Below are 116,751 nucleotides of genomic sequence, written 5' to 3' on the forward strand. Positions count from 1 at the left end.
TGTCCTTCTATTCTGAATGACAATTTCGCTGGATAGAGTATTCGTGGTTGTAGGTTTTGGATTTTCATTACTTTGAATATTTCTTGCCAGTCTCTTCTTGCCTGTAGGGTTTCCCTTGAGAAGTCAGCTGATAGTCTAATTGGGACCCCTTTGTACATAATTCTTTTCTTCTCTCTTGCTGCTTTTAAGATTGTCTCTTTATCTTTAATTTTTGACATTTTGATTATAATGTGTCTTGGAGTGGTTCTCCCTGGGTCCAGTCTCTTGGGAACTCTCCTTGCTTCCTGGACCTGCAAGTCTATTCCCTTCCCCAAGTCTGGGAAGTTCTCCTTTATTATATTTTCACTCAATTTTTCAAGTTCTAGTTCATCTTCCTCATTCTCTGGCAAACCAATGATTCTTATGTTGGGCCTTTTATAACTGTCCCAGAGGTTTCTGATCCTCTCATTGTTGCTTCCCATTTCCTTTCGCTGCATTGGTTGACTGCTTGTTCCTTCTCCATATTCCAGTTTGTTGAAATGAACTCTGGATTTTTTTTCTCACCATCTATCTCGTATGCAGTTTTGTTCCTTTCGTTATGAAAGTTTTTCGCTTCTTTCTTATCTTTTTCCTGCTCTTTTGTGAATTCTGTAAGCCACCTGATAACAATGGCCCAGAACTGAGCCTCTGACAGGTTTCTTATCTGTTCATCTGTCAGGTTCTCTATCTGCTGCCTGGTGAGTTGTGTCACCGGGATTTCTATAGTTGTCTGCCTCATTTTGACAGATGCGTTTTGTTTTCTTGGGCCGGCTGTAGGGGGCAGTGCCTGTGTACGCGTCACAAATCAGCGACCGGCGCCTGCCTGTCCACGACCTATTTCGCAACCCTGTGGTGCTTTCTTTGGGGGCGGGGGTCCAAGATGGATTCACACAGTTATTCAGCTAGGAGACCGGGATCCGTCCTCCCGTCCCCCTGGGCCTCAATGTTCAAGGCGATGCGGCGGCCGCTCTCCCCAGCGCCAGAGTCGCGCACCGCCAGGGGCTTGACCGCAGCCGGGATTCCTCGCCGCCCCGCCGCTGTCCAGGTGCGACCGCAAACAGCACTGCCCTCTTTAACTCTTACCTGCCCAAATGGCACCGCTGGTTTATAACTTCATATGTTGGGCTTCCGTGTAGTTTTATTTTCTGGAATTTCTAGTTATCCTTTGTTTTGAAGTAGTTGTATTCCTCTCTAGTTGTAGAGGGAGACCTAGCATGTCCGTCTAAGCCTCCATCTTGGCCGGAAGTCTATTGTTTTTTTCTACGTGAAATAGTTTCCTTATCTTTACTGTTCCTTTCTGATGGACTACACCAAAAGATGTTTAAATATTCAGCTCAGGTAACACCTACTAGAAGCTTCTCCAGACTCCCCTAGGGTAGCATTGACCACTCTGTCCCTTGTTCTTTGATGTTTTCTGTGGATAAGTCAATTTTTTGGTCTCACTTTCTTATTTCGTGTATGTTTCTTTTAGCTAATCTGTGATATTCTTGAAGGTAGGCACTGTATCTCATTCATTTTGCTTCCCTGGGACTCAGTTTCAATGCTTAACACAAAGTGAGTGCTTAAAATTTTTTTTGTTGAATTACACATCTTCCCAAGTTCTTTTCTAGCTGAAATAGTTTATGTATGGTCTCTTGAGTGTACTTTTTTTGTTAAGATGTTTTTCTGTGTTTGGAATACTCAAGAAGCTATGTAATGTAATAGTTGAGGGCATGGATTTTGGAGCCAGACTGCTTGAATTTAAATACTGCCTCAGCAACTCTTTAATTGTGTGAACCTAAATTTTTTGTTCCACAGTTTCTTCATATATAAAATATAAATAATAGTTTCTGTCTTGTGTTTTTGTGATGGTGAATTCTGATTTTACCTTTATAATGTGCTTAGAATGGAAATCAGCAAATGCTAAGCACTCAAGAATATTAGCTAATATTATTATTATATTAGTCAATGTGTTTAAACTTGACTTTCCTGTAAGATGTTCAGAGCTTATTTTTAGAGGAAATTCAAGCCAAATAACATCTCTAAAATTATATCAAATAATAATCATTTCCCCTGAATACTCTAGGAACAATTAAAATTCAGTTACTATTAGTTCAGCATTCTTGCTTAAAACTTTTTATTTTGTTTTCTATGTTGACAAGCAGTGTTAGCCCCAGGTATTTTTTAATTTTGCAGTCAAACAAGCATATTGGTAAAGAGTCTTCCATCCCTCAGGAGGTTGGCAATAATTTCCTCTGACATGGTGAATTTTATGACATTAAATTTGTTGTATTTGATTGAGTTAGACGAGGAGAGGAAAAATTCACTAACCATCAATAGCCTCAAAGGAATGACTAGGCATTTAGTTTCCTTTTCCTTCCCACTTTGTAAGAAAGATCCTAGGGTTAATGTTTCAACTATATCTATGTGATTAGTCAAATATATGGCTAATATATGTATATGTGGCTAAATCAAAGCCTCATATTTTCTTTACAATTGCCTGATTATCACCACAAAGCAGCATCACAATTGGGAAGCAGTGCCTTTATAAAAGCCACCATGCACACACATTTGCACACACAATTATAACACATCAGATTAGAAAAATCTTATTAATATAAAATCAGTGGTTTAAACATTCAGAAGTGCTGATGTTTCTTAAATTATTTTTTTCTCTTGGAAAGAAAGCACAAAACCTTTGAATTCATAGTCACCTAAAGGCTGAGGTTAACTTGCCAGTAGCAGGTTTGAGAGAGGAGAGCTAACATCAGGGAACAGATATTTTCTTTTACAAATAACACCCCATTATGCATTGTTCTCCATCACCCACGCCCAGCTGGCTACTCGACCTCTGAAACAAATCGCACCATGAGCACAGATAACCCCAGGCTTCAGGTCTGTAATCTGACTGTGGCCATCAGCAGCCAGAAATGAGTTTCTTTTTAATCAGCCTTCCATCAGTCCCCAGTCACTCATATAAAGGAGCCTAGGGAGGGGAGGATTCGCATTGCTCTTTCTTCAGCACCAGGATTCTGGACAGCGCCCCGAGCGGGCTGCTGTTCTCACGCTTCTTCCTCTCTTAATCTCCGCCAGGGCTGCTACTGCCCCTCTAGTCCCCCCTGCTGCAGAGAAAGGAAATTACATCGGGACCCATGCAGCCAGCAATGATGATGTTTTCCAGTAAATACTGGGCAAGGAGAGGGTTTTCCCTCGATTCAGCGGTGCCCGAAGAGCATCAGCTACTTGGCAACTTAACAGTGAGTACTGAGTAGCTGGCACTCTCTAGAGGGTTTTTTCAGGGTAGCCGTCTCGTCCTGCCATATTGCCACATGGTCACCTGGTGTAGAGTAAGCACACACACCTCAACTCCTTCCTCTGTCATCTGTGTACCCTTTCTCCCTCCTGTCTGCCTCCAGTCTTCCTTCTCTCTCCATAAAGTAAAGCAGGTGTACTGATTGCTACACGCTGAACTTCTTTTCCTCAAAATTATAAGTGAAAAGCAAAGAAGGTCTTGAGCATCAATGGAAGGTTGTGTTAAACTGATGTCTTGTATCCATAACCCAAAAAAGTGTGTAGAATTTTATAAGGCCATTCTGAGAAGGAACAGGGAGAAGAAATGAGGTAGATTTCTAGAGTTCCTGCAAGATTACTGCGTCTCTTGTACCCCATTCTACCTACAAAACCTGATCTTTAAACACAGAAGTAATCTTTTCTAATTTTCTCTATAGGTGCTGTTTATTGGGATAAAAGGAAGATTGAGTTTTCGAAAGTCTACACTCCTCATTACTTTATTTTTTTTCAGTTTAATTGATGAAGTAATAAAAATAATACACTACTTGTTTCATTATTTAAGGTAGTTTTTATGTTAAATAGTAACAACAAAAAAGTAAAATTTTGCAAGATTTTAGATTCTGATTTGAGGTAATAGTCATGGGATTTAATAAAAAAAGACATTGAAAGAAAAATGTATTCATATTTCTAGTCATTAAAAATATTAAGTGATATTTCATTACTGTGCTATCACACTTTATCAGCTGATTATAATTCAGTCTGTATCATAGGAAAAGGTTTTACTATTATAACTTCAACTCTGTGCCAGAGGGTTGTATTATACTGGTTTACTGTTGCTGCTAAAAATGTTGAAAAGTAATCAGGGCAAGTTTTGTAGAACTATTTAATCAAGTTGCAAAAATGAGACCAAAAACTTAAACATAGATTTTTCTAACATTTAAATATCATGAATATTTGGATGAGATATTACATGGAGAAATTTTGAAGTCATAATGTACTAGAAGGAAAACAAAGGAAACTCAGAGTTATGCTACTTAAACGTATTAGATTTGTGTGTTATGTGGTGAGGAGGAGGCAGACAGTGAAAGGACTAAGGCATTTGAGCTTTGGATGACTGAACACACTATCATATGCAAATATCTGCATAGACTTCTTTTTTCCCTCAAGTGATAAATAATAAAATATTTTTAATAATATATAAATCTAGTGAGTGAGGCAATACTAAGAGGGGAAAACAAAGCCGGGAGACAAATCAAGAGGAAGAAAACAGCAAATCACTGTTCATTGGGTTCCATATCTAATGTACATTTCTCAGTTTAATGAGGAGGTAACAGGTTGGTGTGATTGTATTATATTACTGTTTTCCAGGGAGAAAATTCTCTGTATGTACAAAAAAAGTAAACCTTAATTTTGCTTTGTCTGTCAAATGAAAGTTTTCAGCTTTTTTATTCTGCATTTTTGACAATGTGATTCAAGTTTCTGGTATCTACTGTTTTAAGATATATTTATTTTATTTATTTTTAGAGAGAAGGGAAGGGAGGGAGGAAGGGAGGGAGAGAAACATTGATGTGAGAGAAACATTGATCCATTGCCCCTCACATATGCCCCAACCTGGGACTGACCTGGGACTGAACCTGTAACTCAGACATGTGCCCTGACCAAGAATTGAACTGGTGGCCTTATGCTTTATGGTATGATGCCCAACCAGCTGAGCCACACTGGTCAGGGCTGGAATGAGCCATTTTCATTTTTAGCAAAAAGGACTAATAGTCATTACTTAGTCATGTATATAGTATTTTAAATGGCTAATAAAATGTTAATCTTTTTCAGTTTCCCAGATTCTACTCTTTGCACCTAATGATTAGGTAGTTCTCTCTTTCTCTCTCTCTCTTCTTCACCCCACCCACTCCAATTCTTTTCTTTCTTTTTCTTTGTGGCAGAATTTTAACAGTCACCTTTCAGATATCATCTGCTGACACAGATGGCCTTATATGAATATATCCTTTGTGCTAAACTTCTACAGATAGATTCACACTGGCAATGTGGATCTAATTGCAGAAAGTAAGGTTGTCAATTTCATTGTAGTTCTGGATATATTTTAGAATGAAATTAATATATTTTTTAAAAGACTTATTTGAAACTAAAATTACTGTTGTGAAAAATATACATTTGATCTTTTTGTTATATCTAATAATATAGTTTCTATATAAGTCAATGAGGCTAACAGATCAAATTTTATTCTGTCAGATAAACTTAGGCATGAATTATTCGTGTATGTGATTTTTACTTTATGATAGATGTTTGTTGCTCCTAAAGTGAATCAAATCTGATCCCCCATTAATTTTAGTCACTGGATGACATCTCAAGAGCTTTGGAAAATAGTTTGCCAGAGTAAATTAGACCAATATTTATTACCAAAAGTTATGAATTGACATAGCAACTTCTTGAGTTTATATGACTGCTGGAGCTTCCAGCATATGAATGAAATATCTAAAAAAAAAAACGTAGTGGAAGAGAATTCTGGAATTCTAACTAATAATTGTTTGTGTGTGTCTACCTTCTTGAAGCTAAATAAAGCTAATTCTGGCAGAAATGATGATAAAAAAGGCAACAAGGGAAGCAGCAAAAGTGAAACTGCTACTGAAGGTGGCAAGATGGCGGTTGTCTTCTCTTTGAAAAACGAAGTTGGTGGATTGGTCAAAGTGCTGAAACTCTTTCAGGTGAGTGCAAACTATCATTACATAACTTTAAAAGTGACTGTGTCTGGTTACAAATCTGTCATCTGTTAGGAAAAATTACTGAATCATTTCTGGATAATATGTTGAAAGGTTCAAAGAAACCAAACTACATGAGGCTTTACCAGGGGAGTTTGTCTACCGAACAATGAAATAAGCAGATTCATGTTACTATGGTCCATGAATTCAGAGTTAGCCCATTAGTAGTTCTGCAGACTGTTGCCAGGTGAGGCAGTTAGTTATTTAAAAATGTGAGCCTCACACCTGGAAATGCAAACACAAAAGGAGCCAGTATTAGTATATTTAAATCTCAAGAGCCTGCAGCCTGATTTGATTGAACATTTGAACCATGCCCAGGTCATGGGAGCCCATTTATTGCGTAAAATGAGATACCCGAGTGTTGGCATTTGGTAGTCCGCTAAGCCTCATTGTTCATGAACTTAACTTGCCATTTGTAAAGGTGAGTCACTCTCCTTATATATAAGTTCTGTCTTAAAGAAAGGCAGTAGCCTCTTCCAAGACCCAAATGGGTCATTTGAACACTGAAGAAAGAGTCTGGGTGAGAATATGAGGCTAGAAAAATCCAGATAAACCATTGCCATTTTACCAGGCTATACCTGATCGTTTCCCTACTCTCCAGGAAGCACCCTCCCTTATAAGTGTGTTTGTTTGGGGCAGTGGCTTCTGATTAGACGAGACAGGAAGCCTGGCTCTTTGAGGTGACTTGGATTACCAGTGCAGTGAAAAAATGTTTTGAATTACAGTCAAAGGATTCAGACCTGTGTTCTCCTGGCTTGGCTAAATCATAGCTGCTTCCTAGGTTCAATTTCTACACTTGTGAATAGTAATAATTCTTCCTACCTAACAAGGTTGTTGTAATGAAACAATATAAATGAAAATCCTTGGTTAAGTGTACAGATATGAGGCATTATTGTAATGTCTCTTTGATGACTGTAGAAGGGAAATTAGCAGCCTGATTTGGCAAATATTTCCTTGTTCTCTTTTGACCTTGAAAAAAGGATCAGATGCCATAAACAGAGGTAATGGAAATCTGGGGCAATATTTTGCACATAATTATATCATGTAGTGCTGTCTCCATACAGTGCCTAAAGGCAGGCCAATTCAATTAGACAGCTGGGTGCAGTGGAAAACCCCCTGGAGAAGGAGTTAGCAGCCTGCACTTTCACTTGGTGATCAGCTGGTCATGGGGACTTAGCTAAACCACTTAACCCATCTAGACCTATTCTGCTTCTACCAGAGGACATTAAAAGTCCAAAGTGACACAATCTGTAAGAAGACTCTTGAACTTTGAACTTAATATTAGTCTTACCTTTATTATCTGCCAGTTTAGAAAATGTGGCATTTGGAAAGGTTAATCAAAACAGAAACAGAGTATTTAGCTTCCTTGTCATAGGACTACTTTCTTCACACAGAGGAGGATGCTGTTTGATTTGATCTTACTCTGGTGCTGGAAACTACCTATCCTGCTCCTGTGCTGAAAATTCTGAGACTGCCCAGGACTGTATTAGGACTTGTGCTGCTAATCAGAGTGTCCCATCCAGAGTGATGGGGAGGTGTCTGCTTATTTGGGCCATAAGTTAGGGTGGAGAGGAGAACTTAGTCTTCAGTTAACTCAGGGGAAAAAGGAAGACCACATCTGTGGGGAAATATAAACCTGAGGTTTAGGGATTAAATTGTTGCCGTCCCTTGAACTCCTGAAATCATCATGGGGTGGTAACTACAACAAAACATTCTTGTTTGAAGCTGGCCTGGACGTTGCTGAAAGAGAACAGGTACTAAGTGGTCCCATTTAGAGTTTTTGCTTGCTTGCTTTCTGATTTCTTTTGGCCTTCAGAGATCCACACATGGCTCCTTTTCTTCCTTTTCTTTTCTTACAATGTGGACTACACTTTGGCCCATGTTTCCCAAACATCAGTCATTTTCATAACACTGTTCTGATTTCTGCCTCTTCTATTATTTACTTTTCAAAGATTATTTTATTTTTAAATGTTAAAGTTTATTTTTAATCTTGAATTTATAGTGGAAACTTTATACCACTATAAAATCAGAGGTCTGAATTTTCATTATTATGTTTTTGGAAACACATGAAAATAAAGATATAAATCTGGGTATTATATGATAATAACCTAATCTCACCCCCCCCCCCCAAATAATCATGCACATCATCAATGGGATGTGCTGTGGGAAATGATAATGTTTGTAATTATGATATATTTTAAAGGGTCCTTTATATACCTTAATGCCGCTTCACCCCCCCTTTTAAGATGAGACAGGAAAACTGATTACAGAGTCTATTCCTATTAATAAAAATACTGGTTGAAAACGTTTCCATGTTTTCATCAACCAAAGAGGGAGGAGATTGTCTTTTTTTCCTTTGTGGACACTTGGCAACTTGTTTAAAAGTTGAATAACAGCTTGTGGCGTCTCTTTCATTGTGCCCTGGAGGTGATATAGAGATGTTTTTTATATTTCCACAGGAAAAACATGTCAACATGGTTCACATCGAGTCTAGGAGATCCCGGCGAAGAAGTTCAGAGGTGGAGATCTTTGTGGACTGTGAGTGTGGCAAGACAGAATTCAATGAGCTCATTCAGTTACTGAAATTTCAAACTACAATCGTGACACTGAATCCTCCAGAGAACATTTGGACAGAGGAAGAAGGCAAGGCCAAGTTTTGCTTATTGGGTGGTTTTGCAATCTGACAAGTGTTGCAAAGGGGAAAACACAATCTGTGAGCTAATGTATTTGATCCTGCACTGTGTTTTCAACAGAGCTAGAGGATGTGCCTTGGTTCCCCCGGAAGATCTCTGAATTAGACAAATGCTCTCACAGAGTTCTCATGTATGGTTCTGAGCTTGACGCTGATCACCCAGTAAGTGCCCAGTATAATCCATTCCACATGTGCTTTTCCACCTCTACCCATGTGCCAGGCACTGTGCCATGTCTTTCTGTAATGCTTTATTGTAGAGCAATTTATTATTTATTCCCCGTAGCTGAGAGCAGACATTTAAATGGTAGAGCTTCCCTATAAATATGCGTTGGCTAAAGGCAGGTTAGAAAGATGGCATTTCCACAAAGCATTCATTTTTAAAAGGGTTGGATAGAAGTGGAGATTTTTCAACCTTGGAGGATATTTCTGTAGACGTAGACAACCTGAAATATACTTGCAGATGGTGACCTCTGGAAAACCAATCAACTGAAATTGATCACTCTTTTGGGAAACTAAGGAGGACTTGGCATTATGGGGCTTAGTGAGAGAATAAAATTCTTCTTGCTATTTTCCTTGACTGCTGGTAGTTGGGAGTAGAGTGATGTAATGGACTTCAATCTCAACGGAAAGGCAGAGTGTTTTAGAATAAGGCTGTGATGGAAGATGTATCTCTTCCCCATCTATCTGGAATCTATTTACCACCATCTCTCCCCTGCTTCAATAAAAATGACCATCTTGAAAGAAATAATGATACGTAGGTAAGCATTTCCCACTATTCTCGCCCCCCACCCCAGTGCCCCTTGTCTATAAACAGGCAGATAAAAAGGCGAAACCCAAGCAGATCAGTCATGCTTACAGGGGTGTTTGTGGTCTGAGGGTAAGGGATTATAGATATTCATTTTATTTAAATAGAGGCAATGCGGAAATATGATAGGGGGACCCCCTGCAGTGATCCTCTAAGTGTGGCCTGGGGACCAGCTGTATCAGTGACACCCAGGAGCTTGTGTTAACAAGCCCACACTTAAGTCTGAGAACTCTGCTTTAAAGAAAACTGTGACAACTTCAACAGGAGGAAATTTTCAATCAAACCAGTCATTTGGTGTAATATACCCATTTAAACCAATTCATAGCATATAATTCATACAAATGGTCAAACACATCTAACTCAATTGCATTATTTTTGAAAAGCTGAATTTACTCCAAGGCACAGTGTGTTATATTTGCCATCATAGCCTAAAATTTCAGAAAAATTCGCAGTAATTTCCATGTGAGGCTCCTGAACATTAGAAAAACACTAAAAAATGCCTTCAGTAATCATCTATTTGTCATCCTCCCCTCCCTCATCTTCAAAGGAGTCAAATTGACACAGAAGTCTGATTAAAGAGGTTAGCAGTAAGAAGACGGCCCAAACACTTGCTCTTAACTTGTAGGATGACCTTGGGCAAGTCTCTTTACCTCTGCACTTCAAATTCCTTGTGTAAAAAGTAGAAATAAAATTCTTATTGACCTCAAAGGGGTATTTGAAAAGCCTAGTTAATAAAACAAGTGGAAAGCATTTTGGCAAGAGTAAATACATAATTCCAGGAATGGAAATGCTGTATTAAATCATCCAGATCAACGCTTAGACACTAAAGGATTTTTTGCTAACCTATTTCCAAATGCTCTCCTTAGTCTAGTTTGAAAATTAGTTACCTGGAGAAAGGGGGTCAGCCCTTTTGATGGAACAACCCCAGGAACCACTGACCTTGCTGTGAAAACATGGATTCAATACCCAGTGCACATTGTCCTGTGCTTAATTTTGTTCCATTATTCCTAATTACCCTCACCTTATGATACCTTTTCTTATTTTCTTTGCAGTCACTTTAAATAATTGCAAGTATTTTGCAATCTCCTACCGCACTCATTTATTTTTACCACACGTATTTCTTGTATAAGCACACCAAATGTTCACTATGCAAAATTTGATATTGGTGAGTTAGTGTTTTTTAATGTTCTTATTTGATGAAGATGGAAATACAGTAGTCCCTCGCTATATCGTGGTTCACTTATCGTGGCCTCACTATATTGCGGGATTTAAAAAAATATTATATTTAATTATTTATCACGGATTTTTCGCTATATCGCAAGATTTTGTGCTACTATATATGTATGTTGTTAAAGTTATGTAGGTTTAAGAGTGTAGAATAAATGTAAGGTCCCTACTTCATGGGGGGGGTGGTCTGGAACATAATAACCGCGATAAGTGAGGGAATACTGTATTGTCTAAGGTCTTTCTGTGCTTCAGAATAACCCCAGTCCTGAGAGGGTTTATTGGGAGAGGTTGGGTCCCTCGTGCTGGGACGGCTCAGAAGGGGCTTGGAATATGAGCCAGGCTGCTGAGGCTCCTTAGAAAGGGGTAAATACCTATCTAGGTCAGTGCCTCTCAAACTTCAGTGGTAGAAGACATCACCTGGAATATCTTCTCAAACTGCAGATGGTGGTCCTGAGATTCTAGATAGCTTCCTGCCATTTGTGGCAAGCTCCCATTTGAGGCTTCCTGCAGAGGTCTGGAGACCACATATTGAGCAGCAAGGACCTAGAATGGGAGACAAGGTCTTCCAAAGTGTGGCTCAAGGGCCACCCATAAAGTGTTTGTCAATGAGCTGTAATGTTTGAGAACTAATGTCCTAGCTCAGTGATTCTCAGCCTAGCTTTCCATTCAAATAATCTGTGGGGAATTAAATAATATACTGATGCTAAGTCTCCTTTCAGAGTGCTTGAGTCAGAATGTCTGGGAATGTAGTATTTAAAGCTCCCAGGTGATTCTAAAATTCCACCAGGGTTGACTTATTTGGAATAGTTGCTTGAGTTCCAATGGACATTTAGCTGAGTGCTTCGGGGTGCTTGGCCTGGTCTCCGGTTTCCCTTGATTTAAATTGAGAGAGGAAGGGTGGGTGTCCAGCAGATAGTTTCTGGGTGCTAGGATTGCCATATTTAGCAAATAAATATATAGGATGCTCCAGTTAAATGTTAATTTTAGGTAAACAACAGATAGTAGTTTTTCTTAGAAGTATGCCTCAAATATTGCACAAGTGTTCAGTATTTTATCTGGTAACCTTATCCCTGACATCAATCCAGAGTGGATGGAATGCTTTATCTGTGATCCCTTGCGCAGCCCGAACCCCTGTTTTATTTTGCTGGCCATGGTTCAGTCCTGGAAGCTCTGGATTGCTCACAACGTTTGTGCAATCACCGCCACACTAGGCTAATGAGGCATGATGAGTAAATCACTCTTTTGCATGCCTGGAAAAGGTGCAGGTGTTTGCTGAGGAGAGAGACCATTGAGATTCTTCAGGAAGCCCAGCAGATTATGATGCTGTTACCATGGTGTCCAGTTTGGCAGGGACTGGGGAACAGATGCTATGCTTTCACATGACTCTTCCTTTTGTCACGGCCTGCTTTCTTCTTGAGTAATGAAAGGTGCTTGGATCTTTTCAGTTTAACCATCCCAGGTGCTTCATACCAGTGAGTGTTGAAACTCGTCCTCTCTAGCATGATCATATATACCCTCTGCATCAGGAGTTCTCTTTTTAGGTCACAGACCCACTTGTGAATGTGGTAGCTATAGTCACAAAATTTTGTACCTACACATTGTAATGCTTCACAAGCCTGCCTTGGAGCCTCAGTTTAAAAACTCCCAACTCATAGCAAATGGATGCAAGTATGAGCTTCTTGGGCAGGAAACTTCATTTCTGCAGGGTGTTTGGGTGATCTCAGAGCACTCCGTCTCTCTCCGTGTTAGTAAATCTCTTGTCACTCCTGAGAGAAAGGCTGCTGGCAGTGGGAGCTCTTCATTTCTGCCTGGCAGACAGTCCTGTGAAGACTTCTGGCCCGAAGGCCAGTTATTCCTGAGCAGGGAGAGAGAATGGAATGATTTTCTATGGGTGTGAGTTCCTCTTGGAACTTGTAGAAGCATCTGAGGTGCAGCAGAGGTGGGCTGGCCTGTTTGGTCCATGGCGGCTCTCCTCTCAGAGCCCCTGACCCCAGCGGCGGTCTTCTTGCCTGGGTGCCCTTCTCAGAGAGGCCACTGCTTCCTGGTTATCTTTTGGGGTTGCAGCAGTAGAAAGTTAAGTTGAAACAACTCCTTCTGGGCTTCCGGGAGCTTGAAGAAACAACCCGGGAGAGAATTGATTATCTGAAAATACCCGAAGAGAAAGAAAATGGAAAGCCTGTTGAGCAAGAGGAGAGATTTTTTTTTTTAATTTATTTTTTAACAAGGTTATTTTATTTTATTTTATGTATCTGTTTTTTGAGAGAGAGGAAAGGAGAAAGAGAAGGAGAGAAACATCACTGTGTGGTTGCCTCTCACTTGCGCCCCCAACTGGGGACCTGACGTGCAACCTAGTCATGTGCCCTGACTGGGAATTGAACCAGTGACACTTGGTTCACAGGCTGACGCTCAGTCCACTGAGCCACAGCAGCCAGGGCCAAGGAGAAATTCTTGAGTAAACCAAGAAGTCCTCTCCAAAGGATTTCACTTGACTGAAGAATGACAGACAGGATGTTTAATTTCCCAAGTGTTATGATGATAGATAAAAATCTTGAAATTGCTAAAGACTCATCAGAGCCATAGGAACCCAGAGTGGAATGGAGCTAACTTGCTATCATTTGCATGAGTCCCTTAAAATTGATTTTGCATTGCGCGGTTATATTCATAAAATACAGCAAAACCTCTTTAATTTATACTAATTTGGGGATTTGATAATTACTGTGCATCATGGAGTTTTTAATAAATCCCCATTTATTGATCATTTACACAAAGCAATTATATTTAGGTTCACTTACCCAGGTTGAAGGGACCTGTTTTAATGAAAAGGATAAGATTAATTTGTGTTGAAGATCAATTACATGTAAATGAAAACCAAAGGATATTGTTCACAATATCTATTTGCTTAACTAAGCCATTCTGCCTCCTTAGTGGGAAGTAAGCTTTAGCCTGAATTCTGACATATCCCAGATTAGTACAATCCCAATTTATGGAGGTTTTACTGAAAGCGCAATTTGCTTCTGCCTGTGTCATGGCGTGGTCATACAAGGATAAAAATTTACATTTTAATTGAATGCTCAAGCAACATCACAGTGATTTTCTTTTAGGCTTTCTGCAGCTAATTTTTTAGCACTCTGTTAAAGCACTTAATCTCTTTTCTGTTTAAGGGATTTAAGGACAATGTCTATCGACAGAGAAGAAAGTATTTTGTGGACGTGGCCATGAGTTATAAATAGTAAGTACCTGTACAACTGTTTTCTGCAAATTGTCACTGGCTAGTTAGAAAAAACATGGGCTGTGTTAAACACACCTGTCTTCTCTTCACTTTCACTTTTCTGAAGGCAGACACGAACTGTTTTAAACACTCACCAACTCTGTAGGCCTTAGAAGCCACCAGTGATGTTTGACATCCAGGAAGAACTGTAAAAGAATGAGAGACCCGTGGGCCGCATGCCTGGTGCCACACTTTCACCATTGTGTTTGCAGCTCCACGAAGGCAAGGGGCCATTTGTGTGCACTCTGTAGGGCCCAGAAAATGTATTTTAATTTTACTTTTGATTTGACTTTTCAGTAACCTCCTTCAATGTCTAGCTTTTCTAATGAAAGTAGAGAATTCAGCAGGCACGGCCAAAGGGCTCAAGTAAATAGCCACAATGAAAAGAAATGTGTTTGCTTTATGTGGGAAGCAAAACTTCTTAAAAATTGGAGGATTTATGGAAGAGTTTCATACCAACTCTTGATTAGCGTGGGTATGAAATTGAAGAACCCGAGGGCTGGGGTGGGACTGTGCATTGTGCATGGTGTAAAATGGCAGTGACAGGATGTTTGCGACAGGCAATAATGTAGTGTGTTGACTGCAGGCCATGTTTAAAAAATATGGAGTAAGCGTTAGGCCTCTATTTATTCTGCTCACACTAATAAAACTTATAGACTGTCATGGCGCTGTCTTTACCTTGTCTGGTATGTGATCAGCCACATAAACCTTGGCATCAGCACAAAATATAAATCCATACCTGGTAGGAAAGATTCTTTCTTATTCTAGTTGAGACTAGGTGAGAAACTTGACTGTCTTGCAGAGCAAGTTTGTCTTTGGTGAGAATTTAGGACATCATATGTGTTATACAAGATATCAGTGCTTCCTTCTTTCCTTCCTTCCTTCCGTCCGCCCTTCCTTCCTTCCTTCCTTCCTTCCTTCCTTCCTTCCTTCCTTCCTTCCTTCCTTCCTTCCTTCCTTCCTTCCTTCCTTCCTTCCTTCTTAAGGAATATGACACACAGGTGCTTAAAGCAAAAGGAGAGGATTTCATATCACACCTCTGACTGAGCCAGTCATTTGCTCATTTCTAATTTCCCTTGATGCTTTGGTTCTCTTCCTTTCTGCCCCCCTAAGCCCCATGCAGCCTTCATCCTTTCTTTACTATGTTTTTAATCCTGAAAACCAGGACTACTTGGCACATACTTTTGTGCAAGTGTCTACTCCATTCTCATCTTCTCTGTTCCATGCAGCTTCTTGACCCTTTTTAGACTACTGTGCCTTTCTACCCCTTCACCATGTCAGTGTGCTGAAGACTTGTCTTGCCCTAAGCCCAATCTCATGCCCCCTTTGACCCTTAGTGCCATCGCTTCTAACCCTGTCTTTTAGTGCTTCCCAGTCAAATCACCAAGATAGCACTCTGATGGCCTGAGCTTACTTTTTCACATAAGGTCCTGATAAGTGGTTGTCGGTGTTCAGATTAGCTCCCCTTGGTCCACAGACCCTCCCTGTGGAATCAGGTCATGATTGTATCAATGGGTCCTTAGATGAGGTGTGGACAGGATATGCCTTTGGGACCTGTGGGGACCTGTGCTTGGCAGAGCCTTTTCTTTAGGTAAAAGGTAAATAAAAGTGTATTTTATATGTAGATGCTATATGTAATGTATTATATATAGGGGCAACATATAAATGTATGTATGTGGTTTGTAAAGGATTTTGTTAGCATAGTGATCAAGGAACTAGCCCAGATGTTTCTCTTTCTGACAGAGCCCAGAAACTGGACAAAGGCAAGCTGGTGTTGTGATGCCACTAACAGAATTGGTATATATGAGCCAACCAGTTTGAAGAAGAATTGATATGGGGAGTCTTTTAGTTTTAAGAAAAAATGTTTATATGGGGGATGAGGATGGGAAGAGCACATAGTTGAAATGGAGGGTGAGGATCTCAAAGTATTAACAAGTTTGCATTTGCCATTTTCCCTTAGCTAAAAAGGGCCACTGAGGTGTGGTGTCTATGGGAAACAAAAGTAAAAGGATGTTGGAAATGGTGGAGATTTTATACAAAGGGGGATTGGATGCAGCTGCGGTGTTCCAGGATCTGGCCCCAGCTTACAGAGAGGGGGTGGCGGGTGCTCAGGCTTGATGGCCCGACTGACTCTGTAACTGAGTGAGCAGGAGGCCAGGGTAAGCAAGATGCCAGCAATTCTTCATTTTACAGGGAGAAACTAGTCTCATACAACTTACAGACTCTTTCTGTTGTCATGATGCCAGAGAGGGTGAATTATAACCTGAAGGTTATTTAATGGGTGTACAGTCAAAGCAAAGGGTATTTGGGACACAGAGCCATTATAATCCTCTCCCCTGGACAGTGCTGGGTCAGTTTGACTATTAACAAAGTGATTAAAAACCAGGGCATTGGAGCCAGACAATCTAGGGTTTGAGTCCTGACTCCACTGCTTCCTAGCTGGGTGATCAACATCACGGAGCCCCTGTTTCTTCATCTGGGAAGTATGTCTGACAAGAGGAGCCATCTGATGAGGCTGTAGTAAGGATGATGAAAAAGCATGCATGGCTATGTTCCACACAGTTCTTGGCACGTGACTGGCAATCATAACTGTCAGTTATTACATCCTCTCCCTTTTCCTTTTGCATAGACTGTATTCAGTTTCCAGCTGACCTACTGTTTAATTCTTTAACTGTGTTTTTTAAAATAAATTTTATTTTATATAAAATAAATTTTATTTTATTTAAAATAAAATTCCATTACCATTTAGTCCCCTTATACCCCACCACCTCCAGCAATCACCACAATGTTGTTTATGTCCATGAGTCATTTTTCATTTTTGCTCAATCCCTCCACCTCCTAACCTCCCCCACTCCACTAGCTGTATCCTGCTCTCCATCTACGAGTCTGTCCCCATTTTCTTTGTTAGTTTAGTTTGTTCAGTAGCTTCCACATTTGAGTGAAATCATATGGTATTTGTCTTTCTATGACTGGCTGATTCCACTTAGCATAATATTCTCCAGGTCCATCCATGCTGTTGCAAAAGGTAAACTTTTCTTTTTTAAGGCTGAGTAGTATTCCATTGTGTAAATGTCCTATAGTTGTTTTATCCACTCATCTACTGATGGACACTTGGGCTGCTTCCATATCTTGGTGATTGTAAATAATGCTGCAGTGAACATAAGGGTGCATATGTTCTTTCAAATTAGTGTTTTGGGTCCCTTCAGATACATTCCCAGAAGTGGGATCACTGGGTCACGAGGCAGATCCATTTTTAATTTTTTGAGGTATCTCCATATTGCTTTCCACAGTTGCTGCACCGACCTGCATTCTCACTGACAGTGCAGAAGGGTTCTCCTTTCTCTACATCCTCACCAGCACTTGTTTGTTGATTTATTGATGATGGCCATTCTGACAGGTGTGATATGGTATCTCATTGTGGTTTTAATTTGCAGTTCTCTGATGATTAGTGACATTGAACATCTTTTCATATGTCTATTGGTCATCTGTATGTTCTTTTTGGAGAAGTGTCTATTCAGGTCCTTTGCCCATTTTTTAATTGAAATTTTTGTTTTTTTTGGTGAGTTTTATAAGTTCTTTATAAAGTTTGGATATTAACACTGTATCAGATGTATCAGCGAACATGTTCTCCCATTCTGTGGGTTGTCTTTTTATTTTGTTGATGGTTTCCTTTGCTGTGAAGAAACCTTTTAGTTTCATGTAGTCCCATTTGTTTATTTTCCTCTTTTGTTTCCCTTGCCTGAGGTGATATAGGAGATAAAACATTGCTAGGAGCAATAGCCAAGATTTTACTGTGTATGTTTTCTTCTAGGATTTTTGTGGTTTCAGGTCTAACATTTAAGTCTTTAATCCATTTGAATGTATTTCTGTATGTGGTGTAAGAATGTGGTCTAGTTTAATTTTTCTGCATGTATCTGATCAATTTTCCCAACACCATTTATTGAATAAGCTATCTTTAGCCCATTGTATGTGCTTGCTTCCTTTGCCAAATATTAATTGACTATATAGGTGTGGGTTTATTTCTGGGCTCTCTATTGTGTTCCATTATCTATGTGTCTTTTTATACCAGTGCCAGGCTGTTTTGATTACTATGGTCTTACAGTATAGGTTGATATTAAGTAGCACAATTCCTCCAGCTTCTTCTTTCTCAGGATCACTGTTGCTATGCAGGGCCTTTTGTGGTTCTATATAAATTTTTGAAATATTTGTTTTAGTTCTGTGAAATATGTCATTAGAATCTTTATAGGAATTGTGTTTAATCTATATATTGCTTTGGGTAGCATGGGCAAATCAATGATGTTAATTCTTCCTATTCATGAACATGGTATATGCTTCCTCTTATTTATATTTTCTTCGTTTTCTTTCTTCAATGTCTTACAATTTTCAAAGTATGGGTATTTGACATCCTTGGTTAACTATATTCCTAAGTATTTTATTTTATTTTTTGATTCAGTTGTAAATGGAATGGTTTTCTCAGTTTCACTTTCTGAGAGTTCATTATTGGTGAGAAAAATGCAACTGATTTCTGGATATTAATTTTGTATCCTGCTACTTTGCTGAATTCTTTTATTAGTTTTACTAGTTTCTAGGTGGAATCTTTAGGGTTCTCTATGTACAGAATTGCATTATCCACAATTAACAACAGTTTTACTTCTTTTTTTCCAATTTGGATGTCTTTTTTTCCCTCTTCTTGTATGATTGCTGTGGCTAGGACTTCCAGTACTGTCTTAAGTATGTGTAGTGAAAGAAAACATCTCTGTCTTGTTCCTGATCTTAAGGAAAATGCTTTTAGTTTTTCCCTGTTAAGTATGACATTGCCTGTGGGTTTGTCATATAGGGCCTATATTTTGTTAAGGTATGTACCCTCTATTCTCACTTGGTGAGAGTTTTTATCATAAGTACATGCTAGATTTCGTCAAATTCTATTTCTGCATTGTTTGATATGATATGATCATATAATTTTTATCTTTTATTTTGTTTTTGTGGTGTTGCAGATATTGTACCAACCCTGCATCCTAGGATTAAATCCCACTTGATCAAGCAGTATGACCTTTTTAATGTGTTGCTGGTTTCGTTTGCTAATATTTTATTGAGGATTTTTGCATGTGTTCATCAGGGATATTGGACTATAATTTTTTTTTTTTCTTTTCAGTAGTGTCTTTCTCTGGTTTTAGACTTAGGATAATGCTGGCCTGATAAAATGAGCTTGGGAGTCTTCTTTCCTCTTGAATTTTTTGGAATAGTTCTGACTGGCTTCTGGCCCTGGGGTCACACTTAGCACAGTAGTCTCTACCCCAAGATTATCGACACACTTTGCAAAAGGGCTTTTATTTTTCTTAACCTATAATCACAAATCCATCTGGATTTTTCCTTTGAAATAATCAAAATGCCATTTCAGGTAAAAACAAAGAAAATATGTGAGCAGACAAGAAAGGTACCTACTGTAAGATTCCATTGATAGGAAACTTTCAGAATAGGTGAAGGAACAGAGACAGAAAGCAGATCAGGGACTGCCAGGGGCAGGAGGAGTGGGGAGTGGGTATCTAATCCAGGGTTACCCTGTGCGGAGACAGAGCGTCCTGCAACTAGACAGCGGCAGTGATGCTTGCACAGCATCGTGAATGTACATCATGCTCAAGAACAACATCAATTTAAAATACAAACAATAACTTTTATTTATTACTTAAAATGAATCATGCCATGGAAAAACAAAGGATAAAAAAAGAAAGAAAATGAATACAAGAAAAAAACACCTGAAGAACCCCAAACAATAAAATTAAAAAAATAAAAAACTGAATTACGCCATGGAGAAATAAAAAACCTAACAATAAAAGCAAATAAAAGAAAAAGGTCAAAGAATGAGGATAAAACAAATTCTACAGGTTCAGTTTTCCCAACACCATTTTATTGAATAAACTATCTTTAGCTCATTTTATGTGCTTGTTTCCTCTGTTGAATATAATTGATTGTAAAGGTGTCTGTTTATTTCTGGGCTCTATTCTGTTCCATTGATCTATGTGTCTCTTTTTATGCCAGTACCACAGTTTTGATTACAATGGACTTATAGTACAGTTTGATATTAGGTAGTGTGATTCCTCCAACTTTTTTCTTTCTCAGGATCACTGATGCTATGTGGGGCCTTTTGTGGTTTTGTATAAATTTTTGAAATATTTATTATGGTTCTGTGAAATACGTGATTACAATCTTGATTTCTTAGGGTAATATGGACATTTTAATGATGTTAATTCTTCCTATCCATGAGTACGGTATGTGCTTCCACTTTTTAGTATCTTCTTCAATTTCTTTCTTCAGTGTCTCATAATTTAGTGAGTATAGATCTTTTACATTTTTGGTTAGGTTTATTCCTAGGTATTTTATTCTTTTTGTAGCAGTTGTGAACGGGATTGTTTTCTTTATTTCCCTTTCTGTTATTTTGTTATTGGCATATAAAAATGCAACTAATTTCTGGATATTAGTTTTGTAGTCTGCTACTTTCCTGGATTCATTTATCAGTTCTACTAGTTTCTTGGTGGAATCTTTGGAGTTCTCTGTGTAAGATATCATGTGATCTGCTAATAAAGACAGTTTTATAACTTTGTTTTTGCTGTCACCTTAACAAATACTGCAGTTTCAATGTCCCTGGAAGTCATCCTTGGAATAAAACTCCTTCAGTTTTCCATTTAAAGGCCATTATATATACTGATGCTTTTTGTCTGATCAACATCCTTCTTTATGGAGAGATTTTGAAGAAAGTAATCATATTCCCAAGTGTGTGTGTGTGGGCAGCTGCCAGAATACTGGTAACAGATTGACAGTTATCTTGGGTGTGTCTTGTCAGTGGACAGAGTGATGAAGATGCTTACCAGGAGTGCCTAAATCTGGAAAATATGAAGCCAGGACTTGTGGAACATAGAGAGAAAAGGGTCATTTCTTAATGCCCTTCATGCCATCACTGCTATAGTTCTATGGGTATGAGTTTGAGGATGGATAAGGGCCAGCTGTTTTTTGTGTGTAAATACATGTGTGTTGCAAGCTGAGGGGGGAGTCATTGTGCTGGTGGGGGTGGGGTACAGGTACTAACAGGTCCCAATGGGGCTTGGGTCATCTTCTCCAGTTCGCCATGCAGTAAAGTTTGCTTTTATTTTTACAAAAAAGCGCTACAGTTTCTAATTGAAATAGACCTTTTTCTAGTGCCAATGACTTTCTGAGTGAGCAAAGGAAAACGATGTCAATACAAAAATTATTTAAAATAGGTCCATTTGATTGCTTTCTGGCAGTGTGCTAGGATCCTATTTCCAGACCAGGTGGAACCACTAGTCTGAGAAGCAGATTATTTGAAATTGGGGTGGTCCTGAAAAATCCAACATGTGAGGTCCCTGCACACAGAGTTTGGTGATAAAATTGGAGACCATTCTGATATGGGGAGAGCAATTCAGTTTTCTGCTGATAATTTGTTGGTTTTCAGGACACTGAAAGTATGTCAAATATATGGTCAGAAATATTGACAAAGATGGAATAGAGATGTTTGGGGATTGCTGTTGGGATTGGCAGGATGTAGTCTGAGGTGTCTAAAGGGAAGGGGAAGAAAAAGATCTGACATACAGAATAATATCTATGGGAACCACGGCCAGGAAGCCCTCTGGGGAATTTGTGTTGAATACTATATTTTCTGTGATAGTCTTAAAAGGATAAAGCAGGGGGAAAGAATCAACACATGCAGAGAAAAATGAAACAATTCCACTCTATGATGAGAAAACAGCAGGATCGAAGTCCATCTAACCATGAACCTGAAAGAGAAGAGAGAACAAGGACTGTGTCAGCAACTGAGAATCATCAATAGGTGCCACTCAGGTGAGTTTCTGATGGACCGTACTGCTGAGAAATATGATTGATTACCCAGAGGCTCACCACTGCTGGCAGACATGCCTGAGTCTGTGGCCACAAGTGTCAGGAAGACCTAACTGCCTCATCAATGACAGCAGAGGAAACGTTCACTACTGCAAATATCATTCTCCCTAGAGGGCTTGAGAATGAAGGCCCTGGGTAGGCAGAGCACTGTTTTAAAATCATGTGTGAGGGATGCAGATCACAGCCTGTCCTCCCCAACCTGAAGAAAAGAAATCTAATATAAGCAAACAAAGAAGTAGCCTATGATTTGACAATGTGAAGGGCATATAGACTTGCAGTTTATTATTAGTGGCAGTGTGATGCTGTAGCTGTAAGGGTTGTGTGGTACTCTCCAGGTTTCTTTCATTGGCGCCTTCATATTTTAACCTTGCCATTAGCTTTCCTGCATTTCTGTGGGTTTCACAATTGCTATATTGTTGGGGGAAAAATTAGCAATACATGTTTTCAATTGCCTAGAAATAAACATATTTTTCATTGGGGGCTACTATAATGATTATTGCTCAACAATATGCATGCATATTTAATTTAATTATATTTGTAGTGGGGGTAATGGTAGTTATTTTGGTCCATCTTACTCTTTTGGAAAGAGGCCCCAAGCCCTGACTTTAATATGCCGCTCTTGTTTGCTTAAATTGATTTTAAATATTACTGTGATTGTGTTTTGCTATGAATGTACGTTCTCCTGGTTGAAATTAAGGGAGTACATGAACCTCCTCTTTTTCTCATGGGGCTGCTTCCTTGTTGCTCTACTTGTTTATTTATTTTTAGTCCATGGAATCTGAAATGCAAATTAGAAAAAGCAAATGTCAGTGGGTAAGGTAAATAAGGGAGTTTCAATATGTCATAATTTGCTTCAATTAAAGTTGGAAAATTTTCTAATTGGCCAAGGAAACTCATTGGATTTCAAATTGAGGGATGCAAGTGGTTTCTTGACATCTCTCAGCCTCAGCTTTCTCCTCTGTAAAATAAAGATAATAGTATCTCATTGTCTCTGCCATGGGAGTCTTTTAAAGTGAAATCAATGGAGCATTGCCATAAAAAGTACTTTACTATTATCTTTATCAAAACAACAACCAATGGCTCTAGACCAAAAACCTGGGGTTTGCTCAGATTCCAGCCTGCTTGCAGGGCCTAAGTTACTTTCTCCAGTTTCTCTTTCAATCTGGGAGGCAGTGTGTGGAACAGTGTAGAGATAAAGAAGTTAGGCGTGGACTGCCGGGCGGTGAGTTCCAGTTTAACCTCTTAGCAGCCAAGAGACACCTGCAAGTTGTCTTCTATGCCTCAATTTCCTTATCTGTGAAACAGGGATAACGCTACTTCTGCTTTATAGGGTTATTATATGCTAACAACACTTAGAACACTTTAAAGGAGGCGCTATTTAAGTATTTGCTAATATTTTTATAGCATGAGTTTTCTTACTTCAACCGACCTCTCCTTTTTCTCTATCATGCTCTAAATCTTATTCCCTTATGCTTAACACCCTTCTCCACCCGCCTTGACCAAGACTTTATTTGAGCCCCATATTCATCTTATTTTTACACTGTATTCGTTATTTATTGCTGTGTAACAAATTACTCCCAGATTGAGCAGCTTAAAATAGCAAACATTAATTATCTCACAAAGTTTCTCAGGGTCAGGAATTAGGAAGCAGCTTAGCTGGCCGTTCTGGATCAGGATTTCTCATAAAGCTGGAGTCATTGTTGACCAGGGAAGCAGTCACATGACTGGGGCTGAAAGACATGTTTCCAGTATCACTCACATGGCTGTTGGCAGGAGGCCACAGCTTCTCACTACATGGACCTCTCCACTGGGCTTCCTGAGTGCCTTCAAGATACAACATGGCTTCCCCAAATCAAGTGATCCAAAGAGAACAAGGCAGAATCCACCTAACCTCAGAAGCAACATACTACCTATCCTGATGAATTCTATTGGTTTCATAGCCCAACCCTAATATGCTGTGTGAGGGGGCTATACCTGGGCATGAATACCAGAAGGCGAGGAGATTGTCTAGGAAATCAGCTAACACATACATTAAACTTGTGTCTAATATTATTTATTTAAGACCCTCTCTAACTGCTCTACCACAATGGGCACCCATGCATCATCTACAGAACTAATCTACCAAAAGCAGAGGTGGCATGGTATAGCAGAATGTGTGCAGCATAGATAGGCGTTGGAGCTAGACAGAATTGAGTTTGAATGCCTGCTCTGTGGCCACGAGCATTGACCTTATGTCTCTGAGTCTCAGTGCTCTCAACTTGAAATCAGCACAGTATCTACTTGTACCATTGGAAGGATTAGTAATAATTACAGAGCCTAGACACTGACCTCTATAAGCTGGTGTTGGATCCATGAATATTATTATCATGTGTTAAGTTGCTAATGGTTCCTTGACTCCATATAATCATTTGTTAAGTTCACTTGAAATGAATAAAGGACTTCAAGGAGTGAAGGGTTAAGGGAGCTTTTCAAAAATGTCTCTCTGTGTGTTTGTGTGTACACACCTTTTAGTTTCATGTAACTCATGCACACATCTTTCTTCTTTAGTCTGAAAAAGTGACTCTCTGCCAGGTCTTCCCAGATCAATGAGTCTCAGCTACAGTTAGAGGGTACAGGTTGGAGTTGGGCTCTGTTAGAAGCATCCCTGAATGGGTGATGGTGGTAGAAATGTTCATCATAAGTGGACTTCTTAGTTGGCTTATTTGGGTAGTTTTACCTTCCTTTTGTTAAATTCTGGCCATGTGCTCATTTAACCTTACAATAAGCCTTGGAGATAGGGGGCATTATTGTACTCGTTTGGTTTTTTTTTTTTTTTTTAATTAATTTATTTATGTATGTGTTTGTTTTATTTTATTTTATTTTTTTAGAGAGAGGGGAAAGGAGAAAGAGAGGGAGAAAAACATCACTGTGTGGTTGCCTCTCACTCGCGCCCCCATCTGGGGACCTGATGTGCAACCTAGTAAAGTGCCCTGACTGGGAATCAAACCAGTGACACTTGGCTCACAGGCCGACGCTCAATCCACTGAGCCACAGCAGCCAGGGCTATTGTACTCGTTTTGAAGATGAGGACACTGAGGTTCGGAGGCATTAAAAAACTTACTCAAGGTGATACAGCTAATTGTGTCACCTCCATAAACACCAGTTGTTAATGCTTTAATTTCTCTGACATTGAGCAGTAAATTGAACAGAACACAAGCAAATATTTGTAGTCCTAGGTTTATTTCCCAGATGACCAGAACAGTTTCTGAATAAGGCCACTTCCAGGGGTTCCCAGTGTGCCTCTGTGATAGAATCTAAACGTCTCCTCAGCTCAAGAAGCCACATCTTTTCTTTTGTTCTGTTTCTTTCTTTGGGTGGCTGTAACACTTCCCCTCACTGTGGGTGTTCTCATACACAAGTTGAAAATAACAATGACACAACTAAGTGGCTTGGAATTTTTTTTAAAGCCATTCTCTTTACAGAATTTTCAGCACATTTGAAATGCATTTAATACACTTAAGATTTTATGGAGCCAGGACTCAAACCAGCTCTGTGGGCTCCAAGGCTGGGTGCTGCTCTTGCAGATGCTTGGGACACCTGCCTGGCCTGGCAGCCCCGAGTCCTCACCCCGCGCACTAATTGCGCTCTCCTCTCTCAGGCCCTGTGCTCTCCTGCTGGAAACCTGACCCCCGGGGGATAGATTATGGATGCAAATAAACACAGCTGGGCTGAGGCTTGAAAAACAATTGTGAGAGATTTATATTTCTCTGGCTTTTTCTAGTTGCTAGCCTATTTATTTCTTGATTTTTTGATTTACAAAATTGCACCCTTTGTGAGTCATTTGCTCTGAGGGTAGGTACACAGCTAAACAGACTCTAAAACAAAATAGCCCAAAACGAAGACTAGCATATTTGAAAAGTGCAGTCACCAGCCTAGCAGGCACATTCAAGTGGGGTGGGCTTGTGAATATTCGACTCCGATACATTAGAGAGAAGATTCTCTCATCCAACATGAAATGGTGATGAGATTCTAACCTCCTCTCCACATCAAAACAGAGAAGGGCACTGCCCCCCCACCTTCCTCCTCCCCCCCTCCATCCCACACCTCTCCACAGCTGCAAATACCACATATTGTCAAAACAAAGCCGTTTGGGACTGAGATTCAGTAACACGCCATGCATTTGAAGGTGTCGAATAGACACAAGTTATGGAATGGATGTGCCTTGGAATAAACGTACTGGACTTTGAAGCCAGCATCTCACTTCTCAGGCGGTCTTCTCAGTTTCCTCTTTCAGGCTGGATGACTCAGCAGGAGTCAGCCATAGTTTTACAAAGAAAATGAAGGAGATGGATGATCTGAGACAAAGGTAGGCTCCCCTGAGTAGAAGTATTTCGCAGATATTGGGTAGAGCTGTTTGCTGTTCTACCTCTTACCTCGCTGTGCCCAGTGTTAGAAAAATTTCAGTCAGAAGCTTTTCTGAAAGCAAGGGTTTATTGAGCCATTTGCTAGCCAGAAAAGGACCAGGTACTAGGGCATAAAGTCTAAACCACCAGCAGCAGGGCACGGTGGAGCAGGCAACATGTCCTCTTTCTTGGAGTGGATGGGTGCTTTCATGCATTATGTTATGGGGAAGAAAGATGGAAGTTGTTCTGAAAGAATTTACATTGGCTACACATAAGGGGGATGGGAAAAGGTGAAGCATTGAGTTTTAGGGTAGGTGCATAGTTTGTAAAAAGAAAACATTTATTACTTTTTATTTTGTATTATTAGGGTGACATTGGTTAACAAAATTATATAGGTTTCAGGTGCTCAATTCTACAACACACCATCTGTGCACTGTACTGTGTGTCTACCACCCAAGTCAAGTCTCCTTCCATTGCTATGTATCCCCCCTCTACCCTCCTGCACACCCCTCCTGGCAATCACTAAACTGTCGTTCATGTCCATGACTTTTTTTTCTATTTTTCTCAATCCCTCTAACCCCTCCCACCCAATCCCTCCTTCCCTGACAGCTGTCAGCCTGCTCTCTGAGTCTGTGTCTATTTTGCTTGTTCATTAGATTCCACATATAAGTGAGAGCATATGGCATTTGTCTTTTTCTGAATGGCTTATTTCACTTAGCGCAATGCTCTCCAAATCCATCCATGCTGTCGCAAAGGGTAAGATTTTCTCCTTTTTTATGGCTGAGTGGTAATCCATTGTGCAGAAACATTTACTACTTTTGATTGGATACAGGCTGCAGTCTTGAACACTCGTGCATAATCTGGAGGCATAGCATCTAGTGGTCGACTAACTGATGTCTGAAAGTTGGTACAAAACTCTCACAAACATTCAGGAATTTGAGTAGTCTTTCATTAGCTGTCCCACAGCTATGAACTGGTTAACAATTCTTGTCTTCTCTCTCACACTCTCTGGCCTGCTGTAATTAATGTAGGACATCTCAGAATTTTTCTCTTGTCCTCAGTTCTGTGCATATTGGGATTTCCCTTCTTTCAGGTAGCTGTGACAATGTAGCTTTTGTTTGAGCTGGAGGATTACTTGCCATTGCTGAGTTTTTCCTAGGAGGCATTTGCAATTATGGCAACTTGCAGAAAAAGAACTGGGGTGGCTCCACCTCTCCACCTTTCCAGAAATTTCTGTTGAACTTAGTATTTCTCATTTCATGCAAGAAGACATATGATTTATGGGTCCTGCTTGGTTTCAGAATGTAGCTTAAAGGAAAACATTACTAACAGGAGTCTTGAATGCTACATTACCTATTTTAGATAGGCGAATCTTAATTGGAAACAAAACAAATAGAAGATGAAGGAAGGATGAAAGGGAAAAGTTATGCTCCCTTAACGGGGAAAAAAACTCTTAACTGCGCGGCTTTTACCCTTAATGGCATTTTCCTCATCAGTTTCATTGGCAGATGGTCACCTTGATGAATTGTGAGCTCCGTTGTGTTGTGGGACCAAGCTTTAATTTTTTATCTTCTCTGACTTTTTGAGAAGAGTCACCTTAGAAGGCAAATGTGTTTTCTTCCCAACTGAGCTAATTTTATCCCATTTCATTATCCTCCATTGATTTGCTTTCCCAGGTTTTGAATGAAACTGAGATATAAATGTGGCTGTTGAGTATGCAGTGACTCCTGCATAAACGCCAGTTGTTGATGCTTTAATTTCTTTGAAATGGAGCAGTAAATTGAAAAGTAGAACAAAACTAAATATTTGTGGTACTAGGGTCATTTCCCAAATGACTAGAATAGTTTCCGAGGAAAGTCACATTAGGGGTTTTAAGAGTGCCTTTCTTGTAAGATCTAAATATCTTTCTCTTCCCAAGAGGTCACACCCTTTCTTTCTTTAAAAAAAATTCTGCAGAGGAGTTTCTGTTTGACATAAAGGGAATCAATCAAGTTGCAAATGAGAGCAACAGAATTCAATGACTTGGGGTTGTAAAAAGTTATTCGTCTCTATACAGAATTCTCAGTATACATGAAATGCACAGTTCTTGTGTTTAAAAAACATCAGGCTTCATGGGAGAATCATTTTCAAGCCAAATGTTTCTCATGACTGAAGCACAGCTCAGTGGTGGAAAGGAGGGGAGCCTGAGAGTCAGTTGCAAAGAAAAACAAAAGGGAAAATTGATTTGGGAAAGGTTTCTCCTTTTCACTTATTGGGCTTGTTGGGTTTTTTTAGATGTGCATGAATGCCTCAGTAGGTTGTTGTCTGATTATAGCATGGCTCCCACAGCTGTGAGAAATATTGACACATTAAGGCTAGGTATTACCGACAAGGCCAGGTAGAGCTGCACCAAATTCTTACATGTTTCTCAGGGAATTAAGCATGAGAATTTTTACTATAAAATGATTTTCACCATAAAATGATTTTCACCAACATGAAAAATTAAAATTACTTTCACATGTCCTGTCCACAAGGTGAATGGATTTATACGGAAGCGCTTCTTTGTTATCTCCAGACCTGTTCCTGTCCCTGCAAGGAAGTGATGAAATTTTATTTATTTCTGTACACCCAGAGGAAGAGAACCAACTACATCGAGTACCTGTTAGGTCCTAGACATTGACCCAGGTGCTTTACCGATGATATGTCCTTTGATCCTCTCAGTGTTGTGCAGTTGTCTTATTCCCCTCAGTTACAAATGAGGGAAAAGAGACTGAACTCAATGCAGGATACATATTAGGTACTCAGTACCTTGTGGTGAGGTGTGTTGGTTAAAAGTGGGATCTTTGGAGCTAGCCTTCCTGAACCAGAGTCCCCGCTATGCCACTTACTAGTTAATGGTCTTGGGAGGAGTACTATGTCTGTAAGCCTCAGTTTCCTCAACCATAAAATGGGGATACAAATACTCATTTAATCACCATAGACAATGAGCAGCGTATGGCACAATCCATGTCATGTGCTGTTATATTACTGTTACTGTTAGAGTTAAATGAATGAATGAATGAGTGGATGCTATTATTAGGCCATGAACTGTAGGGTAACTGCATTCCCTCATCTGCCACTGAAAGAAGTGGGAGCCCCACAGTTACTAACATTCCATCCCTGTTGGTCGAGATGCAAGATGCAAGATGTATGGGTTTGGGAGTGGACTCTAGGAGACTCTAGAGCCTGGGTCTCTTCATCCAAGTGGTCTGAGATTATTGACTGCTATTGAATTTAAACTCTTTTCTGGATTGCTTTCTTTGAGTTCCACTTCCTTGTGCATATTGAGCATGCATATTTCAGTGGACGTGAGACCCACTGTTGTTGCTGTTGCTATTTAATTTCATGGTAGTTTTGGCAGAAGAAAATCACTCCTCTTGAATGTGAAGAGGGCTTTCTGCAAGGTGAGAAAATGGTGGGACGCCCTCTCCTGAGGCACAGGATGAATAAAAACAAATAATTTCCAGGAGTTAAATCATCTCTCTTCCTGAGGCTCCCTGGGTGCAGTAGTTTATTTTCATTATGCCGGTTATGAAGGCAGCACCAATATTAACAATGGGAACATTTTTGCTTTCTACCATTTGAAAGTTCCTTAGGGCCCATAGACTCATTTAGGAAAATTCATGTGCGCAAAACTCATTTGCAAAAGCAAATAAAATATGTGATCACAAATGCTCTTTACCTGACTGGCCCGGGGGACCAGCTGAGAATGAGTATGTGTGTGCCTTGACCGCTCCCTCACATAGCTTAGCAGATGCAGGCTGCCCAGTCTCCTCACAAAATGAACCCTTATTGAGCCACTTGATGTCAGACAACTTGAATGATTTGAAATCTTGGTATAACTCACTTGTTAAGTCACTGTAGTGATTTGTGAGTTTCCTTTTTGAAAACTAACATTCAATCATCATGCCCTATGGCTTTGAAAACAGCTTTGAAAATTCATTCATTAAGATGTCCAGCCAAGGACACAGGTCTGTGTTTAGTTAAGTTTGGCTTTTATGTCTCTTTGGATTCTATATGCCTCTTTCTTTCTTGGTAAAATTTTGGCTGCAAGTGTGATGGGTGACAATACCTAGGAAACCTGAGTTGACATGATTGGAAAGAAGAAACCCTTACTTGTAAACTATGTAGTACATAAGGATAAGTGCAGCCACCAGAAAATGTATTAAAATCTCAGTTTTTGAACTGCTTTTGCCATAGCAATCAAAATATATGAAGCAAAGATGAGGCAAGATGAGTATGTATCAGAGTGTCTGATACACAACTACAGTTTTTCTGAACCTTCACATTTGTGGCTTGTTTTAGCCTGATTGGTTGATTTACTTATTCAACAAATATTATTTACTGAACAGCTATGTATTCCAGGCTCTACCCTGGGTGGCAGAGGTATAGAAATGAACAAAGCAAACAAAAACCCCTGCCTTCAAGGAACACATATAGTAATGGGGGAATAGATTTAGCAGAATAATATTTTTAGAAATTTTACTTTTTTCCCCCCTACGTATTACAGATAGTATTTTATTATAAACATATCGAATGGCCTTTATGGTCTGAATTCTGAAAAGTAATTTTATCAAATATGGAAACCTTAGAGTTTTCTCATGGACTCTTAGAAATCAGTAGAAAAGAATGGCATTTGCTTTCTGGTGTAACTATAATGGAATCCATCCACTCCATTTAGAATACATATATATTTTTTCCTGGCTTGTGGCCACATTTTTTTCTAGTCTCAGGGACATAAGCCATCTTCCCATTGAACATTCACTTACTATATGGCTCTGCTCTGGAGGCGCTTGGCTGCAGGTATGACTATTTCACAAAAGTGGTACCAACCAGCAGAGTACTAGATGATATTATGGTTACTGGCATAGTAAGAGTCATATGGACTGACTGACATTTCTGCACATTCTTGTGTCACCTCAGTTGTGAGAAGTCTAACAAATGCTTGGTAACAATTAATAGTGAATTTTGTGAATGATAAATGTTTCTTTTTTAAAAATTAAAGTAGGTTAAAATCAAGATTATTCTATAATGTTAGAATAATGTCAGTCTCACTGTTCTACACTCTTCCGTGCTTTCTCGGAGGGGAAGGAAGGAGGACGAATTACAGACAGCTCCTTGGGAATGGTGTCGAATTAGGGTATGCACACTGAGGACTGCAGCTGCAGCACATGCTCCTCTAAGTTCAAGAAGGAATGAAGATAGAGACCTCCTGCCTTCATTTCCCCATCATTTTTCTCCAAAGGCCCCAGCCAGACCCTTAGAGGAGCTACTAATTGCTAATGAGTTGCAAAGTTGATGGATTTTCCATTCACCTCTTCTCATTTCCCTGCAGCTACCCCCAGGTGGAAATGTCAATCAAGAGAGAAATGTCTAAGGTGGGGAAGGAAAGAAAAGATGAAGCAGAGATGAGAGGGGCAAGTCTATTCCAGGCAGATGAGCAGCCCTTGAACACTGAGATGTCTCCTGCCCCTAGGAACACGAAATGAAATAAAATAGAAAGTGAACTCATTCCTAACTATTTTTATCAGATTCACCCATCCTGTTAACACATTCTCTATTTACCTTCTGTTCTGTTTAGTCCTTGCCACCGAGGAAATACAGTTGTTCTCAAAGAACAGTCTACTTGTGTTTCAGCCAGTCTTATCATCTTGGTGTAAATATTATCAATTGCACCTTGTCACATCTTCCTACATTGAATAAGGGAATTGTTTCCTGACACTAGAGTTTCTCTAAAGATAACACAGGCTGAGGAGTTGCATCTTATATTAGGAATTCAGGAAGCAAGGACTCCAGGAGGCAGCGAGGACATGCCATAATAATCAAGTATTTTCCAATACTCCCCAATTTATAAAAGTATGTATAAGAGAAGTAGCTTGCTGTTGGACCTGCTGGAGGAGAAGATCAAACATATAGTTAAATAAAAGGAAAGCATTGTTGCTTATTCATCTGGCTATACAAAGAACCCAGCATTTCAGCCTCAGTGGGGTACATGTCGCTGGATTTCAGTGTCGAAATGTTTTTGTCGAACACCTTTGCTCTAACAAGCTCAGGACTTACAAAGAACTTTATATACCTGCCCCCAATTAGGTTTTTCTATGTACTTCCCACTCTCTCCTTTCTGCAGGGACAAGACAGACTTTTCAGAACCATCCCCCTGTCTCTAGAAAGAGTGGGATTTAACCTCATAGGCAGAAAGAGGCCTCCCACAGCCTTCAGTCTTTTCAAAGAAAGTTCTTAGTCATCTCTGAGTAACATAGCACACTGGAGAGTTCTCCCCATTGTCAAGCCCAAACCCCCACCGTGACCATTTTCATCTTCTACCCAGTCCATCTTCCCTGCGCCATGGGTCCCTGTTGTGTGTATAAGCCTTAGCACTTGGCAGAATCTGCAGCAAACGGAAGCTACCGAAAGTGACATCTGTTTTTCTCCATGAATTAGGAATCTGTGAATAATAAGTTTGGTAGTTATTGAGAATTCTGGATCCCAACTAGTTCCGTTTAAATGGAGAAACTCCCTAGAGATCTAATGATAATGTTTACATATAATGAGTTTTGTTGAGGAGTCTCATCTTGATGGGGTTTATGCCTACATAAAATGGTTTTATTTTCCCTACTCACTGCGTTCAACTGTATTGTGTTGAATCCTACGTTCCTGCTGGGAAGCTAGTTCCTTAGCAACATCTAATTTCCTGTCATTTTCAATTATTAGTATGGTCTCATTTGGGTATTTAAGACCTAGTCCTGTTCATTAAAAAAAAAAAGATTAATATCAAACTTGATTCAACGTGTATCCTCTCTCCCCCTCAGTTACTTGTACTCGAGTGCGGGTGCGCACTCTGCTTCTGAGACACATTTCTTCTTCTAGGACCTAGTTCCTCTGGAGTGAGGGGGTAAATTGAGGGGTTTTTACAGCATTGTTAAAATGTCATGGATGGGCAGGCCTCAGGCCACACTCACTCTGGTTTAGATGGACTTTTTTGATGGGGTGGCCTCTATTGAAATGGTCTCTGCATAGTATTATGTGTAGTTTTCTTGGGGCAAGACAATTCCCTCCACCTGCACCCCTGCAGGTATGTGCCCTGCCTCCCCTCAGCCTTGTCAGTGGTCACATTGCCAAGCTCTTCTCCCAAGTGGGCAGGCCGTAGCGTGGGCACTCCCCATGCACCTGCCCTTCAGTGCTTCTTCCCCAGGGGTGATGAAAACCCGTGAGCATTCTGCCTCCTGGGAACTGAGCATACTGGAGGGGCTGGGCTTCCCCAGTTTCCTCCCAGGCATGCCACATCGGATCGCATGGGAAGTCTCTAAATTTCCCTGGGCTCCTGGCTCCACGCTCCCATGAACCTCAGATTTCAGATGACACATGGCAAGGATCCCTTCTCCTCCCCACAGCGTGTCATACTCTTTGGCTTCCAGATACGCTCCCAGAACTGTCTCTCTACTGCTCCCCTCTGCTTGCAGCACCGGGGACCCCTTGTTCTCCTAGGAGCCGCTCAGCAGGGGTCCAGACCCCGCTTTTCTCAGGCGCCCGCAGTCTTTCTAAATGATTCTCGTAGCTCAGCCTGCCTTCCTCACGTAGGGAAGGGAAAGCACCTGCCCTTTTCCTCAACCCTTGGCCTTCCCACAGTCCTATGCATCTCTGTTCCTGGTTAGACTGGTGGACGGGGCCTGGGGTGGACATGGTGGTCCCAGAGGACTTGGTTGGTGGTAGGGTCATTTCTGCAGTCTCTTACCAAGCCCCGCAGGGAGATGGTTGGCTCCAGCTGCTGAGGGCTTTCTCTAGAATGTGGAGTAATTAAATGACTCTAGTTTTGAGCCAGAAAAGTGTTTTAGGATGCTGAAATATATGTATTATAACATTTATCCAGAAATAGATGCATAATGATATGCATAAATATATGCTAGCATTATGGTTACATATAATTGTATATGATATTTTTACATATGAATACACATGCCTATAAACTTTTTAATTTGGTATGTGAAAATAAATTGATGTTTGAAATAGTTTAAAAAAATTTTCATTAGTATATATTGTACTAATCAATTAAGACTACAGCCAGTCTTGAACCGGACTAACTGGATATTAAAACTGGCACTATGATCTTAGGCAAATAGCTTAATCTCTCTGAGTCTCAGTTTCCTCATCTGTAAATGGAGATAATAACAGTGTCTGCCTCATGGAGTTGTTGTGAGAATCAAATGGGTTAGTTCACATAAAAACATTTAGTCTGGAGTCAGATTTACCTGCAATTGATCAGAGTAGCAGTACTATTCTGCATCAGCCATTCAACTCAAAAGAGCAGGCTAGCTAGTTATGCAGACAGGACAGAAAAGCAGAAACAAATGAGAATGTAGAAGACCATGCGTGTTACCAAGATTGTGACCTGGGCATTCATGACTAAGTAATAGGTTTGTATACCTCTTTCTTTCAACCCTAGCTCATACTTCTTTTCCTTCTGCTGCTTCCTGTCAACTATATCCAGCTCCTCTTTGAAAGGCTGCATGCTTGCAGACTGGTATCAAAGGGAAAAGTTTGACTTGACCGTTCTTTCCAAATGGCTTCTCAATATTTCATTTATTGTTTCAGCTTCATTGCTTTCCTAACCTTCCAGCTGTGCATAACCCTTATTAGCTTTATTGGCTTACCCGACTCAGACTGATTTTGTTGACTTTTCTGGACCATTTATATATTTATTTCCTTATGTCCTTTCTATTTTTATCTGTCCATTTCAAGCTTTCATTCTAAATTTATTGTAGATGCTAAGTCTTAGCAGTCTTGATCTTCCCAGCAAATATTTGTCAGGATGTAGTATTTTTTTTGTTACTGACAGCCAAATTTAAACAATGCTAATCTTGTTCTAATTTTGGTTTGTAAAAGCCCTACCGTTGTTACTTAGGAAAAGAAAATGTTTATTTCTGGTTCTTCCTTCCCTGTGTGGTATTCCCTCATCCTTAATGTATGGCAGTTAATTAAAAAAAAATAAAAAAGGGGGCAGTGGGAACCACATTTGGGCCTGAATTTCAAATAGAAAGCATTTGGGCAAGAAACTGAAGTAGAGGGTTGGGGGCAGGGGGCAGTTTGCTAGCCTCCTACCCTATTTTTCCTGGGGGTGGGGTGAGGTAGGGGGATGGGTGGAAGTGCGGCCGGTCCCAGCTTGTGGCAGGTGTACCACAGCATCCCTGAGGGGCAGTTGCTGTCTGTGCACAGGTTTTTGTGGTGGCTGCTGCTGTAGGCTGGATTATGTAGACTGCTGGGGCAGAATTCCTAGTTTTATGTGTATATATTTGGACTTTCATATCTTGTGTGTATGTATTTGCTGGCAGCAGAGGCAGAACTGTGGACAAGTGGCAAGGGTAGGCAGAGCAGAGTGCTGCAGAGGGCTGTTGAGCTTGTCGTGAGAGGTTTTCTCAAATGCGCATTTCACTTTCCAAATAGGTATTTTAACCAGAGGCTAAATTCAGATTCTGGTCCCTCAAGTAAGAATTTGCAAAAGCTCGAGTTTGTGCTCCCCTCCATTGACTGGCCCCAGGTCGCCTGAGAGCCGTGTTCCCTGCTCATGGTTGCTGGCTGCTCTTAGGTCAGCATTTCGTTCTCTTTTCTTTCTGTCTGAGAACTTGCAGATCATACCTGGCCAACAAGGCTCAGCTTAAGCTGTGCTTCTTCCAGAAAGCTCTCCCTGACCACTCCAGTCCAGGGCCACCTCTCAATAGTCGAAACCAGGCATCAGCACACTACTGCTTATGGGCTAGATCTAGCCCACTGCCTATTTTTGTAAAGAAACTTTTATTAGTTCATATAGCTATGTATCTGAAACTAATACAAAATAATATTGAATGTAAATTGTAATTGAAAAACGAAATTCAAAAAACATGGATAATATCTAAAGAAAATGTATAGCTACATTCACTTGTTTACATATAGTCTATGGTTGCCCTCAAGATCCAATGGTAGAATTGAACACTTGTGACAGAGACTACAGAAAAAGTTTGGGACCCCTCTCCTCAACTGAGAGGGCTTAGTGAGTGCACCTCTTAGCATGATGTGTAATAAATATCCCTGTTTTGCAGTTTGCAAAACTCTCAGTTTTAAATTTAGCATAGTCTTTTAGTGTTTCCCAGATATTTTGCTCACTGAACAAATAATCTTAAAATTACACTGGAGATTGGGGTGAGTTCCCCACAAGGGACAGAGAGAACCCACAGGCAATTTTATTTTCAAAAGACAACATTCATTTGTTATTGTTGTCAGGTGATTGCAGATAAGGCTCTCAGAGCATAGCTTTGTGCCTAAACTTACTTCCAACTCGGAGCTCATACTTGTTACTGATATCAGTGTAAGAACATAAATTCGATCAAATTTCCATAAGGATGTGTGAAGGTGTAACTTAATAGAATCATTTCTATGGAAGTCTGAATACACACGGAATTTTAGAAGGTTAATACTTACTTTAAAAAATAATACTAATGGGATACTCTTAGACACTTGGGCATCCCACTTTGCAAGAATCTGACTTGTGATGGGTATGAAGGTGTAAATACACTTACCTCCATGACCCAAGCTAGATTCATTCATTCATCTTCTCTCCTGCCCAGCGGCCAGCCCATCCCCAGGGTGGAGTACACAGAGGAAGAAACTAAAACTTGGGGTGTTGTGTTCCGGGAGCTCTCCAAGCTCTATCCCACGCACGCTTGCCGGGAGTATTTGAAAAACTTCCCTCTGCTGACTAAATACTGTGGCTACAGGGAGGACAATGTACCTCAACTTGAAGATGTCTCCATGTTTCTGAAAGGTAAGGCTTCACACAGGCTTACATCCTGGCCAACATCCACATTTTCCTTTCAAGGACATACATCTCCTTCTCTTCTCTGATTCTGACTCTCCTGCCTCCCTCCTGTAAAGACCCTTGTAATTATAGCAGCCTGACCTGAATAATCTAGGATCCTCTCTCCATCTCTAGATTCTTAACCTAATCACTCATGTAAAGTCCATTTTGCTACATAAGGAAACGTGTTCACAGGTTCAGGGGACTTGGACATGGACAGCCTTTGAGAGCCATTATTCAGATTACCATGGTCTCCAGCTATTGCCACTTCTAGCTCTGTGACACATTATGAACCTTTCCTTTTCCTTCATTTCCAATGCCACCACCCACATTTGAGGTCTCCATCATTTTGTAACCTTGATGCCCTCTATTCTCCTGTCTACTACTTCTAGAATAAAACTCCCAAAGCATTACTTTCTTCCTGGTATCTCTACTCAGAAGGTATCAGTGCCTCTCCTTAGTTTTTATTGGGGCTGGCAAATGTTTTTATTTTTCCCCTTTAAGGCCAGATGGTAAATATTTCAGGCTTTGTGGGCTAAGTGGCAAAATGGAGGCTATTATGTAGGTGCTTATATACCATTGAAATGTGACTATTAAAGAATGTAAAAACTGTTCCTAGCTTGTGGGGTGTACAAAAACAGGCAGCTAGATGGATTTAGATGACAGGTCATAGTGTGCTGATTTCTGGTTCATATTGTCAAATTCTGAACTGCTCAGCCTTAGTTCAAGGCCCTGACCCAGCTTTCCAAGTTTGTCTCCTGCTAGGACGGCTGCACAAGCCCTCTGTTCTAGCTGCTCTCTGCAACTTTGCTTCAGCTCTGCCCCTCACTAGAAAAGTCAACCCATTTTCACCCATTCAAGTTCAGCCTACTTTTCAAGACTCAGAGTAGATCCTGCCTCCTTTCTGAATCCTGATCATAACAGCATCATGATCTTCGCTGCTCTGATTTAGTTCATGCTAGACCACGTGTGTATCAGGAGAGGATAGGCATGGTCTGATAGCTGGTACACTGAGAACCACACCTAGCATGACGGGAGGGTGGACATCATCAGTGACATTTGTTATGGAGGGAACAAGGTTGAGAATCAGCACCTATTTACATAATGCCTTATGTTATTATTTTATTATTATTCTTTTTAAATTGAATTTATTGAGCTGACATTGGTCCACAAAATTATAGTTTCCAGTGTACAGCTCAACAAAAGTTCACCTGCACATGGCATCACGTGTCTACTGCCCCAAGCAAAGTCTCTTTCCATCCCCATTTTCCCCTCTTTGCCCACCTCTACCTATCTCCCACTCACCTTATGTTATTATTTAACTAGATTATCTTTTCCCTAATAGACCTGTCTCTGACATGTCCCTGTTTGTTTGCCACAGAGTCATGTGCATGTTACGTATTTACCATGGACTTGATTGCTCATATACGAGGAGCGCTTTTTACTGCATTGTTTCTCAAACCCCAGTCATTAGAAAACCATCTCATGAGTTTTGCCGTGTCTGCCTCACAACTTAGCATTTTCATTATGAGGGCGGTATAGGATAGCATAGGTTCTGGGCGAGTCTCCGTTCAGCCAGTTCCTGGCTATGTGGCCGCAGATGCATTTCCTTAACCTTTTCGTGCTTCTGTGTTTCTTCTCTGCAAATGAAGATAATACTTTTATCTTCCTCATGAGGGGTTGGGAGGGGAAACCAATTGATTTCACTTAAAGGCTTAACATTATTGCTTGGTACAGATTCAGTGTAGCAGAATCTTAGTTACTATTACTATTACCGCTGTGATTGTTACTGCTGTTTTCCTGGTGAGCTGGATCCTGGGCGTACTGTACAGTCTGCGTCACCCATTGGCACATAGCAAGCGCAATGTCAGTATGTGTGTTGTTATTGCTTTTAACTGACTGACTTTTAAAATACCTAATTCATTAAAAAAGGAAACTTTTGAAGCCATGTTGCCCACAAAATCAAAGTTCTTGATGTGATAGAAATATATTTTAAAGATTTATATAAAAATAAAGTACATAACTATTAAAATAAAGAATATTCCTCTGTGTACCACCACTCATGTCCCACATGTGGGATACATGGGGCTTAACTGACAGAGAATTGAAGAAGACAATACACTAATATTTTTGATACAATTCAAAAGGGAAGCTTTGGAATGAGCATAATATTGTTAGAATTATGGGTCGGCAGAGGCCTGAGGACACGGTTATTTCCATGTAGACATCAGAAACTCCAGGAGGACTTGTTTTATAAGCCTAATTGTTTTTTTTTTTTTTTTTTTTGTCTTTGTAACCATTTCTGACCATTTTAAGGTGCTCCCCTAATGAGGGGAGGTTTTCAGAAGGGAAGCTTTTACTATGATGAGATCTGAGATAAGAGTAAGGGTAGCCTCCTGTTGTAAATGTTCTGGGCCTTCATAAGAAGGAAGCAGTGGGTAGCCCTTAAACTGAGAATGCTGATCATCCATCCACAGCCTAACTGAGTTAGCAGAATAGAGCAATTTCATAGATTTTATTATATTCTGCTTATGTTATTCCCTCTTACAATAAACCAATAAAGCATGCAGAGCTTTAGTGTACCTCGTCAGATTGCAGTAATTGATGTGACTGTTTTCATAACATCACAGAAAACAGCAATGCAGTATGAAGGAGGTAGGTGGTATTGACAAAAGAAGGCTGGAATGTGAAGTGATCCCATGATGCTAGTGAAGGGAGGGAATTAGCTGTATTATCTGACCACAGTTTTGAAAGATACCAGCTAATATGTGGTAAGCATAGCTTTAGATTGTAATCTTCTCCTGTGTATTTGAGCTTTCTTGTTTTAACTTGGCTTCTGAATTTAAATCCTTAAATATTTTTTCACCTTTCCTTTCATTTTCATAGATGTCACGTTGCCCTGGAAACCATCATTTGCCAATGTAGTTTAGTAATCAGGTGGCACAGATGTGACAGTTGTTAACAGTAGAGTTGACCCTTGAACAATGTAGGGGCCCCAAGCACAGTTGAAAATCCACATATAACTTGACTCTACAGTTGGCCCTTCCCATCCTGGATTCAACCATCTGCAGATCAAAAACAGTATTTTTGATCTGAGGTTTGGGAAAACATATCTAGGAATGTGAAAACAGTTTTCCTGATCCATAGTTTGTTGAATCTGCAAGTGTGAAACCTGTGGAGAGGACAGGCCAACTGTATTTATTGAAATAAACCCACAATAAATGGACCTGGGAGCTTCACACCCAAGTGGTTCAAGGGTCAACTGTATATGTCATACAATTGTCAAGAGTTTTAGGACTTTGATTACTTTGTTTCTAGAACATCCTTGTAAATAATATGAAGCCCTGCTTGCGCTCTCAAGTCCTGTTGGCTTATTATTTAGTCGGCTCTTCTGTTGCCTCTTTAGAAAGATCTGGCTTCACCGTGAGGCCAGTGGCTGGATACCTGAGTCCGCGAGACTTTCTGGCAGGACTGGCCTACAGGGTGTTCCACTGCACCCAGTACATCCGGCATGGCTCGGACCCGCTCTACACCCCGGAACCGTGAGTACTCACGCTGGGAGCCTAGGCTGGAGGGAGAGCCCACACTGTGAGGTAGTTAGTGCCCACTTTACTTGAAAGTGACTTAGGCCCTCTTTTCCTCCTAAGTTCACCCTCCTAGCTGTTGAGAAGCATAGCACCCACTTAGGGAAGGAAGGGCTTACTGAAAGGCCAGACTCCTCAGCTGTGTCTTTGGGGCCTCTGATAGTCTTTCTCCAGCTTGTCTCTCTAACTCTATCCCAACACCGAGCCTTTTGCTTTGGCCAGGCTGTTGACTATATTGCTACTTAAGACATGTGCAGTTATTATAAAGCCATGATCCCTATAGACAGTTAGGATAACATTGCATTGAAAGAAGCAGGGCTCACACTAGAAGTCCAATAATAAGGATAATTCCTATGTTGCAGACTCTACCCTCATCAACTCATTTAACCCACATAGCAATGCTATGATGTAGGTACTGCTCTTATTTCCATTTTTACCAATGAGGAGATGCAGGCACAGAGGGGGGAAGTCAATGTGGACATGTGTGCCTCTCCCAGGAGGAGGCTCCTCTCATGCTATACATGCACAGCAAATCTTATCACTAATCCCCTCTCCTCTCATCCTTACATCACGCTCAAACTCAGAACTCTGAGCTATGACCTCCCTACTGTTCTGGTTTCTTGGATGCTCCCCCAGGCCTACCCACTACCTCTAGATTCATGTGGGGTTTGTGATTCTTTGTTTTCCTTTTTTAATCCTCACCTGAGGATGTGCTTATTGATTTTAGAGAGGAAGGGAGAGAGAGAAACATCGATGTGAGGGAAAAACATCAATATGTTGCCTCCTGAACATGCCTCAACCCTGAACATGCCTAGGTTGTGGGATAGAACCCACAACCTAGGTTATGTGCCCTGACTGGGGATCAAACCTGCAATCTTTTGGTGTATGGGATGATGCTCCAGCCAACATAGCAACACAGTCAGGGCAGGGTCTATGATTCTTCTTGGGCTCTGTCAGATTTCTGCAAGAGAATTCTTCTTTGGGACTTTTAAACTTTCTCCCCTGGACAATGGATGGGCTAAAAATGCAGAGAGAAGCAAGTGATGATGTTGTACTGCTCTGTCATGGGTGGGGACAGAGGGTAAGCTGTGAACCCCTTCTCGTTAATGATTGTCGTCATGGCACATGGCATTGTGCAGTCTCTTGATATGAAACATCCTGGGCCCTTTTTCTGAACTTACTGAGTTTTCCACTGCCTTCTAGGTGTACACAAGTTTCATCTTCTTTGCCATCCTGTGCACATTACTCATTCCTCAGAAAACCTGCCATTTACCCTCCTTACTTTTCATCTGTTACAAATCTTTAACTATGTTATCTTTTAACATGTTAAACTGTGTCTTACATATTCCTTGAACTCATAAACTACTTGAGTACTCTGAATTTTATTTATATATATATATATATATATACACATATATATATACACACACACATATACATATATATACACTCACACTTTGTGTGTGTGTGTGTGTGTGTGTGTGTGCTTTAAAAAAATTGAACATTTATTGGAAGGCTACAATGTGCTTAGATCATCTGGGAACAAGACAAGGCCCTGCCTTCCTGGAAGAATAGGAGAGACAATGGTCAGCATATAAACAGATAGATCAGTGATTTCAACCTTTTTCATCTAATGGCACATGTAAACTAACTACTAAATGCTGCAGCACACCCAAAAAAAATATTTTTGCTGATCTGACAAAAAAATAGGTATAGGTATAATTTTGATTTGTTCACACTGAATAGCTATTGTTGTGTTGGCTGTTGTCACTTTTTAAATTTAACAGTCTGAGGGGAAAGAGGTCAGTGCTCCTGATTAAATAGTCAGGTATTGCATGTTTTAAAAATTCTTGCAGCACACCAGTTGCAAATCCCTGAGATAGGTAGATAGATAGATAGATAATATGGTATCAGGTACTAGTGCTGTGATACGCTAAAAATGCTGTGAAGACAAATACAACAGGATGAGAAAATGAAGAGTAATGTGAAATGCTTTTTTGGATTAAATCTTAGGGTAGCCTCTTGGGAGGTGACCAGGCTATATCTGGGGAGGGTTGGGCACATTCCAGGCGGAGAGAGAAGAGCAAAAGCCAAGACCCCTTGAGCTCCATTCAAATGATGTCTAACCCTAGTCTTACTCAAATTTGTCACCCATTTGTAATAATGTGATTTATACTAAGAAATACATATTTGATCTTTGTCCCCATTTCCAGTACAAAGTTTTTAAAACCTTTGAAATTCCCTTGGTGAGAGAGATAATGTTGCCTCTTGTTATATTATTGAGGTGGCTTTTGGAAAGCCCTTCGGTCATCTAAGGAAATCAGTTGGTTGTCAGGGCATCCAGCCCCATGACTAGAGGGTTGGGACTTTCAGCCCCACCCTCCTGGCCCCTAGAGAATGAAGGGAGGCTGGAGGTTGACTCCGTTGCCAAAGGCCAATGATTTAATCATTCATGCCTGTGTAATGAAGCTTCCATGAAATCTCAGAAGGATGGTGTCCGTAGAGCTTCTGGGAAGCTCCTCAGCCCTTCACCCACACATTGCCTCACACATCTCTTCAACGGGATGTTCATCTATGTCCCATATCATATCCTTTTATAATAAATCAATAATCTAGTAAGTAAAATGTTTCTCTGTGAGCTACTCTAGCAGATTAATCAAACCTGAGGAGGGGACCGTGGAAACTTCTGATTTATAGCCAGTCAGTCAGAAGCATAGGTAGCAATCGGACTTCCAACTGGTGTCTGAGACCCAAGGCAGTGGTTGTTGGAAACTTCAGTCTAAAGCCAGTAGGTCCAAAGCACAGGTGACAACCTGGACTTGTAACTGGGTTCTGAAGTGGGCTGGGGAGGGCAGTCTTGTAGGACTAAACCCTTAACCTCGAGAATCTGTTGCTCTCTCTTGGTAGATAGTGTCAGAATTGAGTTAAATTGTAGGATACCCAGCCAGTGTCTGAGACTTGCTCCTTGTTTGTGGATTTGTTGGAATTGGGTCCAGGAAACCAAGACTGCTGTTCTTCAGGCCTCTGGGGTTCTCACTTTGCTTATGATGCTGTTTTACTTAAATACTCTTGTGATGAATGGGCTGCCATGGTCTTCACTGGGAACAGTGAGCCCTTGGGTATTTAAGCAGTTAAGTGGCTGATGGACAGAGACTGCAGCTGAGCCTCTGAAGTCCCCCTCCTCCTCCTTTTCAGTGGGCCTGAGGCTCACTGGTCAGGTGGGTCCCTGCAGAGTCACTACATTGGTTTTTTTTTTTTTTTTCTTTTTTTCTTGTTTGTTTTTAAGCTCTTTTAGCTTCCCTGAAAGTGTTTTCAGGGTAAACAAAGGTTACTTATAGGACTCAAGACATTTGGAAAAGAAATGCTCCTTAGACTGGAGTGAGGGCTCAAAGGAGTGTTGTCAGAGTTAGAAAGGCAATCTCTAAATCTAGTCTGGAGGGTTTACAAATGGCCCTGTTTACAAAGTAGGCACTTGGTTAGTTCCCTTTGAATACCTGGCCCTCCTGAGACCTGTGATAGTGCGCCAACAGATGTGCAGAGGGAGAGGGCAAGGAAATGAGGTTTTAGCCACAGTGGTCTATACAATTTTGGGAGAATGTGTTACATTTTTACCAAAGTACTTTCAGCCAATTCATTCAGCAAACATTTATGTGCAATGCTAGCAGGGAGGTGCAGTGGATTCCAATATGAATAAAATATAACAGGTGGTTTTTAAAACAGCTCACATCCTGGAAGGGGAGATAGAAACATAAATAATTATAAAAGACTGGTTAGGACTATAATGGGGCTGTGTACAAAGTCTTAGAGGAGCACAGAGGAAAGAGCAGTCCCGAAAGGCTTTTCACAGGACGTATAACTGAGTGAGGGTCTAGAAAGGGGTAAGGAAATTCTGTTTTGGATAAGGCAAGGTGTGGAAGGAAGGGAAAACTTTCAAGTCACTGAAACAGTAAGTGCACAGTTGTGGAGCCACACAAGAGGCAAACGTGACTGAGGCTCGTTACAGCGGAGCAGCCAGAGCATAGGTTAAGTATTAGCGATGAAATGTTTCTTCAGTCCTTAGTGTAAATGGTCCCTTGTCAGACTAGGACTTCTGTGCTTAATTATGTAGGCAGCAGGGAGTTCTCCAAGGTTCTCAGGCATGCTCAGGTCATCTTGTTTGAGAAGGATCATGGGGGTAGGGGCTAGGGAACTGTGGAGAAGGAAGTGGATGGAAAAGCAGACAGGGAGGGAACTCACCTTCCAGGGAAGGAATGTAGTTTATAAGGTATTGAACTAGGAAAGGTCAGTGGGAGGTCAGAGGGCGCCTGTGTGAAAAACGGGGGTGAAGAGAGGAGAAAGCCTGTAATGTAGTGCTGAGGTTTTTAGATGGGAAGCTGAATGGGTAGTTATTTCTAACAGTGATTGAGAGCACTGGAGGAGGATTCTACTTGGAGGGAAGAGGGAAGGACTAAGGAGAGGAGGATTTGGGACTGGGGCACGTTGTCTTTGCGGTGCCCGTGGTTGGGACCTTCAGATGGAGAAGCCTTTGGCTGTTGGAAATAAGGGTTGAAACTCAGAAGTAATGAGATAAATTTAAAGCTCTCACTATGAACTTCAGCGTTTTCCTCTTCCTTGACTCCTACTACAACACAGACAAGAGGAGGAGATTAAATCAGAGGATGGAAACTTGGGATTTGCTAAATTAAGGCTGTTTTTACAGGCTCTTTTATTATTGGTGGGTTTGATACCATTCTTTAAAAAATATTATTTTAGGAATAAGTAACACATGTGCATGATTCAGAAGTCAAAGCTACGAAAGGATATATACCATGAGCACTGACTTCTTTTCTCTCCTCTGCTCCCTCAACACCCACTTCCTCCTCCCTAGAGACAATTGCTGCTACCTGTTTCCAGTGCTTCCTGCCAGAAACACGCTACGCAGACAAAAGTCTCATAATGATCACTTTAATCCTTATGTGTTGCGAAGTCCTAAGTTCCACCCTAGTCATGCAGTTTGAATCTATGGGACCCTATACTGGGAGTGCCATCTCCTGCCCAAGCACTTCCACAGGCATCGTTTTCGTAATGAAATCCCATTTCCTCAGTTGAAAACTTAACAAGAGGGCAGATTGTTCAGTTTGTGAAGTTCAGCTTGGCTGCTGTGTTTGGTGCTGTACATACTCTGCTCCCGAGTAACTGCCTTCAATTGCTGAGCTGCTGCAGTGGAGGCAGCGCTAATGAGAGTTGATCCCTGAAGATGAGGCAGAAAGGAGAGTGAAAGCAACAGGAAGACATTATCTGAAAAAAGAACTTTGTGTTTCCTTTCATTCTGGGTAGAATGGATTTTGATGTCACAGCTTTCAACACACACTGGATTTTAAACATGTCTTTGGCTTGCTTTTGCATTTTACTTATTTATCTATTTGTTTATTTATTTTTAATATTTTATTTATTTTTAAAGAGAGGGGAAGGGAGGGAGAAAGAGAGGGATAGGAACATCAATGTTTCACAGATCCCACCCCCCCCAACTGGGGACCCAGCCTGCAACCCAGGCCTGTGCCCTGACTGGAAACTGAATTTGCGACCCTCTTGTTCGCAGGCTGGCACTCAGTCCACTGGGCCACACCAGCCAGGGCATGATACGGTTTGCATTTTGCATTTTGTATTTTAAGGGCTCTGGATTCTCTCAACATGGCCAGATAATAGGACTTGAGTTTTAAAACGGATGGCAAATTGGATTGGTTTCTTGGTGAAAGCTGTCTGGCCTGAAGGACTACAGAGAAAGTCCTGGAGAATAAGTGGCTCCTGGTTTTCTTGGTGGGAGGAGGTGCTTTTCTGCGTGCTTCTACCTGGACTGAAAGGTGCCAGCGCTGCTGGAAGTGGGGAGGTATTCTCACTCTTTCTCCCTTTGAGCAGCGCCCGAAGCAGTGATTCGGCACTTTGTCGTTGTGTAGCTGCATGCTTTGATCGGCGGTTCGCAAGCAACTGTCACTAATTGAGTATTGAAATTTGACATGATCTCCTTTAAAAAATCAATTGGGTCAAAATCAAGGTTATTCCAATAATGGCATCCCTCTAACTCCCTGGAACGAGAGGGAAAGATGCAGAGTACCAAGTTGCCTGGGTGTGTGGACATCACCCATCACATGCGTAGTGGCAGAGCAAAAGTTTGAGAAGCTCCATAATCTCCTTGTGTCCTCCTCTCTGGGGAGTCGCCTGTGGGCTATGTCATATTGCATCCTCTGGCCTGCTCATCTTCTCTCAGGACAGGGTTTCTCGGCTTTGACACTTTTGATATTTGGGGCCAGATAATTCTTTGTTGTGGGGAGCTTTCCTGTAGGATGTTTGGCAGCATCCCTGGCCTCTACCCATTAGATGCCAAGAGCATCCTTCCACTCCTGTTAGATATGGCAACCAAAAATGCCTCCAGATATTGCCTGATGTCCTCTGTGGGGGGAGGGGGGCAACATTGCCCCCAGTGAAAACCACTGTACTAGAAGAAGAAATTTGATAGGTCACATTAACATTGCATTTCTATTTGCTAATTATTAGGCTCCTTCCTCTTAGGAGCAATCTGTAGAATTTGTTTTCTTTCTAAAACACAAATCCAAGTGTGCATTCCCTTGTTTAACTTCTGTTGGTTCCCGGTTAATGTAGAGAAAAAAAATCTAATCTCATCAAATGACGTCATCTGCTTCTCTTTCTTTTCCTTCCAAAACCTCCCAATCCAGCCACACTGGACTGCTCAACGTCCCCATGAGCCTGACGATTCACGGCCCCATCTCTTGCACAGGTGGTTCATTCTGCCTGGAATGGCTCTGGTAAAATCCTTTAATTTGCTAGGATTAAAGTTCAGTCTCAGCCTCTCCGTGAAGACTTTTCTAGGCAGAGTTTGATGTTGTTTAGTACTTTGCCTTACATCTATTAATATTTTAGCACTTACAGCACTGCATTGTAATTATTTGTTCACGTGTCAGTCTCTTTCATTAACTCAAGGCCAGTTGGCAAAGGCGATACATGAACAAGTAAAAAGAGTCCAAAGTGGGCTGAAACCATGAATAGCTCCACCATCAGGAGGTGCCAGGTATGAGATATATTCAAAATTCCAGACCCAGCCTGAGACCTGTGGAGTGAGGGAGCACGGGAAGTCCTGGGTACACATTGTGCTGCTGCAGGGCCTCTTTCTGAAGAGATGCAGCCCTACACTGTGAGTGTCCTCCACTCACCCCAGCAGCTTCACTCCAATTTTAGGGACTGATGCTGGACACCCCTCCACGAAGAAGGTATTCACAACCTAGGCACGTGCCCTGACCGAGGATCGAACCTGCAACCTTTTGGTGTATGGGGAGATGCTCCAACCAACTGAGCCACCTGGCCAGGGCAAAATTATGAACTTTTAATGATGGAAATTTAAGTAACATTTGAAGCTATGTGCATAGGTCACTTGTACCACCATTTGAAGAATAGCTTTCTCTTTAAGTCATACCCAGCAAGGGGCAAGCTGCTTTCCTCATCTATTTTGTTTTGGGGATAAAGATAATATCATAATAAAAAAATGATTATTCATTTTGAAGCTGAAGAAGAGTGGCAAAAGGTAATGTGAAGGTCATCCCTACCTCCCCTTATTAAAATGAGAGAAAGAAAAGAAGAGAGGAAGGGAAGAAAAAAAAAAGGAGAGACCCAACTGCATCCCACATGGTGCTAAAACATGTACATTTTTTTCCCTCTGGGTAACTAATCCTGAATATTATCCCACCAAAAAGGCAGGAAAACTCATTGCCTTATCTATAAAACTAATGCCACTTTGTGACATATTCTTAGTTGTATTTAAACTATTTAAAATATTACATTAATAATAATTCACATGGACAGCAGTGTGGTGATGGCTGGAAGGAAGGGGGTATAAGCAGACTAAATGGTAATGGGGAAAATACAATCAAGATTAAATTAAAAAAACATAGAAACAAATAATTCTATGAGATTGGCCACTCCTTTCGAGTATTAGCATAGGGACTGTCATGTGGATGGTGTGTTTTCCATGTCTGAAGTGGGTGGTGTTCCTTCCCCAGGGAGGAGAGTGGATCAGGGAGGTCAGAACTTCTCCTCATTTGTCTGTGGAAGCTTCTTGCTGGAGGATGGTAATGATTCAGTTTAGGAGAGTCTTGGGCACACTGGGAAGAGAAGCAAGCTTGAGGCAGGTATTTTCCCCTCACTCCCTGGTCTCCTTTGGCCTGGTCTGGTCTCTAATGTCAGGTTTCTGGTTTTCAGAGGGTGCTTTGAATTTCAGATGTTGCATTTATCCTACTCCTCCTAGCCCCGCTTCCGCTTATTTGGCTTTTCTTTCCTGGTACTTCCTCCTAAGGAATCTGTGGTCTCTAGTTTTTTGTGTGCAAGATGGATGTTGAATACTTGCTAATTGAATGTTCATGTGTACAAGTACTTGGGTATATTAGTTACAATTTTATCTGTAGTCCTGATGGTCAGCGGTATCTTAGCAATGCAGAGCTCTTTAATTAGAAATACAGTTTAACAAAACCATATTCTTCTAGAGCCAAATTTCATGCTTTTCTTCAAAGCTGTATAGACTGACTGAGGTCTCAAATGAAGGAGGGTAGGATAAGAAGACCCGATCTTCTAAGGTATTGCTAGGAAACTCCAGTCTTATTCCCCTCAACAGAGGTAAACCCACCCTGATCTAGATTTCTGGCTGGAGATCAGAGGTGGCCAGGTGCCTCATGATTCTGTACCAATGCCCAGTGGAACATAAATCATTGCCCAGGGCAGTGTCGAAATACACATCCATAGCTCAACACCATACCCCTTGTCCATTGTTCAGGGAGAAGCAACTGGAATTTTAAATATAAACATATATTCTTTGACAACAATTCTTTGATGCTGAACCAGTATAATATCTATCTTTCCAGAAGGGTTATTGTCAAAGTAACAGAGCAATTTTGCATCAGAAATCCCTTGTAAAAATGCTTTAATGAAAACATTTAAGAATATTCATTCCATTTTATTTTTTAGATGTTGTGCTTAACATACTAGTAACAGAAATATATTTGGCTCAACGGAGTAAAACCTATTCCATTGAGGAGTTCCCAATTCAGGGCTGCAGTGGGAAGACGGGTTGTTCAGCCCATCTGATGTGGGTGTATCTTCTGCTTATTCCTGGTGTGTCACTTTCAAATCAAAGAGCAAACTTTCATTATTAGGAAATAATTCATGATGCCAGGGACTAATATTGCAACATTTATTGCCATAATACCACTAAATTCCTGCATATTAAGGAAAATATTTTTGCCACAGTTAACATTTTAGAAGCTATTAACATTGTTTTAAAATATAACTGTTTTAAAGTGTTAAAAAGGTTTTGCAATCAGGTGATTTTTCTTATAATTGCTACCGTGTTTCAATTTTACAAGAAAAATAAAAGTGAATTATTTCTGGCAATATTTTTTTGTCTGTTTTAAATAAAACGAATGAATTTTATGCTGCGCCTTTGCTGTGAGAACAGAACCCTCTCTAGAACTGGCAGAAGATGTCATTTACTTCCTTTTCTTGTGGCTAAGACATTAGTCCTCATTTGTTAAGTAATAATATCAGCAGGTCAAGATGCAGGCTTTCAGATTTATAAGAAGGGTTAGCTGCTCTCCTCTTGATTGAACAGATCTGTAATGAAAGGAAAAACAGAATCTTTCCTTTCCCAATGTTCCCTGATTGTGTACATCTGAGAGAGTCTGGGTCTGTGAACATGTCTGACTTAAGCCCTGACTGTCGTGGGTGTTTTTGTATTGGGCCTGGCTGAAGTCAAGCCTTCGCAAGGTCTTTTTGCAGAACTGGGAAGATAAGCCAGAGTTTTGTAGACTTTAACCTTCCTTCCTATGAGCTCTGCTCAGCTTAAACTTGCCCCTTCCCGAAGGACACGTGTGCTGTGTCAAGCTTCCTGCCCAGCCAACTGGCTTCCTCCATGGTGCTATTTTCATCGTTGTTGTTCAGGATTGCAAAGCAGCATTACTACCAGTAATTCTCAGGAAATGGCATGTTCTCTGAAAGCCCATCCCATCTGGCTTCTCTTTCCTGCACTTTAACCCAGACCTCACAACCCCAGCATAGCAGCCATCTTCACCTTCAGTTTGGTTGGGGTTTCAGCCAGGGCCAGTTAAGATGTTAAAGGCTCTAAGACCTAAACATATTGTCATCCCTTCCATCTTCCAACATAGATAATTTTAAAAACAGCAACAGCTATATATATATATATATATATATATCATATATATGTATATATATACATATATATGATATATATTTACTATTAATAACAAACATGTATATACCAACTATTTATTATGTGCCAGGCACTACTTGAACTCAGTACTGATAACAACCATTTGAATTGTTACTGTTAGTATTGTGGGCAATATTATTGTTTATGGATGAGGAAAAAAAGGTACAGGATATAAGCGACTTGCCCAAGGTCACACGACTGGTAAGTGAGAGTCAGAATTTGAATTCAGGAAGTAGTGCCAGCATCTGTGGGAATAACCACTATTTTATGTGAAACAGTAGTACTAAACAGAAAAACTCAAAACTTATATGTGTGCTGAAGCTGAATAGCTTCTTTCTTGGTTTTCTAATTATAAATTTTGTATAAGGTAGTAAAGTGATACTGTCTCACTTAAATTTGGTGGTCCTGCCTTGCCGGAACCCTAAGTACTGTGTGTGCCTGTTGAATGGTCTAGTCCAACCACCAGCTTGTTAGAAGCCCATCCTCTCGTTTGATCTTCACAGGGTCCCAAGCCTCAGTAGCATGTACTAGTGCAGAGAGGGGGCTGCTGTGTCCACCTCCTCAGGCAGTACTGGACCTATGGATGCCACACCCCCAAATTCAGGCCCCTCTACAGCTCTCAGTGTGACTGGTGGCAATCCACTTAGCCTCCCTGTGTGAGGGATGATGAAATAATGCTTTGATCTTGGAAGAGAAAAATGCTTTATATAAATACCAAGGAGGGCCACTCTTACTTTGCACCGTTTAAATTCATGTGGAGGCTGATGTGCCTCATGAAATTCCATCTCGTCCTTAGTTACAAGGTCACATACCTAGACCTGGACTCCCAAGTGTCCAATCATAATATTGCGTTGAGTTTTGTGAAGCGCCTAAAGACAAAAACAACTACTGAGACTTTTTACAGACTTCTGTCTCAAGATCTCCAAGCACTTTAACGATAGACATTCTTTCTATAAAAACAAAACAACCCTATACATTTTTTAAAACCTGTGCATTTTCAAACCAAATCTGTGCCCCATGGGCCTGCTGTAGTCCTATTTTTTGTTCTTTTAGGCAGTTATTGGTAGTGGCTTGGGAAAAACATATAATATATTTAATTTTTAAAATTTTTATTTTTTGGCAGATGCAAAGCAGGACTGCTTTTTTCTACTGTTTCAGACTCCCAAGGTTTGCCTTCCTTGTGTGGTGCCTGTAATCCAAAATTAGCACCTGCACCTACATCATAGTTCATGTTCTGTCAGTGTCATGGAGTTAGTGTTTTACATCTTCAGGTGTGGAAACTGAGCAGACCTGGGAGAAGGGTTTTTCAGGAATATTTGCAATTTTAAATTGTAAGTTCAGAAGAAGAAATTCAAAAGGATAACATTTTTTTTAGACAAGGAAGAAGTGCCCACTGTTCATACCCTTCACTACGTGTGGAGAATGACATCTCTGGACAGGCACAGAAGCCACAATAGAGAAGGAAAGAGGGATCTGACATTTCCCACACAAGTGTGTCCATCTGACATCATACTACTCACCTCTGTGAGGTAGGCAGGATTGTCACCATTTTATAGATGGCAATTCCAAGGTTCAAAGATGCCAGGTATTTTCCCTATGGTCACACAACTAGGAAATAGCAAAACCCAGGTCTAGTCCAAAGCCTTTGCTGTACTGGGAATGAGGAAACCTATGCTTAGGATTCACTTGACCTCTACATGGAGCAACAGAGCCCTAACATCACTGCCCTATTCACTTGAATTCAAAAAGGAGTCGTTGAGCATCTATTTGGTGCCAGGCTTTTCGAAGCACTGGGAGCCAAAGATGAACATGGCATGACCTCTGCCCTGAGACGCTTACTGTTTCTTGTTTAGGTGATAACATTTCTTCCAAAAGGGCAAAACTTATGGAAGTACAATGGACTTAGGTATAAGTGTAATTTAATGTAATATGATGAATAATACATAACTTGTTGGGAGCTTATGTTTAATGCATTACCTTACTACGTTAAGAACTCCATGAGATAGGGACCCTTATAATCTCCATTTTACAGCTGAGAAAACAATACTCTGTGCTGTACAGTCTGGTAGAGATGTAACTATTTGAACTTATTATTTAAGTTAAATAAAATTACAAATTCCGTTCCCCAGTAGTGCTAGCCACATTTCAAGCGCTCAGTAGCCACCCTTGCCTCATGGCGTCCATAGTGGACAGTGCAGATACCTGTATAGTACATTTCCGTCTTGGCAGAGAATCCTATCGCACAACGCTCCTCTGAGTAATTTGCCTGCGGAGGAATGTGAGAAAGGACTTAGATCTGACTCCAGAGTGTAAGCTTTTAACCATTATTGCTGTATCGCCTACTTGATAGTTAATGAAATTTAGGAGGGGCAGGGGAAGAGTTAAAAATTTCTTATTTGTTTAATAAATAAGAACTATCTGAGCTGGTAGGGAATTAGAGATATATTGACAGTTTCCCTTGCAGGTTTTTTTTTTTTTTTTTTTTTGTGGTTCCTGCTAGAACTGGAAGCTTTTATTCACTGATCAGGAAAGTTAGAACTTGCTGTTTGCACTTTTATGGAACCATAAGTGACTTGTGCTAAAAGTTATACTAAGATTATGCCTTATTTACTTTTAAGCGTCGCTTCCTAACAGAGTACCTAGTCCACAATAGGCATACAGTGAATGCTTCTTGAACTAAATTTCAAAAAAGATAACTATAGTGTTTTCTGCAGTCTCAGAAGAATAGTAGTGTGGAAGAGTGACATTGGTGACCTTCCTTATGATTTCTAAGGGGGAAAAAGTAAATAAGACTTTCTCCAGGGCTGTATGCAGGTGCTCAGCTTCATAAAAATAGGGCCACATATGTGTTTATCTACACTGACAGGGAAATGAGAGGGAATGATCATAAGAGCTGCCTGTAATCTGGGCTGGGTTATACAGTATGCTATTTTAACTCTAAACTACAGAACTCTGGATACAGCTCCAAAGTGAGCACTGAAAAAAATTGCCTCACTACCAAATTAATTCCTTTTTATCATCTCCTTAGTTCCATGAAGGCAAACCAAGTCACCCCCTTTTCCATGCATCCTGGTGTGTTATCCAAATGTGACCGTGGGAAAAAAATACCCTGTTTGGCTCCCAGCTCATCCTCCTGCTTCTTTTCATCAATACTAACGTTCCACGCGCCCACTCATCTTCCTTTCCTTCTCTTTGTGATTTAGTTAAAGTGGTGGCTTCTGTGTCATCTAGAACAAACAAAACCTATGGAAATATGGCTTAAAAGACAGATGTGCTGACTTGGGTTGGGAAGCAAATGTTGGATGCTCACTTCCAGCAGGAATAAAAATGAGTTGTCTAACACATAACATGAGCAGTCAGCTTTGAAAACTGATAAGAGGAAAAAAAATGCCAGACTTGTTTTGAATTTGAATTTAACAACCAGGACACTTGTTTCTTCATGCTGCAAAATGATGGCAACTCTCTTAGAATGATTTAGGAAGTCCCTGGAGGCATTTTGCCCAGGCCCCTTTGCAGGCCATTTCAGCAGGCTTTTTAGAGTCCGTCTAACAGGGCAGATCAGAGAAGATTCCAATTTAAATCGGCCAAAGTTTAGTGTCTGATATCAGCTCGAGCTTTTCATTCGTTCTTTCTTTTCCTTTTCCCCAAAAAGGAGACATGATGTTTTACAGTGCTAACAGTTTTGAAAGGTCTTACATTTCTAGTGAACAGAGTGCTTTTGTGAAAAGGCTCTGAAAAGCATTATTCAGGCGAAAATGTGTCAAAGGAATGTGAGTTAAAAAGAGAAAAGTTTGCTGATGCAGAGGTTGGAGGCAGCATGTGCTGGCAGGTGCAATTACAGCCAAACAATTGAATCTTTTAAGAGAGGTCTGGTGAGATAAGGCAATAGCTGTGGACTCACATCGAAACCTGCTCATAATTAGGTGCTCGGGTCTAGCTGTGGATGCCATAACGACACAGGGGAACTACTTTACCTGCTGCTCATAATAGCTGTGCACTTTGTAAAGTAGGGTGAAATGGCATGATTTCAGTGCAACAGAACTTAATTGATACAAAGGTTAGTGAGAAAGCTTAGTCTTCTCACTCAGGCTCCCAAAGGTCTGGAACCTCTGTTAGTCCAGGAGAGTTGTAGTCAACCTAGCTCCTAAGCCCTTCAGTCTGAAAGGCACTCAAGAAAATGCCAACTTCTCAATGTTAATTAATTGCTTTTATTAATAATGGTAAAGATCTTTCTACTTCAGTTTCTTTTGTCTACACCCAGTGTGTTAGCGGAAGACACTGGGATAGAGAACAACCTGGTGTTTCTGAGAATGTCCCATTAATGTCATCAAAGGTTGTAACCTCCGTCCTGGTCTTGAAATATGAGGTGCTTAAAGCCTTGGCTCAAGGAGAAGTGGGTTGCATCTCCTCTTGCTCAGGAATCTCCAACTCACTTCTTCCTTGGGTTCTCTGCCTGGAGGCAGAGCTGAGAAGTGGGAACAGACAGTGAAACACAGAGTGACCATTTCTACTTATAATCTGGCAAAGGGCACCCCTTCTGCGCCGGTAATGCTTCTGTGAGACCTCTTGCTGCTGGCTTTCATTCTTCCTTTTTTAAATTCTCACCAGAGGATATGTTTTTAATTTTGAGAGAGAGAGAGGGAGGAGGAAAGAGAGAAAGAGAGAGAAACATTGGTTCGTTACCTCCAATACATGCTCCAACCAGGGAGTGAACCCGCAACCTAAGGTATGTGCCGTGATCTGGGATTGAACCGGTAACCTTTTGGTGCACAGGACAACACTCCAACCAGCTGAGCCACCTGGCCAGTGTTGTATGATTTTTTTTCTTTCAAATTTATAATTCTTCATTTCCTTTTCTATGTATAGTTGGATTACCTTGTCATTGTAATGCTATTAAAGGTTTTTAATTGGAATAGGTTTCTGATAATGGTACTTTAACTTAAAATCCAGGCGATAGCTCTTTTTCTACCACAGAGAATTAACTCGTTAATGTCTTTGGATTTCATATTTCCCTTCCTCTTTCCTTTTCAATTGCTAGCTTTTCACTTTCCTTTCTACCCTTTAGGCTCCATCAGGACCTAGGCAGACAGAAGACTTTTTCTGTAGCAGTCTTCTTCAAGTGTTTAACAAGCTCAACAATAAATCCAGTATTGTGCCAAGAATTCACCAGCCCAGTAGCCATGATCTTCCCCATTCTCATATTATGAAGCACTTAGCACTGTGCCTGACTCACAGCGAGCATTTATATGTGTTGGCCACAAAAATTGTTTTTGTTTCTGTTCACTGTGCTTATTGATACTATGAGCTTAGAGCATCTTCAGTATTTCCCTAGATTTGACATCTTTGTCTAACTTTGGAATTATTGTTGTTACATTTTCTGCCTGACTCAGTGGGGTGCTTTAGCATTTACATCATAGGCTACAGTGCGGGTATTCAGATTTATCCACAGTGGGCCACTTGATCCTAATTCTAGCAGAGGTGCAGACTGCGTGACCTTTTAAAAAAACTGACCACACAAGTGAGTCTGTAGGGTTTACTCCTAGCATGGACGCATTAGACTTTTTAACTGAATCATATGCACAGGGGGAAACATTAGCTACCTAGTGACATCTCTATCACCTCCTTTCATTAGTCTCCAGTATTAATGACATGGTTCTAGTGCAGGTAAACTTGGGCCACTCAAAATTGCATAATTACGTTCAGCTTCAGTTTCAAGTACTAGCTGCTTAAAGATGGCTAGCAGAGCTCCTAGCATCATCAGTTATGAATTGAGTCTCCATTCCAGCTGTGTCTTATTATCACCACAGAGCTTTTAAAAAAAATACAGATGCTCCTCTTTATCCCAAAGAGTCAAACTGGATTGGTGTTAGGTAGGACCCACTCACTGATATACTTGGAAAGGCTCCTCAAGTAATGTGGAGGGTTGACGACAACTAAATGGCCGGAAAAGAGACTTCGCACATACTGACTACATTTTCACTTGTGCTAACTTGATTGAACTCTCCTCCTCACCACCTAAGGCCCACCCCTCCTTCTCATTTACTCCACAAATACGTGTTAAAGCAGTAGAGCAATACAAGTTAAAACAATAGAGAAGTCTGATTTCAAGTCTTGTCTCTACCTCTTATTAACAGAGGGACTTTGGAAAAGATGCTTCCATTTACTGACTTTTAGCTCCCCATTTGTCAGATGGGAATAGTAAGACTTCTTTGTAAGTGAAGATTAAGTTAATTGTGTGATATGAAGACATTTAGTACAGTACCCAGCAAATAATAAGAGCTCAGCACATGTTAGCTTTTTTCCCTTTCTGTTTTTAATTTCTTTTTTTAAAAAGTATATTTTATTGATTATGTTGTTACAGTAGTCTCAATTTTTTCCCCCGTTGCCTCCCTTGTCTTTAATTTCTTCATGGGTAAAATGAAGAGCTTGGATAACATTTAAGTTCCCTAATCACCGTGTCTGATTCCCTTAAGCGTGATGATTGGAGAAAACAACAGCAACATATATTATCCTTCACAAATTCAGTTTATGTGCAAGAAGAAAGCTATTAGCACACAGTTGACAGGGAATGAATTTGGAGTTTCTTTTAGTATCATGTTCACGTATCTCATTTGGCTGCTCTTTCAACTTGATGTGTCTGTGAAGTGGCTGGCCAAGGTTGGGGATGTGGTTTCGGTTGTGGGACAAGGTTTTTTGATTGAGTAGTGCCATCTGTTTTATGTGGGCATCTATCTTGTGCCTTTGACCACCATTCACTTGCTTCAACCACATGACCATCCAACCTACTTTATCTTTGTAATAATGGTGGTAGCACCTGGCATTTATATTATAGCACCTGTTTGATGTGATACACTTTAGAGAAGCCAGGTGAAATCAGAAAACATCTTTCAATTACTGCCTGGCTAATTGGTTTTTGTAAAGAAAAAATATTGCTGCCTCTTGATCCATTCCCAGAGAGTCACAGGGGACATCCCAATGTAGCTTGGTGTCAGGAAACAGTTTGTGATTCATGGAAATGACTCAGTAAGTCATCTGCCTTGCTAAATTGTGACACATACTGCTTTTGCCTGGTCATCTGGCTCCAAATGGAAACTCAGGGGAACGAGCAAGGTTTGAAGCTTCTGTTATTGCCTCGTTCTAGCTAACCAAAGCTGAGGACTCGGAGGGTCAATGGAGTTGCTTATGTCATAGGCAGATAGTCTGTGGGAAAGGTCGCTTTGATGATGACAATATGATCCTCTGCTGTTTCCCAGTGCCTAGCAACATGTAACATGAGTTGCTGTGCAACTGAAGGATTAAGAGAAAAAGTTTAGAAATTATGACAAGCTAGAATCTTATTTTGGTTTATCACTATCTATAACAAGAGTCATTAAATTTTTCTATATGGGGTCAGCTAGGAAATATCTTAGGCTTAGTGGACCATATGATCTCAGTCACAACGACTCAACTTTGCTGTTACAATAAAAGGGCCCCAGACAATAAAGAAATGAATAAGCATGACTGGGTTCTAGTAAAACTTTATTTACAAAAGCAGGTAGTGGGTCAGATTTGGTCTACGGCTGTAGTTTGCTCACCCATGACCTATAGGATCTTGCACTAATAAATTACTTTAATCTTATAAGTTTCTCTTGAGGATTAAAAAGAGATAATGTATATGATAAAACACTTATCACATGCTTGGTATAAAGTAAGCACTTGAAAAAAGTAGTCACCATTATTTTATTAAAAAATTACATATCAGAGGACTTCTGGCCAAGATGGAGGCCTAGACAGACACGCTGCATCTCCCTCCACAACTAAGAAGGAATACAACTACCTCAAAACTATAGAAAACCAGAAGTTCCAGAAAATCGAGTTGCATGGAAGTCCAGCAAACAAAGATATAAGGAAGAAACACTCATCCAGACAGGTAGGAAGGGCGGACCCAGGGCAGAGAGGATACGGTGTGGTGGTGGAAGCAGTGGTGGTGGCAGCAGCGGTGGCAGCAGCAGGTCAGTGGAAAGCATAATCACACATTTTAAAAGGCCAGGAGGGACACCTGGGGAGCGCTCCCAGCACCAGACCAGGCTGCGTAGCTCACAATCCCAGCATCAGGGAAAATGAAGCCTGATTGCTTCTAACTGTGCAAACCAGTGGGGATTGGGATGGAGGAAGAAACTGCTGGTCTCCTAGCAGAGTCTACTTGTTTAAAGGGCCCCCATGGTCCTAGAATGTCCACAGTCCTACCCACTCTGGGAATGACAGCCAGGGCAACAGCTAGAGAGATGCCAGTCCCATACAGAAGTGGGAGAAGTGCCTGGAAAAAGGCCAAGTGCTGAGCAAGGGCAATTGTTTCCTTTCAGACCCCTCCTTTTTGTGGATAAAGGGCCACAACATGGTGAAACGGGTCGCCCTGTACTTACAAATACCTAATATTCCGCCCATTACAACATAACAGAAGCAACAGCTCTACCTAAGACACAGAAGCAAACAATGCAGGAGCCTGGCAAGATGAGAAGACAGAGAAGTATGGCCTAAAAGGGGGAACAGATAAAGGCTCCAGTGGGAGAACTAAATGATGAAGAGTTCAAAACACTGGTGATAAAGATACTCACAAGCTTGACAGATATGCTTAAGTATGGCAAATGCATAAGGGAAGAAGTGAAGGCTATGCTAAATGAAACGAAGGAAAATCCACAGGAAACCAATGGTGAAGAGAAGAAAACCTGGGTTCAAATCAATGATTTGGAACAGAAGGAAGAAAAAAAGTCAACCAGTACAGAATGAGGAAACAAGAACTGGAAAAAATGAGGAGAGGCTTAGGAACATCTGGGACAACTTTAAACGTGCCAACATCCAAACCATAGGGGTACTGGAAGGAGAAGAGAAAGAGCAAGAAATTGAAAGCTTATGTGAGAAAATAATGAAGGAAAACTTGCCAAATTTGGCAAAGGAAATAGACATACAAGTCCAGGAAGCACAGAGAGTCCCAAACAAGCTAGACCCAAAGAGGACACATCATAATTAAAATACCAAAGGTTCAAGATAAAGAGAGAATCTTAAAAGCAGCAAGAGAAAAGCAGAGAGTTACCTACTAAGGGGTTCCTATAAGACTATCAGTGGATTTCTCAAAAGAAACTGCAGGCAAGAAGGGACTGGCAAAAAGTATTCAATGTGATGAAAAGCAAGAACCTACAACCAAGATTACTCTATCCAGCAAAGCTATCATTTAGATTGGAAGGGCAGATAAAGTACTTCCCAGACAAGGTAAAGCTAAAGGAGTTCATCATCACCAAGCCATTATTATATGAAATGTCAAAGGGACTTACTTAAGAAAAAGAAGATCAAAATTATGAACATTAAAATGACAACAAAGTCACAACTACCAACAACTGAATCTAAAAAATAAAAACAAAATCCAACTAAGCAAACCAGAATAGGAACAGAATCATAGGTATAGGGAATATTTGGAGGGTTATCAGCCTGGAGGGGGAAGGTGGAGAAATGGGGAAATGGTGCAGGAATTAAGGAGCATAATTGGTTGGTACAAAATAGACAGGAGGAAGTTAAGAATAATACAGGGAAGGGTGAAGCCAAAGAACTTATATGCACAAACCATGGACATGAACTAAGGGGGCATGGGATTGCTGGAGGGAAGGAGGGTACTGGGCAAAGGGGAGCAAAAGAAAAAAAACTGGGACTATTATAAAAACAATTAAAAGTATACTCAACTTTTTTTTAAAAATTAAGAAAATAAAATTACATATCGTAATTTAAGATGCCACTGATTGTAAAATACATCTGGATTTCAAAGTTGTTAAAATGTGATAAAAACCCTTAGAATTGATTTAATTAACACTAATTAATTAGAGTTACAGGTTATGTTAAGGATTTTAAGTCCCGTTCTACCAGTGGTAATTTAAGGCTTCTAGTATAACACTTCTTTGTGATGTTTTTCTTGTCAGAGACACGTGTCATGAACTCCTGGGACATGTTCCACTACTCGCGGATCCTAAGTTTGCTCAATTTTCACAAGAAATAGGCCTGGCATCTTTGGGAGCATCAGACGAAGATGTTCAGAAACTAGCCACGGTCAGTTTATTTTCAACTTAAAAAACTGTTTTACTTATGTCCATTTGTAAGGTAAAGAAAGCTGTAGCTTTATCAATTATGAATTTTAAGGCAAACATTCTGGATAGGGCATGGTGACTTTATTTTTTCCCATGTGTTTTTTTGAAGAGTGTGTTTTTTGGCTTATTAACCATCCAAATACTTGTATTTTATTCTTCTCATTCAGGGGTTGGCTGAATAGTAAATATTGTAGTCTTGCAAATCATAAGGTCTGTATCACAACTACTCAGCTCAGTGACAATGATGCAGAGGCAGCCACAGACAATATGTAAATAGATGAATATGGCTGTGTTCCAATTAAACTTTATTTACAAAAGCTGGTGGTGGGCGAGATTTGGCCTGTGTGCTGTAGTTTGCTGACTCTCATTTTAGTTCAATGTTAGTTTCCTAGAATACCAGTAAGAGTAAGAGATATGCATTTATGACTGTTCTTGGGATTATGTCTTTGTTTAGTTGCTATGGTTGTGGTCAGACCCAATTTGACTTAGCAATTAAAAGCTCAGGCTAAATAATTATGACATTTATAAAACCAGAAAAATATTTAATAGATGCTATGGTTTCAGAAAAGTTCTTCTGAAAACATGCAATGTGAGAGGAAAGGTGTAATATTGGCAGCTACCTTTAAGTTGCTGAAGAGCCAGATATACCAAATTCATATGACTTATCTTAGCCTCTTTTCACAGAGCCCTTACCTACAGGGGCTAGTCAGGTAGCCTAAATGAGGAAACCCACCAAAGGAAGAAAAAAATGGGATCTCAAGTTGTGTGTATTCAACACAGATACACATTGATGCCGTAGTAGACATGCAAGAATACTCTTTGCTCCCACTAAGTAATAAGGCTTTTCTTAGAAATCTTAAGACACACAGCCCTTAGTATATCTCTTATCTCCTATTTTTGATAGGGATATGGGAACTGGCAAACATTTCCCCACAGAAAGAGAAAGAGCAGTGCAAAGCCATGCTGTCAGTGGGGCTGCTGGGGACTGCAGTGGCCTTTGGGAGAGCGTGAGTCTTCTACATCAGAGGGCTGGTCCTTGCTTCCCACTCATGCTGCCAGACAAAAGTGCTGGCCTCTGTGTGCTAGACCTCCAGCTTTTGGAGAGAGATTGGCAATCCAGATTTCTAAACAGAACTGAATGATTTTAAAAATTTTGGCTAATAAACAATCTACCATTTTGAGCTGAGGAAAATACATTTGTAGACTGAATCAGATTGTTGACTTATCAATTTGTCACCTTTGTCCCAGGGAATATATCTCATCTCTGCTGACTATTTTGCTGCATAACAAATAATCTCACAACTTAGTGACTTCAAACAATGAACATTTACTACCTCATTTCTTGACTTCATCATATTCTATTCATTAGAAGGAGCTCACTCCAGCCCACACTCAAGGGCAGGGGAATTAGGTTTCACCTTTTTGGAAAAAGGAGTGTCAAAGTGTTTGTGGATGTATTGTAAAACTATCTGTCACACATTTAATTCTCAAACCTTGGATCTGGGTTTAAACTCTACATTTTGGAACATTTTCCATGCCTTTTCATTTTCCCTTGAAATTTTCTGGTTTCAGCCTTTGACCCCCAACAGCTCATGCTTTTGATCAGGGATGACTGCATTACTTACTTGTCAGACTCTAAACAGCTACAAACTGAGATTAAACTCTCCCAGGTTGTGTGTGTGTGTGTGTGCGTGTGTGTGTCCAAAGAGAGGAGGAGGAGGAGTAAGATAGGACTTGATGAATGTGAATGAAGGTGGATCCCAGTGAGTGCCGAGCTTATTCTTTCCTTAAAAGCAGTGAAAAGAAAGCAGTTTTATTGTCCCTTATTTTTACACTCCATCAAATGATGATTAATTAATTCCATCATTCAAACTAACATGTACAAAGAACACAAAGTGTTCCCCACTTTTCAGACATTGATAGCCTATATAGATAAAACCAAGATTTTTCGGAGGAAAGTTTGTACTGAGTCTTGAAAGATGAGAAAAAGTCAGCCAAGTGGTAGAGAGGGAAAAGGGGATAGAGGGAAAATTTCATTTGAAATAAGAAATCTCTCTGGCTTGGGGGTTCAGCAGGGAATGCCTACTCATCAGTTGTGAGGGCCATGCTGAAGCCCAGGGTTGCCTTTTGTATTCATTTTCTGTTGCTGCTGTAACCAATTGTGCATGGCTTAGAAATACACAAATTTGTCATCTTACAATTTCATAAGGTTAGAAGTTCAATCCAGTTCTCACTGGGCTGAAATTAAGGTGCTGACAGGGCTGTGTTCCTTTTGGAGGCTCTAAGGGAGAATCTGTTTCCTTGCCCACATTCCTCGGCTCTTGGCCCTCTTCTTCCCTCATCCAAGCCAGCAATGTTGCACCTTTCTGATTTGTCTTCCATTGTCATATCTCTCTTTCACTGACTATAGCTGGGAAAGGCCTTTTATGTTCAAAGACTGATGTGATACATTGGGCCCACCTGGATAATTCACGATCACCTTCATCTCAAGGTCTGTTCTCTTCATCACCTCTATGATGGTAACATATTCACAGGTTCTGGGGATTAGGGCATGAACATCTTTGGGGGATCATTATTCTTCATTTCTATTTTTATATTAACAAGAAAGAACTAACACATGTACCTTGAAAACTATTTAGGGCAGTAAACTGTAGGATAATCAAGTTTTCTTTTGGAACGTACATTTCTTAGCATGATTCCAGTACGCTTGGCTGTGGATCGCCCTAGCTCCAACTGCTGAAACCACTCCCATCTGTTAGAGAGTGTTGTTAGGTCATTAACCGTGTTTCTCTCTCTCTCTCTCTCTCTCTCTCTCTCTCTCTCTCTCTCTCTCTCTCTCTCTCTCTCCTCTCCCCCTCCCCCTCCCCCTCCCCCTCCCTCTCCCTCTCCCTCTCCCTCTCCCTCTCTCCCTCTCTCCCTCTTTTTTCATTGTCCTTTTCCTGGAATGTACCTGCTTTTCTGAAAAAAGCCAGTTCAAGACAACAGAAACTCTTTAAGTCGATAAAGGATCTTAGGTACCAGGAAGTAGGGATACGAAAAGACTGAAAGTTAGTGCTTCAAGAGACTCATGCCCTTGCCCACAAAAATACAGAATACCTAAAGACACTGTCCACATTTATTCAGATACATGAGCAGCTTTGTAGGAGAAGTGGATTGAAGGTAAATCCTCTAAATGGTTGGAGACTGGGGCCAGCCTAGAGGTTCTTCTTTATATGGGAAATGACTGGTGAGAGATTAGGGAGGGCCAAGTGTCTCCCAGGGGAGCTGACCTGCCTGGGTTCTTGCAGTTTAAAACAAAAACAAAAACAAAAACAAAGCATAAACGTGCAGAAGACTTTTACCTGGAAGATTTGAGTGTCTTCTAAACGCAGGGGCGATTTGGGGAGGAAGAGTGGAGTATCACCATGGTTTTGCCTGATCTCATTTCTCTTTTTCTGCTATAGCATGAGCCCCACCCCAACTCTCTTTGATTTTCTCTTCCACAAGCATTGTAGTTCCAATACTTTCCAATTTTATAGGTTGCTTATTTACTTTGAACAGTGTTTTTCAGGCCAAAGAGAAATTTGAAAAGCTTTTTCAACATGATGTAGAAGATATCGAGAAGGCTAGGATGATTTTTCCTTAAATGATACTGAAACTTTCTTTGACTTTTAGAACACGTCTCATTCCTCAGTTAAAACCAAAGTAAATGGAATACTGCTGAAAAATGGTCTTGAAAGAAAATGGACTTTAGCCAGGCAATTTCAGAGTAAATCCTGGAATAAATAACCTATTAGGTGTCATGCATATTAATGACCCTCAAGCCATAAGGCTGAAGTTAGAAGCCCAGTTTAATGACCCAGTTACGAAGACTAAGAGAGTAGAGCTAAGGTTTCACTAGGAGGAATAAAAAGTCCGATGATGGGGGATAGTGATGGTTAGCAAGTCCTCTTAGCTGTCCAGATGAGAAATGGAGGTATTATTAGCTGATTTCCTCAAAGTTGTTCCCATTAAGTCCCCTGAAGAAGTTTTAGAATAAAATGAGATGAGATGTACCAAAGGAAAAAAAAAATCCATAGAGAGGACAAATGGAAAACCACAAAAATCACTTTATATAGACCAGTGTGACAGGCCATATTATTCTTTTACTCTAGGTGAGATTTATATTATTAATGACTCTGTTTATACAGTGCCTGCTTTTCCTTGTTTAGTGAATTTCAGCACTGATAAAAAGCAGAGTCGTGCCTCGTGAAAGCAGATGCTTAATAACTTTCTGTGATGTGCTGTCAACAAATCTATCTAAGGAAGTAAACAACCTCCACGAGGACTAATTGGCACCGCCAAACTCTGTCTTGTCCCAGTTGCTTTTGAACTTCTGGGTCTGATTTCAGAGGGACCAGGCTATTGCTGGTAGCTACTGCCTCCCCTTGCTATATTTCTGCCTGATATTTATTTTGACATTTTAATAATGCTCAGTTTTGAGAATGAAGCTATCTCTGCTGTTTTTTATGGGCAATGGTTTCTACGCCCTGAGAACCATTTAAATGACTCTATTGTATCTGAAGAAATTGATGATGCTGCTTGGTAAATGTATTTCAAATGAACTGCTATCCATGTAAATAATTTGGCCTCTGGTGGATAATGAATAAGGCCACTGGTTCTGGCAGCTGCACTCTTTTCATTGTCATCATAGCAGTCCAGGGTCTGTGTGTGACAGATATGCAAAAATATTCCCAATAAGGGCTGCTTAGAGACTGCTATAATTTTGAGACCAGCCATTTCCCACTGTAGTGCTGGCTTAAGTGGATTTAATAGATTAGTGTCTTCTTTAAAGGTTGTAAACATAAATACCTTCAGGGGCTGGATGCATAGCAAACATGTGTGAAACAGCCTGATATAAGATAATAAGGAGTATTGGAGTCTGTGGAGAACTGGAGAATACACATAATACCTAAAGGCCTTCCAATTCAAAAACTAAAACAAAACAAAAAGCTCTTTGGCTACAGGTGATGTCTGCAAGCTGAAACAGAACTGTACGCGCTCAGTTGCCAGTCCTCGTGTCTATAGTAAGGTTATACACTGGACTGTACACCAACCCATCCTAGATTCGTCTTCATACCATATTGAACCTTCTCAATGACTGTTTGCTGGACAACTGGCTATTTTTTCACCTAAGAAGAGCGCTATTACAGTGTTCACTAGAAATAAATATCTCATTGTTGTTGAGAGGTGATTGATTTTGAATTACAATTTTAAACAGTTACAAGCATGACTATAATACGTATGTGCTGGGCCCATGTCAAAGATTTATTTAGCTTGTTAATGAGAGAAAAGCAGGATGGTAAATCCAGTTCAAAGAAGAATTTGGGGGACTGAGACTATCTAGTTACTGTCAGAAAGAATCCTGGAATAAGGCGCAGAATGGTTTCTGTTTTACAGGGCAAGAATCTGTAATCTTGAAGTAATCTTTTCTACCAGGCGGAAAGCATTTACATATCTAGTAAACAAAATTAATGTGCAACTTAATCTTCACAAGGTAGTATCTAACTCACAACACGTGGGCCCTAATCATTAGTAAATAAGTCAGATGAAGGTTATATAGCTCCTAGATTGATGCTTTTCAAACTGTAATATAAAATAACCTAGGGATCTTGTGAAAATGCAGATTCTCATCACGTAGGTCTGGAATGGGGCCTGAGGTGTTTTGGCATTTTTGGCAAGATCCCAGGTAATGCTGATGCTGCTGGTTCAAGAGAAGTAGGGGACCAGTTAGACAGGTGGGCCTGTTAGACAATGCTGGAGTATGCTTTGAAGAGGCACATGGTAATCTTTTCGACATTTTCATATTTGATACTTTTTCTAAAAACTGGATTGATAGGGTGTCAGCAGATCGATGTTGTGTGGTGTGAGATGAGTTTATTTAGGTGAGTGCCATGTCACCGGTTTTATTTTGTGTGTCTGTTCTCATGCTCTCCTGCCACTTGCTATTTTGCTGTATGTTTTATATTATTGAATTTTACAGGAATGCATGAACAGAAACTTGCTGATAAGGTACAATTAGGAACTAGTCCTAGAAAAATATTGATTTCTCTTCTTCCAAGTGTTCGGAAGTGTAAAGGGGATCCTTTTACCAGGCAATAAATCCCATCCTATTGATGCAGATGGCTTCAATTCAGTCTATTCATTTCTCACATCGTAAAGGCACTTGAACAGCCCAAACTGTGCATCACTTCTAGGAGAAAGCAATCAGTATGAATACGCTGCAGATGTTTCCCAAGCAGAATAGATTGGCCTCTGGCCAAGAGTACTGAGAGTTTTAGGTCATCCATTCAGTTCTGTCAACCCTGGCACGTGTCTCCCTTCATTTTCTGATGTAAGAGCTTCTGTCACTGGGTCTTCCTGAGGTTGGTGAGAGAAGTATCTTGGCCAAGGGTAATGAAGGAATAGGCAAACTTTCTCAGAATGTGTCCCCAGAACCTTAGTCTCGTGACATGATATGATGAGTTCTGCAAAAGGAGGTATCCATGGGCAAATATATCTGGGAAACACTGGGTTAAATAAAGTGAACAGCTTTGTTTTCAAAGTACAGGACTTTTCAGAGCCTTTGTTAAAATAAGGTGCAGAGTAAATTTCCACAAGTGTTAAAAAATTACTTTTCTAACTTACCATGCTTTCTCCATTTTAAGATGCCATTGGTTATAAAACACATTCTTAATTTAAATTTTTTAAGGGGGGAAAAGATTCAGCTAGCAAAGTTTTCTCACATGCTTTGTTTGTAAGATGAAGATCCATTTTGTTAATGTTAAAAAGTGAAAAATGCCCTGGCTGATGTGGCTCAGTGGATTGAGCACCAGCCTGTGAACCAGGTCAGTATGCACGTCTGGGTTGTGGGCCAGGCCCCCAGTTGGGAGCGTGTTAGAGGCAACCACACATTCATGTTTCTTTTCCTCTCTTTCTCCCTCCCTTCTCCTCTCTCTAAAAATAAATAAATAAAATTTTTAAAAAGATGTGAAAAAAGTGAACTTGACAATTGAGAAACTATATTATATGGTCACAGAATGTGTATTAGCATCTTAGGCTGTGACTAGTCCAAGGAATACAGTTTAGGAGATACAAGCCTAGAATATTTTTTTGAAAGGGTTGAATTTGCTGTAAGTAGAGACCTAATCACCAGCTAATTTTTTTTTACAGGAAAGAAATGTCATAAAATTAATAACATAGGATTCTGTTTATACTTTATCAAAACAAATAATTTATTCCAGGTAAAAGAGTTTGCATTGATTGGGGCTTTTGATAGCCATGAATCAAGTGTGTTTGAATTTTCAGATATAACTAATACTTTCTCATGTTGAGAGTGGTAATAAAATATACATGCCATCTTAAACTAATAATCTACTAGAATTCATATTAAAAGTATAATTGTAAAGGTAACCTTAGTTTATGAATTGCCAATATATGTCTTTCTATCTGCCGAGGACATTAGCTTGTTTCTAGGTCTCTCATGTCTTTGCCTACCTGGCTGGGGCTTGGGAACTTTTGGATATTTTCAAAAGAAAGTTCTAGTTCTTTCTGAAGATGGATGACATTAAAAGTAACTATTTTAGTATCTACAGAAAGCCTGAATTAATAAAACTCAGCCTAATTTAGTCCTCTTAGCACCTTTGGAGTACAACTGTTTGGATCGTTTATTACAAAATGACAAAAGGCTGAAATGAAAGGAATGCACTTTTATATATTTTTAATTGAAGTGTTTGGGTAGATGATCAGTTTGTGTTATTTCTGAGAGTGACTTAACTAAAAGTTAATAATATCTGTTCCAACTCATTATTTTCACTCATGTCTTCTATGAATATAGAAAAATAGTAACAACTGGCAAAGAAGACTGCATTTCTTTAGCCCCATAGAGCTTATCCTGTCCTTTTTCATTGTTTTCACCATTACCTTCCCTTGGTCTTTTTCTACTGGGGTGCTGCAAGGCCACACCTACACCTGACTATAGCTGTGTTCTGAGAATTTTGATATAGAAGCTAAGACTATTTTGCTCTGTGTCTGTTTCATGTGTGATATTCATAACTGCTATTATGGGGTGTTTGCCACCTATACACATCATGATGAGAACACTACCATTATTTGGAAATAAAAAGTGACCCTAGCCCTGGCCAGGTAGATCAGTTGGTTAGAGCTTTAGCCCTATACACCAAGATTGTGGGCTCAATCCCCAGTCAGGGCACATATAAGAATCAACCAATGAATGCATAAATAACTGGAACAACAAATTGATCTCTCTTTTTCTCTTTCTTTCATTTCTTCTCTCTGTCTAAAATCAATCAATAATTTTTTAAAGTGAGTTCTAGATTTCCCACTATGTTTAGAAACAAAACCATTAGCAATGCAGAATAGTTGTGTATTTTTGCAACTCAGATCTTTCTTCATCATTTATTACTATGTCCTAGGAGCTTCATAGAGCCATTATATAACTGCAGATTTAAAAAAAAAAAACAAACAAACTAACAACCTACTTTAGGTATTTGGAAACTCATAAAAATAGATCCGCTTCAGTAACTCTTTGTGTGCTGAGTGAGCTCTGTACCCACCTAATTTTATCCATGTAAATGCCACAAGTAGTTGGGGGTCTCTCAGCACTTAATGAGGCTGCTATTTAGGATGTTTGAAGGGCAGTGTCTGGTGTGGTATGATGTGGACAGGGTCTGAACCTGAAGTTAGACCAATAGGGTTTGAGTGCCAGCTTTTTCACCCCCAGCTTCTTTGAGATATAATTGACACATAACAATGTATATGTTTAAGGTACACAACTTGATATAATACACTTATATATTATAAAATAATTAGTTAGCTAACACCTGCATCACACCATGTAATTACCATTTCTTTTTTTGTGTTTGTGTGCTGAGACATTTAAGATATACTCTCCTAGCAGCTTTTAAGTATATAATAAAATATTATTAACTATAATTGCCATGTTGTGGATTAGATCCCCAGAATTTATTCCTCTTGTAATTGGAAATTTGTACACTTTGGCCAATTCTTTGTCCCCACCCACCACCCTCCAATTCCTGGTAACCACCGTTCTAGTCTTCATTTTTGAGTTTGGCATTTTAGATTTTACATATTAGTAATATCATCCAGTATTTTTCTCTCTATGACTTATTTCACTTAGCATAGTGCCCTCCAGGTCTATTCATATTATCATAATTGGCAGAATTTCCTTCTTTCTCATGACTGAATAATGTTCCAATGAAAAAATATATACCTATATCTATATCTATGTCTCTATCTATCTTTCTATCTACCTATCTATCTATACATATCTTTATCCAGTGATGGACACTTAGCTTGTTTCCATATCTTAGCTATTTGAATAATGCTGCAATAAACATGGGAGTGCAGGTATCTCATGAGAGCCTATTTTCATTTTCTTTGGACATATACTCAGAAGTGGAATTACTGGATGGTATGGTAGTTCAATTTTTTTAAAAAGAAATCTCCATATTGTTTTCCATCATGGCTGTACCAATTTCTATTCTTAACAACAGTGCAAAAGTGTTCTCTTTTCTCCATATCCATGTCAATATTTGTTATCTCTTGTCTTTTTGATGATATAAGTGCCAGCTTTGTTACTTCCTAACCTTGTATTCATGGACAAATTAAATGATCTCTTTGTGCCTCAAACGTCTTCCTAAAATAGTGATGTTTTTCTACCCAGTGCTGATGGAGGCTCAAATGGGATGGAATACTTTAGTGGCATTTGCCATGCCATTGTCTGTGTCACCCCCAGGTACAATAGTGCTTGATCTTACCATTACCCAAGAAATCCTAACTGCCCCAAAAGAGCTGTATTATAATTTAAAGAATTTAAAAGTCATTTCAAGACCTGAAATTCTCTAGTTCTGCATCCAGAGCTAACGTCTTCCTGTGATTCGAAAGCTCTGACATTGAGCCCTTCTTACTTTTTCTTCTCAAAGTAAAAGCCACAATGTACTCAATGACTACAGAAGACTTTCGTAGTCATTTTAATTTCCATAAAGATGTACAAAAGGAGTTTGCTGGTTTCACTACAATGGAATAGGCTCTCAAAATCTCAGACTTTTATTAACAGAAATATCTGTGGTGTAATTCCATTTCTGGCAAAAGCAGACAGAAGATGGTTGGGAGTTTTTTCTTTTTTTTCTTTCTTTCTTTTTTTAATGAACTAGAATAGCAGAGGTAATATTATATCAAACTATAGGAATTTAATGATCCTATTCCACAAGTGTAGTTTTCATATAAAGGAGTCAAAAGCTATTCTTCTGAACTGTGATATAAAAATCCAGAATGCATTTAGTTATACAATGTATTACTGTACATTAGGAGCCACCACAATGAATGGCAGCACAAAAGGAAACATGGCATGAGACTGAACACACAGTGATTGAAAATCTCTTGGTCCCCTTCTTAGAAATATTGTAAGTTGCTTAGAGTTTTATATGCTTGTCACAGTAAGGATGGACATTTTTAGGATATTTCTAATTGGTGATTTCATACTGGGGAAAGGTTTCCCAGAAAATGAAATGCTGTCATTTGAGGACTTAAATCCAAATCAGGTGTGGGTAAGAATGCAGGGAGTGTTGGGAAGAATAAATCACTCAGGGGGGCATCATCATTCTTTCCAGGGTCTGCAAGTCTGTCCTTATAGTGTCCATAAAATATTACTTCCTGAGCACTGAAGGGAGAGCTGATGCAGGGGAACTCGGGGGCTCCTTTACTGAAAAGTCTTTACAACAAACCCTTGTTTCTCTTCCTTATGACAAAAGTGACACATATTCATTGTAGAAAAAAACTTAAAAATGGAATAAGTAAGGAAAAGAATAAAAAGATCATTTGTAACACCCTGGCAGTGATAATACTGTTAACATTTTGGTATATAGCCTAGTTTTTCTGAAAAGTCATTTTGCCGAGTCAAGTAGGAACTAAGTAAAAGGGAGTCTTGGCTTTGGGAAAAGGAGCAACGAGGTGTTCATCCATTTATCAAAGACTTGTGCTGTCAGGAGAGGCTTTATCTTTTACATCAACAGTAGAGGGAATAAACTGGAAATATTCTAGAAATATGGGGTTTAGGATTTTTTGCTCCTATAAGTTGCAAAGTGTTTTAGTGAACATCATATGAAGCTAATGAGTTTTGTTTGCTTTTTCTCTTAGAGAAGTTAATGACACAACTTCTTATTTAATTAAAAATTGGTTTCTATCCATATTTTAACCTTCAGTCTTCAAATTTTACATTAGTCTTGTCCCCATTAGTGACAAGACTAATGGGGACAATATTCGCCTTCCTGCTGTACTCTTTTTGAGTACGATCATAAACATTTCTCCTCATAGCACTTGATCTCGGATAATCACACCTGCAGGGAGTAAAAGGGGAAGCTGGAAAGAAATAAAGTGAACCCTACTGTATAGGAGGCTATTGGTTTCCCTTGATCCTGTGCATTTTAGGGACCTGCTTGTGAGGCAGAGTGCAGGTTTTATGGTCAGATGACGGGTTCACATCTAGGCTCTCTCATTTACTGGCTGGGGAACCTTGGATAAGGTAATTAATCTTTCCGTGCCCTAGTTTCTTCATCTTCAAAACCAGAGCAATAATACTACGCAGATACTTATCCGGCAGGGGAGATACCATGACCTTGAAGGTGGTTTTCCCAGGGCTGGGCTTATCCATTGCTGTCTGGATGTGCTGACCCCTGCGATTTCCCCAAATGTGGGAAACTCAGCTGCATAATTTGTGATAGTGGGAGACTATGTTCATGCTCTCCCCTAGGAAAAAAAAACAAACAAAACTCTCCAGTCTCGTAGAACTGGTGAGGATCAATGAGATAATGCATTGTAAAGCTGCTTAGCACAGTGCTAAGTGTCCAATAAATGCTAGCTAGAGTATTTGACATGATTGTCCCCTTTGATAGCTAGGTGGCCACAGCGTAAGACTCAAGTTTAGGAAAGGCCCCCTGTAGAGAATTTCTATCTTCTGTATGACTTTCAACAACTCAGGTTTTCTCTTCTGAAATGCAGGCTGTGCAGTTTACATTATAAAGGGGTTTTAGATAGAGACAGCATACTACATTGCAATATCGTGTCTTAACCATAAATAATAAAGGTAAGGCCACCTCCAAAAGATGTCAAGCTTTTCCCTGGAGATGGAGGAGGCCTCCCCTGGGTTAATTAGCACACATCCCTTGAGTGAACATAGAGAAAGGCAAGTCGCAGGGAACAGCTTGGGAAAACAAATGAATGAAATATCGTTTGTGCCAGTGAGAGCACATGAAATATGAAACCCTGGCTAAACTTTTCAAGCTGATTAGGAGTGATGCTGTTCATTGATACATGCAATCCTCCCTTAATAACTAAAGAAAGCAATAAATTTGGGGTTTCAAATCTTGGCTGCTCCTCCTTCTGAGTTCAAGTTTCTGAGAATTCAAGCCAGGTGTTTTCAGTTTGGCTGTAAGATGGCTGCATTAACACAACGGTATGCAGATAAGTTGTTGGAAGACTTCCAAAAGATGTTGTTGGCTTTAGTTTTGATGCATTTTTGGATGAGTCCCCATGGTCGGTAACAGGAGTCCTACGTTGGCATCTAATTAGCAAGGTTTGAAGATTCTCTGTAATAAAACAAGGGGAAATATCTTAAAATGGCATCCTTTAGAAACATTTAAATGTTTAGCGTTCACAAAACCTTTTTGGGGGATGTTCACCTATTCCTCCCTCAAATATAATTGAGAAGCCTTAGTTCTCCCAAGATGAAAGTCAAGGCTGTAATTGGCATGAAAAGGAGCATTGGATTCTGCTTCTTTGCCAAGGTGATCCAGCAAAGGCATGACCTTGCTGGATTCCTACTAAATATTATTTCCACAACTCTGATAGAACCAATTACGGCCCATTCATTTACTGATTCAGTAATATTTACTGAGCCTCTACTATGTGTCAGGCATTGGTATTTCAGCTGTGAAAACAGGTAGACATGGTCCTGCTTCTTGGGGACCTACAGTCTAGTGAAGGATACTGATAAGGAAATGGGGATTTAAATATAACTTGATAAGTGCAAAGATAGGGGAAGGAGGGCACCTAAGTCAGGTTCAGGGAGTAGAATGAATGATCAAAGGCAGTTTCCTTGGGGGAAGACTTTCTCAGCAGTCAAGTTGGTAACTTTTAATTTGCTATTATTTATTCTTGCTGATAGAGCAGATGTTAATACTTTAGGAAAATTTTGCATCTCGGTGAATTGTCTGCATGTTGGAAAGCTCCTCAGACTGGGTTTCAGGAGCTGTAGAGCTGTAATTAGCCCCTAATCTCCCACCCGGAAGGAATTTCTCTGTAGAATCTGAGCCCTGAGCTGGGTTGAGTCAGCCATGAAGGTAACTGTGGTCTTAATCACTTCAGAGCAGGGAATTTTCTCCTAAGTTATAGCTCTTATACTGATTTAGCATTTGAGTCTCACAATGGCACTTCAAGATTGGCAGGGCTCAGGTGGTTGTCCCCTAACACAGTCCCTGGTATCCATAGGGTGCTGTACACACAGTTGGTGCTCAATAAAAATTAGGCAAGGAAGGGAATCCTCATTATATAAATGGATCAAGGGAGGCTTGGGTAAGTGAGAAGACTTGCCCAAAACCCTACAATAAAATAATGGCAGGGACTGAGCTATTAGATTTTCTGAGTCCTGATCTGTTACACCAAACCACTCCTTAGGAGTTTAGGGTGTCAGGGCAAGGTATGACCAAGTGAGGTAGCAAAGGCATGCTTTTGAGGCCCAGGAGGCAAGTTATTGTCACAGAAGTGGGATTCAGACTCTTTGATTCACGCTGTCCCCTAAAGGGATTACAAATCAGCACCTTCTGTTCTGGCTAATAACTGTGTGGGGCAAAACATTATATATTTAGTCTATACCTTGCTTAAATTAAAAAAAAAATGGCCTGCATTTACACATGAGGCTATCACATAAGCATTCCAAATTCCTAGGTTCTCTTAAAAAGATCAGCCTCTCTGGTGGTCAGACTGCCTTTATCCATGAAGACAATTGGCCAGAGCTGAGTTGCTGTCTCCATCCGATGGGGTTCATGATCCTGATTTGGGAAGTGAAATTTCATCTTCTGTCACCCACCTGTCTCCTCTCTTACTAAGGAGGGGGTTCTACTGACTAGGGGAAGGGAGGGAGAACAGAAGGATTGGTGTTTTAAGCAGCAACAAACGTACTAGTTCTCTTGGTAGCCAGAGCCAGAGCCAGAGAGTAAGTTTGGCAAAATAGTTTGTCATGAGACAACAGAAATATTTCAGATCATGCCATTCCTTGCTGTCTCATGAATTCTTACTAATCTTTACCAAATATTTTGTGCCCATCAAATAATGCATTTATATCCAATGCTAAGTAGATTGCTATAGTTGAAAGCAATACCATGTAGTATTTAGTTTTGTGCTTTGTAGTATGACTTTTTAACATAAATACAATGTGTTTTATTTCCAACCCAGTCTCATTTATCATCGTCTCAGCTCTCCTGAGCTGGGCTAATTGCAGTGCTATTTCCTACCAGTAAGACTCAGAAGACTTGGCTTCCTTTGATGACTGGCTTCAGTGTGTGATCTCCACTGGCCCCTGACGGGACTGTGCTGTGTTACTTGGCTGGTTCAGAGGCTCCAAAGGAGATGAGGGTACCCACCCTAGTGCAAGCTATAGAAGGATGGCTGTAGGCAAGCCAGAGAGACCCCAATCTTTTCTGGCACACACCAAGCTCAACTGTCAAAAACATGGCATAAATTCTAGGGGCCTGCTGGGTTTAGTCACTGAGAACAGAGGGCGAACAGTGTGGTATAGCATAAACAACATAGATGTTGGGGGTCAGGCACAACAAATTCCAATCCAGCTCTATCAGCCCTAAACTTGCCCAAGTCATTCACTTTAGTCTCAGTTCCCCCATCTATAAAAGGGGGGATTTAGCATCGGCACATAGTAAGAATTCCATAAATGTTATTCATTTTATTTTCTCTATTTTATATACAAGGGACCTAAATAACTTTCCTAAGGTGAAGTAAATGGCAGAGCCTGCCCTGGAACCGTGGTTCTTTCATTCCGAAGTCAATGCACTCAAACCACCATGTCTATTCCCTTCCTAGTGCCTGCCTCTCAAAGTATGAGCATGATGTAAAATGCTTAGCACTGTGCTAGAGCGTAGGTTTCAGTAACTGGCAGTGATTATTGTTAGAGACAGGGGAGTTCAACAGAGCTGAAGTGCTATCTAGAGGTTCAATTACTTACAGAACCTCATTGTGACAGGGACCCCAATTCACAGGTAAATCTTTTCAGGCCCATTTACACGTATAGACGGTCGTGGTGACTCGAGTGTAAGAGATGATGATGGTAGTGGTGATGGTTAGTGACTAGAAAAGAAACATGACTTCATTAATGAAAACTTAAAATAGAAGATGCCTCAGTGCAATGGAGTAGTGAATGGCTCTCCCTGCTGAACATACCTCTCTTGTCAGTTATCAGACATATGAGCATCCTCCAGGATTCCTGGTCATTCTTGGTAAGAAATCGGTGAGAAAGTGCAAGCTTTGTAATCCAAATGTCTAGGAGGGTGTTGCTTTTCGTAATGCAGAGATAAAATGAAATGATCCTTCAAAGGCAGTGGTGACTACCCACAGCATACTTGGGAGTCAGTAAAAACCTCATTTTTCATACCAGCATTCGAGAGCTGACCTTTAAAACCACCACATCTGGGGAGAATGTGTGATTTGATGCAGAACATCTTAGGGCCTGCTGAAAAATGAATGGCCAAGAATGTGCTCATCAGTTTCCTTCTCCTTCAAGGAGCTCAGAATTGCTTAGGTTATAAAAATCAGTTCTTGGGCACTTCTGAAATAGCATTTGCTTAAGTAGGTCTTCTGTGCAGAGTAGATTAAGCACATATATAAATGGGATGCTAATTCATGCACCTGGTGTGAAAATGAAGGGCGTGTGTATATGTGCGTCTTCAGAGTGAAGTTTCGCCATTCAAGGTAGATAGTTATATAATAAGTTTAGCAAAGTGTCATTTGGAAAAAGGTGGAACTGCTTTAAAAGAAGAGACCCACTAAAGAAATCACTTTGTTATAGAGATGGTGCATTGAGGTTCATGCACTAACTACATTTAGGGTCCAAGAAATAATACTAATGAATATAAAATCAGCTTTTGACTTGTAAAATCTCAAAATACCTTCAGGTTCAGAAGGCATTAAAAAGAAGCCTATTTGTATTCATAATACCACTTTTAAAGGGCCACGGAATTATGTGGAAAACAGAATTGGACAAATGGTCATCTCACAAATTCATGTTCAGGTGAAATAGCGTCTGTCTGATCTCATGTGTCATCATCTGCTAAATGAAGGTCTGGGCAGTGATGCTGAGAAAAACTCTTTGTAGCTGCTAATTCTGAGCAGCCTGGGCCGTGAGACACCTCAGGGCCTGGATCTATCACAGTCAGACTCCTCTGTACCCCGACCATGCACAGTTAGCATTTTCCCTGGCTAGTCTCCAGCTGGCTTCAACTTTCAGAACAGCAAATGAAAAACTTTCCTCCTGATATTTTCTGATGAGGATCCAGATGTTGGAATCAGTGGGTTTTCAGAGTTTCTGCTTGTAGTAATGAGGGAGGCCAGAAGCCACTTAACCACAAAGCGGCTGAGCTTCCGCAGGAGATACCTGCCAATCAGCCTTCATCTTGGCTCCTGCAAGGAGAGAGAGACAGAGAGAGAGAGAGAGAGAGAGAGAGAGAGAGAGAGAGAGAGAGAGAGAGAGAGAGAGAGATCAAGGAACAGATCTATTTCTGAAGCTCTAAGTGAAAACTGATTCGATGGGTACAGTAGAAAGGTTTTCATCTTTTCAAAGCCTGTAATATTAGAAAATTTGCTGATGGTAGTAGTTACTGGTCTGGAAGATTGACACTGACCCTGCTAGTCTGGCCCACTGGGACACTTCTTGCTTAACCACTCCCTCTTTTCCTTCAATATTTGCAGAGTACTTGCTACATGTCAGGCAGGTTGCTATAGACCAGACATTAAACAGCAACAGCAGCAACAAGTTACACCCTGTCCCTGACCTCAGGGAGTACAGTCTGGTGGAGGGAGAGGCAAGAAGATGGGCAATTTCAGTATGGCTTCGTATGTGCTAGGCTGAGGGTGAAAAGAAGATCACCAAACCTAGTACACAGGCAGCAATTAGGCAAAGATGATAGGCGGTGGCAGGAACATTCCAGACAGAGGGACGGTGTATGCAGAGGCCTAGTTGGGAAGCTAAAGAGAGTGCCCTGAGTTTGCACAATTGCAAGTAGTTCCCTCATGGGGCAGGGATGGGGGTGGGCAATAGGGAGGGAAAGGGCTGAGAGATGAGTCTGGAGGAGGCAGGGGCTGGCTGGGTCATGGAGGGTCTTTTCTGCCATATGAAGAGGTTTGGACCTTTACTCTAGCGCAGTGGGGACAAGGAAGTTTTGTGATTGGATTACCATATGGCCATTGTGACACAGTATTGAGCCCTGGGGGTGGAGTGTCTTACAGTGGGTCTTGTCAGGTTTTAGGGGTGGACCCACCACTTAGGTGGCACTGACAGCAAGTGAGTGCTGGTCACTCCTGTCAGTCAGTCCATGGGTGGGAGGGAGAGCATGAGGGGTGTTTTTTCTTTTTTGAATTAAAAAAGAAAATACCATAAAGCCTGATGTAAACAGTAGTAAATGTTAAATGATAATAAGTCAGGTGGTCTCCTTTGAAATTGAAAATGCTCTGAGATAAGCTGAAGAAGGGGCAATAAAGCTGAAATGGCCAGAGGGCATTTAACCAAAATCCATTTGTTCTTGAAAGCAACCTAAAAGATATAGGAAACAGTATTAAGAGTCACACAGAGAAGCTCTGACTAAAACAGTGCAGCTGGAAATTGCCTCTGTCGGTGTGTTCTTCAATAAAGGTTGTTTTCTGCTGACACTTGTTTCCTCCTGTGATGGTTCTCTTATATTTGATGGTCAATTTTCCACAAGGTTTGCCATAATGTTTCCTCAGAGCTTAGGTTTTTACATTTTAATTCATTTGATGGCTCTTAACCTAAGACAATATATGCTGTTTGCACAATGCAGGTCAGTTTTCTGGCTGATAAATTACTCAAATCCCAACCCTCCTCTTTTCTCTGCTTGTTCTCATCTGTCTTGCTTTGAGGAGACTCACTGGCCGAAAAGGCAGTCTCTCCCTGTTCAAGTGCAGCCTGTGATCTGGCACATCCCATAATTTGGCTTCAGTATCTCCCCATGATGTACATTTGGGCTCTCTTAAGTCACCCCTCCCCCAACCCCTTGACGTCATTATTTCCCTCCTGCTGAAGCCCTCCCAAGATGCCATTTATCTTTCAAAGTCCAACACAAACTTGATATTCTTCGTGCTCCAAGGTTGATAAGCACACTGTACTTTCAAGACAGAGAAGTCTGTGGTGGGGTAAAAGCAGCAGAATTTAATTACTGTTTTATATTAGTCTGGTATTCCCATCCATATGACACACCTTTCTTGAGCACAGAACCATATCTTTTGGTACTTCTGTAATGTCAACTAGAGCTTAGCACAGAATTTAATAAATATAAATTAAAAGACATATTTTGATTATGTTGTGACTTGGCAAGAGCTGCGATGATTTTCATTTAGAGGCTCATGGTAAAATGAGTCTAGATCTCTAGGTGTAGCTACAATAGCTCAGAGCATTCTGTCACGATTGTAGGTTTGCGATATAGTTCTTCCTATACGTTAGCTGGGCAACTGCTTGGCTAGCTTCCTGCTGAGTGGCCTAGCACCAAGGAATGGACAAGAGCAACACAGTAACTATGCTATTCACTCAACTTTTATCCAATGCAGGTTTACTCAAAGTAGAACATCAACATGCATTAATATCCTACTCACACTTTAATACACAGCAATCAATGGCAGATAATGAACCCGAGTTCCAGTCTCAGTCTGCAGGTCCGGGAGAGAGCATGGGGGCAAGGGAGTTGTCAGCATCCTACAAGGAAGGATCTCCAGAGCCAGGTGGGCAGCAGGTCAGACGCAGTCCTCAGTCCAGCAGGGCAGAACCTCCAGTGGCTGATATCAAGGGAAACCAGCATGGCGTGGAGCAGCACTCTGGTGTGCGGAGCTCAGTTGTCTCAGCAGTGGTCTTGGAGCCTGCCTCAGTTATAGCCTTGAGAGTGGTGTACTCCACCCTTCCGGGTCTTTTCAGTTAAAGTCTTGACACCCCTGATGCCAAATGGGGAATTTTCCCCAGAGCCTATGGGTGGTACATGGCTGTTTTGCTTGGCACCCATGACGGCAAGTGTGGAATTTCCCCAGGAGCCTATCTGTGCTGGTCTTGCCCTGCAGACATGGCTATTCTGATCACACGTGCAGATATCTTAGTTGTGTCTCCTTGCCAGATGTATCTGCTCTGACCACGTGTGCAGATATCATAAATGTGTCTCCTTGTCAGATGTGTCTGCTCTGACTTAGGTAGTTCCTTTCTTGAACCAAAGGGCCATGGCTGACTGACAGTCTCTTTGGTTGACATGAGTGACTCCAATTTGTCTTATATACTTTACGCTATCTTGATCAGACCAATGCCATTTTATTGGTCCTGCTCTCCACACATTCAGACAGTGGTACTTGGAATCTGTGCAGCCACTGGCCCGCATATCTATTAGCACATGAGGAGTGACTTCCTTTTGCCAAGGGGAAACTTCAAGAGTGGTGTGGGTGGTCTGTGGCGATAGAGCAGCTGTAGCCCTAGGACTGCGGATGGTCAGTGTCTTTCTGTTGCAAGTTTCTAGCATTTCTATGCTCTTATTTCACACAGGACTAGCTCAGGGCAGAATAATGAAGCATGCAAAATCTCCCTTTCTGCTATCTCTGGAAGCGGAGAGAGCTTTCCCAGTCAGTACCCTTGCTCTGCAAACAAAGCATCGGGGTTGTCATTGTCATTGCACCTAATGTGATCTGGCTTTACGTGAGACTCTTGGGAGTATTTGCAGTTTAAATAGTTAAAGAAACAACAAAAATTGATGTCTGGTGGAAAGTTTCCTGTCTTATGCCATTTGAGTGATGGCTTAAGCAAGGCAGCTTCCATTTTACTTTTGTTTCCCAATTTTTGTTGATTTGTATTGCCTCAATATTTCTATCCTACAGCTTCCTGCTTAACTCTCAAGCCTCACCCTTCCAATCCAGGGTTCCACTTATAATCTAGTCAAGATTAAGGGAATTTTGGTCAAAGGTGAGAAGATACTTGCTGCTTGTAAACTGAATTTTGATGTAGCTAAAATTCAAACTCTAGTGTCTGGGGATGAATGATAGAAGGGTGAGCAGGAAGGGGAATTTGAATGGTCTCCATCTTTTAAACAATGGTTTGAGTGTATTCGTGGACATTACTGGTTATTCAACCAAGGAACCCCTTTTGTGTGTTTTTATCTGTACTTATCAGGGGTACAGACATCTGATGTTAGAATATCTTTGAGTGTCATTCTTTCCTTATGGGATTGATCCTTTGTTATGACATGGCGGGCAAACAGATCAGATACTTGTTAGACTTATATGGGGCAGGGTTCTGGAGGTCCTAGCTTTACAGGCATTGAGACTTTATTTGCTGGATCATGACATGGTGGTGGTGAGAGTGGGCAAGGGGCACAGAGCCCAGAAGGGGCTGGGGCAGTATGAGTGGCTGGGGGCACATGGGGAGTTGGGGTAATAGCTGTTTATATCAAATTATGAATGTATTACAGTATTTCAGTGACAGGAACTGCTGGGCCTGTGTGACTGGCTGATAGTGGCCCTGTATCCATACATGCACTTGTTGATGAGGAAAGAAAGCAGGATTTGAAGTTAGGAAACTGAAACTTGACTCCTAGCTCTGCCAACCATGAGTTGTGGGTTTGGGGCAAGTTGCTTGAACATTGAGCCTCAGTTTTCCCATCTGTAAAATAGAAATAATAATTAGTTCTCCATCTCAAGTTAGTAGTAAGATGACATAGATGAGAACACTTTATTAAATTAGAAAGTCTTCTGGCTAAGTTTATTATCTGATGTTTTGCGTCATTGTTTAGTTCTGTTGTTTGGTGTTAACTTCAAGTATGTAAGTGTTTAGAGTTGTTTACCTGATTATTATATTTCTGTGCTTTTTGAGTCCACTTTTTGTACATTTTTCTTGTTAGGGTGTGGGCTTGGAAGTTATATAAGTAGATTTTGTTTGAACTATGTGCAAGATAAGGATAAACAGGGTCCGAGTGAGGGCCTGAGGGATTCTTTTATATGGAAAGTTAAAAAAAAAATTAGCACATCTCAGTTAGGGCTTTGTAAAACTCTCTTTGCTAGTTTCTTGCTTTCAAGATATATGGAAAAATGGAATTCTAAATGTGGTATGATGTGTCGATTATTTTAAAATATATACTACCAATATGTAAAGATCAAATTTTTAGTGAAGGTGATAGAGAAAATTTATCACTCATGCACTCAGGCATTTATTAAATGACATATGTAGCTACTCTCTTGCAGAAAGTGAAAGAAGTAGGATACCTGGGATTCTTCTTAGAAGTGTGTGTGTACCATTTTAATCCAGTTGAAGAATATAGCATGACTCTAAGGAAGAAGTTATATAGTTTTTCATGGACCCAGGGAGTGGGGGAAGTGAGGGGAGTGGGGGAAGTGAGGGGAGTGGGAGGCAAAATGACCCTTTTAAGAGGAAAATTTCTTTTCCATCAAGAGTTCTTTGAAAAAAAAAAAGTTCATCTCTTGAATTGGAATATGTGCCTTAGCAAGAGCTTCAGGTACCTAACACCAAACATGAGAAGGATGTTGCATCGTGTGCTTCTGTAAATCACCACGTGGGACCGGTGTGTACTTTGTTGGTGTGTTCGGTGTCTGTGGACTGTGTTCTCTTTCTGTGGACTGTGTTCACCCAGGCTGTCACTACCGCCCGTTCGGCTAGGCATGAGCGGTGTACTACCAGCAGCGATCTGACGATGGCAGCATTGGGCGACCTATCTCCCTTCCTCAGCACCCACGCTGCGTGAGCGCGCCCCGTAGCCTGTTCCACAGCAGTGTTTGGATTTCAGACCGTCACTCAGACTTTCTACTGCTTAATGATTGTATGTATGTAAATGTCTCTGCTTTTTTCTGTGGAAGAGGTCCAATCTTTCATTCTTGTTTTGGTTTTCAGTTAATGATTATATGTAATTATATTCAAATAAAATATTTATAAATAATTACATATAATTATTGGTATGTAAAACTTGGAATTCATGAACATCAGCTTTGATGAAAGGTACCCTTCCACTGGGGAGGTGTCAGTCTTAGGATTATTATTTGTTTCGGTTTAAAAGACATTAGTGGCAGGAATCTGCAATTCTTTCATTGGTGTTTTTATAAGATTCAGGGGTTTTTGTTTGTTCGCTTTTTAAATAATAGGGTATATATCTGGTAAATCTCTAAGGAATATATTATAGATTCACAACATCTGGAGAATTCTCTACAAAAAAACAAATTACATCTTTCTTAAAAATTTCAGAAATAGTCATCCTTGAATTCTGAAAGGTCATCAAGGGGTCACCCAGGTCAGCTCTCAGCGTGCTTTGTATTTACCACCAGACGGAAGCGTGCAGTTGCCCTCTCCTCCCCGTTAGTCCCAGTGACCAGGGCCACATGCATTTTGAGGTCTGTACTGCTATTGAGAACAGAAAAGTGAAAATTATTCGAAGCCAGTCCAGAATTCAAATTTTGCCAACACCCGAGGTTCAGGCATGTTTTGCTGTTTGTTCCTCTTTAGCTGTTAGCCACAGGTGGAGCTGCAAATGGAAAAAAGGCTCAGAGCAAAAGGTCTTAATTTTCCAGGGAGAGTGAGCTATAAAAGCAGCCTCTAGGTACCGTCTGTGGTTGAGGGCAACAGGAAACCAAAGGGAAAGGGTAGATAAAGGGGATGAGCAGCTGGAGCTCTGTAAGGTTAGACTTTCAGAAAGGACTCCCGGACGTGGTATGGGGCCGAGAATGTTCCTAGTGATGGGGAGCAGAACGCACAGTCACTCTTTCCTCTGAGGTTGCCCTGATTCTAGAAGCACGTTGACTAAAGACACACTGAGAGATTTAGCTTTAAATCTTGAGTTGGCTTGATGCAGACCTTTTAATTCCCCTGAGACTGAATGGGATGCCAAATCTATGTGAAGACTGTGTATACAGCACACCAAATTTTCGCAAGAGTCCCGCATCCTGTTTTGATTTAGGTCATAATCATGACCACACGTTATGTATGCAATGGTGTAGCAGATAAGGAAAATGCTCTTAGTAGGTTAACCTAAATGTTCCTGTAAATGGCTCCATATGTGTATTTTGGAGACTTTAGAACATGACAGCACCCCCCCCCCCCCCGCCCCAAACGCTTTCGTGTGCAATGTTCAGGCTCTAGGGATTTCATGTCATGTGCTATAAATGCGATGTATATTAGGGAAATCAGCCTAAGACACACAAAGAAAATTCTATGAGGTTCTTATTTTCCTGTTTTGACTTTTATTTCTCCATTTTTTGGTTGTAAGGGGAAATCATGCATCTATTAATCTTTTACCTAGAAACTTCAAAATACTGAGCTTGAGATCTTTTAAATGTCACAATCTAGACTGGTCTCAGGTAAATCACTTTACCTCCTTAAACTTGAGTTTTCCTTTTGATAAAATAGGAGGTTGGACTTTGTGTTCTTCTTTTGTGAGTGTATGATCTCCTCCCTTCATTGTGTCTAGCATTGTGCAAGGTTTTTTGGAGGACAGACTTGAGGGCTATATTTTAACTTTTCAAAACATATTCTCAACTCTTATTTTAGTTCTTCTCACAAGAGGCCTCTATGATATTGCCTTTTTCCAATCTCCTGCTACCCCTGCCCCAAGTCTGTTTAAGTCTCTCGACTCCCTTGTCCCTTGACTGCCACTTCCTCCCACTGGTTTCTTTGCTTTTAGCCCTGCACCTCTACAATCTATTCTTTACTCATCCTCAACATGATCTTTTGAAAACTAAATTAGAACATGTCTCTCTCTACTTCTAAAACCTTTCAGAGACTTCTCTTTGTCCTTGGAAATACAAATCTATTCCCGCCTCAGGGTCTTTGCACTTCCTCTGCTTGGAACACTCTTTCCTGCAGATCAGCAATTTTCAACCAGGGTGCTGCAATAATTTTTAAAACACGCAATAAGTGAGTATTAGTCAGGGGCACTGGTCTCTTTTCCCTGAGATTGTCAAATAAAACAATGACAATAGCCAACATAATAGCAGTCTGATGGAAATGAATCAAAATTATACCTATTTTTTTGGTCAGATTTACAAAAATATATATTTTTTGGTATGCTATAGAATTTTAGTAATTAGTTTATGAGTGCCACAAGATGAAGAAGGTTGAAAATTGCTGCCTTAGATCTTTGCACAAACGACTGCTTTTCAAGCAGGCTGCAGTTTAAATATTACTCCTTCAGAGAGGCCTTCCCTGGCCTCTCCATCTAAAACAGCCATGTCTTTTGCTTAATGTCTGACACATTACATAGTTTTATTTATGTAGCATATTCTACCTGAAATTGTCCTGCATGTTGATTTTTGCTGTTGTTATCATTGCCTGTCTCATCTCAGTATAGCCTACATGCTTCATGGGCGTGGATACTATGCGGCCTTGTTCACTGTGTGTCCTCAGCAGCTGAAGCAGAGTCTGGCATATGATAATAGGTGCTCAAGGAGTGTTTGTAGAATAAATGAACGAATGATGTCACAGGCAGGAAAACTACATGCTAGAGATGCTCTGGTTACATAGCTAATTAAAAGTAGGGCTCCGACTACACTCAGGCCTCCTCCACGTTTCTTTCTTTCAGGTCCTATTGCCACACAACAAGCCTAACTTAGAGATAATTCTTTCATTCACTATTTGTTTATTTATCGCCCAGATACTTATGGAGCTCTTATTATGTTTCAGACACTATTTTGTATCAATGGTTCTCAACCAGGAGGGATGTTGCTGCCCTGTGAACATTTTTCAATGTCTAGTGTCATTTGTGGTTGTTACAGCTGGGGTGGGGGGTGCAGCTGGCATCTAGTGAATAGAGGCCAGTAAACATTCCACAATATGCTGGACTCCCTCCCCCCAAATAGAGAATTATTCAGCCTAAAAGGTCAATAAGGCTGAGCTTGGGAAACCCTGCTCTAGATGAACAGACTGATACTTGTTCCCATGGAGTTTCTAACCTATGGTGGGGAGACAGATGACGGACAGTATGTATCGTACATAAATAAATTGAAGACCATGTCAAAAAGGTGGTGTGATGAAAGAGAGAAAAGTCAAAACAGAGCAGTGCTGGACGGCACTGTGGGTGGTGTGGGAGGGATGGGCTATAATCTTAGCTTCCTTGGGAGGTGAACCAGGAAAAGAGAATTTGCCTCTGGAGGTTTAGCTGTGTGACCTGGACTGACTGGTCCTTGGGGTCCAGCCCAGTGCTGCAGGACATTAGCCCACTCAACCCAGATCATCTTCGCACTGGAAAAATATGAAACCCTCCTGAACCAAGGGGCATGTTAACCACCAAAGAAGAACAGAGCAAACTGCCATGGGCTAGAAATGTTATTTTCCACTCCTTTTCAGGAGTGTTTACATTTTCCTCTTTCTCAACACTTCAGCACTCTAAGATCACTAATGCAGGACAGTGTTAATTTGATGCAAGTTTTACTGCTCATTGTCAGCTTCTCACTTTTCTCTCAAAGCAAAAGTAGCGTGATTTCAGTCTCAAGGGCATTTTGAATTTTTAGTTGTACAGAGGTTTCTGTCTGTCTAGGTAAATTTCCTAAGCTCAACAGAAACAATTGTAGATTTTAATATCTTGGGAGAGCTGTAGGTATCAATAGTTGATGCTGATAAAACTCAGGTCAATGAAATAGTTTTTTATATATATAAAATACACACACTTTATATATGGATGTGTGTGTATATGTATCAATTACATTTAAGATCTCACTGAAAAGCAGACTAAAATTGTGGTTTTGGTAATTTGGTAAGCATATACTCGCTTTATTTTTCTCTCTCTTATTTCTTTACCAAGCATTGGCACCCCATAGGTACCCAACAAATGTTTATTGAGTTAACGAACACATTGCTAGATTCTAAGTTGTTTTTTCACATATGTATGAACTTAGTTATTTCGCCAAAATACAATTTAGTAAATATTGTATAATAGCATATTCTTACAGCATTATCACTGTGACATAGTCATTTATTTCTTAATCTGTGGTTTTCTATTTTCTAAACTTATTGCATAGGATCTGATTTGACTCATGGGTTTCTGAATCTAGTAAGCATAAGACTTTTAGTAATAAATATTTTTTTCTGTATACCTTTTACCTAGAAAGGATTATTAAGCAAGAAAATAGTATTCAGTAAATGTTTTTGATTCAAATGTTTGTGAATAGACATTGTTGAAGAACTTACTGATAGCGCACCATTTTATTTTGGGTGCCATTTTATTCTAGTGAAGACCTTGTTGACCAGTTTACTGGATGTCTGTTTATTTATTTATTTATTTATTTATTTTTAGTGCTATTTCTTTACAATTGAGTTTGGCCTTTGCAAGCAAGAAGGGCAACTGCGGGCATATGGAGCAGGACTACTTTCTTCCATTGGAGAGTTAAAGGTATGAAGCTGTGAATGAAAGTATCCTTTCCAAGCACACTGCTTCAAGGTCATGGAAAATATTGATTTGTTTGTCTGCACATTTCTAGTTGCAGATTCTCCATAAATATTTAACACAGAGGAGCTGGCACCTCAGATGTGGGTGCTGACCTAACTTTTTGCACTTCTGAAAATGGGTCATGCCTTTCTGGGTTTGTGGTGTGACTCAAACGGATGAGCATTTATGTGCACAATCAACAGGAATGACAAATGCATGCTCAAATGCTGGCTAACAAATGGCTGCCCCAAATTTAGTGCTGAACAGTAGGCAACGAGCTGGCAGTGAGTGTACCGATTGAAATTTCCTTGTAAGGTTGCTCATTTCTGTCACCCCATGGTTCCCATGGACTCCCCAGCATTTAATTCCTAAAGGGGAACTTGAGATTATTTTAGCTTCTTCAAAATTAATGTATATTAAAACATATGTGGACATATGTAATTTAGAAAAAAATCTAAATAAACATATGGTCTGAGAGGTATCTAATATGTGTAGTGATGCCTAAGGGATGCTATTTGTTTGCCTTAAAATACAGTAAAATTACCATTTATTCAGAAATATTGGGGCCTGAGGCATCTGATAATTTAAATATTCTGGTTACTTAACAATTACTCTGTATACCACTGGGAATAGCAAGTTTTGATGAATTCAGAATGTGATGTGAAATATAATCTGGAAATGATACTAAAAATAATTTTATCTTTCTTTGATTTTTCACACTAAGGTCAGGATTATGGACTATGTTTGGATTTTGGTTATTCTTAGAGTATTGATTGTTCTTATATAATATAATTAGGAAATATATGATCATTGGAGCACTTTGGTTGTTTCTGTTCTTGAAAGGTACCATTTAACTATAATTTTATCAAGTCCTCTCAATTTATGACCTCATTCATTCATTCCCCAAACATTTGGTTGAGCACCTAGCACATGCCATGTACTGTGCCTGTCACTAGCAGATACAAATACAAATAATAATGATGAAGAATAAGAATAAGAATAAAATAACAACTACCTCAATGGACACTTAAATAGACCTTAGTATTTTCAGTGCTTTAGCCATATAAACCCATTAAATTCTCAAAAGAACACAATGAGATAAGCAGTATTATCATTATAGATGAGAAAACCAAAGCATGAAAACATTAAGAAACTTGCCCGAGGTCACACAGCTAATAATGTTGGAGCTGGACCCAACCAAGTCTTGCTCCAGAATCTGAGCCTTTAACCATGAGACCACACTGCCTGGGACTCCTGTTATTAAGGAGTTTACATTCTAGTTCAAGAGATAACAATCAGATAACACAATGTGGCAAATGTGCCTGGCACCTATCGGGCCATGCTTGGGAAGACTCCTGACAAGGACCCATCTGTCCAAGCTGACTCTTAAGGAATGGAGAGGGTGAGTATGGGAGAAGATGAAATAATACAGATCAGTCAGGGGACAGCAGTGTGCTCTTGTCAAATCCGCCCCATTTAGGGAGCTGCTTGAGGCTTGGCATGGCTGGAAGAGAGATGACACTATTTAACAGAACAAAAGCCTGATATAACATGGTGAAATATTTTTTACTAAATTCTTAACCAAAATATCCATTTGGGGTGAATCTTGGCATAGTGGCCAGAGCCCACAACAATAGCATGATATCATACTTCTGAAAGACCCCTGCCTTCTATAAAGTGCTTTTTGATTTCCCTGAAAAAAGAATTAGTCAGAAAATGATGTAGCTCTTGAGCTACATCTATTTACATTCTCCTCAGAGGGTTTATAAATTACACCAGAAACAAAAGAAACAAATCTCTCTCATTGTCCCAACTTTCGACAGGGTCCTCTGATCTGGTTAATGAGGCATGTTTAGGCAGCATTGGAGTGAATCTGTTGTTTCTGTTTCTATTGGTGTGGGCAGAATCATCTAGAAATGGAAATCAGCCAGAAATTTATACACCGAAGGGCATTGTCTGCCATGAATCTTCTTGTTCTGGCCTATCACCTCTGGCCATTAGCATTCTTCCATTCTCAAGTTTTAACACCCTAATATCCTTATGATTGCTGCTTTGGACCATTTTTACAATTCAGGAATTCTTTGTATAAGAAATGTCTTCTGATTGTTCACAGAGAATGCATAACATGATGTAGGTGATTTCCATAGCACCCCCCCACCCCCGCCCTGCTCTTGTAGCATCCAGAGCCCTCTCACAGTATTGCTGAGTACTTCAGTCTAACTTTTATTTAAATTAACTAATGATAGTTCTTGATCTAGGTAGAGATAACTTTATTAATAGCATTAAAATAATTCCAGTGTAGACATATTTACAATTTTGAATTCAGTTACCTTATATGGTAAAATATTTTTGCTCTTCTACCTACAGCCTCAGTATAGGTCCCAGCTAAGTTGTTGGAGGTTTTGGTGTAGCCTTTATAATTTTTGCAAAAATATCCACAATTCATCTTCTCTCCTTGAACAGAACACATTTTAAAATTTGTGCTTTAAGAGGCTAGATTTTCTTGGGCATAGATGTTTCACTTCAAAGCTGACCAAGTATTTTCAAGCAGTATATATATAGTTTGGAGGATAACTTTCATTTTTTTTTAAATAATAACAATGTTTTTTTTTTACAGTTTTTGAAAGTGCTTATTTTTATTTTTAAAGATAGAAACAAAATATATGGAAAAGCTTGTAAAAGCTAACATAAACCTGATAGCCATAATGAGTTTTTAAAAAAAAATTCAGCAATGGTTAATCTCCCTTTTGTTCTAATAATCTGTTATGTCATGAACTTTCAGAAATTCTGAAAGTGTGTTTGGGGTAGGGCCTTTCCTTCCCTTCATCACTGTGGAGAGCAGTTAATAATGAGCTAAGTTATCTGGAAAAATGAACTTTAAAAAAAAGTTGAAAGTAGCGTAATTGACTGCTATTCACCCACAGTCTATCTTGTGTCTTTGACACCCTTTTCCTCTCTATCCCAGGGTTGACCTGAAATATATCTTTCATTTAAAAATTTTATTATTCACCCACTCATTCATTTTATTCAAAAAACCCAAAACTGGTGGTCTCAGATTTCAAGGAAGTTGGAGTCTGTAGTAGGGAAGATCTAATAAATTAACTGATATGGGTCTTCGTTGAATGCACAGTTCTTTTGTAGAAGCAGCAATAAAGTTTGTTCACATTAGGTGTTAAGGAAATGACTGCTAATCGATTTATTGGTAAGTCTTATCTCAAAAAGTTAATGCATCTGAAAAGAAAAAGGCAATTTCTCCTGTTTCCCCATGTGTAGTGGTAAATAAAGTCTAGTTCTTTCTTTCCTGAAGATCAGAGATCAGATTTTTTTTTTTGTAAATGGGCTTCACACTGACCCCATAGTAGGTGCTAGAATATTACATATAAATACACCTGTTCTGCTTTGCAGGTTTTGATAAAGCTGATGTTTTAAAAATTATAATAATAATTATTATTTTGACTTTGGTTTTAGGATATCCTTGCACGGTAAAGTTATTGTACTGCTTTTTTTACAGCTGTTAATCAGCTTTCACAGAACAGGCTTATATTTATTATGGTTGTTTGTATTTTCTACTACTTGCAGCAACTCTGTGAGACAGTCAGGATTACTGCCAGGCTATAGAGAAGACGGTTCTCTGAGGTCACCTGGTACAGCGGTGGCGTGGCTGGAGTTCCAGCTAGAGTCAGGACTCACTGCTTCGGAGCTCTCACAGCTTTACCCTGCTCAGCGGGCCTTGCCTCCTGCCTTCCTCCTCCCCGCTCCCTCGCACTCTTAGTAATGAGAGAGCAAGTGCTGGCGCCTTGGAGCTGGAAATGGGCCTTTGGCCTTTATGAAAAGGTTGCGTGAAGAGAGAGTTGGTTCACTCCTCCCTGTAGCTTATCAAACTGATGAACCTTTCTCAACATCACTGATACCAAAAAAGAAAAAAGAAAAAGTGTGATGCCATTATCCCCCAATTTGGCAATAGGGATGTTAGTACTAAGTTGTGCTTGGTTAGCAGGAGGAACATTTGCGGGAGGTTAAAAATATAATATACATATGTACATATATGCATACACAAATGTATGTATTTATTGTTCTGATGTGGGAAAAAAATGATCGTATTGTGAGTGTAAAGGTGTTTATAAATTTGTTTTATTCAGAATCTAGGGCCCAAACCTACCTATAAACTTGTCTTCACACTTGAATTTTTTCCCGACTCTAACCAGTCCTAATATATAGAGTGAGGATCATGGGCTTATATCTGGAATAGTTGAGATAATAACTCTGTGTTGCTATGAAGGTAGGTGGCTGGGAGGAAGGAGGATTTTATATTAATGGACTTAGGGCAGGCCCTGTTGAAATGTGGGACCTGGGAGCCTCAGAGGACTTCATGGGCTGCATGGATGTTCCTGGCAGTCATCACTGGCTGCTCCCCCGCCTCTAACCTCTTGTCATTCTCCAGGCTAATCCTTGGGTACCGTTATTGTCCCCATATTTGTAACAGCCAGGGAGCAGCAACTGATCCCATTCTCCATGGACAGAGAGGTCCTCAGCAGATAACCAGCATATGGGACACAGCAGGCTCCTGAGGATAGACTGCATTTTTTGAGAGCTTAGAACAATCAGCTTCCAGTTTTTCCTTTGACTCTTTTATGAGGGTAGTGCGATATCTATTGCCTAAAGGCCTTTGCCTCAAATTACATACTTTTAGTCCACTGGCTTTTCTTGACATCTGAGGTAGAGCACCCTGCTCTTGGTCTATTTTCATCCCCTTTATCAGTTAAAATGACTAAACGAGCTCATCTGAGTATCTGGTAGAATTGTCCCATGATAGATTTTTCTAAAAACACACTGGTTCTAGTCTCTGTTATTGCTTACACACATTCTGGGGGCATCCTATACATGCAGTGACAGTTACGGTTGCTAATTTCCTATCAAATCATTGCAGACCCTAGCAGATGAGTTTCACCCCCCCTTCTTGTTCTTGTCCTAGACCCAGTGGGCAGTCTTGGCTCAACAGAGATACCCCAGGGAAGCCGTGCCTTAAATGTTGTTATAGCCTGTTCTGCTTTGACCCTGTCCATGCTCCTGAATGTGGAGCTGAGAGAAAGATCAAGGACACTGTGTCAGGCACATTTCTTCCTTTAATATGTGCTGATGGATGAATGGGCAATAAGGGGAGTATACTAAAGTAAAATGCTCCCAGAGTATGTGGCTGCAAAGGAAGCAACTTCTAATTCTGAAACCAGTGGCAAACCAACAGGAGGCCTATTTTTTGCAAAGGAACAGCAGCTCTCATAAAAGGATATTCTGTTTCTTGAAACTGAGGTTGTTTTAAAAATGTGGACGGAATTATTAGTCATGTGGAACCCAAATCCCCTGATATTCACTGCACTGCATTGAATCTAGCGCAAATGCATTTGTAGGTGTAGTGACCTTCTGCTTATAATGAAGTTGTTTGTGGGCCAAAAAAAATGAGTTCACTTTGAGAGGGCATCTGCATTCCCTGGTTCATACATGCATTGATCTGGACAATGAGCTTGTGAGAAAGCAAATTGCAGGGTCGGGTCAGGTGCCCTTTCTCTTTCATGTCAGTTCTTTGGTTTACAATGATATTTTCAGACAACCACAGCCTTCTTCATGGAAGGCTGTAAGTCATTCCATGTGTTTTGAAATTGTTGGGGGGAACTCACCAAGAATACTGAACAGGAAAGTTTTGTCAGCATTTCTCTAGGAAACCTTAGTGGTTAGAGATTGAGAAGGTAGAAATGTGCTTTGGGTGGGACCAAGCGGCTCCAGTAGAAATCACCTAGTCCCAACCTCTCACTACAGGTGAGGAAATGGAGGAGGCACAGAGAGGTGAGGTAATTTGCGAAGGTGGCCCAGTAAGCAGCAAGCTCTGGACTAGAGCCACTTTTCCAAATCCCCAATTAAAAGTAGTTTCTGCTTCCCCTTTTCTTTCTCTCCCAACTAATTTACCCTTGAAGTTAAGAAAGATACAGAATCCAGTGGAGTATTTATCAAAATATAGTTCACAATCACTTATGCATGAGTCATCTTGGATGCCTTTAAAATGCAGATTTCTGGGATTTATCCAGACCTACCAAACAAAATCAGGGCCTGGGTATCTGCATTTTCATAAGCTTCTCAGTGATTCTATGAACATTCTATTTGAGAATCATTGATTCAGGGTCTATAAATAGGCAGGTGGCACGTGGCAGGAAATGACCACCGACTTTCAGGATCATTGAGCTTATCTTGAGAATCCAGTCCTTCATTGTTCCTTGCCATTCCTCAGGCCAGTCATGTAGCGAGTCGAATAGAGCTAATGATGGTTCAGAGTAATTATGCTGGCTTTCCTGTTTTCCTAACTCCCGCTCTGGGCATAACTATAACTATTAATATTAGCTCTTCTTTCCCCACCTGGAAATATTTATCTTCTGTATATTGCTCTGCTGTACTTGGTGGAAGGTAAATGAATGCTTTGCAAATATATGCAGGTCCACTCCAGACTCTGTTGATACACAGTACCTGGCCTCAAAATGTCTCTCAATGAGTCTGCAAATAGTTTAGTCAGAGTCCCAATTACCTCTCCACACAGGTAATTATTACTTCTGCCATTTAAGTGAAATTTCAGTACATTGCTTATAGAAAAAATAAATTTAGGACTGTGTTTATCCGATCCCTGCTTCTATTCATAGCATAGATTTAAAATCCCATTTCTGTTGCGTTACAGCTCTGAACTATTCTTCAGTATGAATTTGGCCGATAATAAATCAAATAATACCATAATCTCATTTTTTCCCTTTCAGCACCTAACAGACTTAAAAACAACAACAACAACAAAAAACCCCTAACACTCAATTTACCCCGCATTTGGGCGAGTTCCATGTTTCATGGCAGACTAATACCTGAGCAGTTCTGTAGAATTATTGAGCTACGTTGTAGAAATGGGGCAGCAGGGCACTGGAAGTCTGACTGTGGAGTTTAGCGGGCTTTGCGGTGTGTTTTGCAGCATGCTCTTTCTGACAAGGCATGTGTGAAAGCCTTTGACCCAAAGACAACGTGCTTACAGGAGTGCCTTATCACCACATTCCAGGAAGCCTACTTTGTTTCAGAAAGTTTTGAAGAAGCCAAAGAAAAGATGAGGTAAGTTTGTTTTTCTCCCATCTAGAGAAAAATAACTCATTTTTCTGGCTCTGTTTCTTTGTTCAATCTCTTATACCAAAGAGGGTTGATCGCATATCCTTCTGTTTCTGTTTACTTTGCAGGGACTTTGCAAAGTCTATTACCCGTCCCTTCTCAGTGTACTTCAATCCCTACACACAGAGTATTGAAATTCTGAAAGACACCAGAAGCATTGAAAATGTGGTGCAGGATCTTCGCAGCGATTTGAACACAGTGTGTGATGCCTTGAACAAAATGAACCAGTATCTGGGGATTTGATGCCTGGGAACAGTGTTGTAGCCAGCACAATCTTTTTTGGGGCTTAGTCAATATCATATAACGCCAGTAACTTTCTATGTCATGGCTTGGCTAGCAGGCATGCAATTATGTATATCTCTACCTACTTGTAACTTACTGTGCTAACGTGTGAAACACCATTAAGAACCCAGTGAGAGGTAACCACTCATTGTATGAAAGATTGTAATATATTTAAATGTCTTAAATCGATTTGACATTCCTGCTTAGTGTCTTTAGCCAAATTGCATCTATTTAAAATTTGTAACAAATAGCTCTCTTATAATTCTAGTTTATGACCTTTTCTTTCTCAGTTCTGAGCCTTTCCTCTGTGTTCATTAGATAAAATGAAAATAGCAGTGAAACTGTTTCTACTTTTGATGGTATCAGTACTGTCACAGCATTATTTGAGATAAACCCAGTTCTATATGAAACTTCCCATCACTTTAACAGTATTCAGTATTCTGTTCAAAAATTGTTGAGGTAGCACACTAGTTGGAATGACTTTCAGGTTCAGTATTTATACAATGGCAGAAGAGAAAGCTTTTATGAAATGGGATATATAGGTTGCACTGACCTTGGAGAAACTGAGTTGTGGCCTGCTGTGGAAGGAAATAGTTCCATAAAGGGTATTAAGAAAGACTAACCAGTGGGGAATAAATCTTGGGAGTACTAATTTTATTCTAGAATAAAGTGAATTATCATGCTCAGATGTTTAACCTATTTCTTTTAGAGAGCCATAAAATCATAGAGCTTTGCTTTCAACAATGTGGAAATTGAGTCTCAGAGAGGTTAAGTGATTTGGTCAAAGTAGCACAGTCAGTTGTGCACCAACATTTATAATCCATCGCATATGACTTTCAGATTGCTAAAAAGCTTAACTTCATATATGCATGTATTTATATGTAGTCAGAGAAGGAAACTAATGCTTATCAGAACTAATGTTTATCACTAAATAGGACTTTGTTTGTGATTAAGACTTGGGGACAGCACAGATGTTTCCTCTCACAGGCCCAAACCAAGCCAGATCCCTCGGACTCTGTCTATTTGTACAAAGTTTGAGCACATTTGGACAAAGTATGGTGATAATACCACAGATCTTTGGTCATACTTGCCATTAGAGGCATAATCAGGTGATTAAGTGAAAAAATAAAAAAAAAACAATGGTGGAATAAATGAATGAACTTCATCTTCTTCTGATTTCTTCAACAAACACAGCACTGTTTTCCTTATTCTGCTTTGGTTGTGCAGACTCCATGGGGGAGGAGAAGGGAGATGGGAAAAAGTACAGAAGGAAAAGATCATGAAATGACTTATAAGTAAGCAGTTCTAAAATATTTACTGGAACAATTTCCAAGGATAATCTTTTAATAAGAAATTACATATAATTTCAAGCTAATGATGAGACAGACGTTTTTGGATTCAACATGTTCTGGAAGAACATGAGGAAGAATTAAAACGTACATCAGAGAGAGAGGTATAATTAAGACAAAAAATCAGAGACTTGACTATTGGTTATCTTTACTGCTGAGGATCTTCCATTTATGCGGGGTTCTAAGAACAACTGAATTTTTGAGAAAGGATTTGGTGGCTAGAATGTGAGAGTCATGCCATTTAAATGCTATTCTAAGTGAAAGAGATAGTGGCTTGAAAAATTATTGGTGATAGAGAAATTAAAAGCAAGCTGAACCAAATTAAAAGGATCTAGAAAGAGAAAGTAGTTGTATTTTCAGTAGTTTTATAGTTCCATAGATGAATCTATACATCTTGCTTGGCAAGATCTAGATGATTCTGAATGATTATTTACTTACAAATACTAATATAGAACAATAATCCAGAAATTTCTAAATCTAGTTGATGAATTTTGAGAAAATTGGCTAAGAAACTCCTAACATCTAGCTTTTGTGTTTTTTCCATAATTTGGGTTTGGTTTAGACACCTTAAAATAAAACCCCGTCAGTAGCCATCAAGCATTTCCCTTCTAGCCCCATAAATGGGGAGACTCTTAGTTAAATGTACTGAAGGAAGAATTATATTTAATTGTAAAAAAATTTCCTCAGCAAAAATAACGTTTGAGCACTCTTCTGATTGGCTTATAGCAGCATCTTTGGTTTTCTTATATGTGCAAAATCTGTTGTTTCAAAAATAGAAGGGTTGTAAAGTAAATAGGCTTCCCCACAGAGCTTATATAGGTATCATACAAGGAGGAGGAATTACTGTACTTCATTCTTTTTAGATTCATTCTCTATTTGGAATAGCAGTTACCATGGTTTTCACGATGGGAAACAATGGGATCCTGGTTTTCATTTGTTGTGAGCATTTAACTTGCAAATGCCATTACAACTAATGGTGGGAATAATTCCATAAAATTTAATAGCCATCATAGGAAAGATGTTGGCAGAAAAAGTCCCCAAATGAAAAAAGTACAAGGAAATAATCAGCCAGTTTCTTGTCATCTCTGATATCTGCTCAGTGTAACCATTTATCTCAATTACGCCTCATGACTTAAAGCTAAATTAAATAGATCCAAGGGCAATTATAAATTTAAAGATACTTGCTCACTGTCATCTCACTGTGAATTCCTCCTTTATTTTGGTTTACTGCTGACTTCAGTAGTGAGCTAATCAGAAATCAACCCAAGGTTCCTAGAAAGACCAGTTTTCCTGCTCATCACACTTTGCAAAAGACAGCCAAATCTGACTAGTCCAGTTTTCTATTTGAACCATTTTTGTATGTTAAGAGTTAGGGTCAGGCATCCAGTGTATTCTTGAATATCAGCGAAATATTAATAGATTGTTCATAAATTGCATTTTTTACAAGTAGGGAACGTTGATCTTAGATGGTTTAAAATTATTATTTTTTAAAAACTTTAGTGGTAAGGGTTATGAAACTTGGGTTTGTGGCTTATTATTTATTTACGGTGTAATTTAGAAATGATGCTTTATGGGGATGACATATCTCTGCTTGTCTCACTTGCACATAGTAAATGGGCCTGAGCCTAATGAATGTAAAGCATTGCAACATTTACCAACATGAAAAGTCTAAAATGAAAAACAGTGTGCTTTAACGTGGAAGCAAATGGAAATACAAAGTTTCATTTTCAAAGGGAGTCATGGCTCACATCATTTCATTTTCTCCCTCCGAGGAGGAAAACATTAACACAAGATGTAGTTGTCCTCCAATTCATTTGATATAATTTTCAACATCTAAAGAATCCAGCGATGATGCTTACTCTCATGAACCTAGTCTTATTTATAATGAAAAAGAAGGCAGCCCAGAGTTTTCCACTGTGTCTAATTTTTTTTTTCTTCTTCTTTCTTCTTTGGTTTCCAAAGACATTCTCTTATTTTGGGAAATGATTCTTATGCAGATTGCCATATTCTGGGAAGAGTCAAGGAAAGTAGTGATGAGATACAGCTTCTTCTATTATTAGATTTGCATGTGTTCAAAATAAACCAGTTCTGGAACATAAAATGGTGATTTATAATGCGACTTGGGATCATGACATTCATTCAGTGGTTTAGACTGTACCAGACACTGTTCTGGATATTGAGGATATAGTGATGAATAAGACAGAGGAAGTTTATGCTCATTTTGAATTTACATTCTAGTGGAGAGATACAGGCAAAAAAATAGATTATTAGATTGAGATCCTGGCAAATTTGATGAGAAAAATAATCAGAACAATGTGATAAAGAAACTTGGGGAGGGAGTACGGTGGATAGGAAAGACTTGGACGGATGTGATTTGATGAAGAATCACAGGGTGAGAAGAAGCCAGGTATGAAGGAGGCCATGGAGACAGTGTTCCTGGAAGAGGGGACAGCAAGCTCGAAGGCTCCAAGGCAAGGAGGTTGATGTGTCTGAGGAAGTGATAGACTGCTTGTGGGCTGGCAAGGAAGGAGAAGAGATCAGCATGGGGCGAGGATGAACCACACAGGTGTACTCCCAGCACAGTGGGAAGTCCTGGAGGGCTGAAGGCAAGGCAGTAGCAGGATCTGATTTACATTTCTCTAAGGTAATTCAGGGTGCTGTGTGGAAATGAATTATAGGGGGGCTAGAGGGTGAGGGTGTGGACAAGAGTGAGTGATAAAACCAAGCAGAAGGACATTACAATACTGGAGATCTGCAAAGTCCATATCTTGCTGGCTCATGGTGGGCATTATTAGAAATAATAATGTATTCCCTCACTTATCATGGGTATTACATTCTAGACCCTCCTGAGATAGGTGAAAGTCTGCAAAGTAGGAACCTTACATTTATTTTAGTATTTATATATATTTTAAGGCTTTATAAACCCTTCCCACACACTTATAAACCATTCCCAGTCCCTTATTAACCTTTCCCACACTTTTATAAACACTACTTATGTTCTTAAACATATTCTACACTCTTAAACCTATGTAACTTTAACAACGTACATATACAGTACCACAAAATCCCATGATATAGTGAAAAATCCGCCATAAATAATTAAATATAATATTTTTAAAAATCCCGCGATACAGCGAGGCAGCGATAAGTGAACTGTGATATAAAGAGGGACTACTGTATTTGGAATTAAATAGGTTACAAAGTTAAATGGGTGGGTCAGAACTGTCAGATGAAACACTGGGTTGGCCATCATTTGACTGGAGATGTGGACATTCAATAATAGCCTGCATCTTTTGTAAATACTTAAAAGCTTCCTTTGACAAAACAACATCATGCTAAATTTGTCATGGCCATCTTTTAAGGGCAAAAAGCCAGACTGGAAAGCAAATGCATATTTTTCCCCTTGGGACTCACAGATATTGACTCCATAAGCAAAAATGAAGTTGAGAATAGGGTGTCCTTGGTGAAAGTTGGTGGTGCTCATACTTGTATGGGCCATTGAGGATAAAAAAAAGCTTCCTCACCTCTAGGCAAACTAAATAGTTGTGTTCATGCTGGCCATTTCTGTAGGAATAGTCCACAAAAATATAAGCAAATTAGTCTACTTTCACTCTTCTCACTGCCTCTCATCTGTCAAATGTACATTTCAGATACCCTAGAAAGGTTCACTTGCTGTGATTTCTTCTCTTCAAGAAGGACAGGTCTGGTGCAGCAGCTAGAAGTATATTTTCTTCTTTGGGAATATCGTAGTGAGCCCTAGGTTCAACCTAAGGGCATCTGTGCTTATGGTGACTGCAAACAGCATTCTCATAATCCAATCTGGATACAATTTTAATAATTGAACAACAAAGAAACATCTGACAGATGTGGGAGGGTAATTTGAAAGCTAGGTGGCACAAAGAAATCAAGTTCATTTTCTGTCAAAATCAAATTTTTTAAAAAGATGCGAAGCTAGCTCTCACTTTACAGGTAGAGAACGATAATACTAATTATAGGAAGGTGGTAGGAGTTTCCTGGCACTTCCTTAATCCTTCAAGATCTCTTCCAATCTCCTTACTTTTTAGCTTGTTAATTTCCATGGAACTAGCAAGATGCTGATTCAGTAGGTCTATTATTCCCAAAGGTTGGCAAACCACTGAACACATCTAATGTATAGCTTGCCCAATTTTAGTGAACAGCTAACTTCACAGACATTAATGAGGCCAATTATTGGCAAGTAAATTTGAAGTGAAGGACACATTAAAGTTTGCCACTATAGCAGTTATTTGTTTATTGGAGTTGATTGAGGCAAATTTCCTTTTGGTCATTACATCTGATTGATCATTGCACATGGTTCCCAAATCAGACAGTTACTTGGAAGAAAATCTCCACCTCACAAGGGCAGAACATGTTCCTTTATCCTTTTCAGTGAGAGAGCCTAGCCATTAAGTTGGAATGGATCCTAATTAGCCTCCTCACAAATCTCTCAAACTTTTCGGTCTTTCCTGTTAAGCAGAACTTAAAAGAAACTGATTTAAAAAAAAATAAAAAGAAGTCTAAATTTCTTCCTTGCCCACGTGTAGTCAATATCAAAGAAAATAACTTGCAGGGTAATACTTACTGCTGAACATGAGTGCAGACATAGCAATCCTGATTTGAAGTGGCATTGGAAAGTGTAATTTTCCAACCAGCCAAATGATTACTGCCAAGTACAGATCATCAGCAAGGCCTTCTCCAGCACATTTGAATTGGTGATCAGCTTGACAGCTAATTGCCAGGCTGGGACTGCCTCTTGAGCTCCTGCCTGGGAACAGAGGGAAAAGTCCCCCTTACTCCTACTTTGCCTGGACAGAGGTTTTTTCCCCTTTGAGAGTGGTCATCACTCTGCTCACAGGTGGCTGTTGTTTGCCCAGCATCCATACCCTTTGTATAGTAACTGCACCCTCTCTCCTCTTGTGAATTTTCCCCCTCCATTCCTTGTTCACACTTTGGGTGATGCTGACTTCACCTGTAAGTTGAAAGAGTGGGCTTATGAGCAGACTTTGGTTAGTGACATATTATATGCACCTGTCCACCACGATTGGCATCGGGGAGCACGCTGGGAGGTGGGAAGGTCAAACCTTGGACTTTCCTGGACCCATTGGGAGAGAGGTATGCTACTTTCTTTTCTGTGATGGGAAGGTGGTAGTATGTGAGTCTGGAACTTCTGGAGGCCACCATGTAGGGAATACAAGGACAAGAGTAAGAGACAGGGGCAATGTCTTAATGACATTGTCAAATTCATGGATTTAGCTGTGAATGAATGTACCTTTGGACTTTCCAGGCATATGAGCTAATAAATGGCCCCTCCTCCCTTGCTCTCATTTTCTGGCTGCTATCACTGACACCGGAAGACTGTGCTAATGCACAGGATGACAGTCCAAGAGCAGAGCTGGAGAGTTTGCATTTACATCCTTCACATTTTTCCTCTTGGTTGTGGAAATTACAACTTCCTAAAGGAGTCTGTTAAGACTAAGTCTGGTCTATGTTTTTTTTTTTTTTTAGGAGGATTTGGTTTTCATTAGGACTGGGAGTACCTTTAAAGAAAAACTCTCTCTCATAGTAAGGGGAATATTGGCTTTGGAATCAGGAAAATAGAAGTACAAATTCTCATTTTTTTCTAGCTAGGTGGGTGATCTTTACAGACTTACTGACGTTCTGAGCTTCAGTTTCGTTTTCTGTAAATATATGAGAATACCTCAGTTACAAAACCATCATGAAAATTAAATATATATATGTCTAGCCACAAAATTACTTAACAAATGTTAATTTCCTTCTCTTGTTTTTAAATGTTAGCTCTTAAACATCTCTAGCCTTTCCCACAGTCTTAGATGATGAAATCATTGTAACTTAAGGGCCCAAAGAAGTACTATATCAATGTTATGGGTCATTGTTTTTATTTCTGTGACCTTTCGTACTTTCATTAGGTGATTTTGTAGAATTGACTGAATCTCATTCAGGTGTAAATCTGTAGCTTGTGGTCATTTACATGATGGCCTTAAATCACTATCTGGAAATTCAAAAGCAGTGGATACTAGCCAATTCAGTGACCTCAGAGATGTTTTGCATTTTATTCTGAATATCAAAATTTATATCTATGAAATAGGAATAAAGACCTATTTAAATTAATGAAACAATATAAAGGTTGGAACTTTCTGGAAGAAGGACACTAAGCAAATGAAACTCTTATTCATAGTTCATTGAATTGTGGCAAGATTGCTCTGAGCCACTCCACACTATCTCAGAAAAACTTAAATAGAGGGCAGAGTGGTCCAGTCCATCTACTGAAAGGCAGGCCCAACCAGCCTCCTTTATATTAGAGGCAGTGCATTACCCAGGCTCCATTTCGGAGAGCAATTGCTTAGGGTTGTTTCTGATAAAAGTAAAGTCCTGGTCAAAGGGAGTAAATTAAGGGCAGAATATAAATGCATTATAGTTGCAGAGCAGAAAAAGGAAGTGCTAAGTGAAAATAGGAAATTGGAATATTATGTGTTGGGAGAGCAATTCTTTTCATCCTTGCAGCTAATGGACTGAACAAAAAGTGAACAATTTGTTTCATGTGATGATTCACTAACGCTAACTGACAAGGTTTCCATTTCTGAATCACCTCCCACAGTCAGCTGCTTGTTTTGCGGTGCAATAGTACACTAATCTGTCTATCATTGCATAGCATAAACAGGACAGCTGAAATGTATGTGAGGAATAACCGTAACTGCTTAAATCCTTCCTGTTAAAGAAGTGAGGGAAAGGCAGCATGGAGTGTCTCCTACTTCTTCCTACTAAAATACCATCTGTTTCCTTTGTGACGTCCTCTCCTTTGAAGAATTCACTTTGAGAAAAATATTCTACTATGGGAACAAAAACAGAAGCTGGATTCGGTTTTACTTTGAGCTTTATTCTTGCCTTCTTTTCATCTGGATTATAAATTAAACAGCTTTGAGTGGGATGCTTGTCCTAATCACCAGCCCAGACTCAGATCAGTTACTCGATAGCCTGACGTTACCTGATGACCTAGGATAGGCATGAGGAGAACTGACATTTCACATGGGATCTGAAAATAGGTGCTCACTTCAATAAGAATTATAATCGAAGAGCAATCAACTATTAGCTTTATTTTCCATTCCTCCCTTTGTTGACTTTTATTTTTGTAGTATTTTATTATTTGGGTTAGCTTGGCAGACAACGGGGAGCTTGGAACCCAAGAGCAGGGATGCCCCCCAAAGGGATTAGAACTGGTAACTGAAAAGACCTCAGAATTTTCTCTCTGCCTTCACCTTTGCCTTCTCTGCTCATCTGTTTCATTCTCCTTTCTGAGGTTCTCTTTTATCTTCATTTTTTTCCCCTCTGCATATGAGATTTTCCTACTTATCCATCTGCGTGGTGGTATATGGTGACTCTAAAATAGCTGAGTTTTACATGTTATACAATAATTTTAGCCAAAGATGGTTTCATTGACTCTGAATTCAAATTTCCAATTCTTGGGGAAAAGAGTCTGATTGATCCAGTGTGGGTCAGCTGTCTATTTTGGTCCAGTTGACTTGGGTCAGATGGGAGGGTAGAGGGGTTGACATATGAGTATAGAGACCCTTTTAGCACTGGGAAGGCAGTTATGGGAGAACATGGGCTGGGCAGAAACCCAAATAGGCTTTTATAGTCCAGACTATAACTATCGTCCCATTTAAAAAATCATAATAAATGGAGCTAATACTTAAATCCCAAATGATCAGTTTTGAGCTCCTACCCCCATTTTTCATTATTAGAACTCCCTTTTGGACTTGCTAGTTTCTTTTTTTAAAGTATATTTATTGATTATGCTGTTACAGTTGTCTCAATTTTTTCTCTTTGCCCCCTTCCAGCCAGTATGCCCTTTCCCTCCAGCAATTCCCACCCCCACCCCTTAGTTCATGCCCATGGGTCATGCATGTAAGTTCTTTGGCTTCACCCTTTCCTATACTATTCTTAACACCCCCCTCTCTATTTCGTTCCTATCAATTATGCTTCTTAATCCCTGCACCATTTCCCCATCTCTCTCCCTTCCCCCTCCCAGCTGATAACCCTTCAAATGATCTCCATACTTAGGATTCTGTTCCTGTTCTACTTGTTTGCTTAGTTTGTTTTTGTTTTTTAGATTCAATTGTTGATAGTTGTGAGTTTGTTGACATTTTAATGTTCATAGTTTTAATCTTCTTTTTCTTAAATAAGCCTCTTTAACTTTTTATATAATAATGGCTTGGTGATGATGAACTCCTCTAGCTTTACCTTGTCTGGGAAGCACTTTATCTGCCCTTCTATTTTAAATGATAGCTTTTCTGGATAGAGTAATCTTGGTTGTAGGTCCTTGCTTTTCATCACTCTGGACACTTCTTGCCAGCCCCTTCTTGCCTGCAATGTTTCTTTTGAGAAATCAGCTGATAGTCTGATGGGAATTCCTTTGTAGTTAACTCTCTTCTTTTCTCTTGTTGTTTTTAAGATTCTCCTTTATCTTTAACCTTTGGTATTTTAATTATGATGTATCTTGGTGTGGTCTTCTTTGGGTCCACTTATTTGGGACTATTTGTGTTTCTTGGACTTGTATGTCTATTTCCTTCACCAAATTAGGGAATTTTTATTTCATATGTTTTCAAATAAGTTTTTAATTTCTTGCTCTTCCTCTTCTCCTTCTGGTACCCCTGTGATTTGGATGTTGGTACATTTAAAGTTGTCCCAGAAGTGCCTAATCCTCTGCTCATCTTTTTCAATTCTTGTTTCTTCTTTCTGTTCCAGGTGAATGTTTATTTCTTCCTTATGTTCCAAATCATTGATTTGGCTGCCAAATTCCTTTCCATCACTTTTGATTCCCTATATATTTTTATTTATTTCACTTTGTATAACCTGCACTCCTTCCTTTATTTTGTGGCTATACTCAGTCATTTCTGTGAACATGCTTATCACCAGTGCTTTGAATTCTGCATCTCATAAATTGGCTATCTTCATTTTGTTTAGTTCTTTTTCTGGGGTTTTGTTCTGTTCTTTCATTTGGGCCATATTTCTTTGCTTCCTCAATTTGGCAGCTTTGTTGTGTTTGTTTCTGTGCATTGGGTAGAGCTGCTTTGACTCCGTGTCTTGGTAGTATGGCCTAATGTAGTAGGTGTCCTGTAGCGTCCAGTGGCAAAGCCTCCCCTACCTACTTGAGGTGCACCCTTTGTGTGGGCTGAGTACACCCTTCTCTTGTAGTTGAGCCTTGGTTGCTGTTGGCAGATCAATGGGAGGGATTTACCCAGGCCAGTCAGCTGCAAGGACTGGCTGTGATCACTGAGCACCAACCTCTGCCCTCTGTGGAGGATCAGCTGTGTAGGAGCAGGGAAGAATGTAGCTGTCCACTGGGTGTGTAGGCCAAGGTCAGCCCCCACCTGTGTTTTTCCTGGGGCCACCTTTCCTGAGCCTTAAAGCAATCTAAGATGGCTGCTACTTGTGCTGGGATTGGAGATTCCCAGGCAAAGCTAAGCTGTGAATCTAGGCTGACTGTGGTAGTGCTGGGCCTAGAGCTTACTGAGGCCAGCTGTTGCTTATTTGATAGGATTTTGGAAGCTGTGAAGCATGAGCTGAGACCAGCCATTTATATAGAAAAGCAGCTTGGGTGGGCCCGTAAGTTAGGTGGAGTGGAGTTTCTGGGGATTTCCAAGGTGCATTAAAAAGTTTAGCTAGGTTGATGGAGTCTCAGATATGGCACCAGCTTGCTGGCTCTGTGTGGGGTGGTTTTAGAAAAGGGACAATGGCCTCTTCTCTCCTCGATGGCAAACACCTCAGTTTCTCCCTATATACCACTGCTGCCTTTCAAATTGCTACCCTGGTGTTAGAGCTCAGAGGGAGTGAGTATGAGTAGGTGAATCCGTTTTTGGGTTCTTTAAGAGGAACTGCTTGGGGCTCCAGCAGTTTCTTCCACTGACTCAATCTGAGCTGGTTTTTGCAGCCAGAAGCTGTGGGGACTTACCTTCCTGGCACTGGCACCCTGGGCTGGGGGGTTGGGTGTGGGGCTGGGGCTCCTCACTCCTGAGACATCCCTCCTGAATTTTTATCCACCACACCTGGGTGAGAGATCAACCATTCCATTCTGCATCACTGCCTCTCCTACACATCTGATGGATGTGGTTTCTTTATGTAGTTGTCAAACTTCCATTCAATTCAATTTCTGATGGTTCTGGCTGATGGTTGCTCTATATTTTAGTTGTAATTTTGATGTGGTTGTGTGAAGAGGGGAGCCATCTTGACCAGATCCTTTGGACTTGCTAGTTTTCATTCACATGTCCCATTTTTTGAAGCGAGTGAAGTAAGCCCACCTTTGGTCAATCCATTCACACCTCTCTCCACTCCCTATTTTGTATTTGATTTCATCTCACACATGGGCTGGAAAGGTGACTTGATGGGTTCTTACAGTGGTGGACAGAGAAGAGAGATGGTACCAACAGGAGGAGCATCAAGGAAGGTAGGAGGGTCGGGGGTGTGTGGTCTCAGAAGCCGAAGAGGAAGAGCTTTAAGGGTTAAAAAGCTACAGACTCCAAATAACGGAGCCTCCAGCTGCTACATTACGGGTGTGGCTGGGACACCCGTGCCTGCACGTAATCGTGAGCCTAGCCAGCCAAGTTCCACAGATACGGACTCTGGGGTCCTCCTGGGATTCCTGCCTCACTCTGGGAGTTGTGTTTTCCTTTCTTTGGAAGTAAGGTTTATTTTACGGTGGCTTAGTTTTTATCAAGACCCTACCAGAAAGGCAGGCTCATATAGTGTATTGACTTCCACTTGGCTACTGAGATACTATGTAAGTGAGAGGTTTGTGATGCCTGGTATGGGAAAATTTAGTTCTGATTTTTTTTGTCCTAAATTTTCCCAGGATTATTTTTCCCCTTGGTATACTGTGACTTTGTGGCTGTGATAATTTGGGTTATATAACCTAGAAAAATAAGGACAGAGGCTCAAGCTTAAGAGGTCTGTATAGTGTCAAATGCCTCCTTTAATCTGAGAAAGAAGTTGCTCATTAGCTTCACCAATGCTGCAGAGTGGAAGCCTCTACCTATACTAAAAATGTCGTCTTCAAATGACCACACTCAATTTTAAAGATATTTAAATATATTTATAGCTTTCCTCTCTCTTATTGAGATGTATACTATTTTATAAAAATGAATGAAAGTGTTTCACTAGCTAATCATAGCTTAAACCTACCTCAATCCAGGGATAGTTAGATAGCAGTGCATTAATATTAATTAGCTTATTTTGTCAGGATTAGTTTACTATCCATTATTTTTAGTATAATTGCTGCATATAAAATGAGATCAGAGAAACATAATGGTGGATTTGTCTGAACATGCCATCATATTGTTCTGTTTTAGAGGCATGCACACAAAAAGTTTAAAATGTCTCTCTTTTATCTTATAATTTTTCTGGTCCTTTCTCCTGAATCAGGTTCAAAGCTTAGAAAGCAGTCACTATTCTTCATGTGTGGATTAGGAAATGGGTCAGCTTTGGCCTAGCAGGTATGTAGATTTTCTCTCCTCCATGTTGTGTGGCTGCAAGTGCGGTGGCTGGGATCAGATAACCTAGCTGAGTACCCGGTTCTGCTACTAACTAGGATAAGCTGGCTTAATCACTCTGTTTTATTTGTGAAATGGCAACTGATAATAATGCTCTCACAGCATGGCTGTGAACATTAAATGTGAAGATACATTTAAAGCACATAAAGTAGCATCTATCACCTCTCTCACAGAGTTCTTGTGAACAGAAAAATATATGAAAAGCATTTGGCCCAGTGCCTGCCACATGACATTTGTAAACATGGAATAAACCTGGACTATTCCTCTTCTACCCATTGTTCTTTGTTAACCATGTGTTTCTATTCATCAGAACTTTTAAAAAAATATATACAATTAATACATCGGTACATTTCTTTTAATTGGGAAAGAGTCAAAAATGCAAAAGAGCGGGGAACAAAATATGAATGTCTCCCTTTGTTCCCCACCCAAATTAATCAATTGTCAACTTTTGGTTCAGGGAGATTTTGGTTCTCTCATCATCTTTATCCGTCCTCCCACACCATGTTTTGATAGTGACACTTTCTGTTTTTTCTCATTTTACGTGAAGTTCCAAGCAAACAACTTGAGCTCAGTAATATTTTCTGATGGAAGGTCAGGATAAAGCAGGTTCTGGAAACTAGTGTCACATGAGCAGTACCTGAAGGAACAGGGAGATTTACAAAAAAAAAAAATAATCTACCAGCGAGTAGTAGAACTGCCTTCAGCCATCTGAGTGATATCTCTGGATTGCTGACCTTAATACAGTCCTATATACATTCACAAAACCTGTGCTTTGTGAGTTTCCTTCCACTACCACTGCCAGTTTTACCAAATTATAGCCTGGCTTCTTAGATAAGCTTTAAGGGATTCAAACTTCTTTGAATGGTACTTTTTGACTTGTAAGCAACAAAAAGGTTTAAGAAATTCTTTAAATGAACTTTTCACCATACTTGGGAGTGGATTTGGAAGACAGTCAGGGTTTGGGAACATTTAAAAAATAATTTTGAAAGGCAAAGAAAGATAAAAGTAACTCTTGTTTATTATTTATCAAATACAGGTGCTGGGCTAAGCCCTTTAAATGTGCTAGCTCATCAATCTTCACAACAAGTTTATGAGCAAGGTATCTTTTTCACACTACTCATTTTTCAGATAAAATGCCAAAATTCAGAGAAAGTAAATAACTTACTCAAGGTCATACTAAACCTGGTGTCATTTTTTAGAAAGCTGGAATGTCTGACCCCATCACCCAGTCTCTGAACTTCAGTGCTATGCTGCCTCATTTGTGCTGAAACTGTACCAGGCACTGGAAACGCACAATTAAGACCCAGTTCTTGCCCATGTAGTCCATTGTCTAAGCAAAGCTAAGTCAGAATCTGGCCACAGCGTCACCCTGGAATCAGACCTTCTTGGTTCAGATTCTAGTTTTACCACCTAGAAGATATGAATGGCTTTTGACAAGTTACATAACCTTCCTGTGTCTCAGATTTCTCATGTGTAAACACTAGGTAGATGAGCTTGCTACTTCTATCCCAGTTGGACATGATTTCCATCTTGATAAGAACTCAGTGCCTAACTCTCCAAATAACAAATATTCTCACCTGCACACGCACGTGCGCGCGCGCGCACACACACACACGTATGGCCAATTTTGCTACTTCTCTGTTCCCAATGGTAACATACAAATGTACTATAATTTAACCATTGCTCTAAGGTGGTTAATATGAATTGTTTCTAAATCTTGGTGTATCAATGTCCATTCACTTCATTTCTTCAGAATAAATTCATACATGTAACATAATTTGGTCAATAGGTTTGAAGAATTTATAGTACCTGATACATATCACAAACATTTTCTGAAAGAGATGATAACAGCACCAGTATTTTGCCTGCAGTAGTTAGTAGGTTTATAGCTCAGTCTTGAATCATGGCTCCTACAATACCTGGAAGGGGTCTTTAACTTTGAACTTTAATTTTGACTGAATTCACACTATGAGATGAAAATATATAAAGTTCAGTTTTTGGACAACCTAAGGGTAATTATATATGATAAACTTTAAATGACAATAATGAGACCAGAATTTCAGTTCATTTTCACTAAGGAATGAATACAAACCCTAGCTGAATGTGGCTGAGCCATCTGGTTCCAGTTTTTTTCTTGTATCATTCAAGTTTTTTGATCCTTTTCTGTGTGTCCCATGGTGTTCCTGTTTGACCTTAGGAAGTTATTTCCTTTGAACAAGACATTTCTTACTACTTGCAGCAAATTTTTAGTTGCCTTCTGCTTCTTTTTTTTTTTTTTTTATTTTGGTTTTTCAATTACAGTTGTCCCCTTTTCCCCCAATTTCTCTCCCCCACCCAGCCCACCCCCTCTCCCACAATCATATCCCTCCCCGCTGTCCATGTCCATGAGTCCTTCATACAGGCTCTTTAATTAAACCCTTCCCTTACTTATCCCCCTTCTCTCCCTCTCCCCTCCCCCCTATTGACTGCTACTCTGCTTTTTGTTCTATTTAGTTCCTTTGTCTGTGTTGTTCTTTAGTTTCCTGTATTAGGTGATATCATATGGTATTTTTCTTTCTTTGCCTGGCTTATTTCACTAAGCATAATTCTCTCTAGTTCCATCCATGTTGTTGCAAATGGTAGGAGTTCCTTCTTTCTTTCTGCTACATAGTATTCCATTGTGTAAATGTACCACAGTTTTTTGATCCACTCATCTACAGATGGGCACTTAGGTTGTTTCCAGCACTTAGCTATTGTAAACAGTGCTGCTATGAACATAGGGGTGCATAAGTTCTTTTGAATTGGTGTTTCAAGATTCTTCGGGTATAATCCTAGTAGTGGAGTCGCTGGTTCAAAAGGCAGTTCCATTTTTAATCTTTTGAGGTAATTCCATACTGTTCTCCATAGTGGTTGCACCAGTCTGCATTCCCACCAACAGTGCAGTAGGGTTCCCGTTTCTCCACATCCTCGCCAGCACTTGTTGCTTGTTGATTTGTTGATGATGGCCATTCTGACTGGTGTAAGGTGGTATCTCATTGTGGTTTTTATTTGCATCTCCCTGATGGCTAATGATGTTGAGCATTTTTTCATGTGTCTATGGACCTTCTGTATGTCCTCTTCGGAGAAGTGTTTGTTCAGGTCCCTTGCCCATTTTTTAATTGGGTTGTTTGTTTTCTTGATGTTGAGTCGTATCAGCTCTTTATATATTTTGGAAATCAGTCCCCTGTCTGTGATGTCATTGGCAAATATGTTTTCCCATATGGTTGGTTTCCTTTTCAATTTGCTGTTGTTTTCTTTTGCTGAGCAGAAACTCTTCAGTTTGATGTAATCCCATTTATTTATTTTTTCCTTTATTTCTCTTGCTTTAGGAGATGTATCCGTGAAGAGATTGTTACGTGAGATATCTGATATTTTCTTGCCTATGTTTTCCTCTAGGACTTTTATGGTGTCACGGCTTACATTTAAGTCTTTGATCCATCTTGAGTTTATTCTCGTGTGTGGTGTAAGTTGGTGGTCTAGTTTCATTTTTTTGCAGGTCCCTATCCAGTTCTCCCAGCACCATTTGTTAAAGAGGCTCTTCTCACTCCATTTTATGTTCCTTCCTCCTTTATCAAAGATTAGTTGACCATAGAGGCCTGGGTTTATTTCTGGACTCTCTATTCTGTTCCACTGATCTATATGTCTGTTCTTATGCCAGTACCATACTGTTTTGATTACAGTGGCTTTGTAGTATTGTTTGATATCTGGTGTTGTGATTCCTCCTGCTGTGTTCTTCTGTCTCAAGATTGCTTTTGCTATTCGGGGTCTTTTTTGGTTCCATATGAATTTATGGAGTATTTGTTCTAGGTCTGTGAAATATGTCATTGGTATTTTAATAGGGATTGCATTGAATTTGTAAATTGCTTTGGGTAGTATGGCCATTTTGATGATGTTGATTCTTCCCATCCAAGAACATGGTATTTGCTTCCATTTATTTGTTTCTTCCTTAATTTCTTTCTTCAATGTTATGTAATTTTCAGAGTACAGGTCTTTTATCTCTTTGGTTAAGTTTACTCCTAGGTACTTTATTTTTCTTGTTGCTATAGTAAATGGTATTTTCTTTTTTGTCTCTGTCTCTGCTATTTTATTGTTGGTGTACAGAAATGCCTTGGATTTCTGTATATTTATTTTGTACCCTGCGATTTTGCCAAATTCACTTATTATATTGAGTAGTCTTTTAGTGGAGTTTATAGGATTTTCTAGGTATACTATCATATCATCTGCATATAATGAAAGTTTCACTTCCTCTTTCCCAATTTGGATTCCTTTTATTTCTTTTTCTTGTCTGATTGCTGTGGCTAGGACTTCCAACACTATGTTGAAAAGGAGTGGAGAGAGTGGACAACCTTGTCTCGTTCCTGAGTTCAGGGGGAATGCTTTCAGTTTTTGTCCATTGAGTATGATGTTGGCCTCAGGCTTCTCATATATAGCCTTAATTATGTTAAGATATGCTCCCTTTATTCCCATTTTGCTGAGTGTTTTCATCATAAATGGGTGTTGAACTTTATCAAATGCTTTTTCTGCATCTATTGATATGATCATGTGATTTTTGTCTTTCATTCTGTTTAGGTGATGTATTATATTTATTGATTTGCGAATATTAAACCATCCTTGCATCCCTGGAATGAAGCCCACTTGATCATGATGTATGATCTTTTTGATGTGTTGCTGGATCCTGTTTGCCAATATTTTATTGAGGATTTTAGCATCGATGTTCATCAGTGATATTGGCCTGTAGTTTTCTTTCTTTGTTGTGTCTTGACCTGGTTTGGGGATTAGGATAATACTGGCTTCATAGAAAGAGTTTGGGATTTTCCCTTCTTCTTGGATTTTTTGGAACAGTTTGAGGAGGATAGGAGTTAGTTCTTCCCTGAATGTTTTGTAGAATTCGCCTGTGAAGCCATCCGGTCCAGGGCTTTTGTGTGCCGGGAGATTTTGGATTACTGTTTCAATTTCCTTCTTTGTTATTGGTCTGTTGAGACTTTCCACTTCTTCTTGATTCAGTTTTGGAAGGTTGTATGTTTCTAGAAATTTGTCCATTTCTTCTAGATTGTCAAATTTCTTGTCATACAGTTGTCTGAAGTAATTTCTAACTATCATTTGTATTTCTGAGGTATCAGTCGTGATTTCTCCTCTTTCATTTCTGATTTTGTTTATTTGTGTCTTCTCTCTTTTTTTCTTGATTAGACTGGCTAGAGGCTTGTCGATTTTGTTGATTTTTTCGAAGAACCAGCTCCTAGTTTCGTTGATCTTTTGGATTGTTTGTTTAGTCTCTATGTCATTTAGTTCTGCTCTGATCTTGATGATTTCATTCCTTCTTCTTGCCCTAGGCTTTGTTTGTTGTTGTTGTTCTAGTTCTTGTAGCATTGTGGTTAGGTTTTTTATTTGAGATTCTTCTAGCCTTTTCAGATATGCCTGTATTGCTATAAACTTCCCTCTCAGGACTGCTTTTGCTGTGTCCCACAGGTTTTGGGTTGTTGTGTGCTCATTATCATTAGTTTCTAGAAATTTCTTGATTGCTTCTTTGATGTCATTGTTAGCCCATTCATTATTTAATAGCATGTTATTCAATCTCCATGAGTTTGGGTGTCTTTGATTTTTTCCTCTGAGGTTGATTTCTAGTTTCAAGGCATTGTGATCTGAAAAGATGCTTGATATGATTTCAATTTTCTTGAATTTGTTGAGGCTTGTTTTGTGACCTATCATGTGGTCTATCTTTGAAAATGTCCCATGTGCACTTGAAAAGAATGTATATTTTGCTTCTTTGGGGTGAAAAGTTCTATATATATCAGTTAGATCCATGTGGTTTAGTGTGTTGTTCAATGCCTGTATATCCTTGGTGTTTCTTTGCTTTGATGATCTGTCTATTGTTGATAATGGAGTGTTGAAGTCCCCTACTATGAGTGTGTTGTTGTTGATATCCTTTTTGTGGTCTTCTAGTATTTGCTTTATGTATTTGGGTGCTCCTATGTTGGGTGCATATATGTTTATCAAAGTCATATCTTCTTGATGGATTGTTCCTTTAAGTATTATGAAATGTCCTTCTTTGTCTCTTTTTATTGTCCTTGCTTTGAAATCCATTTTGTCTGATATGAGAACTGCTACCCCGGCTTTTTTTTCCGGTCCGTTTGCTTGGAATATTTTTTTATATCCCTTTACTTTCAGTCTGTGTAAATCTTTTGTTTTGAGGTGTGTTTCTTGTAGACAGCAAATATGTGGGTCCTGTTTTCTTATCCATTCCGTTACCCTATGTCTTTTAATTGGAGCATTTAATCCATTTACATTTAAGGTTATTATTGACGTGTATTTATTCATTTCCCTTTGTACCTCTGTTCCTCTCCTCTCTTGTTTTTTCCTAGAACAGTCCCTTTAGCATCTCTTGCAATGCTGGTTTGGTGGAGATGTATTCTTTCAGTCTTCCTTTGTCTGAGAAACTCCTTATTTCACCTTCTATTTTGAATGAGAGCCTTGCTGGGTAGAGTATTCTTGGTTGTAGGCCTTTGTTTTTCATTGCTTGAAATATTTTTGACCATTCCCTTCTGGCTTGTAATGTTTCTGTTGAGAAATCAGTTGATAGCCTTATCGGAGCTCCCTTGTATGTTATTTGCTGCTTTTCTCTTGCTGCTTTTAGGATTCTCTCTTTGTCTTGGAATGTTGCCATTTTAACTATGATGTGCCTTGGAGTGGGTTTTTGGGGGTTCCTCTTGATTGGAACTCTCAGTGCTTCTTGGACTTGCATAGCTTTTCCTCTCATCAGGTTCGGAAAATTTTCTGTCACTATTTCTCCTATCAGATTTTCAATTCCATGTTCCTTTTCTTCTTCCTCTCGTATTCCGATGATCCTTAAATTATTTTTCCTAATGCTATCCTGTAATTCCCTTACATCTTGTTCATATTTTTTCAATCGTTTTTCATTTTGCTGTATTGTCTGGGAGTTTTTCTCTACATTATCTTCTAACTCACTAATCCGATCTTCTGCTTCGTTTAGTCTGCTTTTGACTGATTCTACTGTGTTTTTCAGTTCAGAGATTGTATTCTTAAGTTCTTCCTGGTTCTTGTTAACGATTTCTATGTCTTTTTTTATGCTGGTGTAGTTCTCTGCCAGTTCCCTGTAATTTTCTTGGAGCTGCTGGTAACTTCCTTGAAGGTTGTCATAGTTGATTTTAAGGATGTCGAGTATATTGAGCTTCTTTACCACCATTGTTTTGAATTCCATGTCTGACATTTGGGCTATGTCTATTTCATCTATCTCTCTTTCTGAGGATTCCTCTTTTCTTTTCATTGAGGGGTTATTTTTGCGTCTTACCATGTTGGATTCTTTTTGTTTTTATTTATTTATTTATTTATTTATTTATTTATTTATTGGGGGGGTAGTCTGCTTTGACTTCCCTCCTTTGTGGTGTAATATTCTTTATCGAAGGTCTGGGAGTTTCAGTGGTGCAGTCTCTTTGATATCCTGAGCCTGATGGTCTTAAGTTACCCTTTATGTCGTTTGTTTATGCTGTTCGGTTATATTTCAGATGTTCTTTGATAGGATCTTCCTTCTGGCTACTTGGTTGAGAGTCACTCTATCTGCTTTGTCTTGAGTTCTTTTGTGGATATGCTGTTAAAGACATAAACACACAGCCCAGGCAGGAGACCCACACCCTCAGAAAGTATCCCCCACTCTATCCTGCTATCGTTAGCCAACTAGCCCGTATTAATATAAATGTAAAGAGATTTGAGCTTTTATACTATAAGAAGAATAGATACGAGTTGTTTTTGGGGAGGAAAAATATAATTTTTGATAGAGGGGTTGATAGATTAATAATAGTTGAGACTGTGCAAGCCAGTTAGTAATATTTACATTGTATGTTAAGAAAAATAGAAGAAAAGGATAGAAAAATACTTAGTATAGTAAGAAAGTGGGATTGTATTGTATTTGGGTTTATATAGTAATTATATTGTATTATTTAAAGTAATAGGGGGGCTAAGCTAGACACACAAACGAATAAACCACTATTAAAGAGAAAGGATGAGAAGGAGAGGTTATATGCAACACGTTAGAGATAAAGTTTGTTATTATTGGAAGAGGTGGAGGAAAAACACTCCTCCAAAAAATCCCCAAGAAAATAGGAGAAAGAAAAGAAGAAAGAGAGAAAGAGAAGAAAATAAAAAATTTACCACAACCCCCCCAAAAAACCCCAAAAGGTTAGCAAGAAAGGAACAAAGAAAGATAGAAAAGAAAGAATACAGAAGAAAGAAAAAAGAGAGAGAAAAAAAAATTGAACCAAAAAAAAAATATATATATATATATATATATACCCCCCAAAACCCCCCCCAAAAAAAACCCCAGGAAAAGAATAAAGAAAGAAGGAAAGAAAAGAAATTATTAAGAAGAAAGAAAGAACAAGGGAGAAAAAATTTGGGAGAAAAAATTTGGAGAAAAAAAAAACGATGTTTTTACTCCATTTTAGCCTTGGTGTGTTGCC

At 39.9% G+C, this 116,751-nt stretch overlaps 1 protein-coding gene and 1 non-coding gene across 2 annotated transcripts; both read left to right on the forward strand.

The window, feature by feature from the left end:
- The first annotated feature begins 3,089 nt into the window (after positions 1–3,089).
- On the forward strand, positions 3,090–96,471 carry TPH2 (tryptophan hydroxylase 2). The gene is made up of 11 exons (XM_090275649.1): positions 3,090–3,254; positions 5,856–6,008; positions 8,522–8,705; positions 8,816–8,916; positions 13,948–14,015; positions 36,958–37,154; positions 40,594–40,729; positions 60,983–61,109; positions 87,736–87,831; positions 94,862–94,995; positions 95,118–96,471. Exons 1-11 carry the CDS (start codon positions 3,150–3,152, stop codon positions 95,290–95,292), a joined length of 1,476 nt encoding a protein of 491 aa, XP_090131775.1. The 5' UTR covers positions 3,090–3,149; the 3' UTR covers positions 95,293–96,471.
- LOC150012179 (U1 spliceosomal RNA) lies at positions 72,771–72,932 on the forward strand. Its single transcript, XR_016510990.1, has one exon. It is a non-coding gene; the product is annotated as a U1 spliceosomal RNA (small nuclear RNA).
- Positions 96,472–116,751: the final 20,280 nt, after the last annotated feature.

Source organism: Furipterus horrens, unplaced genomic scaffold (assembly GCF_987537825.1).
Source record: "Furipterus horrens unplaced genomic scaffold, mFurHor1.1.pri manual_scaffold_4, whole genome shotgun sequence".
Classification (NCBI taxonomy): Eukaryota; Metazoa; Chordata; class Mammalia; order Chiroptera; family Furipteridae; genus Furipterus; species Furipterus horrens.

What these genes read in the sequence shown, in the direction of transcription:
- TPH2 (XM_090275649.1), top strand. Translation starts at nt 3,150, where the DNA reads ATGCAGCCAGCAATGATGATGTTTTCCAGTAAATACTGGGCAAGGAGA. An exon ending in AAGTGCTGAAACTCTTTCAG is followed by an intron (nt 6,009 to 8,521) that starts GTGAGTGCAAAC and finishes ATATTTCCACAG; the next exon opens with GAAAAACATGTCAACATGGT. An exon ending in AGCTTGACGCTGATCACCCA is followed by an intron (nt 8,917 to 13,947) that starts GTAAGTGCCCAG and finishes TTTCTGTTTAAG; the next exon opens with GGATTTAAGGACAATGTCTA.